Source organism: Perognathus longimembris, chromosome 10, assembly GCF_023159225.1.
Source record: "Perognathus longimembris pacificus isolate PPM17 chromosome 10, ASM2315922v1, whole genome shotgun sequence".
Taxonomy (NCBI): Eukaryota; Metazoa; Chordata; class Mammalia; order Rodentia; family Heteromyidae; genus Perognathus; species Perognathus longimembris.
The window spans coordinates 25,886,907-26,018,630 of record NC_063170.1 but is presented as its reverse complement, the minus strand read 5'-3'; the positions used below and the strand labels follow the sequence as shown (position 1 = coordinate 26,018,630).

The following is a 131,724-nucleotide window of genomic DNA, read 5'->3' as shown; positions in this document are numbered from 1 at the left end:
GTTTAGATGGCCCACAGTCTTCCAGAGTTGGTCAACCAATATGTTTGTGTGACTTGATATTTTACCTTGTATTCTGAGCTTCAGTATTTATTACTTTAGATATGTCTTTACAAGGCAAAGTGCGGGCCGAAGGAAGAGCATTTTAATCATCTCTTACGGTCTTCTGATTACCTCCCTTATCTAATGGTGAGTGTGAGTTGTGTTTGCAGCACCACATAAGGACTGACAAAAATGCAGAAGAGTCAGAGCAAGACCGGAAGTAAGTGCAGGGCCTGTTGCAAGCACATAGACTTCCAGTGATGAGGAGGAGGTATGCTCTAGAAATTACCATTATTGGGTATTACTATATATTTTTTGTGGCGTCAGAGATGGATTGATAAGTTTAGTTTATGCTTTTGTTTGTCATGACTACATCTTATGTTAGTCTATGTTTTAATACTGATCAATGAGTGTGATTCTAATATGCTGTTGCTTTCTTTTTTGTGTCAGTTCTGGGACTTGCACTCTTCACTCAGCTAATTTACTACTTATTTTCTACTCATGTGGCATTCTACCACTTGAGCCATGCCTCCAGTCAGCTGCTGCTTTCTTAGTGTTACAGTTAATGAGACACAGTTTCTAGGGAATTGATTGCTTCACAATTAACTTTTCAAAAGTTGAGTAGCAAACTATTGAAGAATACATTCCCAATTTTGCTGTGATCAATATTGAAATGTTAAAATCAATGATTAGAAGAACTTATTCTTATCCATCCATTCTTTCCAAGCACATTTGACTTATAGCGGAAAGCCATATCTGCATGTTGCAAAGTATTTTGTAAGTCAAGTATTTTGTACGGGGCTCTATTAAACAAGTCAAAGTAACATTTAATAATTCCTCAGTAATTTTTGTCTGGGATGTAGTTGGTCTTGTGAAATATTCAGAGAAAGGTGGAGCTCCTTGGCAATATTAGATTCCTCTTGCCTCTTCTAATCCTTAAGACTAGCTGGCTGCTATTTTGTCACAACATTTATGGGTGGAATAAGTGCTAAAGAACACACTTTAGTGTGTGTTCCTTGGTGTTTCACATCGCTCAGAAATAAGCCAAAGTTTACTGTGAAAGTAATTTACATGGTTTAGTAACTTTACAGCCTCCCAAAGCCCTTTTCTATACCACCTTCCATTGAGTTATTTTGACCACATGTTGACAAGCATTTTTTGTTTGGTCATATATAATGAGCTGAATATATGTATAAATTAGGTGACAAAATTATTTGGTACTCAGAATTAAATATTTGAGGATAGTTTTTAGTTAATAAATTGCTTAATATTTGTTTTACTTTCTCTGAGCTTTGCTATTATACTTTTGGTTTGGTGGTGCTGGGGTTTGAACTTGCTAGGTAGAAGTTCTTTCACTTGAGTCACATCCCTGGTCCTTGTTTTAAACGTGTATTTGGCTCTGAGATTTTCTTACTGAGTTACTGTTAACCCACAGTCTGCTGGCTGGAAAGAGACTCCATGTAGACAGAAGTGGGAACAGAAAGGTAGAGGTGGCATGTCTGTCCAGGTTGGTCCGTAAATGGAGTAAGCTCCCAGATTTCCTGATGGGACATGGTTGTCATCTTAGTAAGGCCAGATATAGAGGAGGGAGTTAGGTATTCTAGCTTGTATCTCTTGTGATTTTTTTTTTACTGGTATTGGTTTTTATTTTTTATTATTATAAAGGTGATGTACAGAGGGTAATGAGCATGTTTCTTTTTGGACAGTGGCACCTTTTACGTTGCTCTCTCCCAGTTTTTCCGTCTTATCTCTGCCACATCATCTTTATTTATACATAGTAACTCCCATTCTTGTTTCTGCACCGCTGGCTTCCCTCTTGTGTCAGGTTGATGGTGGAGGAGGGTTTTGCTAAGGGCACATTCTAAGGATACGGTACATTTAGCAAGGATGGAGCAAAGCAAGCTGGTCATTACCTGATGGGTGGGTTGGGTGGGAGGAGCACAGCCTGCATTCAGGAAAGTGCAGTGCCTGCCTCTCCAGGGCACTGTTGTCAGAGAGAATGTGATGATGGGTTATCAGCTAAACCTTGTGAGTTCATATTCGCCTGTCAATTTGGGTTTCTATGCATAGCTGTTCGGGGGAAGGTCATTTTCATTATTACCCTTATATGTAATTGCAGTTTACTAACATAATGCTTTGCCTCTAAACATCTTTATAGTTTCAGGACATCCCCCATTTCTCTATGTTAATTTATGTTTTAATTTACAAAAATCACTCAAACCTTCTGAAAAGTTGGGTTCCTATAATCCTAGCTACTCAGGAGGCTGAGATCTCAGGGTTGATTGATGTTCAGAGTCAGCCCAAGCAAGAGTTCATGAGACTCTTATCTCCAGTTAACCAGCAAAACTGGAAATGGAGATGTAGTTCAACTGGTAGCACCAGCTTTGAGCTAAAAACAAACAAAAACAATCTAAGGGACAATACCCAAGCTCTGAGTTGAAGCACCAGTATTGGCACTAAAAACAAAAAGACTATGGTTTTGGAGGTCATTGCTGGAACACATGGTTTAGAGGTGAGAGGTAGCAGGCAGTGAGTGTAGTTTCTGGACCTAAAGAGAGGGAAAGGACGTTGGGATGGACATTTCTTAGCACATACATAGATGTGTGTTTAGGAAGTCTGGAGAGGTCTGGGTCCCTGTTTGTCTTAATAATCTTTTTCTTTATTCCCTTCTTTGATCAGCATTGCCTTCTGTGTTCAGAAGCTCGGACTCCTGTGAGGTGCTGGAAGTTTGACTCGTCTTGAAAGCTTTCTCATCTTGTCTAGTTACTGCTGCAGAGGCACTAAGGAATTTACCAGAAAAAAGGATTTGGTACAAATGATTAATGAAATCTACATTTCCTGAGGTCATATAACTGAGCACCAGTTATGAAAACCATGAATGAATGAATGAATGTATACTGGAAGCTTTTTTTTAAAGCTATCTTCACAGATGTCACTTGTTTGCCTTGAAATTTTTATAAATTGCATTTCTATGCACATTTTCCCCCAGTGCTTCTCACGGGGTCCATTAATCCTAATCTGTTCAATAAAGGCTTTGTGCTTTCACTTACCTTCACAACCTCTGCTTTGAACCTCTGTGTAAAACCTGCCTTGCTACCTTTTGTTTTCCTGCCAGTACTGGGACTTGATCTCAGGACCTGTGCTCTGTTCCTTAGCTTAAAAAATATAATTATTATTATAAAAGTGTTAGGAGGGGGGAGGGAGGGGGGCATGAGGGACAAGGCAACAAACAGTACAAGAAATGTATCCAATGCCCAACGTATGATACTGTAACCTCTCTGTACATCAGTTTGATAATAAAAATTTGAGAAAAAAAAAAAGAAGAATGGAAAAAAAAAGTGTTAGGAGAGCTGGGAATGTAGCTTAGTGGTAGAGTGCTCACCTTGCATGTATGAAGCCGTGGGTTTGATTCCTCAGCACCACATAAGCAGAAAAGGCTGGAAGTGGTGCTGTGGCTCAAGCGGTAGAGTGCTAGCCTTGAGCAAAAAAGAAGCCAGGGACAGTGCTCAGGCCCTGAGTTTGAGCCCCAGGACTGGCAAAAAAAAAAGGTCATATAAAGTGAGATTACAGTTTTTTCTGCCCCGGCTGGCTTTGAACTGCCATCCTCAGATCTCAGCCTCCTGAGTAGCTAGGAATACAGGTGTGAACCACTGGCACTTGGCTAAGAATACGTTTCTTTTTGGATAACCCAGATTTTGTCATACTTGCTTTTTAAGTGTGTGTGTGTGTGTGTGTGTGTGTGTGTGTGTGTGTGTGTGTGTCCTAGGGCTTGAACTTAGGGCCTGGACACTGTCCCCTAGCTTTTTCACTCAAGGCTAGCACTCTACCATTTGAGCCAGAGCTCAAGTTATAGCTTTTTGGTGGTTACTTGGAGATAGAGTCGCCAAAACTTTCCTGCTGGGGCTGGCTTCAAGACACAGCCCTCAGATTTCAGCCTTCTGCATAAGTTCCTGTGAGCCACCAGCACTTGGCTCTACTTTTGAAAAAGATTTGTAATTCCGAATGCAGCCCCATTTAGATGGAGTGGAGGTTTCCTTCCTCATTGAATTCTGTGGGTTCCTGGATTATCTAAGAGCGGGCTTTCATCCTTTTTAGGGCCAGCACTGATAGGATATTTTAGGATGATATTTTCCACTGCTCTGTCCCCAGAAACCACAGTAGGGGTGGCTTCCCCATGCAGCTTGGTTGTTTGTGAATATACTAGCTCGTTTAATCTGTGCTCTTGTCAAACTAAGAGGTGAGGTGTGCAGTACTAAGAAGTTGAAGTACTACAAGCAGGATAGGTTTGGTAGAGCAACACATTACACAGACCTACAATAGAATGATTAAGGCAGGGGGAGAAAGGGTGTAGGTCAGCAATGGCGCAAATGCAAGGCCCTGAGGCAATGCTTGGCTGCCAGAATCCCAAAGGAAGGGAGGGAGAAGAAAATGGTCCAGAAGAAACGGGAAGCAGGGTGAGCCCAGCATGGTTTTAGAATTCTGCTCAGTGGAGTGAAACTGGCAGTGATTTGGCTTGGACTGGCTGTGCCTGTCCGGGGTGCTATGGGGTGCTGATGAAGAAAATACGGGATTTAGTTGGCTTCAAGATAGTGAAGCTGTCCAACAGTAGCATGGCTATAAACGCACACTGCTCACTGCAGCAAATTCTACTTTGTGTGTGTATGTGTGCACATGCACATGTGTGCACACCAGTACTGGAGCTTGAATTCCGGTCCTCAAGCTCTTGCACAGCTTTTCTGCCTACAGCTGGCAGCTAGCACTCTGCCAGTTGAGCCTCGCTTTTAGTCCAGAAGGATGCTGGGTGAGAGTCTCAACGACTCAGCTCAGGCTGACTTCAAACTATTCTTCCAGTAGGTCTCAACCCCCTGAGTAGCTAGGATTAGAGGCATGAGCCGCTGACACCCACGTTTGTGTGTGTGTGCACATGTGTGCACATGCAACAATCCTGGGGCTTGAACTCAGGGCCTGGGCACTGTCCATAAGCTTTTTTGCTCAAGACTAGTGCTCTACCACTTAATTGGAAATAATAGTCTCAGACTTTTCTGCCCAGGCCGGCTTTGAAAGGTGATTCTCAGATCTTAGCCTCCTGTGTAAATAAGATTACAGGATGAGCCACTGGTGTCCAGCTTCTGCCTACTTACTAAATATCAGCTGGAAGGGCTCCCTAAAAAGGCAAAAACGAGTAATTCAATAGCATTCTAGAAGTGTCATGCATGGTAAATGACAGTAAACTAATATATAAGATCATTTGTAACTAGACAAACATTTAATCTTTCTGTGAACATCTGTTCCATTGCAGACTAATACCAGTAATAGGTAAATATCCAAATAATGGATCTATTTGCTTTTAATTCCCTAATCCCACTTGATTCCTCAGAGCTGTTTCAATGTTTTGGAATGTGTATCAGAGACTTTTCTATGCATTTACATAAACACGAGTAAAGCTCCAGGGGGTCTTTTCTCCTGTGTTCTGACACTCCCGCACCACAGACCTTTCCTTGTCACCATGGTGCAGACCTGTGTCCTCTCTGTTAGGCCCACTTGGTAGACTGGTTGCCATGGTAACATGTCAGCGCCTCTGACTCTCAAATGCCTCTCACTTTTTAACTTAGCTTTGAAGGATTGTATAAAGTGTTGCTTCTGAGCACTGTTTACTGAGGGGAAAAAATCTTCCTAAGTTTTACATTCTTTTTTCGTGATTTTTCATAAATTGCTTTGAGAAGTGCTTTTTAATTTTTTTGGTGGGGGGAAGGGTCAGGAGCTTAATGTTAGAAATACAACATGGCTCTGTGTGTGTCTGTGCGCGCGTATGCGCCTGAGCCAGTACTAGGGCTTGAACTCAGGGTCTGGGCACTGATCTATTGAGCTATTTTGCTCAAGGCTAGTGTACAATGGCTTTAGCCACAGCTCCACTCTGATTTCTTTTGGTGATTAACTAGAGATAAAAGTCTCATGAAACTTGGCAACTACTAATTTGATTATTCAATAAATTGATGGTAGTAATAAAAAAAAGTCTCATGGATTTTTGCCCCGACTGACTTTAAACTAGGATCCTCAGATTTTAGCTTCCTGAGTAACTAGGATTACAAAGTCAGCCACTAGCACCTGATTGCAATGTGGGCATTTGAAACAGAGCCTTGTTAGGGGTTTTTGGTTTGGTTTTTTTTTGACATCTTTTATCCAACTCTTTAGACAACTTTGCTCATGGCAACACTGGGAGAAAAAAATGAGGTGGGCTGGCCATCCTCTACCAGTTAAAACCCTCTAGTTAACTACAGCTACAGGAACTAAAAGTCCTTGTAGAGGTAAGTCTTAAAATGGAACAAGCCAGGAACTACGCAGTAAGGGAGGGAGTGATCCCAGGCCAGAAAAAGAATCCAAGTATTTGGGGTAGAGACCAGAGAACTGCTTCAGCTTTTATAGGGGAAAATCTTGGAAAGGATGGAAGCCAGCTGTAATCTCTAATGCTAAGGCACAACAGGGTTTGAATTTTTCAAAAAATTTTAAAAGTTGTTTTCTTTGCGATCACATTCTTAGGTTCTCATTATGGGGCTGTTGCTCTCCTGCTGTAATTTCCATTCCCTGGCCTTCAAAAGCCTGCTTTGAGATGGTCTAGGTTTATCAGCTTAGTTTAGGAATGCAACTTTGACTTTTAAATTTGGAACATTTTTATATTCTTGTCTCAAGATCATTTAAAACCCAAACAAACTAGCAAGTTGAGATATCCATCTATTATGAGAAGTAGCAAGTGTGTGTGTGTTCTCAAGATTTTACCAGGTTGTGGTACAACCTGGGAGGCTGAGGCAGGATAATCAGAAGTTTGAGGCCAGCCTGTTCAAAAAGACCCTGTCTCAAAAAACTTACTATAAATTGACAGTTTATGATTTGTACCAGTATATGCTTAAAGCAAATAACAAACTCCTATTTGAAAGTGTGGAGTTAAAATTGTGTTACTGAAGAGAAACTAGCTAAACACAGCTGGGAATACACAGATGTCTTCATATTTAACATCAACATTAAAAGGAAAGGAGAGGCTTATTAAAAGTATTAAGTGGCCTGCTTAAGTAGGGCGTCAATTTTCCAGAGAGTTCTTGCTCATTTTAGGCTGCAGACGGCTTCTGCACTTAGCTCCCTGGGTGGCGGCTCCAGGATGTGGCTTGGCTGGAGCACTCTGTCACCAGACATCTTTTTTTTTTTCTTCTTCTTAAAATCCAGCTCAGGAAAGAGTGCGTTCAGGTGCCAGCTTTAAGTACCCACTGCAGGAAGAACGCAGGTAAGAGGGAAGCCGCAGTCCACACTGGAAAAGCCTGTGCAGGAGAGGCCAGGGAGAGCTGCAGGGTGCTGGGGAGGTCAACGAAGAAAAGTAGGTGGCTGGAGCAGGACATCAGTTCTGTCAAAAATTTAAAGTCAGCTGAGTGTCAGTGGCTCACACCCGTCATCCTAGCTACACAAGATTAACCACCAAAAAGCCAGAAGTAGAGCTGTGGTTCAAGTGGTGAGCACCAACCTTGAGCGGAAACAGCGAAGGGACAAGGCCTAGAGCTACCATCTCTCTGAGGCCCTTGATCTCTTGAAGGCCTTGGACCCTGGGCGGGCTCCCTGCTTCCCGGGGTGGCGTGGGGCTGCAAAGCTGAGTGGGCTCCATTCAGAATCTGACTTTTGAGTGTTGAGGATGCTATTACTTAGAGGGAAGGGTGTCAGGAGCATGAGGAGGTGAATTGATTGGAACACAGTGCAAACAGTGCGGAGATGTAACTGAAATTCCCCGTGACTACCATAACTGGTACCAACAAAAAAGGGTTTGGCTCTGAGGCTCACCACCTGACCCCTACACCCAGGACTCCCATCTCCTGGACATGGGAGTCTCAGGTGGTGTCTGTGGGGTGCCCACCAGGTAGGGGAGCAGCCCCAGCCTAGAGGGTCAGTTGACACCTTGCTTGCCCAGACTGTACGCCCCCCACCCCCCGTTCCTGCAAAGTGATGCCCCGTGCGCTTGTCCTGCTGACCCCGGTGGAGAGCACGACTGGGGTGCGGGCGGGCGGCACCCTGGGACCGCCGTGGGAGCTCAAGGCCTGAGTGGAGTAAGGGATCTACAGGTGCGCCTCAGCGGCTGGCTGTGGAATCTTCCAGAGACTGCGGCTGGGATCTGGAGCGAAAGCAGGCGAAGGGAGTTTGCTGGAAAGCGTCTGCGGGCGGCGCGGCGCGGCCCCGGCTATCCGCTCGCCCTGCCCGCACCGCCCTCGGGAGCTGCGGAGCAGCCGGGCGGCGGCGGCAGGGGCGGAGCAGGGGCGCCGGGTACGCCACACGACCCAAGGGGAATGCAGGGCCCCGCCCGGCGCACCGAAGGCGCCGTCTCTCAGCCTACCACCCCCGGCCAACCGGGGTGCAAGGGAACCACTGCCCATCCTTTTCCAGGTCAAGGCTTCCCGGGGACCCCCTCCCCTCAGAGCTCCCTGGAGACCAGCCCGCTCCCAGATTATATCGGCACCCACTGAAAGGGGCCTGCAGGTCCTTCCTGGCAAGGCCTGGGACCCCCTTTCTCTTACCCGGGCATGGGGGGAGGGGTGGTGGTGGCTGTCTTGTGTTGGGACCCGGCTGAACCCAGCAATGGAGCCTCAGCCGGGTCTCCAGGGATGGCAGATGTGAAGTGTGGCCTCCGCGCCTGGAGCCCAGGTGCAGCCTGTTCTCGGCGGAGGGAGGGGTGCTTTGTTGGGATTCTTTGGAGAGTCGGCTGATTTTATTTTCTGGTTTTTGTCAGCGTGAGTGTGGGGTGTGGCTCAAGTGTGGAGAGCCTGCCTAGAAAGCACAAGCCTTGAGTTCAAATGTCAGAACTGCCCAGATCAACATCCCCTCCCCCCCAAACATGAGTAAAATGTGTGCAAGGAGGAAGATGGGCAACCTTCCATCCCTCGGTGTTGGTGTTTGTTCTGATGAGTTGGGAGCAGTCTTGCAGGATTCGGCCTGCAGGTGGGGTCTGAAGCTGATGTGACACAAGCAAGTCATTGCTGGCCCTCAGATGGCAAGGTCACAGGATGGTGCCTTATTTCTGGACAAGTTAGCCTTGGGTCCTAACAGAAAGGCCTGGGACACGGGCAACAAGGTGCCAGAGGGTCCTTGTGCAGCTGTGCTGGCAGGCTACCTCTCCTGAGGTGTCTCCTGAGCTCTGTGGCCAGCCTGTGGGAAAACCATCTGGTAGGTCCAGCCTGGAAGCTGGCCAGGGGGTAAGTGGGGTACAGTCAGAGAGTATGGCAGCAAGATTATCAACAGCCTCCGTGCCTCTATATTTCTATTTAGGAGCTAAAGCTGCCAGGCCTGGCATTGTTAGTGGATCTGGCTCCAAAGAGGGTGGACAACTGAGGAGGCTGAGTTTGTCAACTTAACTGCAGGCTACTCTTCCAGACCTTGTAGATGGAAGCTCCTCTTCTGTAGGGACAGCACTGTGCAGCCCCCTTCCTTGCTCTGCTGCACCTTCTTTCTGTTATCCCCACCCCATTCTGGGCCCTCTTTTAGAGCTCTGGCTGTTCAGCCCAGGCAGACATGGTTGTGAACTTCAGGCTCTGTCCCTGGCACATTCACCTTTTGGCTACTTGGGCTGGGCTGCTGTTTTGAGGGGAAGAATCAGGGCTGATGGCTCAGTTTCTGCAGGTGGGGGGTGGTAGGCCCCATGCCAGCTGTGGCCAGCTGGTACAGAAGGGAGGGTCGTATGTGCATGGAACTTGAGTGCTAAGTCCTGCAGCTGGGGCTCCTCTTTCCCCACCTGTTCCTCCTCCAGTCCACCCATTTCCAGCACCTGTTGTGAAAGGAGTGAGGGTGACTGCTGGGCAGGGAGGAGGAAGAGGAGCCCAGCAGGTGGCTCATGCCTGTAATCCTAGCTATTCAGGAAGCTGAGATCTGAGGATAGCAATTCAAAGCCAGCCTGGGCAGGAAAGTCCATGAGATCCTTATTTCCAATTAACTACCAAAAATCTGGGTGCCATTGGCTCATGCCTACAATCCTAGCTACTCAGGAGCTAGGAGATCTGAGGATCCTGATTTTTTTTTTTTTTTTTTTTTTTTTTTGGCCAGTCCTGAGCCTTAGCACTGTCCCTGGCTTCTTCCCGCTCAAGGCTAGCACTCTGCCACTTGAGCCACAGCGCCGCTTCTGGCCGTCTTCTGTATATGTGGTGCTGGGGAATCGAACCTAGGGCCTCGTGTATCCGAGGCAGGCACTCTTGCCACTAGGCTATATCCCCAGCCCCTGAGGATCCTGATTTGAAGCCAGCCTGGGCAGGAAAGTTTGTGAGACTCTTTAAGTATAATTAACCACCAAAAAAGCGGAAGTGGTATTGTGGCTCAAGTGGTGGAATGGTAGCCTTGACAAAGAAAGAAAGAAAGAAAGAAAGAAAGAAAGAAAGAAAGAAAGAAAGAAAGAAAGAAAGAAAGAAAGAAAGAAAGAAAGAAAGAAAGAAAGAAAGAAAGAAAGAAAGGAGGGAAGGAGGGAAGGAGGGAAGGAGAAAAGGAAGGAAGGAAGGAAAGAGATAAAGGAAGAAAGGAAAGAAAAAAAGGAAGAAAGAAAGTCCTGAGTCCCTGAGTTCCAGCCCCAGGGGACACACACACACACACACACACACACACACACACACACCCGTGAGGACACACACATACACCCCGAGAGGAGGCTGGCACTTAGAGGCTAGGCCTGCAGTATCCTGTCATATTTATTCCCTGCTATCCATGTCCCCTACCTACAGTTAGAACTGTGTGTGTGGCTCCTGAGAAGGATGTAGGTTGGCTGAGCCCATGGGGAAGCTCCCATAGCTAGGCCCCAGGCTGGTGGTTCTGTCCTGGTTTATATTTTCTTTTTTTGTTGGTCGTGGGGCTTGAATTCAGGTCTTGGGTGTTGTCCCCGAGCTCTTCAGTTCAAGGCTAGCTCTCTGCCCCTTGAGCCACAGCACCACTTCTGGTCTCCTGGTGACTAATTGGACTAATTGGAAATAAGAGACTCATGGCCTTTTCTCCCCGGGCTGGCTTTAAACTGCAATTCTCAGATCTCATCCTCCTGAGTAACTAAGATTACAGGCATAAGCCACTGGCACCTGGCTGGGTTTATCTTTTTAATTACAGAAATAACTCACATTTGATTATGGAAATAAAATTCAGAAAAAGAAATAGAAGGTGGAGGGAAAACAACCCTGTTTGGAATCTGATCTTGGTGAAGTAACCATTACTATATTGCTATAGATCCAGCTCACTTAGCAAAAAACAAAAACAGGAAAGAAAAGAAAGTGGACATGCCAGTTTTCTGCTTGTCCTCTGAGGAGGCTGGTCATCAGGGATTTGTGTGGAGCTGGGTTTGGGGCCACAAGGCAGGCTCGTTGGTTTTCTGTCCCCACTAACTGCATGTATGCTATTCCCACACTTCTGCAGTCAGAGGGTAGGTCCTTGTGTACACTGGGAGTCTCTTTGTTTTCAGGATAAGATAGGCGGGGTCCAGGTCATCCTGGCTCTGGTAGACTGGACTTGAGTGTGTGGTAGGCCTTGTCTGGGGGTGTGGAGGTTCCAGGCACTGAGAGCTTTGTGCTCCCTGGTAAACTCATATGTGGTCAGGAGAAGAGACAGGGAGGGCTCTGCCTGGGCTGTGGAGGCTGCAGCCAGGGCTGCTGGGATTCAGGCAGGCGAGGGAAGCCCTGTGGCCTGCTGTGCCTCCAGAGTAAGGGTCTTGGACCACAGGGAGAGCCTCTATCTCTCCCTCCAGCTGGGAGCTGAGGTTCTGAGGCCATGGGGTGTGTGGTCCTAGTAATGCTTTCTTGCTATCTTCACCATATATCACTCAGAGGAGGTGCTGGACACTGAGACTGTCACTTGACCTGCTTCCACATATATAGAAGAACGTGGTATGGCATGTCACTCCATATCCATCCCAGCTTCTGCCATGCCAGGGCCCCAGTGGCCAATCATCTCTGCCCCCAACCCCACCCTCAGGCAGCTTTTCAGTGCGTCCACAGACCCTGGAGCCTGAATCACAAGAACACAGGGGCTGAGAAGCACATACACGACCACCAAAAGCTGCCCAAACTAACCCAGCAATACAGTGTAGACCCTGCCCCCCATCAACAGTAATAAATAACAGCAGTGAAGATTCCAAGAAAGAAATGGAAGCTGGACTCTAGTGGCTCCCTTCTACAGTCCCAGCCATTCAAGAGGCTAAGATCTGAGGATGGATGCTCAAAGCCAGCCTGGGCAAGGAAATCCGTAAGATGTGGTTTATTGCCAATAAACCACATACACATCTACATGTGTGTATGTGTGCGTGCGTGCGCACACACACACGTGAAAAAGAAAATACTCAGGAATACATTTAAGCATGAGGTGAAGGATCTGCACATTGAGAATGATAAAGCATTCATGAGACTGAAGATATCCTGTGTGCCTGGATTAGAAGAATTGATATTGTTACCATGTCCCTTTTACCCAGGGCAATGGACAGACGCAGTTCAATCATCACCAAATAGATCCCAATGGCATTTTCCACAGGAGTAGATGAAAACAGTCCTAAAATTAATGTAAAATTACCCAAATCAGAAATAGCCAAAGCAATCTCAAGCAAAGAGAACAGAGCTGGAGATGTTACCGGGCCTGATCTCAAACAGCATGGTCGTGGCACAGTGCTGAACACCTTGAACACCGTGCGGTGGGCTAGAGACCCCCACTGTGTCTGTGCATTGTGACTGACATAACCCAGGTGCTACGCAGGCACATGGAAGAATAGTCTCTTCAATATGGTGTTGGGAAAGCTAGTAGCCACCACGGAAAAATGAACTGGACACATTTCCACTTTATGCACTGATCAACCCAAATGGATTAAAGACTGACATGTAAGCTGGCCCTATAAAACTACTAGAAGAAAGGAAGAGGGCAAGCTCCATGATATTCTCCTGTGCAGTGTGCATGGGCATGGTGTATTTCATTCCAACAATCAGACAATGAAAGCAGGAATAGACAAACAGGATTACATCACCTACAAAAGCTTCCCCACCGAGAAGGAAGTCATTGGTAGAGTGAAGAGCCAATCTATGAGTTAGGAGAAAATATTTGCAAGGCAAACACCTGATAAGAGGTTCATATTCCAAATATAGAAGGAACTGGCCAGTTCAAAAGCTAGCTAAACAGATCACCTGATTTTAAAAGTGGGCAACAGCCAGGAACTGGTGGCTCATGCTGGTAATCTTAGCTACTCAGGAAGCTGAGATCTAAGGATTGTGGTACAAAACCAGCTTGGGCAAGAAATTCCACAAGACTCTTCAGTTAACCACTAAAAGCTAAAGTGGAGCTGTGGCTCCCATGTTAGCCTTGAGAAAAAAATGGAGGGACAGCGCCGGGGCCCTAAGTTCAAGGCCCAGGGTTGGAAAAATAAATGGACAACAGACTCACTCATGTCTCAAAAGGAGACACACACGTGACCATCGCTGGGAGGAAGTGCTGACCTTCGCTAGTCCTCAGAGAAAAGCCAATGAAAACCCGGACACCTGTCACATGGCTGTTAACAGTGAGAGGGAAGGCAAGTGGAGGAAACCATGCCTCATCTGGCCTCCAAGGGAGGGGAATTACTGAAGCCATTGCTGAAGCCTGAGGGCAGGCATCTCCATGGAACCCAGGTACTACCATGAACCCGGCAGGGTCTCCTCGGGGTAAATATTCAAAGATTTGAAGCCAGCAAGTTCAAGAGAACTTCGCACCCATGTGCTAGTCACAATAGCCAAGGCATGGAGTTCACCTATAGGCCCACCAATAGATGAATAAAGAATATAAGCATATGTAATAGATTACTAGTTAGCCTTGAAAAACAAAGGCATCCAGCCAGGTAGGGTAGCTCATGCCTGCAATCCCAGCTACTTGGGAGATAGAGATGAGAGGATGGTGGTTTGAGACCAGTCTGAGCAAAAATTTAGCAAGAGCCTATCTCAAGCCAGGTATGGTGGCCTGTAACCTCAGCAATGTGGGAGGCAGATCTCCATCTAAGGTAGGAACATCTCCATCTAAGTCCATTTCGAGGCAAAAACATGAAAACTAAAGCAAGAAGATCTGGGAATGTGGTTCAAGTGTTAGAACACCTGCCTAGGAAGTACAAGGCCCTGAGTTTAAACTCCAGTACCACATGAATAAGAAAATAAGTAGGAGCCTGGTGCCAGTAGGTTACACCTGTAATCCTAGCTACTCAGGAGGCTGAGATCTGAGGATCCTGGTTCAAAGCCAGTGTGGGCAGCAAAGTCCATGAGACTCATATCTCCAATTAACACCCAGAAAACCAGAAGTGGTGCTGTCAATTCACAATAGCCAAAATATGGAAACAACCCAGATGCCCCTCCACAGACGAATGAATCCAAAAAATATGGTACTTATACACAATGGAATACTACATAGCGATTGTTATTCGCAAGGAAAAGGTCAGAACTCGAACAAATAATGTTGAGCGAGACAAGCCTAGAACACAGAAAACAAAGGGGCATGATCTCCCTGATATATGACTGTTAACAAAGGGAGACGGAGAGACAGTAGAGACCAAGTCTGTGGCTACTGTATATGTTCTTGATACATTGTATATTGTATATATGTCTACCTGACCTAGAGAAGGGATAGAAAAACAGGACGTAAGATATCACAAGAAATGTACACACTGCCCTACTATGTAACTGTACCCTTTTTGCACAACACCTTGTAAAAAAAAATTGTGTTCAATTAATAAAAAAAAAAAAGAAATGGTGCTGTGGCTCAAAGTGAGTGAAAAAGCTCAGGGACAGTGCCTAGACTCTGAATTCAAGCCCCATGATCACCAAAAGAAAAGAAAAAAAAATGAGGCCATTCGGTCAATCACAACAGGGATTTTCGTTTTAACAAATGCAGCACAATCTCACCTCCATGTGGAACGTAGGGCAGTACGCCTGAGAAGCTGGGCAGGGTGGTGGAGAGCAGAGGCTGGTGGATTGCGGATGCAGGTGAAGGTTACAGTTTCCCTAACAGGGATCAGTCAGTGTGGAGATCTAAGGTACATACATCATAGCGATTGTAGTTAGTACTACCTGTTTCCAAGGTGCTAAGAGTAAGTATTCCCACCAACAGTGGTCCTTGCCCATGATCCTAGCACTCAGGAGGCTGAAGCAAGAGAATCACTTTTAGAGGCTAACCTCAGCTACATAGGCCCTTCCTCAAAAAGTAACAAGTATTCTAAAGTAGTTGTTCCCCACCCCCACCCCCCACCCCACAGTAAGGAGGTTTAACCTCAGGGCCTTCCACTTGTTAGGCTGGGGGGCTCTGTCACTGAGCCATGTCTATGGCTCCATGTTTTGCTGCTTCCTTTTGAGATAGAGTCTTACTTCTCGCATGGGTGTGTGCCTGCACCAGGACTGGCCTATTTTAACTCTGCATTACGAGAATGACAGGTGGGTGCTGCCATGCCCAGCCTCCCTGATGAAGATGGAGTCCCATGGATTTGAAACTCTTATCTCAATGGGGGGAAGCTGGGTGATGGGAAAAGTGTTCCCCCCAGTCTCAGGTTCCCAGGAAACCTGGATGGCAGGCATGTGCTACTGCATGCAGCCATGGGTTACAAATGAGTTTGTTTGTTGTTGTTGTTGTTTTCCCCAGTCCTGGGCCTTGGACTCAGGGCCTGAGCACTGTCCCTGGTTTCTTTTTGCTCAAGGCTAGCACTCTGCCACTTGAGCCACAGCGCCACTTCTGGCCATTTTCTATATATGTGGTGCTGGGCTTCATGTATACAAGGCAAGCACTCTTGCCACTAGGCCATATTCCCAGCCCTACAAATGAGTTTTGAAGTCCCCTAGATCCATATGTTTTATTGTATGTATTTATTCCTCCTGGGAGTATTGTTTCAAGTTGAAATTTTACTCTCTATCTGAACTATGCACACAAGTATTCTGGAATTTAAAATAGCCCTTTGCCCTGCTACAAAGGTCATGTTGAGCCTCAGCTCAGCTCCTGGCTTTTCTTCTGTGAAGCTCATCTGCCTCATTGGCTCTTCATGCTGTGCGTGCTGCTAAGCTTTGGAAGAAAAACATGTACCTCGTTATTATGTTATCATTTGTTCTTTCATTGTGTACTTTTTGGTATAACATTTATAAACAATGAGAATTGGTGCTAATAATATTGGCCCTTTGTTATAAATATCAATATGTTCACTAGGGGTAAGGATTTACTTTTTTCTTTTTTCAGTCTTGAGGCTTGATTTCAGGACCTGGGCACTGTCCCTAAGCGCTTTCACTTAAGGCTAGCACTCTACCACTTGAGCAAAGCGCCACTGCTGGTTTTCTGGTGGTTAATTGGAGCTAAGAGTCTCACAGACTTTCCTGCATGGCTGGCTTTGAACTGTGATCCTCAGATCTCAGCCTCCTGAGTGTTGGGGATTATTATGGCCTGGAAAAGGCTGCCCTTCCACCAGCCTTGGGACAATGGAAGTCCCTCCCACCTTCTGGCCTCCACCCCTTGGGAGGTGAACACGTGCGTGCCACCATGATGGGGTTGTCCCGCCCACAAAGGGAAGTTTCGTGATGTCACTTGATGAACGTGACCCCTAGCCTATGACTGGCCCTTTGGCCAGCCCCCTTTCTTTCCCGCCATTACTTCTATATAAGTGCCCTTCCATATTAAAGTCTTTGAGATGCTTCCCACCACCGCAGCGTGTCCCTGATGCCTTCCTTTTCGCCTCCGCCCTTGGTAACATGTGGGGGGACTGCGGGGAGGGGAAGCCTCAGCAACCCTTCCTCAACTTAGCGCTTGCCCATGTGAGCACGCCTTTGGCCTTCCGCTGGCGGAGGGCCAGGCTGAGTGCTCTTTCATAGAGTTTGTGGTTACCATTCTCCCCGTGGGGGGGAGAAAGGGGGTGTCCAAACCCCAACACTGAGTAGCTAGGATGACAGGTGTGAGCCACCAGTGTCTGGTTTGCTTGCTTTCTCTCTGTGTCTGTCTCTGTCTGTTTCTCTCTGTCTCTCTCTTTCTTTCTCTCTGTCTTTTCTCTCTTTTCCTCCCTCCCTCCCTCCCTCCCTTCCCTTCCCTTCCCTTCCCTTCCTTCCTTCCTTCCTTCCTTCCTTCCTTCCTTCCTTCCTTCCTTCCTTCCTTCCTTCCTTCCTTCCTTCCTTCCTTCCTTTCTTTCTTTCTTTTTGAAAACCAAGTGTACTTTATACACAAATGTCAAATGCAAATGAGTCCACATGGTATAAAACATTCTTTCGTCCATGCTGCTCCTTGTGCAATGTAAAACATTCTGGAGCTTGGTCTTCTTTCAAATTGTCTGTATGAAGATTCTGTGCTTGGTTAAAAAGCCCTTAGGTGTTTGAAAAGTTTTGTGTTTCACCACTTTTTCATTTTAAAATATAATAAGGTTAGAATACAAAGGAATGGGTGACATTGTCCAAAACAAATGTACTCTTTACCAGACTTACATAACTAACTCCTCTGTATATCACTTTATAATAATAAAATTTTTTTTAAAGTAGGCTGGGGATGTGTATTAGTGGTAGAGTGCTTGCCTAGCATGCACTAAGCCCTGGGTTCAATTCCTCAGCACCACATAAACAAAAAAAGCTGGAAGTGGCGCTGTGGCCCAAGTGGTAGAGTGCTAGCCTTGAGCAAAAAAGAAGCCAGGGACAGTGCTCAGGCCCTGAGTTCAAGTCCCAGGACTGGCAAAAATAAATAAATAAAATAAAAAAAAATAAAGTGAAGTGACTGAAAAAAAAAAAAAAAAAGCCTTGCACATTTCTTCCTTGAATCTTGACCACTATCAGTCTCCTAAGGAGCTACGATTGCAGGAGTGAACCATTGGCACCTGACTGTGTGTGTGTTGGGGTGGACCAGGGTCAAGTGCATGTCGGGCAGCACTGTGCATTCCAGTGGCCCCCCCCCCCCCAGCTCCTGGTGCTGTCCATGGCGGTGCCCCTCACTTCGGGAGCTGCTGTGAGGGTGCGGTCTTCCTCCCTGCCCTTCCTCAGGGCAGGGCAGGCGGCTGGTGGGCCCACTGCCAAGTTCTTCAAAGGCAATCAGCCCTTTGGGTTGGCAGGGCGCTTGCTTTCACATCTGCGCCTTTGTGATTCTCTGTTCTTACTCAACAGCCCATGGTCCCGGCTGTCCCTTCCCTTTGCTGAAGCCCTGTCTCCCAGGCCTGGCAGAAGCTAGGTCCTGAGGTCACAGAGCCAGCCTCATCCCCCCCCACGCGCCCATTCCCCCCTCCCTGGCAGTGCAGGCTTCATCTTTGTGGGTCTGGCAGGGGATGTGGGCCCAGCAGCAGCTGTTCACTTGTCCCCTGAGGGCTGGGGCTGTGACAACACAGAGGCTGTTTGATGAGTGTGTGTGTGCATTTGGAAAAGGTTTGGGATTCACCCCAAGTGACCCGAGGACCACCACTGACTCATAGTCACAAGGCCCTCACTTGCTGCTGTAACTTAACATGGGCCTTAACCAGCGCTGAACCCCTGCTATCTGCCTGTCTGCCCATGAGATGGAGGTATGACCAGGACACGCAAAAGAGCTGGGGACCCAAGGCCCCAGTCAAGCTGTTCATTCCTGTGGAGGGGTCAGGACCAAGGTGAGATGAAACTCTGGGCCCTGCTAAGTGGGCAGAGGTGCTTTGTGAGAGAGGGATGGTAGTCCAGTGTCTTTCAACTCTTAGGTGCCATCAGCCCTGCTCCAGCAGGAGAAATGAGCTCCTAATGTTCGCTCGGAATAAAAGTCTAAGGGCTTTGATATGGATTCAGGTGAGGCTGGATCCAGGTGTTCATATGGTAACCTGAAGGTTACTTCTGTTTTTTTTTTGTTTTGTTTTGTTTTTATTGCCAGTCCTGGAGCATGAAGTCAGGGCCTGAGCACTATCCCTGGCTTCTTTTTGCTCAAGGCTAGCACTCTACCCCTAGCCACAGTGCCACTTCTGCCTTTTTCTATATATGTGGTGCTGAGGAATCGAACCTAGGGCTTCATGTATATGAGGCAGGAGCTCTACTACTAGGCCACATTCCCAGCACATCATCTGTTGGAGCTTCATTTTCAGCCATTATTCCCACCCTGCCCCCATGCCAGTGGTTTGTGATCTTGCTGCATCAATGAACGGCTACTTACCCCTGGGTGAGGGTCAGGAATCCAGCCTTAGCTGGGTGGTCCTGGCTGGAGACCTCTGCTGTGGTTGAGGTCAGGCTGCTGGTGGAGCCACTTGAAGGAAGGTGTGATAGGGTTGGCTCTCAGGTCCTCAGCTCCTGTGTGTGTGAGAGAGAGAGAGAGGGGGAAGGGGGGGGAAGAGGTGGCCCTGGACTTGTTTCAGTAGGGCTAATTCAGGACAGACTTTGGGGCACATCATGGCCTGGGGCTCTCCAACCAGGCAGACCCTGAGGGACTCAGAGGCTGACCGCTCCGGCTCCCATTCCTTCGCCCAGGGAAAGCAGAGTCCCAGCAGAAGCCTCAGTGGCCACTTGAATCCCTCAGGAATCAAACCAGCTGCCACCAAAAGAGGCCAACCGCCCGCCTTCCACACAGAGGCCCTGCTGGCCAGGGACCCTCAATGCCAGGGCTCTGGGGAAGCTTCTTGGGAGAGGTGGCCTTTTCACCGCACCCAGTAGCAGTGTTCCGCCTGGTCCAGGAGGGGGGCTGGGAAGATGGACAGCTGGCCAGTGGGATCCAGGAGGCCAGGGTGGGAAGGCACTGGGGTACTTGGGGGCCTCAAGGGCTGGGACAGGGCCAGGCTTGATCTGGAGGCTGGGATCAGCTCTGGAGGGTGTTTGAGGAGGGCAGCCATGAAGTGGAGCCAGGACCTAGGTCTTGGGATCTTGAGGCTGGCTTCTGGCCAGCTTCCCTGCTATGCCCTGCGAGGTCCTCTCTCCTGCTGCTCACCACACAGGTGGACAGATGCATCCTGACTCGGCGTGCAGGCAGACAGATGCGTCCTGACGCAGCACACAGGTGGACAGATGTGTCCTGACTCAGCACACAGGTGGACAGATGCTTCCTGACTCACACAGGTGGACAGATGTGTCCTGACACCACGCAGGTGGACAGATGTGTCCTGACTCACTGCACAGGTGGACAGATGCATCCTGACTCAGCACACAGGTGGACAGATGTGTCCTGACTCAGCACACAGGTGGACAGATGTGTCCTGACACCACGCAGGTCACAGATGTGTCCTGACTCACTGCACAGGTGGACAGATGCATCCTGACTCAGCACACAGGTGGACAGATGCTTCCTGACTCACACAAGCTCCCTGACATCACGGGGTCTGGCCCAGGTGACTCTAGATTTAAAAAGGCTAGATTAAAAAGCCATTTTTGCAGGGTGCTGGTAGCTCACACCTGTAATCCTAGCTACTCAGGAGGCTGAGATCTGAGGATCGCCATTCAAAGCCAGTCGGGATAGGAAAGTTTGTGAAACTCATAGCTCCAATTAACTTCTGGAAAACTGGAAGTGGTGCTGTGGGTGAAAGTGGTGGAGGGCTTGCCTTGAGCAAAAAAGCCCAGGCCCCAAGTTCAAGCTCCATGACTGACCAAAAAAATAACCCCAACACCCCAAACCTCTTTTCATGGCCTGGGGGTCAGGGGCCAGCCTTGTCGATGCTTCCACACTGGCTGCTGCCCTCCCTTCTCAGCCCCTGCAGAAGCTGCGGAGTTTGGGGCTGTGGGGTACCATGGGCTTCCTTTCTGGGGGCTTATGGCCCCCACAGGTGGACTTGTCAAGGGGCAGGCAAGGCACTCAGTACCTAGTGCTGGTTATTGCTTGGCTGACTGACGTTGCCTGTCCTGCCTGCCCACTGCTGCTAGCCTCACCTCCAACCCCTTTTCCATAGAGGCGGCCAGGTACCTCTTAGTCTTACAAGGCCTAGGGACTCAATACGGCAGGGGCTGTGTCTCCGTCTCGGGCCCTTGGGATGGCACGGGGGGGGGGGGGGGCAGGCAGTCCTCCCTGGTGCTGCGGCTCAGGCCAGGGCTGCACTACTCAGGGAAAGGCTGCTGTGGAGGTGTGGGTGGCATTTTGTTCCAAGGTGGCCCTTCCTTGCTTCATATGTACAAGGTGAGCACTTTACCACTAGGCCACATTCCCAGGTCTTGCCTAGCTTTAAAAAGAAAAAATTTCAGAATCCCCTGTGGTTGTGGGACCGGCCGGCGGCCCCCAAGGCCTGGCCACGATGCTGAAGGCCCAAGTCCTCTTTGTGGGGCCCTGCAAGAGTGGGAAAACCATTTTGGCCAACTTTCTGACTGAATCTTCAGACATCACAGAGTCTTCAGACATCAGCAAATACAACCCAACCCAAGGGGTGGTGATCCTAGAATTCGAAAATCCAAATGTAACCAGCAACAATAAAGGCATGGGGTGTGAATTTGAGCTCTGCGGTGGTACCCTGAAGTTCGAGTCCTGCTGGCCAGCCCTGATGAAGGACGCTCATAGGGTGGTGATTGTCTTCAATGCTGACATCCCAAGTCACCTGAAGGAGATCAAGATGTGGTATTCCTGCTTTTTTCAGCAGCAGTTCCTCCAGGATGCCCAGTGTCTGCTTGTCGCACACCACAAGCCAGGCTCCGGAGGGGACATGGGGAACCTGGCTTTGGCACCGCCCTTGGCCAAGCTGAAGCTAGTTCACTCCAAGACCCTGAAGAGATCTGGATGGAATTTGTTAAATATTTAAAAAGCATCATCAATTCTGTGTCTGAGAGCAGAGACAGGGAGGAGATGTTAATTTTTACCTGACTTTCTCACAATAAAATCCACTTCTTCTCTATGCAGAACTAAGCTCTCATCCAGGGAGGGACCCATGCTTCCTTCTTTCTGCCTTGTTCCTACTGAAGAGACTCTTTATATCTTCTAGAAGGTTCCTGTCAGTCCCACCTAGGGACTGACCCATAGCCCTCTAGCCTCAAGTATATTTGAACTTGGAAAGATGCTATCACAGATTCTGACTTCCTGGCCTAAGACCTTTCTGAAGAGCTAGAAATTTGGGGGCGATTTTCCCCTTCACATTTTTCAGAATTGTTACTACCATAGTCCCAAAACACAACAGCTGTTTAATAATTCATACATGCTGGCTTGGATATGACTTTTTCCCCCCTTGGGCACTGGGGCTTGAATTCGGGTCCTTATGCTCTTTTTGTACTCAAGATTGGCCCTCTACCACTTGAGCCATGGCACCACTTCCAGCTTTTTGCCAGTTAATTGGAGATAAGGGTTTCATGGACTTTCCTGCCTGGGCTGGCTTTGAACCATGAGATCTCAGCCTCCTGAGTAGTTAGGATTAGAGCCATGAGCTGCTTATGTTGGGCTTAATAGTATGTCCTCTTCCATTTGGGGCTTGACAGTCTCCATCCTAGACCCTCAGCATGTATCTATCTCTACTGCATCAGCAGAACGCCCTTCACCCAGACCTGAACTTGACTCTGCCTACACGCTATCTTCAGCATCCAGCTGGGTACGAGAAGTACCTCCTGCTTCTCCTCCCATGACTATATAAATATGCCCCTGAACAAAGACAGGTGCCATTCCTCCCTCTCCCGTGAGAGAATTGGCCTTGTCAACCCCGCTGGCAATAAACTCCTTTTGCTCTTAAAAAAAAAAAATTCAGACAAGGAATCACTACATTGTCCTGGATGGCCTGAAATTCCTATCACTTATCTTTTAACTGGGCCACTTTTTTTTTCTTTTTGGTTTCTGGTTAGTCTTTATATATCCTGGGGCGGAATGCTTATCAGTTCAGTGTGGTACGAATATCTTTAATCCGTGGCTTTCATCTGTTCCCTCTTTCTTTGGAATTCCCAGGCCTGGGAGACTTTTGTTGAAAGTTAGGCTCCCTAGGAGGTGCTCTTATCCCTCATGGGGTTTCTGTAACAACCTGAGGCTGTGGATCCTACTTCTGTCCACCAGAGGGCGCACGGTTGGGGCAGCTGCTAGCTCTCAGTACAGGGCCTGCCTCCGAAACAGCATCTGTGTTCAGTTCTTGTTGGCCTGTATGTGATGCCGCTGCTGGGGGACGTGTTGTTCACAGTGTGGTCACCCCACGTGCAGACAGAGCAGCAGAGGTGTGGTGGCAGGAAAAGGGAGGGGGCAGGAGGCCCAGAAGAGGAATGCTAGCTTTGAAATGGGGAGAGGCACACCCTCGCTTTGAGGAGCTCACACAGCAGTTGGGGTGTCAAGAGAAAAGAAGATACTACCAGGGTCCCTAGTCATGATCTAAGAGCGTATCCCTTGGGTCAGGATGGATTCTCCCCCGACCCCTTTACTTTTAGACCTTCTCAGTCTTCTGTCTCACCACTGAGATCCTTGTGAGCCCAGTGAGAAACTGAGGCCTGGCATGAAGAAAGAGGTGGAGCTGGTGGCTCACACCTGTAATCCTAGCCACTCAGGAGGCTGAGAGCTGACAATTGTGGTTCAAATCCAGCCTGGCCAGGAACTCTGTGAGACTGTTATCTCTAGCTGGAAGTGGAGTTGTGGCTCAAGTGGTAGAGCACCAGCCTTGAGCAAAATAAAAGCTCAGGGACAGCACCCAGGCCTTGAGTTCAACCCGCCAGTACTGTCTCTCTCTCTCTCTCTCTCTCTCTCTCTCTCTCTCACACACACACACACACACACACACACACACACACACACACACACACACACGGGTTGGTGAGTCCTGAGCTTCTGTGCCAGTGGCTGCTGGGACTGTGTGGTTTGGAATTGGAGCTTCCTGGTGGAGCTTGGGCCTCGCCCTGCCCTGTACCCCACAGGGCAGATGTGAGGTAGAGAAAGATCTCTTGGGCCATGTCCTGGGCTGCCTCACTGCCTGTGGAGTTCAGGGAGTCCCAGGGAGGTGAAGCGCCCTGTCTGGGAGTGGCTGAGCCAGGATGAGGCTCCGTGCCAGCTTGGCTGCCTCTAATTGCTTATTAAGGATGCATTTACTCCTGCTTGGAGCAGCCGTCTTGGGGCTTCTAATGGAGGTTTTTGGTTCATGTTTTATTATTATATTTTTTTTCAAAATTGTTCCAGTCTCAAGCTTCAAATTTCCATGAAGTCATTGGGGCTTGGAGCCTGGACTGGCGGCGCCCCCACCCCTGTGGAGGGCTCGTGGCTGGGAGAGGGCCTGCACAGTAGAGGCGAGCAAGCAGCTGAACAGGAGTGGAGTGGAGTGCAGGGCCGGGCTTTGGCCCTGCTGCCTCCGGAGCAGGAAGTGGTGGGTCCCAGAGGTGACTCATGCTCCTTAGGTAGCCAGCGGAGGGAGCTGCACATGTGTGAGACTGGACGCCTTCAGAAGGACAGGCAAGGGCCCAGACACCTCCCTGCGGGCTCAGAGCCCTGTCCATCCGGCTGCTGTGGGGCCCAGGAGAGCCAGGTAACATAGGGTTCAGGGATGGAGTGGCATATCCTCTGTAGCCTAGGCCTGAGGGGACAGGCCCAGTGCCCCACTTGGGTGGGAGGGAGGGAGGAAGGGAGGGAGCTAATCTGTCTGTGGGCCTGGCTGTGGGGGGACTGGCAGGGCGAGCTGGGAGTGAGGCTCCCCATCTCCTCTGGGGCAGACAGTTGGGCGGGGCGGCTCCATGTCTGGGGAACTGAGACAACTGGCCCCCAGCTTTCCCGGCCAGACAAAGTGCCGTGAGCACGGCGGTGGTGTGGCTCACTTAGTGATCTAGGAACCGCAGGCTCTCAGATGACCACATTTCCTTTGAAGGTTGTAATTTTGCATTTACAAGTTATGCTCTTCTAACAGAAAGTAAAAAGAAAAAGATGGAGAGGAAACTTAATTTCTAAAAGAAAAACAATCGTAATTTTAAAAATTAAAATCCTATGCGAGTGGAGAGTGGGGTGTGGCTAGGGGTAGAGTATTTACTTAAGCCCCAGGGTTCCATGCCCAGTGCTTCAAATAAGAGAGAAAGAAGAGAAATATTGGAAGTGGTGCATGCCCAAGAGACAGAAGCCTATCACCCAGCACAGGGCGGAGCAGGTGCCTCCTCCCCAAGCCGCCCTCGGGCCCGGGAGCAGGGACTGCAGGAGGGTGGCAGTGTGCCTGGATGTGCGGCCAGGCCAGGCCAGGCCTCAACCACAGGACTGGAGGCCACAGTTGGGCTGGCACTGCCCAGGTGTAACAGCGGGGGTCATGGGTGCTGGGCCGTGGGTGGACATGGGCCCCACCAGTGGCTCCCAGAGTGGGGGCTGTGTTCCACAGGGGGTCTCAGAGGATCATGTCTATATGCGAATGAACACGTTTAAATAAGGGTGCTTGTTTTCGTGGGTTTAGGACACACTCTGACCTGTCTGGGACAGGCTGATGGGAGACCCAAGTCTCGGGGTGGGGTAGGGGCTGAGGGGCAGGAGGAGGTGCTGCAGGGAGCACTGTACTGAAGTGAGGGGGGTGGCGATGTCTTCCTATCTCTAGTAAACCTTGGTCTTCTGAATTTTTTCTGTGGCTCTGGGGTTTTGTTGGAAGAAGTGCCCCCTCGCCCCCCAGATTGGGATGAGGGGCAGTCCTGTAGGATCTCCACGCTGGGAGGGGCCTGGAGTTCCCAGATGGACTTTGGGGGGATGAAGTAGATGGTGAGAGATGGGGGCACAATGACAGGCCAAAGATGTTTCTCTGAAGGAAAGACCAGGGGCCTCAGGGACCTGCACTCTTCTTTACAGTTGGAGATACCTGGATTGATCCCTTCCTGCTCCCACCCCCAACATGGTAGGCATCATTTACCCCCATTGGACAGGAGAGGTGAAGGCCCAGGGTGGCGCTGCTTTGTCCTGGCTTCCCAGGCCTCTGGTGCCCACCACAGTGTGCCGAGCCTCAGGGATTGGGGGCAGAGGGGCAGAATGCCATGCTGGGCCTTCAGTGAAGCTGGTGGGGCAGAGCTCAGAACAGGGCCCTGGCTGTATGAAGACTAAGGCGAGGTGGCCTCCTGGGCCTCATGTGGCCCTCTTTCTGGACCTGCCAGGTGGCACAGGGCCCTCCCTCCACATGGCTGGGGCCTTCTTGGATGTGTGGCTAGGTTCTGTTCCCGCAGGGAGGTGGGTGACCCAAGCCATTCTGCTCTGCTGGGGCTGAGTGACAGCTCTGCTCTGCTGTGACTGGCAGATCTGTCCCTAGGTTCTGCCCCTCATTCTCTCCTGTGCTGAGGGGACCGCCACATTCCCTCTTCTTTTGTTCCGGCATCAGGGCAGGGCTTAGCTGTCCCCCACCCCCCCACCCCAACCCCAGGAAGCAGGCATGGCTGCCTGCTAGGGTGCAGAAGAGGGAGGTATTCCTTGGGCCAAACAGAGGTGTGAATGAGGCCACAGCAGGGCCTGGGGCCTGGCTCCCACCCCCGAGCTGGATTCCACTCTGGGTCTCACATCTGTGAGCTAGGCTGTGTGGATGCCTATATATCAGGTGGGTGGAAGGGTTGGCAAGGCGGTGGCATGACAGAGTGGCCTGAGTGGAAATGTGCGTCACTAACACTACCACAGAGCTCTGCTTAGGCTTGGTTGGGAGATGACGTTTCTGGGGGTCTCTGGGAAGTGAGGATGGGCAGTACCAGGCAAGGGGTCTATCTATTAGCCTGCCTCCCTGTAACTCTCTGCTGCTGTTTCCTAATCTCTAAAACAGCCAGTGCTGGGTGATTAATGAGGGGGCCCAGTGCTTCCCAGGCATCTGAAACTAGGTGCTCTGGAAAAGGAAAGGCAGAAGTCCCTGCAGCCTGAGTGTGGGGTGAGCCTGTCAGCCCCTCCTTTGTCCAGGAACCTCCTGTCCTGCCAAGGAGGGTGGCATGGAGCCCCCAGCTAGCCATAGGCATCCAGTTGACTTGCCACTGCCCCCGGGTTTCGTAACTGCTTTATTATGGCTGGGCATTGCCCAACACTGGGCACAGACCCACTTGGCTGAAACCTGCCATTCCCTGCTGTCTCCAGGAAGCCTTTCTGGAAAAGACTAGATAGTGGGAGGAAAGCCTGGACTAGGAATACATCCTAGGTGGTCTGTCTTCCCGCGGAGATACCTGGGGCCAGATTCTCCTGCAGTCACTTGCTCTTCCCAGGCATTTCCTCAAGAGACTCCTGGGGTCAGGCTGAGCTGGGGATGGCTGAGCTGGGCCTGGGAGATGAGGCGTCTGGCCATGATACTTCCCTGGGTGAATTAAACCCTTCCTCTGGCTTCTGAGGTCCAGGCTTGGCCCCATCCGTCCCCAGTGCTGCTCCTGGACCATCGCTAGGACTTGTCACCAGATAGACCAGGCATTCCCCTGGTCTCCCTTGTTGTGTGGTATCCACTAGCCTGGTCTGGGCTTGTATCCCCATCAAATGCCCTATTGCCCCAGAGAAGGGGCTCCGTTGCATCTGCTCCTGAGTCAGCTGCTGGGGAGCCATTGCCCTGCCCCTGGGCTCTGCTGTGAGCCCCTCTTGGCTCCTCTGGAAGGAATTCCCTGCCTCTGAGCCTAAGGAAAAGGGAGGTACAGTGCAACCTCTGCTGAAGTCACCCCAGATTTGAGCCATATGTCTTTGCCCCAACTTGGGCTTGGTGTCAGTGTGTTTCTCTGGTTGGAGCTATGTAGAGGTGCTGTCCACAAGCATGTACCCTGCGCATCGGTGTGACTTGGGGCCCTGGCGGTGGTTTTGTCCCTGGGAGCTGTGGCCTCTGTCTTCTGGCCTCAGTTCTCCCCACCTCTGGAGCATCCACCCTGGCTCTACCTCTTCCAGATTGCAAGGGTCCTGTCCTCCCTGCCCAGGCCTCCCACACCAGTTTCCAGGGGTTTGGCAGCAGGGGAGGATAGCCCTGTGAAGTCACTGCAGGCGCTGCTCTCAGGGGCCTGGCTGCAGGGAGGCCGCCTACACTGAAATACCCAGACTCCCCAGAGCCCTTGTGCTGTGCCCAGAGAGGCGCTGCCCCTTCCACACCCCACCTTGACTGCTGTCTGGCCAGATTTCTGGGTAGGAGATGAAGGAGAACAGTTTTGGGGTCTGACAGGAAGTGGCACTGGGACTCACGGGCCTTGAAGTATGTTCTTTTCCCATCAAGATTTCTGGTGTTTGGAGCCAACTGATGTTACCCTCACTGGTTGCACTGTTGTGTGCCAGCCTCTGTGTGAAGCCCTGGGGGTGGGTATCGTGGGCAGCCATTCCTTTGTCCAGGAGGCTGAGACACAAAGAAGTAATGACCTGCTCCTCAGCATAGAGCTGGGATGTGCGGCCTGCTCTTCAGTCCTGGGCTTGCTGTCCCCTGGCTGGCTCTGCCATTTCTTTTCTTTTTCTTTTCTTTTTTTGTCAGACATGAGGCTTGAACTCAGGGCCTGGGCACTGTCCCTGGCTTCTTTTTGCTCAAGGCTAGTACTCTAGGACTTTGAGCCACAGCTCTACTTCCACTGGTGGTTAATTGGAGATGAATCTTAAGGAGCAGGGTGTTGGTGGCTCTTGCCTGTCATCCTAGCTACTCAGGAGATTGAGATCTGAGGATCTCAGTTCAAGGACAGGAAAGTCCATGAGACTTCTTCTTTTTTTTTTTTTTTTTGCCAGTCCTGGGGCTTGAACTCAGGGCCTGGGCACTGTCCCTGGCTTCTTTTTTCTCAAGGCTAGCACTCTACCACTTGAGCCACAGTGCCACTTCCAGCCTTTTCTGTTTATGTGGTGGTGAGAAATCGAACCCAGGGCTTCATGCATGTTAGGCAAGCACTCTACCACTAAGCCACATTCCCAGCTCACCATGAGACTCTTATCTCCACTTAACCACCTGAAAACTGAAAGTCGATCTGTGGTTCAAAATGGTAGAGCAGTAGATTTGAGTGACAAAGCTCAGGGACAGTACCTAGGCCCTGAGTTCAAGTTCCAAGACTGACAAAAAAAAAGTCTTTTTTGCTGTGGCTGGCTTTGAACCTCCATCCTCAGATCTCAGCCTCCTGAGCAGCTGGGATTACAGATGTGAGACACTAGTGTCGGCTTTCCCTTTCTTCTTGTAGTGAGCTTACCGCCCAGCATGCACCACCCAGGTCCTCAAGTCTGTCCTGTTTATGAGGCTCCAGATCCTCCCCCCTCCCAGTCTGGGGGTGGGGTGGAACAAGAGAGCTCTTGTTGTGGGGTCTGGGGCTCTAAGCTGTCTGGGGATGGAGGACCTGTGGTACAGTGATATTTGTTTTGCTAGTAGAATAGATAATAGGCTGAGAGGGGATTTGTCTTCACTATGCAGGTGGGAGACTGAGTCTCCAAAGGCACATGGGCTGCCGGGAGTGGGATGGGCGTGGGGCAGCCTGGCTGGAGGAGATGATGGCATGGAAGGGCGCCAGGAGTTTAAGAGGAGCTTAGGGTGAGGGGGTGGGCAGTGGTTTTAGGCCTAGGCTGGGGATGAGAGGGTGGGGCTTATTTGGGGAAGTGAGCTGGGTCAAACCCTGTAGCCACTGAGAAGCCCGGAGGCTGTGAGGAAGGTCTGGGCCAGGGGTGAGCACCACTGGGGTTTGGTGTTTTGGGGGGTCCTGGGCATGTGTGGGGAGCCATAGGGAACAATCCTGGGGGCAGGGGTTCCTGGGGATTGAGCTGCATGACATGCTCTCCGCACCCAGCCCGCTGCCTGGCTGGGGAAGTTGGAGTGTGGACCGTGAAGGACCAGGAGTGGGCCCCTCTTCAGGGAACCTCCACGGGAGCCTGCCTGCCTCATCCACCCACCCGCCTGCCCGGGTGGGGTGCAGTTCCGGAAGTCGCTGTGGCTTGGGGTGTGGGGCTCTTCCGGCTCTCAGCCTGGCCTCCTGGGGCAGCCCCTGCCCCCACCTGCCCATGCCCCAGGGGGCTCCAGGACCCCAGGAAGGATCTTGGCATCTTGGATTAGAGGTGAATTGGATGGCCTGGGCTAGCTGGTGCCTTGGGCTGATGGGGCAGCCTGGGCAGCAGCACCCCCTGGGCTCCCTGCTTGGGCACCCTGGAGGAGGCAGGCCCAGACATAGGGGAGGAGCTGGCTAGGCCACAGTGCTGGGGAGAGTGGAGACACATCCGTGCCATGGCTCTGCCTTGGGGCACAGGCTTCCAGCCCCTGCACTTGTCTGTGGTGGAGGGGACACGGAGGCACAGTGTGGGGGAGGCAGGAAATGACACCGGAGTGGCTTTCCCTGGTTGGTACTGGGCACTGTCTTCCAGCTTGCTTCCCCATCCAGGAACTGCCGTGGGTGTGGGGTGGGCTCAGTGGAGCCCCATTTTCTTCAGCCTCCCTTCTCCCTCCCTCCACAAGGCTGGTCCCTGGGCTACTGCAGGTGAACATCTGGTGTGCCTTTCTAGCCTGACCCAGGGTCAGGTGGGGGTTCCTCAAGCTGTCAGAAAGGAGAATGGGTAGAAGAACCACAGCTGCCCAAGGGCACTTCGGTGGGGAGGAGCCCCAAGTCGGGTCTTAGAGACATCCAAGTCAGCCCCCAAAACATTGATGAGGAGTCTAGCTGTGTTTAATCCCACAGACTACTTTTCTGCAGGACTCCGCAGAGCCTTTATTTTTGCATTGCCTAGAGGGGAAGAGGAGGTAGAGCTGGCACCAGCGGTAGTCAGGGACGGCTGTGGATGTGTGTTGTTCTCCATGGCCTCAGTGCTGGGCAGAGCTCACCATGAGAGCTGCAGACAGGGTTAAGAGAGAGGCTGGGCCTGGGGGAGGGAAAGGTGGGAGTGCTTCCGACCAGGGAGCTTTGCACCAGCAGTGAGAATCCAAGTCTGGCTGGTCCTGTGTGGAGGGGGCTGCAGGTCCTCTGCCTGCCTGCCAGTCATGTCCAGAGGGCTCAGGTGGCTTTCTGTGTGTCAGGGTGCCTGTGCTGCCTGTGAGCTCCCCCTGCTCAGACCAGTACCCTTACTGCCTGACCCGGTTACTGCTAGGCCAGTGGCAGCCTAGCTACTGCTCAGGGTCCTGGGGCTGTGCTGGTGTAGAGGCCACTGCCGTGCATAAGCTGGGGGCCAGGCCACTCAATTGGAGTAGGGGTGAGCCTCCCAGCAGGGCCATGGCTCCTGGCCCACGCACTCATGTCTGCTTGATGACAGTAGGTGCCCCCCACCATCCCAGCCGTGGGTACTCTGTGCCTGATGCAGCTTAGCACCCAGCTTGAGTGACCCCATGAAGCCCTTGCAGAGCCCTGAGTGTAAAGTGGCTGTTCTCCCTCAGGAAAGTGAGGCACAGAGGTCATGAAGCTTAGGGCCTGATCCATGTGGGTTCTTTTCTTTTAATTAAGAATTTCTTAATTGTGAGGCACTGGGGTGGTTCATGCCTACAATCCTAGCTGCTCAGGGAGCTGAGATCTGAAGATTCCCATTTGAAGCCAGCCTGGGCTGACAAGTCCTTGAGATTATTACCTCCAATATTAATCAACAGAAAGCAAGAAGTGGGGGTGGGGCTCAAGTGGTAAATTGCTTCCTTGAAGGAAAGAGCCCCTGAATTCAGGCCCTAGCCCTGTCCCCCCTCCAAATATGTCTTCATTGTGCAAACAATGTGACAGTAGAAATAGAAACTGAAAATGAGAAGGGGGACTTAGCTACTCCACAAAACAACTCTTATTTTCCCAGGTGCTGGTCAAAGTTTTTAATCTGTGCAGGCATTGCTTGGTCTATTGGGTTTTTATTCCCTCATAAGGATGTAGTGTATCGAAAGGTGGTCTGTAATTAAAATTGAGCTTTTTGACGGTAGACACACGGTTTTCAGCCATTTTCTGTTGTATGTCATCCCAGCTGGATGTTGCAGCACACGTGTGAGTGTTAGGAGGGAAGATTATGTGAAGCAGATGTGGTAAGTCAAAGGTGTGTGTGTTGTTAGTGACTTCCTGCCTCCCCTGGGGGTCTTGCTGACTCATTCCTGTCTACCAGGGAATCTGAGGACCTGTTTCCAGCACAGAAATGCACCCAGCCATTAGGAAAGGCACTGATCTTTGCAAACTAGATTTACTAGTTTTAAGCTGGATTTCTTACTATGGATAAAGTCATTCATCTGCTCTCCAGATGTTTAAAAGTAATTTGAATTGCCTCTTTGGTGACCTTTCTGTTCATCTCCTCCCATTTGCCTACTGGATTCTTGGTCATTTTTATCTGTAGGAGTTCTTTGCATATGACGGTGATTAGTTATACATTGTAAGTATGTTTCTCTTCTCTGTCCTTTGTGTCTTCCTTATACTTTTGGCAGTTTTGTTGTTTTTGTATTGTTTTGTATAGGAAAGATTTTGTTAATTTGTACAACTGAACGTATCAGTCTTTTCTTTGTGGCTTTTGTGTCTGGTTAGAAGGGCCTTACTCACTCTGGTGTTATTCAGGCCGTCTCTTGTCTGTCTTTGGTCATAATCCTGTAGAGGTTATGACTGGTTGGCTCTGTCCTCTGGGCTGTTGCCTGTGAAAACAGGCGACTTGCAGGGAACGAACGAGTTAAGGCCCCAAAATGCTTTGCTTCTACTGTTTGGGTACTGAGTACTGGGGCTCTTCCTCCACCTTCTATCCCTTTCAAGCCTGTCTTGTAGCCCCTTTGTCTGGGCGAGTCCCTGGACAGGGCCTGGTCATCGGCAGTCTCCTGACTGCCCCTGGGGCCCCACTGAGGTCTCCAGGCCAGCTCAACTTCCCCTTTCTGCCCTTCCTTATCAAGGAAAAAGGGAAAAATCTGTCCAGTGTGGGTGTGAAAGTGTTTCCATTTGAAAGAGGGGGTGGTGCTGACGGAGGGCAGCAGCGCTTAAATGAATCACCTATGGTAGAATTTGGGGTGAGAGTGAAGGGAAAAATGCTGATGTTCCTTCCAGCCTAGGCGTCTGGTGATTGGTTAGTCAGTTAATAAGCACTGTTGCTTGGATACCACTTCTAGCTCAGTCCTAGCAGACACTGGGGGTGGGGCCTCGGCTTTGGCCTGCCTTCTGCCTGCTGGGAGCTTGTGCCTAAGCAGCTTCCTCCTGGCCCTGCTGAGCACAGATAAAACAGTGAACGAATGAAGGAGTGAATAATGAGCTCTTAACCTTCTTCAGAATGTCAGGAGAGCTGGCAACTCATGTCATATTTGTCATGTTTGCAATGTGTGCGTGTGTGCATGTGTTTGTGCATGAGTGTGCACTGGTCCTAGGCCTGAACTCAGGGCCTAGATGCTGTCTCTGAGGTATTTTGCTCAAGGCTGGTGTTCTACCAATTGTGCCACAGCTCCATTTCCAGCTTTTTTGGTAGTTAATTGGAGATAAGAGTTTCATGGATTTCTCTGCCCAGCCTGGCTTTGAACTGTGATTCTTAGATCTCAGCCTCATGAATAGCTAGGATTATAGGCTTGAGCCACTGGTATCAGGCTCATGTTTGCATTTTGAGGGAGAGACTTTAAATATACCCCTAGAACTTGCCATCAGGGGCTGGGGGATCCTCTGTCTTTCCCCTTCCATGGGTCCTGATTTCTCATGTGTTTCACAGAGTTGGCCTGGAGCTGGCCTTCAAAGGTGTGATACATTACTCCTTGGCAAGAGGAGAAACTGAGGCCCAAGTCTAGCAAGAGGCTTGTCCAGGGTTTACAAAGCAGGCTGCTGACCGGCACCTGGGCTTCTTGACTCAGGACTGTAGTCCCTGGGGGCTGAGGTCAGCCTGTGTTTGGAGGGAGCTGTGCCTGCCAGTTGGGGGCTTTGCAGGCTGCTTTCATGAGCTGGGGTGGGGGGGAGTGGTGGTGGTGGTAGAGGTCTTGGGGAGCCTGCCACTTTCATCTCTGTCCAGGTTGGACTTCTCAGTAGGGCTGTGGCCCCACCGGGCTTCTTCCAGCTGCTGGGCACCTAGCCTTCTCGGGGCTCATACACTGCTTTGTCTTGCAAACTTGCCAATCGTGACTTTGTAGTCCCTGTGGCCATCTTCACCCCTTTATGGATGAGAAAAGTGGAGCTGACTGTGAGGTGACATGAACACTTCTGCAGGTGTTCAGCAGGAAGCAGGGGAAGAGGGGAATGTGGGAGGTGGGGTTGGCTTCCAGAGAGGAGTCCTCCAGGGCCAGGTGGGGACCTGGTCCTGCAGGGCAAAGGAGCCTCAATGGGGTCCATGGACCCCGCCTTCTTGGTCTGGGCCTAGTTGGGAAGAGGGCAGGAACAGGCCTGGCATTTTGAGATGATCTGGGCTTTGAGATTGCAGCACTGTGTAGGTGACAGTTGGAGGATGACCCCGTGGTCCTAGCTCCTAAGTGTGTGACCTCTCTGTGCCTCAGTTCCCATGCCTGTGAAGTGGGAAGGGCACTGGGTCAGAGCTCAGAAGTTTGCCTATGGCTCAATTGCAGCACTGGAGGCAGCAGGAAGGCCAGAGCCCACAGACTACTTGTTGGGCTTCCTTTACATATAGCAGACCCCAAGCTCCCTAACTTCCTCCAGGGGGGTCTTGGGGCCCATTGGAGCCGATGTGATTCCCCTGTGCCTGGGTTTTCTTCTCTGTGGCCACAGGTTGCTGTGGCCTGGCTGGGTCTAGGCTATGGAGCCTGTGCACAGTGACAGGAGTGTAAGTGGGGGCAGGGGAGCGGGCACTTCTGGCTGTGTCTGCAGGACCTACTCTTAATGGCTAAGTAGGACTCCTCCCCCCACCCTGCCACACAGCCCTGGAAGGCCCTGAGGGCTATCTGGCTGTAACAAACTGAATCAGAAAGCCCAGCATAGATCTTGGGACTTTATCTGCAAGTGACAGAAACCAAGGCTGGCTTGATCTGTGAAGACTGTTCTGAGTGTCTGCCCTGTTCTGCAGTGTACTTGGGCTGCCTGTGTTTCAGGCACAGTTGGAATCTGGCTCTCTAGCAGGTTGGGCAGGCCTCTGCCTCTGGTTCTCCACAGTGATTTCATTTTCAGGTGCACTGCTATTGTCTTACCCTCCTTTCTCCCAGCTTAGTGACAATTCCAAAGAGGATTGTCACAGAAATGATCTTGGTGACTGGGCTTGGAATGGATTGTGGTGACCTAACCAGAATGGGCCTCTAGGACCCCAGGGGACCCAAAGCTTCCTAGCAGAAGTAGGCAACATCGTTCTCTTGATCTGTACCATCATGGGGTGCTCTCCTATGAAAACCAAGGCTGTTGGCCCTGCCCTTCCAGCAGGTTGTGGTGAGGTATAGACAGCAGCCAGGGGCCGCTGGACTCAGGTAGAGGGGCTCTGATCTTCCCAGGAGGCTTGGAGTTTAGATGGGAACCAGAGGTGGGCTCCCTGCAGCTGGGAGGAGGCTGGGGCTGGAGGAAGGAAGGAGCCTTCTGATGAGGCGATGAGCCTCTGTACCAGGTGTGCAAGTTGAGGCATGAGGCCAGCATGGCGGAGAGGGCAAAGTGCTCCTCCATGCAGTGTGTGTGCAGGGCTTCCTGGTTGCAGCTGAGTGAGCAGCTGGAAGAAGAGCCGGTGATGGTCAGGGGCCTCTGAACCTCTGCACCTGCCCTGGTAGGTGTCTCAGGCTGGCTACTGGGGAGGAGCTGGCTTCGGGAGGTGTTGGCACCGTGGACTCGCACTCTCTCCAGCAGGGGATGCAATGCCTTCCCTTCTGACAGCCCTGCCTTGCAGTGCTGCTCCATTGCAGGAGCTGGATGAGTTCCTGTGTCCAGTGTAGCCCCTGCCCCGCCCTGTCTACTTCCTTTCCCCAACCATTGCCTAGGGAGTAGCCTAATTAGGTCCCCAGGAGGAGTGTTTACTGGCCACGGGCCCTCATGAGCCTCTCAGTGGTTTGTGCCTCAGTGCTGGCTTAGCTGGGCTGTGTGTGTCCCAGCATCTGGAACAGATGCTGAGTGTGTGGGTGAGTGTGCATGTGTGTGGCTTGACCTGCACACAGGCTCCTGCAAACTCCTGCCTCTGGTCTCAGGCTTTCCCTGGAGAGGCATTTGGGCCCCCTGTGCTTTGGTGTTTATCATCAGGCTAGATAGGCAGGCAGGATTTGGGGTGGGGGGGTGCACGTGCCTGTGTACATGTGTGTGCATGTGTGCTCTGGCCTCTGGGTTGACAGTGGGGGAAGGCTGGGCCTCTGAGTTGTGGTGTGGGAGCTGGCAGGTATGAGTTGGAATCTTAACCCTTGACCAAGCGGCCCACGCTGTGTGATCTTAGGCAAGCCACCCTGCCTTTCTGTGCTCAGCTCCTTATCTGTGAAAGGCCAGCCTCCGTGGGTGCAGATGAGTGTAAAAGTGCATACAGATGCCTGGCCTGGCAGGAACGGACATTGTGGTTAGTTGTGAGCTACTTAGGGGTGCCCTGGCTTAGGTGCTGCCAGGGGTAGGGGCCTTAACTAGTTTTACAAATCCCATAGCTCAGGGGTAGATGTATTTAGTTGGCGCTCAGTCACATCTCTTGTGGAATAAAGACTGATTTAATTTAGAGGTGGCAAATTGCTAAACTATACCACTTAAAGCTTAAAGGGGTGACACTGCCCAAAAAGAAATGTACTCATTACCTGACTTATGCAACTGTAACCCCTGTGTACATTGCCTTTCTAATAACAAAATATTAAGATAAAAAACTTAAAAATTAGCTGCCAATGTTTAGAAATCACTGTTTTGTCATGTATCGGGCTTAATCTCCACATCTCCCCTGGGGAGATGCCAAGCCTCCAATTGTGGGGGACAATCGGCTCTGCGCGCTTCTCCCGCTGGCGGGAGGACAGAGTGTGTCTCTGTCGGGCTAAGCTGAGAAGAGTTAGGGCTGCCAAAATCCCCGCGTGTCCCCAGCCCCTCTTAAGTTTAAGAGACGACATTCACACGGAGATCCTGGGGGAGCCGCCCGATGGTCCGCTGGCTTCCAAAGGATTTTATGCAAGGGAGGGGTTTATATAACAGTAACGGTGGCAGGAAGAGGAGGGACTAACTGGGTATTAACGATTGGCTAGTGAACTGTCCATCACGGTGCTGTTACGGAACTTCCTCTATGGGCGGAGACCACAGCCCCCCAAGGACCGGGCCTCTGGGGTCTCCGGCTGTCATTACCGGACATGTGCTCGCAGAGAGGGTGGGGCTGGTTTGGCATTTCTTCCGGTTTTGGACCTGGAAGGAGATGGGAGGGGCTAGCAGCCAAGCAGCCCCTGGGCTGGAGAAGGGGCCTGTCTCTTAGGTATAGGCAAACCCCGACAGTCATGGAAGCCAGTCCTGTGGCTGTCTGAATGCTTTGGCCCGTGGGCCACCTAGCCAGAGCTTGGAAGGTCACCTTTTCTCCGTGGCTTGTGGACCTCTGTGGGTACAGGAGCCACAACTCAGGACCTGGGCACTGTCCCTTAGCGCGCGTGCGTGTGCGCGCGCGCGCGAGTGTGTGTGTGTGTGTGTGTGTGTGTGATGGGACCTAAACTCAGGGCCTGGGCACTGTCCCTGAGCTTTTCACTCAAGGCTAGTGCTCTGCCCCTTTTAGTCACAGCTTTACTTCTGGTTTTCTGGTGGTTAATTGGAGATAAGATTTGCATGGACTTTGCTGCTTGGGCTGGCTTTGAACTGCAGTCCTCAGATCTCAGCCTTCTGAGCAGCTAGGATTACTGGTGTGAACCACCAGTGGGTGCCCTGCCCCCCTTAACATTTTTGCCCTAGGCTAGCACTCTGCCACACGAGCCACAGCTCCACTTCTGGCTTGTTGCTGGTTTATTGGAAATAAGAGTCTCACAAACTTCTCTGCCCAGGCTGGTTTTGAACTGTAATCCTCAAATCTCAGCCTCCTGAGAAGCTCAGAATGCAAACATGAATTGCTGGTTCCTGGTTATTTTTAGTTTTAGTTTTTTGCCCATCCCAGGGCTTGAACTCAGGGCCTGAGCACTGTCCCTGAGCATCTTTTGTTCAAGGCCAAGCCGGAAGTGGCGCTGTGGCTCAAGTGGCAGAGTGCTAGCCTTGAGCAAAAAGAAGCCAGGAACAGTGCCCAGGCCCTGAGTCCAAGCCCCAAGACTGGCAAAAAGCAAAACAAAACAAAAACAAAACCTTTTAAAATTGTGTCAAGGGGTCCTTTTAAGAGAATTCAAGGCTGGGTATGGTGGCTCATGCTTGTAGTCCCAGCTGATGCATGGGAAGCATAGATTAGAAGATTACTGTCTGAGGCTCTACCTGAAAAATAACTAGAGCAAAAGAGGACTAGAGGGCTGGAGATGTGGCTCAGTGACATTGTGCCACCTAGCAAGCACGGCGTCTGAGTTCAAACCCGAATGCTGAGGTAAAAGAAAAAGGATACACAGTGTCCTATGGAGGATTTACATCACACAGATGTGGGGATGCTCTGGTTGAAGTGGGCATAGGGGCTGAGCCTGTGCCCTCAGCCTCCCTGGCCTACCTGGGACACGTGGCTAGCCTCAAGTCCCTGCAGCTGCCAGGGTCAGTGGGGAGCCAGTGGAGCTGAAGGCACAAGACTCAGTGAGCCACCTCAGGAAGCCAGTGAGTGGACCAGCCTGGACGCAGCCCAGCCCCATGCTCACCCGCTTGCGATGGGGCCACTCCATTTGTGAGCACTGGTGCATAATTAGGCCTCCATGTGGAAAAAGAAGTGAGCTTCAAGTCCTACCTCACACACACACAACAGGCCCTAGTAGGTCACAAGCCTGACCTGGTTTGGGGGGTTGGGGCGAGTATATGTCAGACTTCAGGAGCAGTGGTGAGCACACGGGGCTTGGATTCAGGGCCTGGGCACTATCCCTGAGCTTTTTTTCTTGTTATCCTCAAGGCTAGTGCTCTACCATTTGAGCCACAGATCCTCTGCCAGCTTTTTGGTGGTTAATTGGAGATAAGAATTTCATGGACTTTCCTGCCTGGGCTGGCTTTGAACCACGATCCTCAGATATCAGTCTCCTGAGTAGCTAGGATTACAGGTGTGAGCCCAGCTATAGTTTTATTAAAAATTTCCTGTGGTGGAACTTGGGTTTGAACTCAGGCACTCACATTTGCTAGGCAGGTGCTCTACCACTTGAACATTTTTGCTTTAGTTATTTTTTCAGGAGACTAGCCTTGGACCACTATTCTCCTACCCCTATCTCCCCTGTAGATGAGATCACAGGTGAATCACTGTGCCTGGCTTACTGGTTGAGATGAGTCTTGCTAATTTTTTGCCCAGAATGGCCTCATACTCTGCTTTGGAGCAACTAGGATTATAGACATCCACACCTGACCTGCATAGTTAATTTTTAATGAATTTGAATTCACTTGTAAATAGCCACACATGGCTAGTAGCTACCTTAAGGGTTACTATAATTCTAGAAAGGCCTCCCTCGGTCCTGTTCTCCTCATGCCAGCCCTGCCATGGCAAATCCTGGGTCTGCTTTGTCTCCACAGAGCTGAGGATTTCTTGTGTCTGCTCAGCCAGTCCTGAATGCCCCGGAAGATGCTGGTGGCGCAGTGAAGGCAACCTGGTGGCTGGGGCAGTGCAGCCGCATTTTCCATGGAGCTGCAGGCCCCAGAGGCCTCTGCCCAGCTCCTCCCTCCAGCACTGGAGAGGCCTGAGGCATAGGCTCAGTGAGGAGAGTACTGTGGACAGTTGGCCCCTGGCTGTGGGAGCTCCTGAGCCAGTTGGTGGGCCAGGGCCCTGGGGAGGAGGAAGATGCCAGCCAAGGGGCGCTACTTCCTCAATGAGGGGGAGGAGGGCCCTGACCAGGCTGCCCTCTATGAGAAGTACCGGCTCACCAGCCAGCACAGACCACTGCTGCTGGTGCTGCTGCTGGTGGCAGTTGTTGCCTGCATTGCGCTCATCGCCATCACCTTCAGCCATGAGGTGAGTCTCTGGGCAGCCTCAGGCTGCACATCGGGGGGAGGGGGTTCCAATGTTCTCCTGAGCTCAGGCCAACTGTTAACTTTCCCAAAGTCTCAGATGTCTCCCCTTGAGATACTCTCCGGAGTTCAGGGTGCCAAAAGACAGGTCAGTGTGAAATGAATTTAACGTCTGGAGAGGTATTAGGTATTGCATTCATTGGGCCAAATAAATTGTCCTCCCTTTTACCGCTGTGAAATTTGATCTGCTACAGACCTGAGTTCAGGGAGAGATGGCTGTGTATCTGTCATTCTTCCATCCTTCCCAGACCATGGCAGACATCAGTAATCAATACCTGCGCTTCTGAGCCTATCTCAGAATTCTTCACACAGCTGCCACCAACCTCTCTAACCTTGGCTTGCTGCAGCCACTACCTGAGTGCAGTTATGCAGCCCTTGGCATGTGACATATGACTGGGTCCCTGCAATTTTAATTTTCTTATTAATTAGTGTAAATTTGATTAGAGAACTCAGGAAGAGGACAGATTGTAAAAAGTTAATCTGTGTCAAATGGCTGGAGTCCTTCAGGGGTCCTGACAGAGCCCAGGCTTGGGTGACTGTATACAGGATACTTGCTTCTGGTCACCCCCCAGATCAGCGTCTCTCCTCCTGGGGCTGTGGGGATGTGGGGCTCCAGGGACTCTGGGTGCAGTGCCAGCTATAGGACCTCTTCTTGGCCCTTCCATCACCCTCTGTGCCTTTGTTTGAGCACTTGCCTGTGGGGAATGCCTGCTTTCGTCCCTCAGCATCTTCTGCTCCTGGAAGAATCAGTTGCAACCTCTCCTTTGCCAGGTGCTTTCTCAGTCTTTGCCTAGGAGGAGGCCCTGCTCTGGGGCTCCTCTCATGTCACCTGTCACCTTTAGGTGTGCGCAGAGCCCAGCTCTGCCTCCTGGAGCCATGATATCCCAGGGTGGGGTGAGGAGGACGCTAGGGTGCTGACGAGACCAGGAAGGGTAGCCCTAGTGGAGGTGACAGCCTCACAGGCTTGAGATGAGGAGAAGTGGAGGCACCAGACATGAGGCCAGGCAGGCTTCCAGGAGGAGCTGGCACCCAGGACAAAGGCCAGGCATTCTGTGTCTGTTTGCTCCCCCAGGACCCTTCTGGACACCAGGCCGTCCTGGGCACAGCGTTCTTCACACTCGTGGTGTTCACAGCTCTCTACGTGCTGGTGTACATTGAGTGGCTTGTGCAGCGATGGCTGTGGGCCCTGGCACTGCTTATCTGGGCCTGCTTCATGATGCTGGGCTACATCCTGGTGTGGGACTCTTGGCAGAGGGCAGCCTACGCGTTTGAGCAGGTAACAGGGTGGGAGCCCATCTGGCAAGGCCATTTGGGGATGCGCCTGTGCCCCTGAGTGGCTGTGGCTCTGAGCTGTGGCTCTGAGAGTAGGACAGGCCCCGGGCTTCCTCAGCCTCTCCAGCCTCTGTGTTGATGGGGCTAAGGTAGGAGCAGTGTCCACTTCTGGCTGGGATGTTTCTTTGTTTTATTTTATTCTAGTCTATCTTATTTTATTTTATGCTAGTCCTAGGGCCTTGAACTCAGGGCTTAAGTGCTATTCCTGGGCTTTTTTTTTTTTTTTTTTTTGCTCAAGGCTAATGCTCTGCCATTTGAGCCACAGCTCTGCTTTCAGCTTTTTCGAGTTTAGTTGGAGGTAAGAGTCTCACAGACCTTTCTGCCTGGGCTGGCTTTGAACTGTGATCCTTAGATCTCAGCCTCCTGAGTGTATAGGAGTATAGGTGTGAGCCACTGGCCTTGGCTGGCTGGGGTGTTTTTGAGTGGTCTGTAGAGATGACAGAGGGCAAGAAGGCACCAAATGGCTCCTGTGCCCAAAAGGGCTGAGGGCCAGGCATGCTGGGCCTGGAGCCCCAGGAGAAGCCACTGCGTTCTCTCCCGTGCTGCTCCCCTCTGAGTTAGCTGCCTCAGCCAAGGACAGGCTTGCTCTTTTCTTTTGTTTTTGGTCTGAGACCAGGACTTGAACTCCTGATGCTTTTGTTCATTGGCTAACTGGGCCTTGTCTCCATCCCCAAGAGCCTGTTCCCAGTCAGCTGGAGCCCTAGCCCATGTCGCCCTGGATGGCCATGGCCGTCAAGGGTGCTGCACTGCTCCTTCTCTGTGGCTGGGTGGGCGAAGCTCTTGAAACCCATAGCCTGCAGGCTGTGGGGGGACTGGGGCTGGCTGGAAGGGGAGGAGGGAAGAGGGTGGCCGTGGGGGCAGCAGGCCACCATCCAGCCCATCAGGGCAAGCTCCCTGGGTCACAGGCACATCAGCTTCAGCATGTAGGTAGTGATGGATACCGTGGCGGAGGCTGTCTTGGGAAGAGGGGAAGGACACCCTGAGAACAGGGGGCCTAGGTGGGGCCTTCCCAGGCAGTGTGGAGACTCCAGCCTCTCAGCCTGTTGTCCCTAGGTGCCGTTCTTCCTGTTCATCATCTTTGTGGGGTACACGCTGCTGCCCCTCAGCATGAGGGGGGCCGTTGCCGTGGGGGTGCTCTCCTCTGCATCACACCTCCTGGTGTTCGGAGCTCTGCTGGAGGTCTTCACGAAGCCCATTGTCAAGGTGGGGCTGCAGGTGAGTGGTGGGCTGGGGACAGGCCGAGGCTACTGAGGAGGGCATGGGCCACCCAGGCCCAGTGTGGGGAAAATGGCCCCCAAGTCCTCAGTGCCGGCCTCCGCTCCCCAGGCTTCTGTGCCCCTGTGGCCCTGGGACCCACCTGCTGGCTCACGGCATTGCTGTGGCATGAGTTCCCGCTCCCCAGGCTGGGTCAGGGCATGGGGTGTCCGGGGCTGTGTCTGTGCTTTTGTGTTGAGTGGACAGACGTCCACATAGGTCGGTGGGGCTTAGCAACACAGTGTCCTTGAGGGTGTCTGCTCCCAGTGCTTGAGGCACCCAGCTGCTGGGTCCTGTGTCTGGGTGACCAATGCCCTTTGCACTTGCCTCAGTCTCTGCTCTGGGAGGGGTTCACTCTCTCCCCCCAGAAGTTCTAGCTCCCCAGGCTCTGGTGTCTGAGCCCCACTTGACAGGACAAGCCCTAGGGATGCAGAGAAGACCCAGGTCCTGTAGCTACAGATGACATAGGAGACCAGCTACTGTCTGGGCCTCAGTTTCCCTGAGTGGGCTGGGGTAGGTGGGTAGGTGCAGGGTGGCCTCAGAACCTGCCATGGGGAGGGTGCTGGGGTGGAGTGGACAAGTCCAGCTAGATGCTGAGCCCAGCCCTCGGCCCCTTCCAGCTGCTGGCCAACGCCATCATTTTCCTGGGTGGGAACTTCACGGGCGCCTTCCACAAGCACCAGATGCAGGACGCCTCCCGGGACCTCTTCACCTACACAGTCAAGTGCATCCAGATCCGCCGGAAGCTGCGTGTGGAAAAGCGTCAGCAGGTGAGAGGCCCTGCTTCCCCAGGGGGCCACCTCCCAATAGAGGGGCACGAGGCGCTTGTTGAGAGCCATGTGCATGGTGTTCACGCATTGACCCCCACACAGGTCTTTAGGGGGCTGCTGGGATGGCAGGCTGTGTGTCCACCTGGGCCAGTGCTGGGCATAGCAAACAGAGAATATGGGCACAGTGGGCAAGAGGGCAGCGGGCTAGTTTCCACGTAGGCCAGCCTGGAGTGTGATACCGCCCTGCTTGTCCTTCCTGGTCCCTCTGCTGGTCTGCCCACCATGCCCAGGAGAACCTGCTGCTGTCTGTGTTGCCAGCCCACATCTCCATGGGCATGAAGCTAGCCATCATCGAGCGGCTCAAGGAGGGCGGAGGCCGCCGCTACATGCCCGACCACAACTTCCACAGCCTCTATGTGAAGCGGCACCAGAATGTCAGGTGGGTGATGGGCACCCCTGCCAAGCAGGGCAGCGCTCCACGTCCCGGGCCGAGGGAGGTGGCCTCCTGCCTCTCCTCCCCAGCGGCATCCACCAGTGGCCCATGCTCGTCTTGTCCGGGCGGCAGGAGCTTGCAGACGGGAACAGGGAGGTCTGCTAGAAATCCTGGCTCTGTTCTCCGAGCCTGGGAGTCTTCCCTCCTGTCTAGCAGAGGTGAGGGCACCGGGCTGCCCCAGGAGAGCCTTGCTCTCTGCCTTCCACTGTGGTGGGTTGGGTCCTGCCCCTCTTGCCCCTGTGGGGGCTGAGGAAGGCAGGGGCAGCGTGGGTCCGAGGCTGGGTAGCCACTGCCTGACCTGGCCCCCCACCCCCACCCCAGCATCCTGTACGCAGACATCGTGGGCTTCACGCGGCTGGCCAGCGACTGCTCCCCCAAGGAGCTGGTGGTGGTGCTGAATGAACTCTTCGGCAAGTTTGACCAGATTGCCAAGGTGAGCCCTGAAGGCCGTGTACTGACCACCACAGAGCCTCTGCTGCCTCCTCCACAGGAGGAACAGGACTAGAGGCTATCCCAGAAGCCAGCCTCCTGGGGAGATGTGGGCTTGGGTGGCTGCAGCAGTCAGGACCTGGTTCCTGCTCCAGAGACCAGGGGAGACACTGACAACATACACCCCAAGAGCCACAGGGCCCAGCAACTCCGCAGGGCGAAGAGGAAGAGATGGAGGGGGGACTGGTGGCCTTGGCCTCACCTGGTGGCCTAGGAGGTGCAGAAGACATGGTCTGAAGCAGAGTCTGTGAATGACAAGACCTGGATAGGGCCACAGTGTCAGGCATGCATGGAGGGATGGCGGGGGTGGTGAGGAGACGGCCAGCCTCGGCCTGCCTTCCTGCTGCCCACGGCCCTCAGCCTGTGTGCTTTACAGAAGTCTGCAGAAGTCTAGCCAGGTGTCAGTCAGGGTGGGCTTCCTGGAAGCTGTGGCTGTGGACTAGCATGGGGGCAGCTAGGTGCCTTCTGGACCGGCAAGGAGGAGTGTGAGAAGGTGGGGTTGTGAGCTGAGGTCTCAGGCACAGCCGTCTTTTCCTTGCAGAGAAGCCCAAGCCCAGCCTTGGTGATGTGGCCGGCGCCCTCCCTCCTCACTGACCCCCCCCACCTACCACATACCTGGCCTCCCCATCCTGTTCATCACAAACATTGCTCAGAGGGGCCACACCTTAGCGGGCGCTGGCTTCCCACACAGCCACAGGCTGGCAGGCCAGTCCCATCAGCCATCGAATCCAGAATTTACCTCCTTCCAAGAGCAAGGCTCAAAACCTGCCCCAACAAGCAAGGGTCAGGGACACGGTGGGCTGCTCGTCTGTGGAGGGGCTGCGATGGCCCAGGCCTCCGCTGGGTCAGTGGTGTTCCTGCACCTGAGTAGGGGTGAGGGGTGAGGCTGCTGGAACCCAACCCTCTCCACACTGCCCTTGAGCTTCTCTGGACACTCAAGAGCTTGGCATGTCACCAGTGTGGTGGCTCACACCCGAAACCCTAGCTATGCAAGAGGCTGAGATCTGAGGATCACAGTTCAAAGCCAGCCATGCAGGAAAGTCCATGAGACTCTTACCTCCAATAAATCACCAGAAAGCTGGAAGTGGAGCTGTGGCTCAAGTGGTAGTGTGCTAGCCTTGAGCAAAAAAAGCACCCAGGCCATGAGTTCAGGCCCCAGGTTTGGCAAATAAAAGCCCAAAACACAAGAGCTTGCTTGGCATGTGCCAATCAGGGCCAGGGAAGCAAGAAGCACTGGGCACACGCCGACACTGGGTGGCTGGAGGAGGGCTGGGTAGAAGGGACTGTCTGCAGGGACACAGCGAATCTGGGCTGCTTTGTGTCTGGGCCCTGTGTCAGTGGCGCCAGCAGTCACTGCTAGGGCAGGGCCTGCCTCCACCAGCCCCTGTTGGCCCTGCCACACTGAGGATAAGGGGCCTGGTCATCGTAGCCGCATCACACATCCTCCTGCAGTCCTCCAGAGCCCCTTCCTTCCCGAACATTTCCCTTTCCTGGCTCTCCTCCCCACTTTTGTGCTGCTCTGCCTCCGCTTGCCCAGCCTGGCAGCATGGCACCTCTTGGCCAGACACCTGTTGACCATGGCTTACGGACCCCCAATTTTACACAGCCCCCTGGGCCTCCCTGGCTGCCTAGCTGGCTGCTCAGCAGCTTTCTAGCACAGGGCCCTTGCACATGCCTGGAATGCTCTTCCTCTGGGTGCTGGTGTGGCTTGCTCGCCCTGTTCCACTGTGTCTGGCTCAGCCGTCACCTTCACCGGGAGGCCTCTGGCTTCTTGGGCCTTTTGAGTGCCGCTGGCACCTCGCCCTTGGCACAGCATCGACTGCGCAGGCTGACGCCTGTATTGTGAACCTAGCCCAGGGCTGAGGTCCATAGTAGGTGCTCAAACACCACATGGACAATTGAAACGAAGGCAGCCCTACCTGCAGAGGCCCCCCTAAGCTTGCTCTCCTTGCAGATATGGGCTGGGGCTTCCTCCTGGTGAGGCCCTGGGCCCTGCTTCCTCACGGGCTCAGAAGCCGCTCCTGACGCCCTAAGTCCCAGGAGGCAGGTCGTGGCTGGGAAAGAGTCCAGATTGTGCCCAGGATGTGGCCCAGGACCTGCTCTGACCAGGCCTCCGCCTCATCCTGCAGGCCAATGAGTGCATGCGGATCAAGATCCTGGGCGACTGCTACTACTGTGTGTCGGGCCTGCCCGTATCCCTGCCCACCCATGCCCGCAACTGTGTCAAGATGGGGCTGGACATATGCGAAGCCATTAAGTATGTGCAGAGGGCATGGTGGGGGACATCTTACCCATGTCACAGATGTGGAACCTGAGGCTGCCACACAGGAGAGGCAAGCTCAGTCTAATGGCCTCTGGCCTCCATCCTCCTTCCCTCCCTCGCCAGGAACTCCAAGAGGCCTGAGACTGGGTGATGTAAAAATAGGCAGCTGGGCTCCGCCTCTTTAAAGACCTAGTCTATATGACAGCAGTAGAGACTCAGGGAAGACAGCAGGAGAACCTTCCAGAGTGGGTCTAACACCAAGGCTCCATCTCCTTCCTGCTTCCTTCTGGAAGCTTCTGAATCTGGCTGCATGGAGCCGGAGGCCTGGTGGGGTCCCCCTGTGAGGTGCTCTGTGTGTGTGGCCAGGTTACTGTGGTAGGGTGCAGTTGGTGGCAGCCAGGTAGACCGGGCCCCATGGCTGGTGTATGGAGCAGGGCTGTTGGAGCTTCCAGGACCACCCCACCCCCCATGCCAGTGCATGCTTCATCCTGGAGTCAGTGGCTGGACAGCCAGGAGGGCCATGGCGGAGTCTTGGGTCTAGCCTGGCCCTGCCACCCATTATCCCGGGCTGCCCAGCTCAGCACTGCAGCTGCGGTGGCCCTTTGCTGGCCCTGGCTGTCCCTAGCAGGCCCCGTTCCTCCTCAGCCTTGTTGATAGACAGGCTGCTCCCCTGTCCCACATGCTCTTGCTGGGGGGCAGAGGTCAGCTTGTGTATGTGGGGGACACAGGATTCCTGGAAGTGCCAGAGGGAAGCCCAGTGTACCTTGCTCCTTTTACACTGGCCTTTCCAGCCCCAGCTGAGGCAGGAGACACCACAGTGGACTTGTGGGACCCCCTTCCCCCATGTGAGCTGCAGTGACCAGAATGTGGGGACTTGCCCCTCCCTGGCTGTGCAGCCTCTAGGGAGGCAGCCTGGCCCTCTGCCCCGCACTGTCCCATTGCTGGCATGAGTGACTTGCCTGTGCCCCAGGCAGGTGCGGGAGGCTACGGGCGTGGACATCAGCATGCGTGTAGGCATCCACTCAGGGAACGTGCTGTGTGGGGTCATCGGGCTCCGCAAGTGGCAGTATGATGTGTGGTCCCATGATGTGTCGCTGGCCAACAGGATGGAGGCGGCTGGAGTCCCAGGGTGAGGCTCTGCTGGGGGCAGGTGGAGGCTGGGGCTTCACATGGGGGCGCTGGGGGGGTCAGAGTGGAGCCAGGTGTGGAGGCAGTGGGAGGAGGCCTCCCACCCCCCCGTTGCACTGCTTTCTCTGCCTTGGGTCTCCCCAGCCGGGTGCACATCACAGAGGCGACGCTGAGACACTTGGACCAGGCGTATGAGGTGGAGGACGGGCAGGGGCAGCAGCGGGACCCCTACCTGAAAGAGATGAACATCCGCACCTACCTGGTGATCGACCCTCGGGTACGTGGGCACACAAGGCTGGAGGGAGGCTGGGCCAGGTGATGCTGGAGTGGGGTCCCCATGCTGGAGAGATGACATGATGGAGCGGGGGATTTTGAGTCTAGGGAAGCAGCTAGCTGCCTAGGAACTCAATTCCGGTGGCTGTGCATAGTCTTGGGGCCAAGGGCCAACGTCTCAGCTTTCTTTCCTATGAAATGGTGCCACAGCTGCCACCTGCCTGGTGAGGGGAGACCCCGAGGCTGTAGTGGTCCCAAGATACTTTTTTTTTTGGTCAGTTATGGGGCTTGAACTCAGGGCTTGGGTGCTGTCTCTGAGCTCTTTTGCTCAGGGCTAGTGTTCTACTTCTTTGAGCCACAGCTCCATTTCTGCCCAAGTTGTCTTTGAACTGTGATCCTCAGATTTCAGCCTCCTGAGTAGCTAGGATGGCAGGTGTGAACCACTAGCCCACAGCTTCAACACACTTTCCTAACACATTGTTTTGAGTCAGACTCAGGAAATCCCGGCTGGCCAGGGAGCCCTGGGCAGGGAGCTGAGAGGGTCTTGGGCTCAGGGCTCCCCGACCACCTGCCCCAGTGCTGCCTCCCCTTCTCCTGGGGCACAGCTTGTGGAGGTGGGAGGGCTTCGTGACACAAGGGAGCCCACGTGAGCCTGCAGATGCCTGGCCTGTCTGCTGCCCCAGTCTGTCTGGGGCTGGTGAGTCATTCCTGGGGCTTGCTCAAGAGTGCTGGCCACAGGCTCCTTCCAGCTTCTCTCTCTCAGCCTTGGCCATGGCTGGGGGGCAGCCCCAGAGCCCCTCCACCATGTCTATAGCCTCACTCTGCTGAAGTCACATTCACATGGAGTTAGTGTCTGGGAAAGCCCCTGCCCTGAGCCTCCCAGGGCCCAAAAGGGTCCCATTTAATCCTTTTCTTATTTATTGTGATTCCCTTTCTCTAGCTGCCACTCGGCTTAGAGCAGGTGCTCAGGTGGCTTGGGAACGGACCAAGCAACCCCATCCCCAACCCCCCAAAGCCCACCCCTGGGGGCTACTAGATTGAAGGAGTAGAATCACAGGGTGCTGAGAGGGCTGGGCATAAGGGTCTCCAAAGGGCGTGTGGCAGGAGGCTCCCTGGTGTCCCAGGAGGCACCCCCACCTGGACAGCTGGGCCTCCCTGTCCCTCCCTCCCTCCTCCTGAGGGTTTTGGGTATCTGGCAGTGAATGAGAGTGTGTGGTCCTCGCTCAGGCAGTGACCGCACGTCCTCCTGTGCTTGTGGTGCTTCATCTGCAGCTCCCCTGGGTGCACCTGTGTGGGACCTGGGTCCTTGGCCCTAGCAGGCCAGGCCCCATCCCAGGTGTTTCTTGCTTTACCAGGCTATGAGGGCGCAGTCCTAGGGGGCCACATGGAGAGTCTGTGTGCCCAGCCCTTGTGCACATGTGCATCTTGATTCAGAGCCATGGGTCATGGGTCTGTGGGACTCGCCTGCTTTCATTTATTGGGATGGGGGTTGTATTGTTCTAGGAGAAGTGCCACTGACCCTGAATTTGTTTGATTGGGTGGCTGGGTGCTGTGGAGACAGTGGAGAGGTGCAGCAGAGAAATATTTCCAGATCCCAGGCCCCGTGCATTCTTGCTCACTGTGGGGCTGGGCCATCCTGGGACCCTGAGCAAGGCTGCACTGCTCATGGTTCTCTGAGCTAGACAGCCCGCCAGCTGGGGTTTCAATGTGGTTCTCTTATGGCAACAGGTGGCTGGCCAGTCCAGCAGAGTTGCTAATGAGGGTGTGGCAGGCCCAGGACTCCCAGAGGGAGGAGATGTCTGGAGTCTCTGTTGGGAGGGGGGCAAAAGGGAATCTGCAGATCTCACTGTGGAGCAAACTTGTTTCTGCTGATCTCGGGGCTCTTCCTCTTCCTGTGTGTCTAGCCCTGCCTGACAACCTTGCCTGCAGACACCAGGGGCTGGGAAGGAGGCCGAGCTGGTCCTCCTGCAGGGCGGGGCTCAGCCACAGGTGCTGGGCAGGTAATGCATCCAAGCAGGAGGCTGGAGCCTGCCTGGAACCTTCTGGAAGGCTGATTGGGAGGTCAGCTGGTACCTTGGTTGCTGTGTGGGTGCCAGCAGCACTCCTTTCCCTTGTGCTTCTCCCCACTGGAAAGAAGGAATTGTGCTGGACATGTGTGTGTGTGTGGGGGGGGGGGAACGAGACACTTGTGTTCTGCTGGCCTCCTGGGGGAGGTGTGGGGAGTCAGGCCCCAGTAAGCACCTGCTTCAGAGCCCAAGGGGCAGGGCTGGGCTCTCGACTAGATGACCGGCAGTCTCCTCCTGGCCTGGGGACAGCCAGGGGACAGAGCAGGGGTACCCTGCAGCCTGGTGTAAGTGCATGGGGTCTCGGTCAGCTCTGGTAGGCAGCTGTCCAGCACAGCCCCTAGGCGGTTCAGGCTGGAGCCTTGTCTTATTTCCCAGCAGGTTGTGTGGGCAGGGTGACATCTGGGAGAGAGTGGAGGGGCGGGATGAGAGGGTCCCTGGTGGAACAGATTGTCTATGGGCCTGCAGAGCCAGCAGCCACCACCACCCAGCCAACAGCCCCCCAGGCCCAAGGGGGATGCAGCCCTGAAGATGCGGGCTTCTGTGCGTGTGACCCGCTACCTCGAGTCCTGGGGGGCTGCACGGCCCTTCGCACACCTCAACCACCGCGAGAGCGTAAGCAGCAGTGAGACACTCATCCCCAATGGGCGCAGACCCAAGGTAGGTCCCCTCCCTGCCCAGACAGCTAGGATGGGACTGGGAGCAGATGCTGGGGTGGGTCCAGCCTCTGCCCACCTCTGGGGAGCCACTTGGGAGACTGCTCTGGGGGGTAGGGGGTGTCCCCTGTCCTTTGTTCTCCTTAGCTCAGCCCTCTTGCAAGGTGCTGCAGCTTGGGCAGTCCCTGACGCCCAGTGGCTAGTGGTGATAAACTTGGGCTGAGGAATAGACCAGGCTCGTGGCCAGGCAGTCACCGTGTCCTCCCCTCCCTCCCACTTTAGGCCATTCCCCTGCGGCGCCACCGGGCCCCTGACAGGTATGTACTGCATCCCTGCTGGCTGGGTTGTGCCTCAGTCACCTCCTCCAGGCAGGCATTGCTGCCCTGCATAGGGCAGCCTCACCCCACTCTGCCTGGCCTCTGAAATTGGCTCTGTTTCTAGAAGAGGGCTTCCAGGTCCTTGAGAGAGGGATATTGGAGGAAGGGGGGTGGTGGTGCAGGTTGACCCTGTGGGGGAGCAGATGAGGACACAGGCTGGGAGCCAGGAGTCTGTCCTCTGCTTCTGTATAGACTGCTAGCTAGGGGACATGGACCTTCATTTGCACCCCTGGCCTCAGTGGCGCCCACCCACTTCTCCATGGTCCCCAGTGAGGTTCAAGACCTCTATCAGGCACCCACTACCCCCACTGTGGCCATCTCTAATCCACACCTGCTTCCGAGTGAGTGGACGTGGGGTTCCTGGGTGGTGCAGTTAGGGTGTCTGTTTCCAGAAGTGCATCCCCCAAAGGGCGTTCGGAGGACGACTCCTATGATGACGAGATGCTGTCGGCCATCGAGGGGCTCAGCTCCACTAGGTGAGGCCCTGTGACCTCAGCTCACCCTCTATTTTCCCTTGGGTGGGGGGTCTTCCCTGTGGCAGACCCACCTGTGTCCTCATACCTATGGCTGGGCCCCACCTCCCTGGAGTTGCCTCTTGAGGGTGCCCACTGTCAGACCCCATCTCATGCTGCAGCTCCCCCACCCTCCCTCCAGGCCCTGCTGCTCCAAGTCTGATGACTTCCACACCTTTGGGGCCATCTTCCTGGAGGAGAGCTTTGAGCGAGAGGTGAGGCAGTTCCAACGCCATCCTTAGCTTCAGGCTATAGGGCTGGGAGGAGGAGGTCCTGTGCTGGGTGCCAGGGCTGGAGGGGAGGGGCCATCTTTTCTCTGGACTCCCAAGTGAGGTCACCAGGAAATGAGTCTGTTTCTCACCTGCCACAGGAGCTTAGGTGGGCTGTGGGCCCTGGTGGCTCAGACTCGGTTTTTGTCCATGGGCCATGAGCTCTTCAGGGGCCCTGGCTGGGCTTGGGGCAGGGGGCGATTGCTTAGCAACACAGACCGAGCTGCTAGCTGCAGATGATGACGGTGATCTGTGGAACACTGCCTGGAACTCCAGGCATCTTATTTCCATCACCTAAGTGGTGAACTGAAGCAGGGGCGAGGGGAGCTGTGCAGGGGTCCCACAGGTGGCTGGCCCTCACAGTCCTGTTGCTACAGTACCGCCTGGCCCCCATTCCCCGGGCCCGCTATGACTTCGCCTGTGCCAGCTTGGTCTTCCTCTGCATCTTGCTCATCCATGCCCTGCTGATGCCCAGGTTAGTGTGAGGTGGGGATGACGATGGAACGCATTGAGGTAGAGCCAGGGGGTGGGAGTGGTGTCCGAAGTGGGGCCCAGCAAAGCTGCATGAGTCCTCCAGTGCTGGGCCAGGCTTTGCAGTCCCACTGGAGTTGCAGGTCCTTACTTGTAACTAATGTGCCTCAGGCCTCTCTGCTCCCAGTGCCTCTCACTTTGCTAAGTTACCCGTTACCTCTGCTGCTGCCCCTGGACTTTAAGGGAAATCTGGCATCTTGCCAGCTGGGTAAGGGGTGGATGAAGCTCAGGGGTTAATAACATTGAGTCTGGGTCAGGAGCCCCTGAGATTTGTGCTTGTGGCTCTGAGATCCTGCTGGTGGACGAGAGGGGCTGAGATCAGAGGGAGCAGAGGCAGTTGGGCCAATATTGTGGCTTTGGGTGTACTTAATAGAGACTGACAAAGGGAATGCTTTTGTATAATGTCCACAGGCTCAGGGTACTTATCATTTCTTATACCTGGCCCCAAGGGGGAGGGCATGAAGCTGGTCATGACCTTTGTGTTTTGACCTGGCCCTGTGTGTCCATTTAGTGAGGAAGTTGGGCTAGTTTTCAAATGTCCCTTTGGCTGTGTGCAGAGTAACCTCTAGGAAGGGATAGGTGACTGTGAGCTGGGGATTAGAGGCTGTGAGAGAGGGGGGTCCTGGGTGACCCCTGCACTTAGGCTTCTCCTCCTTTCCAGAATGGCGGCCCTGGGTATGTCCTTCGGGCTGGTGTCCTGTCTGCTGGGGCTGGTGCTCAGTCTGTGCTTTGCTGCTGAGTTTTTGGTGAGTGGAGCTGAGTTCTTGGCCTGGAGCTCAGTGCTGCGCTCCCTTCCCTTCCTTGGGCCCCCCAGTGAGCCTTGCTGGTCGGAGCCTCTCTCTGGGCTGGAGGTTCTTGCTGGTGTCTCTCTTCTCCAGTGTCCTGCTAGCCCAGACTGCAGCACTGTCTCTTCTGTCCTGGAATCCCTGTTCTTCCTCATCTCAGCTGTGCGCCGGTGACTCCATGTCGTGTCTCCACAGAGGTGCTGCCCAGCCCTGGGGACGCTGCAGGCCATCTCTGAATGGGTGGAGACGCGGCCTCTTCTGAGGCTGTTTCTGGCTGTGCTGACCATCGGTAGCCTGCTCACTGTCGCCATCATCAATCTGGTTAGTCCTGACAGGGACCCCAGGTGCCCATCTTTGACCCTGGGAACCCTGCTGTGACCCCTGCAAGCACTGCAGTGTGAGCCTGGGAGGGCCCTGGTGCAGGCAGTTCTTCACTCTGTCCTGGCTCACCCTCTCTGGGCCTCCGTTTCTCTGCTAGAAGGGGAGCTTGGCTTCCTGTTCTATGTTGTCATGGTTCCTCCGGGCTCCAGCTCCTTCTAGAGCCCTGGCACTCTAGAGCTGCTGCATTTGGGGTCACCCCCGATTCTTCAGAGCTGAGCTGGCATCAGCTGAGGTCACCGGGGTACCCAGAGCCCTGGTCCCCTTGATGCACGTTAGCAGGGACCTGTCTCTTTCACAGCCACTGATGCCCGACTCAGCCCTGGGACTGCCTGGTGGCAATGAGACGAGTCTGCTGGCCTCAAGGAGCAAGGACAGGACCCTGTGTGCCCTCCTCCCGGTGAGTGTCTGTCCTCTTCCTGGAAGGGCCCTCTGGGTTCTACCTGTCCTCACTGGGACTCAGCTCAGCTACAGTAGCTTCTGGTGTGAAGAGCACTGTGTCTGGTCCATGTCTCCAAGGGAGGGAAAGCCAGGGCCAGGCGGCTGAGCGCGTTCTGGTCCCAGGTCACAGTGTGGGAAGGGCATGGCGTGGGCTACTGCCAGTTGTATTGGAAGACATCTCTGAGATGCTGCTGCCTCTTTCTTCATGAGGAAGAGGTTGACCAGAGCCTCCTAGGTGGCAAAGCTAGCACTGGGCTCCAAGACAATCAGGAGAGCATGGGCCATCAGGGGCCACAGGGAGTTTGCACAGGTCTGTCAAGGGATGAGGTGGGATGGGGGGAGGGGACAGTGTGGCCAAGCTGAGGGGTTTCAGGGTTTGTGAGTTGGGGAGTGAGGGAGAATCGGAGGCGGGGTCCAGGTCAGAGTGGAGCAGGAACGCCAGGCCAGGGAATGCTCTTTATCCTGGGGGTGGTGGGGAGCTGCAGCTCGAGGCTGGCAAGGGAGTCATGGGGGCAGGGCTGTGCTCTGGGGAGGGTGGGCTTACGGCAGAAGGCAGGAGACAGGAGGCTGTTCAGGTGTGCCCATGGCGGCCTGGCCCTTGGTCCATGAGCTCCACACAGCACCTACAGTTTCCGAGCTCATTGGCTCTGGGAAGTGGGCAGAAGGGTGCCCATGGGGAATTGGGGGAGCTAGGGGTCCTGGGGGTGTGAGTGCTAACACCTCCTGGTGATGGACAGCAGGGTACTACCTCACCCCTAGTACTATAGCTGCAGCTGTATCCTGGGCTTCATCGCCTGCTCCGTCTTCCTGCGGATGAGCCTGGAGTTGAAGGTCGTGCTGCTGACGGTGGCCCTGGTGGCCTACCTGGTGCTCTTCAACCTCTCCCGGTGCTGGCAGGACCACTGTGCCCACAGCCCTGGTAATCTCACCCAGGCCAACCTCACCTCCAGGTAGGGCCTGCCACACCTCACTGCCGGGATGACACTGCCATCTGTCTGTGGCACGCTGTGGCACTCTGGCTTGCTCTGTCTTTCCTGGGGAAGCTGTGCCATCCGTATCTGGGTCCTGCTAGGCGTACGTGGTCCAGGGGCCAGTGCTCAGAGCTGAGGAGTGGCTCACTGGTGGGTTCTCTGGGCTCATCCTGTTCCTGGACAGCTGAGTCAGTGACAGGGACCTGAGCCAGCCGAGCCCTCTGAGATACCTCGGGATTGCTATCTGGCCAGCACAACAGCCTGGGCCAGGCTGGGGTGTGGGAGTTCTAGAAGCCCTTGATCAGGGAGTGGGAATGGCTCCCTTGAGTCAAGGATGAAATCTTAGGAATCCACGGAGAAAAGCCTGGCCATCTGCTGTCAGTTCACCAGTCTGTCTGGCTTCCTGCCAGGAGCCCATAGTCCCCTTACAACCCCCCACCCAGCCTGTCTGCCGCTTCCTGGGGAACTTAGATCTCTCCTCAGCAAGCCCCTGTCCAGTCCCCAGGCTCTCTCTTCCCTGTGCAGATGAATATTCTTGTCTCCTGCCCACACCATGCACACTGTCTGCACCCCAGTTCTTGGAACACTGCTGACTCCTGCCTCCCATCCAGCAGCGCCCTGGACTGGTCACCCAGGGACCTGAAGACCATGATCAACTTCTACCTGGTTCTGTTCTACAGCACTCTGGTCATGCTATCCAGACAGGTGTGCGCAGGCTCTTTAGCTTCCTGGGTCCTGGTAGGGAGGGTGGGGCACAGAGGGCCTCAAATGCCAAGAAATTAGTCTTGTTGCTAAGGCTGAGGTCCTCAGGCAGGGCAGGGCTCCCTGTCCTGGTCCCCCCGCCCGTCCCCAGGCAGCAGAAATACTGGGCTAGCTTGGGCTCCCTGCCACAGCAGAGCCTACCAGCCCCTCAGGTGAGGCCTGCCACCAGGTACTGACCTTCCCTAGTTTGCAGATCGACTATTACTGCCGCCTGGATTGTTTGTGGAAGAAGAAGTTCAAGAAGGAGCACGAGGAGTTTGAGACCATGGAAAATGTGAACCGCCTTCTCCTGGAGAATGTCCTGCCGGCCCATGTGGCAGCCCACTTCATTGGAGACAAGTTGAATGAGGTATGCAGGAAGAGTGAAGTGGGTGTGGGATCTCTGACCCCATCGGCTGGCAGTGGCTCAGGTCTCAGGATCCTTACCAGCATGCTTGGAGGCAGTATGTGGTGCTGGAGAGTCTGGGTTGTGTGGCCTTGACTTTCTCCTCTGGGACTGTCATGAGGGCCAACTCTGGAAATTTCAACGAGACATTGGGATTCCCACCACCGGTCTGCTTGCTCAGTGTAGAACCCAGTTTCCTCCTCCTGCACCCTCCAGCCCCAGGGTTTCAGGCCCAGCTGGTGCCTCAGCCACCACTCAGCCCTTCTCTCCCCCCCACTGCGTTCAGATGTTCTGACAGCTGGGCTGAGGGCTCTCCCTGCCCCCCTGCACTGCTCGGCAGCAGATGTCACTTTGAGGCTCGGTGGCCTTACAGTGCCATTTCTTCCCTGCCCTGCCACAGGACTGGTACCATCAGTCCTATGACTGTGTCTGTGTCATGTTCGCGTCCGTGCCAGACTTCAAAGTGTTCTACACGGAGTGTGACGTCAACAAAGAGGGACTGGAGTGCCTGCGCCTGCTGAACGAGATCATCGCTGACTTCGATGAGGTGCAGGCGGAGGCGGGGGTGGCTCCTGCACACACTGGGCACTGGAGAGGGCCTGGGCTGGCCCATAGCACACTAGCTAAAGGCAGTCCCTATCAAGGAATGCATTTGTGTGCACTGAGTGAGCTCACCTTTACTTCAGCCTCTGCTGGGCAGCTCTAAGCCTATAGCTAGGTCCTTGTAAGTCTGACAGGGCTAGACGCTTATTGCTTAAGCTTCCTTATTGCGTTCCTTAAGAAAGCAGGTCGGGCACAACTCTGTGACAACTGCCCCCTTGTGGGTGGATCAGTATGTTTGTCCTTTCAGAGAAGGGTGAGGGAGGGTGTGTGTGCGCGCACACGCATGTGGCAAGGCTGCACTGGCTGGCTTTCTTGGTTCCCCACAGCTGCTGCTGAAGCCCAAGTTCAGTGGCGTGGAGAAGATCAAAACCATTGGCAGCACCTACATGGCAGCTGCGGGACTCAGTGCCCCTTCGGGGAATGAGAACCAGGTACTCCATTACCGAAGTACTCTGCTGTCCTTTGAGGGGGGCAAAGCGGGGAGATTCTCCATGGTGGTGAGGCCCTGTAGGGCACGGGGAGATAAGTGTGTCAAGGGCCTGTGGTGGGGTATGGTTGTGCTGCAGGACCTGGAGCGGCAGCACACACACATTGGCGTCATGGTGGACTTCAGCATCGCGCTGATGAGCAAGCTGGACGGGATCAACAGGCACTCCTTCAACTCCTTTCGCCTGCGTGTCGGTGAGCCGGGGTGGGGAAGCAGGGCAGCCCCTGCGTCAGGGGCTTCAGGCCTGTCTGGTATACCATACCTGCTTTGAAGTGTCAGCAGCCCCGATCCCACAAGCCTGGAAGCTGAATCGTTATTCTGACCTTTGCATTCTGCTTATGTGGCTGCCTCTGATAATACAGAACTGCAGAAAATGCAGAACCTAAATCATGGTTGTCAACGGGGGACCTTCAAACTAGCCAGCTAGCTGAGTGGGTACTTTGTTAGCATGTTGGGGGGACTGGCACATGCCCTAAGTGTTCCTGACAAAACCAGGTTTCCTGCTTCATGGAGCCTGGGCCAGTGCCAGGCAGGGCAGGCCTTTCTCATACCACAGGCCATACTGCACGGGTACCTTTTTGTGGTTGGGGCTGGACCATGGGCTCTTCCAGTGCAGACGCCTGAGCTTTGTTTCTGTAGTTGGCCAACTGCAAACATTATCCTCAGGCATAAACCATGGGCCTGTGATTGCTGGAGTAATTGGGGCCCGAAAACCTCAGTATGACATCTGGGGAAACGCAGTCAACGTTGCCAGCCGCATGGAGAGCACTGGAGAACTGGGCAGAATCCAGGTAGCAACCCACGGGGAGGGAACATGACCCAGGGGGAAAGACCCTCCTACAAGGGTGGCCTTGCCACAGCATGGCTGTGGCAGAGAGAAGGCAGGTACGAGGAACTGTTGCCTGACCTGTCCTTACTCAAGCAGGCTTCTTGTGCCCAGGTTACTGAAGAGACATGCACCATCCTCCAGAGACTAGGTTACTCCTGTGAATGCCGGGGGCTCATCAACGTCAAGGGCAAAGGCGAGCTGCGAACTTACTTTGTGTGTACGGACACTGCCAAGTTTCAAGGCCTGGGGCTGAACTGAGGACTCTGAGTGGTCAGTCTCCTTCACTGCAAACCAAGACCCAACCCCGTGGTCATGGAAACAGCCTTCTAGGGCTTTGCTGTGGCTCACTGCCAGCTCGTTAGCAGGGTTGCTTGGACGACACTTTAACCTCCGCCATCACCCTATGTGTTTCCCCATCAGCTGACATCCTGTGCAGGTCAGCAGAAGACTAGGCTGGGCTGTGCAGTCTGGGTTGGAGTTTGTTCTTCCCAGAAGGACAAGCATTCTGGCAAATGTCACCAGTGTATTATTTCTTTAACCACTGACCACATGTAATAGGGCTATGTCCAGTATCCTGGGTGTTTATGGGGGATGAGTCCTGAGGAATGTGGCCCACAGCAAGGAGGATCAAGCCTGGACCTGGAGTCAGGCAACTTTGATAGAAGTCTTCTGGGACTACGTTCAGTAAGCTGAAAGGCTTGAAATAGGAATACTCTTTCCTGACTACCAATTTTTGAGCGTGCTCTCTCTCAGCGTGCATGGTTTTCAACTATCAATTATGTCTTTTTTTTGGGGGGGGGGGCAGTTCTGGGACCTCATGCTCATACTTGAGCCCACTTCCACTTCTGGCTTTTTGCTGGTTAATTGGAAATCAGAATCTTGGGGATTTTTTCCATGTGAGTTGGCTTTGAACCTGGATCCTCAGATCCTTGAACATCTGAGCAGCTAGGATTGCAGGTGTGAGCCACCAGCAACCTGGCTATATGCTGCATATTTATTCACATTTGGTAGCCAGTGCCTGACCTTTTCTTTTTCAGACAAGGTTTTTTACTGTGTAGCCCCCTGGCTAGCTTGGAACTGACAGTCCTCTTCCGCCCACTCTGAATGCTGGGATTACAGGTGTGCACCACCATGCCTGTCTTTTTTGTGTTTGTTGTGGGAGAACTTGGACAGGCTGTGCTCTCTTGATTTGAGTCTTCACAGCTCAATCTGGGAAACTTCAACATCAGGAGGCTCAGCCAGGTGTGCGACTCAAGTGAGAGGCCTTGAGTTCAAATCCAGCACTGCCCAGCCAGCCTCTCCTAAATGCTGAGCCCTTTCTTGTCCCAACGAGTCAAGGAAAAAAGCCAGCTTTGCAAGACTGCATACTACACTCCAGCTCCACAAGTGAAAAAAGGCAGCCTGTTTCAAGGTAAGAAATGACGGAGCTCATTCTTTTATACTGAGTGGTCTTCACTTCATGACCAGCCACCGAGCTTCTCAACATGGCATGATTCTTAGAAGCCATTCACAGACCTGGAGTTACCTAGAAAATCCTGCACATAGGATTACAGCCAGGACACCTGACCTGCCAGGTGTGTGATGAGTTGTGACCTTCACCAGGGTGTCTGTCATGGGGCGGAGGCTGCTCTGATGCCCTTGTACGTACCTGGAACCAGTCCCCACAGCAGAAGAACCTGCTGTATAAAGGAATCTTATGGCTGACATGCTGGAGCAGGGCTGAGGCCTTGTTTAAGCCGATCTGTCACACAAGGACTGGTTTCAGGCAAACCCTGTAGTGAAATCTGTGTTCAACTCCACTGGTGAGGCAGAAAGTTCCAGAGGAGGCAAGGCCCGGCCTCACTGAGTCAACACCTGCCACCCTCCCGCTGTTCGTCACATTTTATTTCAGTAACAGAAAGCCTAGCCAGGAGTTACCATTCTTGTATTGTTAGCTGCAATTAAAGTACTGTGCTAAGATGATTGCTTAAGTTTTTTTAATGTTCAGGGCTTGGACTCACTTGTAGTCAATCTTTTGTTTTCATGATAGCAACAAGTATATTTCTAACAACACCCTTCTCTATGGGTCAAGACGCTTAAAATTTCTACTAAGGCAGCTCACTAACTACGGGATATTAATACACAAGTCTTCTTATTGCTTCCTAAGGAAACTTCCTGCTTCCTATGGAATCTTCCCAACAGGAAAGATGAGCCTCACCCATGGTATACTTCAAGCTGGTACATGCAAACAACTATTCTGTATGTTGAGTATTTATAGATGTTTACCATTTGTTTTAAATGTTTCATTTATAAAGTACCAGTGTTTATTTAGCTGCTTCTTATGCATTAAATTAGCAATATGGAAACCTGAATGTCCTGAGGTCTTCAAAATATAAACATCTTGTTGGTCTTAAGGAACTTACCAAATTATATTTCAGACTGAAAACCGGACTCTAGAAAGACTTGATAAATTGCATATTTCAACTAAGTTTTAAAAAGAATATCCTATGTAAGTTTTAAAATTAATTCAAGGTTTTTTAAGCCAAGAAAAAATACAGAATAGCTTCCTGTTTGGGCTTTTTATAGAAGGGCTTCATATGAGTAGTAAACATAATTTGTTCAATGCATTAGGCTATATATCCATACCAATTTCTTTTTTTCTTTTTGGCTAGTACTGGGGCTTGGGACTCAGGGACTGTGAACTGTCCCTGGCTTCTTTTTACTCAAGGCTAGCACTCTACCTCTTGAGTCACAGCACCCCTTCTGGCTTTTTCGGTGTATGTGGTGCTGAGGAATCAACCCTAGGGCTTCATGCATGCTAGGTAAGCACTCTACTACTAAGCCCCATTCCCAGCCCTGTATTTTTATTTTTTATTACTGCTTTTGTTGGTACTGGAATTTGGATTCTTGGATTTGTGCTTGCTAGGCAGGTTCTCTACCACTGAGCCATGCCCTCAGCCTTTATTGCTTTAGCTATTTTTCAGGTAGGGCCTCACATTCCTGTCTGGGGGCAGCCTCTTCCTCCCTATAGTTTCCCATCTAGGTGAGATGACAGGTACATCACTCAACTACCTGGCTGTTGACTGAGAGGATGGGGGAGGGGTCTTGCTAATTTTTTGCTCAGGCTGGTATGAACTTCAGTTCCTCCTGAGCTTTACAGTCTTACACCAATATACCTACTCTTTAACTTTTTAACAGGTAATCTTTATCTCAACTGAATGACTGCTAAGCAGCCATCCATATTTCAGATAAGAGGAAATACTCAGATGCATGGCTTGAGGTGATCTTTGAAAAATAGTAAACAGAAAACCTGGTCTACTGGAGGATGATTTTGGCTCATCCTTTTGCTATTGTTCCAAATAACTGCGAAAATGGAAAAACAAAAATACCAGGCACGTTACAGTGCTGAGAATCTCCTAGCCTCTAGTTTCCTGGTAGGTGGGCTGGGGAGGTTCCTGGAGGTGCCTTTTCCCATCAGTAGAGCAATACTAGCAGATCCTAAAATTATTCTAAGTGTGTTTGTTTTCATGGTATAAGAATGGAAGATCCCACTGGATGGGCGGCTCTTTTATTTTTTAGGGCCTTGCATTTGCTAGACAGTTGCCCTACCACTTGAGCCATGCCCCAGCTCTTGGACAGGGCTGTCTTGTGTGTAAAACAGAAGTAGCATTACGACTACTCTGATAAAGACCCACCCAGGAATGACAACAGCCAAAGCTAGATGCCTTGCTCACAAAGGGCTCATTTCTGAATTATTAAGATAAGGTCTGGTAAGTCATAGAATTACCAGGGAATAATTTCTTTAATGGGGAGGGTCAAAAGGAAGGGATTCCAATTTATCTTGAGGACTTGGTCCATTAAGATGTAGTTACACTCTGAGCCAGGGAAGGTCAAGGGGCACTTGGTGGACATGCACAGTACTCTTCGGAGTCCCAGGTTCAGCTTTATTACCTAATACAAGTCCAATCTCTGGAACATATAAAATTAACTGTTCCAAGTTTAATTAAAAACACAATTTATGAATAGTTAATATCTTCTGAAAGGCATTTCCAAGTTTGGAATGAAGAAAATATGTACATAATATATAATCAAATACCAGCAAGCTTGAGCTCCCACCAGGTCCTCACTCAGCGGCATCAGCCTTCTTAGGGTCTTCAAGCTCTGAGGGAAGAAGACAGTCCTGAGAGGGTGATAAAGGCAAGCCACCTCTAGCCGACAGCCCTCGTGCCACACTCAAGGCTAAAGAGCAGCAATTAGGTCACCACTGCAACTTGGTTGAAAACACAAGAAATATACTAGTTCTACATACAAGAGCCCCCCACTGTCCCAGGGAAACAGAGCACGCACCTTCTGTCAAATCTACGAGGTTTTGTGCCACGACGGGGCAAGGAATGGAAATCCCCATCGCTTTTCGAACTCCGTATGTGCTCACAATGTCACCTGGAGTCACCTGCTGTGCAAGTTCTTTTAGGTTATTCGTCACTTGTTCAGCTGGAAAGAAAAAAAATAGTTCTAGGTATCAAAAAGTGACTGCTTAAAAAAAAAATTGAATACAGTAGCAAATGGATAAATACAGAGAAAATGCAGCACTTTACAGTGCTGTTACTCAGCAATTTCCCTCTATGTAACACCCCCCCTCATCCCAAAAGCTGGAGGCATAATATACCAAGGTGCATCTCTCTGTAGGAGGGACCCAAGAGACAGATCATGTTGGGAGGGGGCCTGGTACTCAGCCGCTCATTCTGCGCATCCTGGAGCTCCCTGAGCAATCTGGTGGTCTCGTCAAGCTTCCTCTGGAACACCTCAGCCTCTGTGGTAAGAAGACACCAAAGAAGACATGGGCACACCTGTTTCATCCTGTGCGGAAGTGTGAATCCTCCAATTCAGGCTCTTGCTACTGACTGCCTAGCCTCCTCCCCCTCAAACAAAACCAGGAGCATAGCCACATTCTAGTATTCACGTAAGTTGATTTGGCCCTGGTTTTCCTGTGGTGGATGGCTGCCACTGAGGTGGGCAGTAATGCTCGAATGCCTGGGATGTGCAGCTCCCAGCACACTGTGTCCTAAGATCCTCACCTTCAGAGTCAAACACTTCAATGGGAGCACCAAAGTTTGTTACTGCTTTCAGTGCTGTGAGTCTGTCTTGGGTGCTAGAGTCCAAACGCCCTGCTGGTTCTACTTCTGTAATCTGCCTCAAAAGAAAAAAAAGGCAATTACTTGAGCTTGCTAAGTCATGACAGTGTTGAGTAAAAATTAATAAGATGGCTATATTTCTAGGCAAAGTTATTCTACCTATTATGACTACTAAAAATGCCTTCCAAGAATACCCTTTTAAAATGCTATTCTTAAATTTTGGAAAAAAAAAGCACTTCTCTGTAATATCACTATAGCTTATACAATCTGCATCATACACCTCATAAAGTACTAAGAGACTTGTCACTGCCTCAATACTAACAACAATGCCTATGCTTTGGAGACTCGGGCAAATGTTTCAGTCCAGTCAGTCCATAAATGTGCATTCTTATAGATCTGTTGCATAAGAATCTTCCTGGGTCTCCTCCAGGCATCCAAACCAGGCTGCCAGGGCTGCATGGGAGAAAGAAAACCTTAGGAAGGGCAGTTTTATTTCTGGAATCATAAGGCTCAATGTTTCCATAACCTCAACACTTCTTCATCAGAATGCCACAACTCGGATAAGTAGCCAAAATAATTGTTCCATTTCTACTGGATAACTACACTCAAAGCTCAACCAGTGTGTGGACACTTGACTTCTTTACATACAAAGAAGATCAAAGTGTGCAGTACAAACTTCAACTGCACAACCTGACACTAGTATGCGTTTATAGCTCACCACTTCAGTGGGACCCTCATATTCTTCTCAATGTTTTTTCTTTTTTGGGGGGTTGCTCTGGGGGGATTGAACTCTGGGCCTGCGCGCTGTGCCTGAGTTCTTTCCACTCAAGGTTAACACTCTACCACTTGAGCCACAGAGCCACTCCTAGGTTTTTCTGGGAGATAAATTTTAATTGGAGATAAGTCTCAAGGACTTTTCTGCCTGGGCTAGCTTCAAACTGTGATTCTCAGATCTCAGCATCCTGAGTAGCTAGGATTATAGGTGTGAACCACTGGTAGTGTTTAGTCTTTATTTCTTACCCAATTTATTTTCCTATTCTCAAGATTTTCACTCTTGCTCCTTCACTAAGCATATGACCTTGCTTGGCTCTTCTTTCCGGAAAACATGGGTGCCACCTATACCTTCACTTTCTTGGCCTCACACCTCCATCTGTTTAGTCCATCTTCCCTCTAGGCATTTAACTTCTTGACATCTACCCTTCCCCCTCACCACTTTACTGAGATTGCTGTGATCAAGGCTACAAACTACGGGGCTGGGAATATGGCCGAGAGGCAAGAGTGCTTGCCTTGTATACATAGAGCCCTGGGTTCGATTCCTTAGCACCACATATATAGAAAAGGCCAGAAGTGGCTCAAGTGGCAGAGTGCTAACCTTGAGCAAAAAGAAGCCAGGGACAGTGCTTAGGCCCTGAGTCCAAGCCCCAGGACTGGCCAAAAAAAAAAAAAAAAAAAAAAAGAAAGAAAAAGGAAAAACTACAAACGACTAGAGGCATAGCTTAAGAGGCAGAGCACTTGCCTAGCAAATGAGAGGCTGTGAATTCTAGACTCCAGTACTACAAAATGACATTTTCAGGTTTCTTCTTGGATTGGTTTGCTGCTGATGCTGCTGAACTCTCCCCTCCTGCTCAGCATCCTTTCACAACTTTCCTACCTTACTCAGTTACTGCTTTTCTCCAAAGTGCTATCCTTCAGCCTTTCCACATGTTCATCCCGAGTTCTACTGTAGTGATGCAATGAATCTATCCTTATACCCATACCTGCCAGATCATACCTGCCACACCACAGCTCAGACTTGAGATTCCAAGACTACTCCTGCAACAATACTCTAGATCACATTTATCACATCTGAAGGATGTGTCCTTTCCTTGTTTAGGATGTGCTCTTTCCTACAAGACTGAATGCACTAGATCACGTTCATTCCCTCCCAAATCCTTATTAGCAATCTTAATGTTAGTATGTTAGTCATTTTTTTGGCTTAGACAAGTCTCACAGATTCCCCTCTCCACATTTGATCATAGTATCCCATCTTTGTCTCAGCTTTCTAGCAATGCACGGTTCATCCCACGGTTCCTACTCAAAGCCTAACCTATTCTCCTTACCCAGTAGGGACTCTGGGTCACTACTGAGCTTGCTGCACAGGTGCTTTGCTTTCAGACCAATCTGTCATTATCCATGCAGTTTTACCTGTTTCAGGACTTCAGATGCCTAGCCCTGTTTTCTAGGAAAGCAAATGCTTCTTCATCTTCTAGCCTTGTTCAGACAGCACTATAAAGCAGTGGGTTTCTCCTCCTGGGTGCCCACAACCTACGTATTTTACACTGTATGGAAACTGGTTTTGGATCCTTTGTGTACATGTCTCTTCTACAAAAATGACTATAGTACTAAACTCTCCATAGGTTATCAAATGAAACCTAATGAGTATTTATTTTTAAAATAAACAAAAATTTTATCATTTAGGTTTTTCAGTTCTTTCTCCATTTAAAATGGACTAGGAATGTGGCTCAAGTGGCTGAGAGTGAATGCTAGCAAGTGCAAAGCCCCGACTTAATCCCCAGTACTGGGGGAAAAAAATCACCTCCATTTCTTTAGCTGTATCAAATGTACTTGACTGGCCTTCATCTTCCGGTGATGACTACAGGGACAAAGAAAAACAATAGTTTATGAACACAGACAACAAAGGAAAACAGCTAAGCGTCAATTTTTATAGCAAGAGAAAAGGAGTACGAACTGGATTTTAAGGGGGGAGGAGATAAGGGAGAGGGAAAAGAGAGGGATGCAGGATGCATTGTATACATGTATGAAAAAACCTAACAAACCCCTCCTTGTACAACCAATGTGTGCTAATTAAAAAGGATAGCAGTATCAGAATATAACTTTTAAAATGAAAATGAATTAAACATAATCATTACCATTTTGGAGTATTTGTTAGTTGATATACCAGTGATGCCTGATCATGGGTAAACATTATAGAATATCTAAGTAAGTGGAGCCTTGTAACAGGTTAAGACTGGCAAGAAGATGAGAAGGGATTGTGTTATTACCAGAGCAATGTCCTTAAACAGCTGTAAAATATGCAAATAGTACAGAATGTGGACTTTTGTTTAATCCTAGTCGTCAGAGAAATTGCACATAGACAAGTGCATCATCACATCAATAGTCTTCTTTCAAAATTTGTATTGTGATTTAACAATACCTATTTTCTTTTTTCTGGCCAGTCCTGGGCCTTGAACTCAGGGCCTGAGCACTGTCCCTAGCTTCTTTTTGCTCAAGGCTAGCACTCTGCCACTTGAGCCACAGCGCCACTTCTGGCCGTTTTCTGTATATGTGGTGCTGGGGAATCGAACCCAGGGCCTCATGTATAACAAGGCAAGCACTCTTGCCACTAGGCCATATCCCCAGCCCCCAACAATTGCTATTTTCTTAAAAATTATAAACCACATATTGTCTCTATATCTAGAAACTGATTTTCTAGGATACATTTTAAGAACTGCTAATAAAAGGGCAGAACAATCCATTTTAAAATACATGACTATATTCACCAAAAAAAGCAATTCAACTCTTTATTTTTAGTTGTAGTTTTGCATTTTTCAGGTCAAATGAGGAAAGCAGTTCATGCACTAGCATTTTACATCAGTCACCCTGTGAGGCACTGACTCCCAACCTTGCTGACAAGTCACCCATGAGCACCCACCACATATGCAGTTGTGGGCAATGGACAAAGCATTATAGTCATAGCCACCAATAAGAGAAACCAGCTCTTCTAACTATGGTGACATGAATGTTTTGTCAATGCTCTTTTATATCACAAGAAACATTTTCAGGTTCTAATCTTTGAAACAAAAATTCTGCATTGGTGAGAGCTTTGTAAGTTAGAAGACAGCAATGAGAAAGCTCTTTACTTTCTAAGGCTCCTACCGTGTGCTATTACTACACAAGGGAAGAGCATATCCTATCATTTTAGCTAGCTGTTACCAGCCAGTGAGCAAGACTTTCCTTTTTGTTAGGACATATAACACTCACTAACTTCTGAGTTGTGGCCCTCATTTTTTTTGTTTTTTGCCAGTCCTGGGGCTCGAACTCAGGTCCTGAGCACTGTCCCTGGCTTCTTTTTGTTCAAGGCTAGCACTCTACCACTTGAGCCATAGCACCACTTCCAGCCTTTTCTGTTTATGTGGTGGTGAGAAATTGAACCCAGGGCTTCATGTACACGAGGGTGAGCACTCGATCACTAGGCCATATTCCCAGCCCTGGCCCTCATTTTTGAGTCTTACATCCCCAAGATTAGAAGAATGACAATCTGGGCCCTCATGAACCCTCATAGTTAAGTTATTCCTTTCTGTACACTGTCCTGCACTTTAGCCCCCACCCACTAGGCCATCTTTCCAGGGGAATGGAGTCCAGCTGTCATACTGGCTAATCTTGAGTTTCATAACAACCAGTGACTAATATTTCAGAGCCAAGAATAAACTGCCCTGTTTCTTTAGCAGCATTCTTACCGTTTCCAACTCCTGTAGGGTCCTAGAATGCCCTCCTTTTGTTAAAACATCCAGCAAACTATCTGCCATAACATATGGATAATCTTGGCATGTGGCCAAAAACTCCTGGATGCTGAAAGATAGAGGGTTGGGAAAGTGACTTCTACATAAATCATCACCACTGGCTTCAAATCCTGGGGCATAGCCAACTCTTTCCATCAGATGTCCTTGGCTTACGTACCACAATATAAAACTTTATGTCCAGAGCAATACTGCGTTTACATATTTACCAGTGATAAATCTGTCATCAACAGAGAATTAAACAACAGTAAGAACAAAGTGAAAATGAAATGTTTTGAGAACCATGCAAAGAAAAAATAAGAGCTTAGTGAGGGGGTGGCCCAGGCAGTTCTTGGGGCTTTGAGCTCCTCCCCTGGTGACCTCAAGGTCACCTCAGTATTTTAATACACTCTAAAAATTTTCAAAGTTACACCCTCTACTTAGACAGGCATGCCAAGCTTAATCTGGAAATGCTTAAAATTCTCCCCAAGTGGTGCTCTCAAATCACCTACTTATCAATAAATAATAAGTACATCCTTTTAGGCTAAGTCCGAAAGAAACCCTAGAATCATCCTCTGACTTCTCTCTCATCCCATTTCAATCTGTACAAAATTTCCCAACGAGGTACTGTCTATCCCCACCTATGGTGGTGATAGGGTTTGAAATCAGTGCCTCGTGCTTGCTAGGGAGAGGTGCTATCACTTGAATTACAATACCTCAGTTCTTTTTTAGCCTTATCTTGTGGGCAGGGTTTTGAAATTTTGTGTGTGCTGGTACTGGGGATTGAACTCCGCCTGGGCACTGTCCCCTTTAGCTTAAAAATTTTTTTTAAATTATTATTTTTTTTGTTTATGTGGTACTGAGGAATTGAACCCACAGCCTCAAGCATGCTAGGCAAGTACTCTACCACTAAGCCACATTCCTAGCCCTGTCCTTTAGCTTTTTCACTCAAGGGTGGCACTCTTCCACTTGAACTACAGATCCACTTCTGGCTTTTTGGTGGTTAGCTGGAGGTAAGAGGTGGACTACCCTGCCTAGGCTGGCTTTGAACCAGGCATGAGCCACTAGTGCCCAGCTAGGGTTTTTATTTTTGTTGAGGGCTTCCTACATATGAAGTCCTCCCGGAATAACTATGATGACAGGTGTATGATACCACACTGGTTTGTTGGCTCTGACAGTCATGTTAACCTTTTGCCCAGGCAGGCCTCAAACGGAAACCCTTCCAATCTCCATTTCAGTGTGCACCACTGCAGTCTCCTAAACTTCTGTTCTTGTCTTGCACCTACAGTCTATGCTACATATGGCAGACAGAATGGTCTTTTTAAAATCATAAGCCAGAATGAGCTACAACCCCACTTAAACAACTAGTAGTCTCTCTATTTGAACAGAAACTTCCAGTCCTTACAAAGATCTAGTCTGATCTGTGACCACACCATTTTATTCTCTACCTGCTCTGTTCCTTTCTGTTCTTTTTGCTATACCCTGGAAGGGTAAGGCAGACCCAGCTCACTCTCCTGGTTTGGCTAATTCTTGGATTAGGGTGCTTTCAGGGTTGCTTTCCTGACCTCCACCAGGCTTGGTTTGACCTTCTGAGTCTTCCTTATGGAAGACCTCCCTACCACCAGTCTTGCCTTTCTTCACCACTGTGCGTTGCTTCAAAGCAATGTCACCACCTGACAGGACAGCCAGTCTCTATCACCACTGTTTTCCTGTGGGACGCCCAGCACCTAGCACAGTGCGCATACATTGCCTACTTGTGCAATGTCTAGATGAATAATGCAGAAAGAATGTGCTCAAGCTGGTGATTTCTAAGAATGTAAAACAGCTTGCTCTGAAACCATAGCTAATTTCTAACTTAGGGACCCCTGCTTGTAAAAGCAACAAAACCACACACACATTTAAGAGATCAGAAAACCAGGGGACTGGTTAATCTACAGGGTTAAATTCTTATGCATAAGGTCCCAGTGACATGACAGGAAAACCTAAGCTAAATGTCCTGCTATGAGCCACAACCATGGTAAACTGAGAAGCTACCTCACTGTGCTGATGGCATGCATGCAAAGTGCTCAGCATGTTGCACAAGAACACTGGGGTATCATTAGGAGTCGGGGGCAAAGCTGCAGTAGCTGGGTACACGATGTATGTAAAATACCATCACAGGCTCTGTGTTGCCTTATGGATCATGTCAGCACATCTTACACCTCACAGCTCAGGAAAAATGTCCCAAAGATTCCCAAACTCATCACGTTTGAAGTAACTTCACGGACACACAAAATTTTACAGCAGAGCAGGTTTCTGAACATTTTGAGTTAAGAAACCCCTGGATATTATTTATCAGTTACAGTACATAACCTGTTTAAGAAGGTATTTCTCTAAGAAAATAATGCAGATGCCATTATCAGAGATGTTTTCTCCTTAAAATATTTCATTTCCATTAAATGGTAACTATTCATAACTTAAAAATTTCTAAACATATTCTTTTATACATCTTTCCACGTAACTTTATACATCTTATCCACAAATCACATATTGCTCATATACTGTACTTTTTGAAATATTTTAGAGAACTGTGGTGCTTAGCATATTTACTGGGGACTCACCTAAAATCACTTGGAAGACCAGAGTCTTCCCCATAGGTTGAATAGATTAGGTCAGAATCATCCTTGCTAATGTTTGCAAATGTGGAGTCGTAATGTGGGGCGTAAGAACTGTAGGGTCCATAATTCAAGTATAACACTGTTGAAAAATGAAATATATTACTACTGAATTTATGTCAATGCATTTTCCCCTGTCTTATTAAAAGGTACTGAAGATACTGCATTTAATCTATTTCATTGACTGTCATATATATCTAAGACAGACTTTTCTCCCAAGCAGGTCTAGTCATTCCTGGTATCCTCAGGAAATAGGTCCAAGACCCCATGCAGATACAAAATATCAAGGATGCTTGAGTTATACAATTGCATGGTATTCACAAAGGACCTACATATATCCTTCAGTATACAAGGGTGCCTCTAGATGAATTACCGTACAAATATATTGTAAATAGTTATACTGTGTGGCTTAGAGAGTAAGAAAAAACATCTGAGTTGAACTTGGGAATGAAGAGTCTCAGACACAGAGGGCCACCTGCATCTGTGAAGCTGCAACCAAGTCAATTATTCTCTACAAAGGAGAAGGAAAGGAATAAAACTCACTTTTAATACTAATACACGATTTTCCAGTTTCTTGTGAAATTAATAGCTAATTGATACTACAAAAATACCACCAAGAAAGCTACTGAATAAAGCAATTACACTTCCTATTTCTACCTGAAACAGAGAGGAGGAAAAAAAAAAAGGACTATACAGGAGGCTCACCTGGGGTTACTTTGTTCCTTTTATCCTCTTTGAACCCCTGCAAGGTATTCACTCCAGACTGAAGTCTTCCAGTTGTCATTCCCAGTCTCACAGGGCAGTAGCCTGGTTCTAAGACATAAAACCAAGCACAATGAAGAAGGCATCTGCTTTCATGTGTATTATTTCATGTCATCTTCATGGTGTAGAGGAGGTTGCATAGCCCTTATTCTATCGTGTGTGTGTGTGTATGTGTACCAGTTCTGGGGTCTGGGGCTTGAACTCATGCCTGATGCTGTCTCAGCTTTCTTGCTCAAGGCTACCAATCTAACAACTTCAGCCACAACTCTACTTCTGGCTTTTTGATGGTTAATTGGAGACAAGTGTCACAGACTTTACTGCCTAGGTTGGCTCTGAACGGTGATCCTCAGAGTTCAGCCTCCTGAGTAGCCAGCACCTGGCTCAAATCACTTTTTTTTTCTTTTGCCAGTCCTGGGCCTTGAACTCAGGGCCTGAGCACTGTCCCTGTCTTCCTTCTGCTCAAGGCTAGCACTTTGCCACTTGAGCCATGGCGCCACTTCTGGCCGTTTTCTATATATGTGGTGCTGAGGAATCAAATGCAGCTTCATGTATACAAAGCAAGCTCTCTTGCCATTAGGCCATATCCCCAGCCCTCAAATCACTTTTAAGAAAATTTAGCTGGGCTGTCAGTGGCTCACAGCTATAATCCTAGCTACTCAGGAAGATGAGATCTGAGCATTGCAGTTCAAAGCCAGCCCAGGCAGTAAAGTATGTGACATTCCTATCTTTGATAAACTGGAAGTGGTGCTGTGGCTCAAAGTGGCAGAGTGCTAGCCTTGAGCAAAAAAGCTCAGACACAGTGCCCAGGCCCTGAGTTCAAGCCCCATGACAGACCAAAAAGAAGAAAATTCTGATCATCTCATTAAACTGTAGTGCTCATAGGAATTCTTCATAATCCTATTATACTTCACTTATACATTTTTGTTAAAAAAAAAACAAAACTCCCAAATACAGATTTAAACCAGGAGAAAGGTAAGTAAAAGACCAAACCAGGGCAAACCTGGATTAAAGCCAGTAAGAATTCATGTGGGCTGGGATGTGGCCTAGTGGTAGAGTGCTTGCCTAGCAAGTATGAAACCCTGGGCTTGATTCCTGAGCACCACATAAACAGAAAAAGCTGGAAGAGGTGCTGTGGCTCAACTGGTAGAGTGTTAGCCTTGAGAAAAAAAAAAAAAAAAAGAAGCCAGGGACAGTGCTCGGGCCCCCAGTTCAAGCCCCAGGACTGGAAAAAAAAAAAAGAAAGAAAGAAAGAACTCATAATGTATTAAGTACAAATCAGTGTTTATGACAGAAATATTCTTACTGCAATGGGTATGAGCCTTTAAAAACGTGTTCTTGTTAAATCAGGCTATGAAATTCTATGATATAAGCAGGCTATGATATAAGCAGACAGCATAAGAAGCTGACATTACATGTCCTATCAGCAAAATCAGAAAGGTACTTTTTCCCCCCTGGGGATGGGGTCATGGCTCAAGTGGCAGAGTGCCTGCCCTAGGTTTAAATCCCAGTTCTTCACAAGAAGTCTTGGTTTCTGTAACACTATCATCTGCTATAGAGGCTGCTGCCACAGGCAATCAGGATAAGATACTTTGAACACATACAGATCTTCCCCTTCCCAGAGAACAGTTTGATTTAAAGATGATAGCGGTAGCCAGGCACCGGTAGGCTCATGCCTATAATTCTAGCTACTCAGAAGGCTGGGATCTGAGAATCATGGTTCAAAGCCAGCCTGGACAGGAAAGTCCCCATGAGACTCTTATCTCCAATTAACCACCAGAAAATGGGAAGTGGCATTGTGGCCCAAAGTGGTAGAGAGCTAGCCTTGAGCAAGAGTGCAGGGACATTATCTAGGCCCCAAGATCAAGCCCCATGACCAACAGAAAAGAAAAGAAAAAAGATGTCAAGAGGCAAACCAAGAGAAAGATTAGTAAAAGACTAAATCAGGACTAAATACTTAAAGACAGTAAGGATTCCATGTATTACATATAACCAGTGTTTGATAGCTAATGTGCACTGGGATCTCTATCAGGGGCAGATGAATCTGAGAAGGTGGCAAAGTGGCCTGCTGAAGAAGTGGGCACACAAGCATCAAGTCAGCTTTGGCTACATCCGCTCATGCCCAGGGGGCTGGACATCTGGGAAAGCAGGCCAACATAGACGCCACGTACTATCTTCAAAGAAACAGGTATACCTTAGGGCCTAAACAAGTTGGCTGCATCTCACATTACCGGATTCTCCCCATAGCTACACTTGAAAAAGCATTAAAAAGAATGAAAGCAATGAAAATTGCTTGAAAAAGCAATTTTTTTTTTACTTATAATACTTTCTTTGACCAAAGCCATATAAAATTTTACTGTGAAAAGTATACATGAAGCTGGGTGCCTGTGGCTTATGCCTATAATCCTAGCTACTCAGGAGGCTGAGATCTGAGGATGGCGGTTCAAAGCCAGCTTGGCAGGAAAGTCCCTGAGACTGATATCTCCAATAAACTTCTCAGAAAAAAATCAAGTAGAACTGTGGCTTAAATGGTAGAGTGCTAGCCTTGAGTGAAAAAGCCCAGGGCCAGAGTCCATGCCCTGCGTTCAAGCCTCACAACTGACAAAAAAAAAAAAAGTACATATGAGCCGGGTACTAGTGATTCACACCTGCAATCCTAGCTACCCAGGAGGCTGAGATCTGAGGATCACAGTTCAAAGCCAGCCCAGGCAGGAAAGTCCATGAGACTAATCTCCAATTAACCATAAAAAAAACTGGAAGTGGTGCCGTGGCTCAAAGTGGTAAAGCTCTAGCCTTGAGCAAAAAATCACAGAGATATTACTAAGGCCCTGAGTTCAAGCCCTGTGACAGATCAAAAAAAAAATCTGTATGAATTAAAAATGATTTTTTTTTGGAAAACACAGCACTAAGCAACAAGCCTGCCTTTTCAAGTTTTCAAATGTCCCAAGCTATTCACTGGCTACATCAAGGTTTTTCACCTCAAGTCCCAACCATATCCACATCATCTTCCCTGACCCCAGGCACTAGGCAGGCACCTTCTCCTATGTACTTTTCTTCTGTAGTACTTAGTCATGAAAGGCAAATATTCACATATTCATTCATGACACTTCCTGCAATTATTTGTATGTGTGTGTGTGTGTGTGTGTGTGTATCTTCTTCTCTCATCCCAGTTTGAGGGGATAGAAGAATCTACTGTTTGCTCCCCACTATACACATCTAGTTTCAACTATGGCTTCAAAGACAGTGACTTTCTCATAGCAAAAAGTCCATTTCTGTATCCCCATTATCTCTCATGATAGTAAAAAAATTGATAGTAAGCTGGGAATATGGCCTAGTGGTAAAGTGCTCGCCTCGTATACATAAAGCCCTCGGTTCAAATTCCTCAGCACCACATATATAGAAAAAGCCAGAAGTGGCGCTGTGGCTCAAGTGGTAGAGTGCTAGCCTTGAGCAAAAAGAAGCCAGGGACAGTGCTCAGGCCCTGAGTTCAAGCCCCAGGACTGGCAAAAAACAAAACAAAAATTGATAGTAAGTTACCATGAAGTACACTGCACCCATGTTATCTAGCCAAGCTTATTGTGATTATTAGTATTTAGGTTTGTTGCTTTAAAATGCTAATCTGGGTATGATTTGGATATGAAGTATCTTCCCACAAAAGGTTTGGCCCCTAGCTAGTGGCGCTATTTTTGAAGTTTTGGAAGCATTAGGAGGGGAGGTCTAACTGGAGGAAGTAGGTCAGTGGGTAAGTCCTTCAGCTGTATCGCCTCTGCTACATGGTCACTGGGCCAGGATGCTCTGCCCTCACCATGGGCTCAGACTCTATGGAGCCAAAGACTATGTACGAAACCCTCTGAAGCTATGACGCAATATAAATGCTTTCTCTACTTAAATTGTTGTGTCAGCTTTTGTTGTCAGAGGGATGATATTTGGCTACTACACAAGGTTATGGTTCTTTGCCAAACAGTACCAAGTTCACGCACAGTCTCTCTGTGATCCTACCTCCTACAATGGGATCCACAGGATGGAGAAGTCCCAGGGTGGTTGTTCCATCTGGCTTTCTTCTTTCAAATTCACACTGCAATAATTCGAAGTATTCAAATGAAATAGTTTTATACACATGCACAAACCCCACACTAGACAGCCTTAGTCAAACTAACACTACAGGTGCATCATTAAACCCAAACATGGACTTTCATACCTGTCCTGTGAATATATAGCTGTTGACAGGTAGAGAAAGAAAGGGTAAGAAAGTCTCAGGATTGTTTTTTCCTTTTTGGTCTTTGCTAATGCTCGAAAAATCAGGGCCTTGCACTCTTGTTCAGCCCGTTTCTCTGCCATCACAGTTGGTGCTCTACCACTTGAGCCACATGCCTCCACTTCCAGATTTTGGCTGGTTAGAAATAAATATTTTTGTGGATTTTTTGGCCTTGGGCTGGCTCCAAACCTCCATCCTCAGATCTCAGCCTCCTGAGTAACTGCAACTACAGGAGTGAGCCATTGTTGCCTGGCTGAAGGTCCAGAATTTTAAAGAGCTATGTAGGACATATGGTTCTCGAAGTCATGTTTGAAACTACTTGTGTTTAAAACCAATGTGCCCAACATTATGATTTCAAAAGACCAGAACATGTAACTGATTTCTTGTGAGCTTAAAATAAACAATAATGTTCACTTGCTAATTTTAGAACACACTAATTCCACAGGAAAAAAATCCTAGTCATAAAAGGATATCGTAATCATGAGGTTTATAAACAAATGTTATTAATTTTCCTTACTGCCCCAGTGATGATGAGAATGTTAAAGCTTTGGGTTCAGAGGCCCCGCACCTGACTGTTGGCCAGCCGCCGGGTCAGCTTCCCCCCAGACTCCTGCACAGCACGGTCAATCTGTTCCTGCTCCCTTTCTAAGTTGCTGTTCTTCCACTTATCCTCAAGCACGTCTTTGTCTTTTCTGAAACAACACATCCATAAACATTAAAATGATTTCCAATATACATATAAGTGGAGACAGATTTACTGTCACTAATTAAAGCTTTGTTCTCCAAAGGCCCTAAGTATGGAAAGACAAAGGAGAAAACTTTGATACTTCCCTCCTTCTTTTTGGCCTAGTGTTACTTATTGTAAACATTTCAGGTTACAGTCACAAAAATGAATCCTATTTAGATATTACTTCCAAGGGGGAGCAAGTTAAAATTAGTTTAAGGTCAGTTTAAAAAGTGGGTACCTTAAGCAGATATTTAAAGTGTATAAATCTTAGAAACAGAACAGAGATTTGTTGTTTACTTCTTTTGCATTATGACAGCAAAAATCCCAAACTATTAACTCCAAATGTCTCCAGTTGACAGTTTGGCGCTGCCAGTGAGGGCTGTGGTAAGCAGCATGAGCACGTGGACTTGACTGTTGTCCAGCCACGCTGATGGCTGCCAGGACCCAGGGTTTTTTACTGCTCCTGCCAGTGGCTGTCTATTAGAAAACATGCACAGCCCCCAGAGGAAGCTTTGAGTGTGTTTTTGCCCAACTTCTTTCTCTTTATGGAATGAAGTAATGGATATGCACTTAAACAGTTCAATGAGTCCCTAAAAAAATCTACTTGCTTTAAAATGATGTTAATCCAAATATTCATTCAGAATATTTGTAAGCAGAGCTTCTCAAGTCATCAAGTGACTTTCTTGGCAAAAAGTGGTTACCACAGACATACTAGGACTTGGTCTTTCCATGCCAGGCTGAATCAGTGTTTTCCCCTCTTACTTTTTACTGTCCTGGGTGGGACTCTTCAAAGTCTGTGCTTCACCATCACCAGAGTCTTCTCTCTCTCGTGGCCAGCAGCCGCTGTCCTCTCCACTTTGCAAGTTGTCTGTTCTATCTTTCTGCTTTCGAGTTTTCTGTAAGTCTGCCATGAAGTCTATGCTTTGCTTTAGACTCTGAATTCTTTCCTAAAGCCATTAAAAAACATTCTTATTGTATGGCTGTCACTGATTTTAAGGTAATGCTTTTCCCAAGAGTTTGCACTTATCCTGTCGTTAAGTAGGGAAGAAAACTAATTAGTGTAATCATACCATAGGAGTCTTACCCAGACTAGGACAAAGTCTGTTCTTTCACAATTCACTCAGATCATTTCCAATGTGAGAAAGCTTTACAATTTCACTGTGCTACTAGAAGGGTAACAGAAGAGAATGAACCGAGACTAAGAGCGCAGACTGTCTTATCTTCTGAGTCTCCAGAATGATTAAGTGAATAATGCCCGGAGAATGTAAAGGACTTTACCTCTGCTATCCTACGGTGATCACTGATGACTACGACATTCTGCTTTGTGGGAGAACAACAGGCCATGGGGAGAATAAACGGTTGCTGTGACAGCTCCTTTCTCAGAATGCATTATGGTCTCCTCAGAGAAACCTTGTTTTTATTTTCTCAAACACATGAAGTGCTGGGCTGTGCAATGTTCACTATGGTTATAGGCTTGAGGTTTCTGAATACATCTGACTATCACGTTTTAATTGGGAGAGTGGTTGGACACAATCACGAGTGCCACCTCATCAGGGCTGCAGTGCAGCAGCAGGACAGATTTCTATGGACAGTGTAGTTCAGAAATGCATGTCATCCAAGGCCACACAACCAGTGATTCATCCAAGCCTCTCACTATTTACCTTTTTTTTTTTTTTTTGGCCAGTTCTGTGGCTTGAACTCAGGGCCTGGGCAGTATTCCCAAGCTTCTTTTGCTCAAGGCAAACACTACCACCTGAGCCACAGTGCCACTTCCAGCTTTTTATGTGGTATTGTGGAACTGAACCCCAGGCTTCTTGCATGCCAGGCAAGCATTCTACCACTGAGCCACATTCCCACTCCTTACCTTTTCTTATCAAAATAAGCTCTACTGGTTGTGCAGATGGTGGTATCCCCAAGAACACAATCTGCTTTTCTTCATGGATTTATATTTTAAATGAATTAAAACTATGAAGTGGTATCTGACTTCAAACAAAGATTAGATAGGGGACTAAGCAAAAGATGGTTAATATGTCACCCAGAGAGGGGCGGTGTTAAGAGTTCATTGTTCCAATTCTTTTCTGAGCATAACATATTTTAGCAAGATAAAATTATACCGAGTATCTGATAAAAGCATTTTTGTTAGTACATTACAATCATTTATTCTCCATAACTTTAAAATGAGGCAATGGTGGCTCAAACCTGTAATCCTGGCCACATAGGAGGCTGAAATCTGAGGATCACGGCTAGAAGCCAGCCCAGGCAGAAAAGTCCTTGTGAGACTCTTATCTCCAATTAACCATTCAAAAACTGGTGGGGGGGGGGGCGCTGGGGATGTGGCCTAATGGCAAGAGTGCTTGCCTCGTATACTTGAAGCCCTGGGTTCAGTTCCCCAGCACCATATATATAGAAAATGGCCAGAAGTGGCGCTGTGGATCAGGTGGTAGAGTGCTGGCCTTGAGCAAAAAGAAGCCAGGGACAGTGCTCAGGCCCTGAGTCCAAGGCCCAGGACTGGCCAAAAAAAAAACACAAAACAAAACAAAAAAAACTGGTAGGGGCGCTGTGGCTCAAAGTAGCAGCATGCTAGCCTTGAGCAAAAGAATAGAAACAACACCCAGGCCCTGAGTTCAAGCCCCATGACAAACCAAAAAAAAAAAAAAAAAAAATGTGTTTACTGCTGGGCACTGGTGGCTTAGACCTGTAATCCTCGGAAGACTGAGATCTGAGAATTACCGTTCAAAGCCAGCCTGGGCAGAAAAGCCTGTGAGACTCTTATCTCCAATTAACTACCAGAAAATTGCAAGTGGAGCTGTGGCTTAGGGACAGTGCTCAGAGCCTGAGTTCAAAGGCCCATGACCAAGGGGGAAAACATGTCTAATATAACTGGAATATGTAGTAAATCCAATCGGACACTTGAATTTCCACTGATAAATCTCTGTAGGAACATCTTATCTCTTTAGGATAAGTTCCTAGTTATGGAGGTCAAAGGGAGAAAGTAGCTAGCAACACAGTATAAACTATACAGTGCTGCTCAAGTTTCACTAATGGTTTCAATCTAAATTCTTGACAACCCTTTTAATCCCAGCTAGAATTCTGTAAAGAAGACACTACAAAGCAAACGTTTGGAATTTTAAAAAAAAAAAATAACATGCACAGTTAAATTGAGAGGTCATAGGAAAGTTAATTTTGTTTTGAAAGTAGTGCTTTTTCTCCCTGTTTTTCTTTTCTTTTCTTTTTTTTTGTAGCTGAACTACCTCCAAATAAGCTCGTGTCAATAGCTCAATGCCTGTAGTCCTAGCTCCTTAAGAGGCTAAGATATAAAGATTGAAGTTGAAAGTGAGCCTAAACAGGAAAAATTTAAAAAACTCTTATCTTTAATCAACCACCAAAAAGCCAGAAGTGGAGCCCTAGCTTAAGTGGTAGCGTGCTTGCCTTGAGTAAAAGGAGCTCAGGGATAGCTATCAGGGATAATTCAGGCCCAGAGGTCAAGCCTCAGGACTGGAAATAATAAATAAATAAGTAAGCAAGTAAGTAAGTAAATAAATAAATAAGGGCTGGGGATATGGCCTAGTGGCAAGAGTGCTTGCCTCGTATACATGAGGCCCTGGGCTCGATTCCCCAGCACCACATATACAGAAAATGGCCAGAAGGGGCGCTGTGGCTCAAGTGGCAGAGTGCTAGCCTTGAGCAAAAAGAAGCCAGGGACAGTGCTCAGGCCCTGAGTCCAAAGCCCCAGGATTGGGCCCCCCCCCCAAATAAAATAAATAAATAAATAAATGCAATGTTACTTAAGAGACAACAGTAGTAAAACAAACTTGATTAAAAGTTTTACAGCATTTTGTATATACACACATGTGTATATGTATGCATACATATACATATATATGTATGAGTGAATATTATATTTGTTGAATGATCTTTTTTGTTCTGGCAGTAGTAGAAGGGTTTGAACTCAATCACCTCCCTTGGCTTGCTAGCGCTCTACCACTTGAGCCATACTGTTAGCCAAGCTGAAGGTACATTTACTTTAAATACAACAAGCAGCTCTGAAATTTTAAATCTAGAAAATATTTGGTTGAAGATTCTGAGTCTTTCTGCAAAAAGATAAACATTTTATATTTTCCTTTCCAAATTCTGCTCAAAACAAGTAACTGGTTTCTACTCATTTCTTAAGTCCTTAGGAAAGATGGAAGCTGACATTGTCTAAAAAACAAAGCGACAGAATAAATCATCACTTTTTCTCCTTCTAGTGATATGGATCCAAGAGTATCTCAAAGCCAAGCCACACTCTGACATTTGTACAACACAGCATTTCTTCAAATATAAAACTGTGATACAGATGATCACCACACGAAGAAAAAAAGAAGGCAGGTACATATGACTAAGTGCCCCAAATCTGATTCCTTTCTTACCCTACCAGTCTCACCCCAACTCATTTCTACTTTGCAAAGTCCTCCTGTACACCTGGCTGTTCTTTACATAGTCTACTTCCAGTTTTTAACTGGAATTGGAACATTTATGCTAGAAGTCATTTTGGGAGTAATTCTTCTTTATGGGTGAGAACGTAGCCCAGGTGATTACTGTTCTGCTCAGGATCCACAAGTTAGTGTAAGACAGCTCACATTATATAACTCAGACTTTGACTTGTCAGGCGTCACCCTCAATTACTAGGTTCACTGTACTTAACACTTACCTTGCTTCTCCTTTTCTCTCAGCAGATGCAGCGACCACCTAAGTTTACTCTTCAGATCTTTCATACTGTCCTGCCATTATTTACTGTATCACATGTTCATAAACTCTTGATGCTAATATGTTGGTGTTTTTGCAAGACATTTATCTTACCTCAAATGCCTATTCCTACACATTAATTCTTGTCCTTCAAGGCAGAACATGATCGTGTGGAGAGGTGGCTTCGAGACAGTTCTAAATATTTCTCATTTGTATGTTTTCTTTCTACGAGAAGGAGTTCTTGCTTTATCAAGAAGCACAGATTCCACTCTCACAAAGGAAACAAGAGAGCTTTTCTCCTAAAAGGCCTCATACTTAATTCAATCTTATCTTGGAATTCAGGCTGTTCTTAGATAGATATAAGTGTATCCAAGAAATTATTAATTTAAGAACCTAATATTTATTTGTCAATTCCAAAAGAATTTTGCTGCTCTAGTCTTTTGTGTGTTCCAATTTCTCACTATCAATAAAGAGAACTGTAATGGATTTGCATCAATATAACTAACAAAGGGATATAGATTTTTACAGTACTTATATTTGTGACAAAGAGTTCCTTTTACCTGGCTAAGAATTTTCATCCCTGAGTGTAACAGCTTCTTCGCCGCTTTGTAATAAATGGTCTCTGGTTTGTTGTAAATCATGGCATTAGTACACATGAGTTTGAAGTTATCCTATACAGAGAGAATAGCGAGAGGAAAAATTCATTAGAACTCCTCACCTAGGCTGAAACTATCCAGGTACTCTAATAAAAACAAAATTCTAATATCCTGTTTATTAAACAATACTAGTAGCAATTTATTAAGTTTTAAGACTCACCAAGAAAACAACTACTTCTAAACATGCTTGTAAATTCTTATGTATTTTTTGTATGTGTGCCAGCACCTGGGCCTAAACTCACAGCCTCAAGTTCTTGCTAGCCTTTGTCATTCATGGCTAGTGCTCTACCACTTAAGCCATACTGCCAATCTGACATTTTGCTGGTTAATTGGAGATAAGACTTTTCTGCCAACTGGCTTTGAATCTCAAGAACTTAGCCTCCTGGGTAGATAGGATTACAGGTGTTAGCCAGTGGCACCAGGCTTAGTACCTGTGTAGAAACTTTAACTTCAAGACCTTTCAAATGGGTAGCCAGTCTAATCTTCATACAAAAAGAATTTGAAGAAATTTCTATTTCATATTTAGTAATCTGGGTTCATGTGCAAATATTATTGTGTTAAAACACATATTTTATGTTTCCATTTGAATATTTTTTTCATATCTTGACTGAAAACTGAGAACACTGCTAAATCATTACAATTTTCTGCCAAATTCAAATTAAGTGAGTAAAGTTGTTATAGCAATTATAATATTTTAGAGCATCTGGACACTATAATAAATTAAATGTAATTTGCAGAATATTCAAAATCATTCCAATCTGAAACAACCTAAGTTACAACATGTAAGTAGATTAGTCTGGCTTAAACTTTAAAGTAGGTATATGTGTTAAAGCACTCAAGCTCACTGCATTTTTTCAAAGTTAAGAAATGTTTACATTTGTAAGAGAGTGGATGTGCCAAGAGAACTCCCAATGGAGAGTTGTGGCTCATGCCTGTAATCCTAGCTACTTGGTAGGCTGAGCTCAGGAGAATTGTGGTTCTTTGGCCAGCTTGGACAAATGTTTATTGAGATCCCTATTTCAACCAATAAAATGCTGGATGTAATGGTGTGGACTTACTGTCCGGATATGTGGGAAGCATAAATAAGAGGGTCATGGTCCAGGCCACCCTCAGTAAAAAGTGAAACTTCATTCAAAAAGTAAGAGCAAAAGGATGAAGAGTGTGACACAACTGGTAGAGTGCCTGTGTACCAAGTGCACAGGTTGGAGTTCAAACCCCATTGCCACCCCCCCCCAAATCTGTTCCTATAAAGTCCTACAAATCTAAAACAAAAACATTCAAATTCCATTATGTGATAGTAGTGACAGCTTATAACATTTATTTTTTTTTAATTAAAAAAATTTTTTTTGCCAGTCACAAGGCTTGAACTCAGGGCCTGGATGCTGTCCCTGAGCCTCTTTGTGCTCAAGGCTAGTACTCTACCACTTGAGCCACAGAACCACTTGTTTTTTTTTTCTGAGTAGTTTGTTGGAGGTAAGTCTCGTGAACTTTTCTGCCCGGGTTGGCTTCAAAACACAATCCTGAGATCTCAGCTTCCTGAGTAGTTAGAATTATAGGTGTGAGTCACTGGTGCCCGGGGCTTATAACATTTAAGTAGAATGAAAACAGGCAAAGTCCTGTTCAAAAAATATATATAAGAAGCCAGGTGTTGGTAGCTCATGCTTGTAATCTTAGCTACTCAGGAGGATGAGATCTGAGGATTACAGCTCAAAGCCAGCACAGGCAAGAAAGTTTATGACTCATTTTTTCTCCGATTAACCAGCAGAAGGCCAGAAGCAAAGCTCTGGCTCAAGAAGTAGAGCACCAGTATTAGTGAAAAGCTCAGGGACATCACCCAGGCCCCTAATTCAAGCCTCAGGTCCAACACAAAAGTGTGTGTGTGTGTGTACACTGATTTAAAGGCCACAACAATTTGCTATTAAATGTGGAGCCTGAATTCTGGCTAAGTCTCTCAGCAGTCAGATTTTTTTCAGGTTCAGAATATGATCAAATTTATGGAGCTGTTCCTCAAGTGTGTGTGTACTCACACACACATATACACGAGCACAAAAAAAGTGTGTAATTTTAGCTCATTCTTGGTCTTCCAAAAGGCTTGTCTAGAATAGGACTTGAGCTATAGTTTAAAAACTTTCATTCCATCAAGAATTACTGAACATCTATTTGGGAAAGGAAGGCAAGAGAAAGGAGACCGTATACAACTATGTAAACACATACTAAGTGACCATTTGGACCGCTAATAGGCAAGGGAACAATGAGTGTGTATATACACAGAAGTACTATTCTAATTATCATGAGTCTGATCAGTTTAGGCAATCTTTAGATTTCTTAAATCTTAACTGTAATGTGCTAGACCTTTATTGTCATTTATGTAATGGCATTTGGTCACTCATGAAGCAAAATGTTTGGGCACACTTTCCTAATGTGTAAAAACTCCAAGAAGTTAAGATACCACGCTTTAATTGTAAGAAGCCTAACCCTGCTTAGCACACCAACACTCAGGGGGCACACTTCTCTCCACTAGTACCACAGAGAAAGATCAGAGAAAAAAACCCAAACTTTTCTAGTAAGCAACAACAAAATCTAAAATATACAGAAATAAATAAGTTTTAGCCTAATTTTAACCAGAAGAAAAGTTGGGAAATATTTCCATCTCTTTAATGAGAATAAATTCAGCATTATGATCTATATACTCACATTAATAGGAAAGTGAATTAGATGCTGGTGTTTTTCATAAATTCATTTGACTGAGAACATGTGGACCCCCCAAAATGGAAAGATAACTGTTCACTGCCTTATTTTTCCTTCTGCAACTGATTAGGATCTAACCCTTAGATCAAGTAATTACTACCGTTTTTACATGGGAAATAATGTGAGATTATCTAAGCTGGTTAAGTTTGTGGTAGTTCAGTGCGGAGAAAACTTTACATATATGGTTTCTTTGTAAGATTAAAATGAAAAGTAGCTGAGTGACTCATGCTTGTAATCCTACTCAGGAGACTGAGATCTGAGGATCATGGTTCAAAGCTGGCCCAGGCAGGTAAGTATGTGAGACGCTAATCTCCAATTAACCACCAGAAAAACGGCAGTGGAGCTGTGGCTCAAAGTGGTACTGTACTAGCCTTGAGTGAAAAAGCTGAGGGACAGCACTCAGGCCCTGAGTTCAAGCCCCATGAGGAAAAAAATAAAAAAGCTAAGTATACCCACAAAATCAACATACAAGACTATTTAAAGATAGAGAAAAACTCAACTATAACATTAGGCATATATGTGATATTAGCAGCTTTCCATGTAACTTTCATTAGAATATTAATTTTACTGATCTTGAATTAAAAATTTAAATCTTGGATTACAGCTGTGACTCAAGTTGGTAGAGTGCTTGCCTAGCAAGCATGAGGTTCTGAGTTCAATTCCTCAGTGCTCAAAACTTAAAAATACATAGATGTAGATAGAATAAAAGATTTGTTTTTCACATTTAAAAACGCCTTTGAGAGATTAAAACAAAGATTTTGGACCCTAACATAAATATAACTCTTTGTAAAATAAAAGGTCAGTCAGAAAGTGTCAGAGCATTAAATATGCAGGTTTCTAATAAGATTCTGTATGTATAGGATCCAAGAGTTTGACTCATTTTAACAAATATATAGGTTATTTTGTTCATAGTTCATTCTACTAAACAAATAGTAGTTACCTTTAGTTCTTCTATGGATTGGTAGTCATTGTTCTTAATCTTTTCTTTCATGGTACTAAAATCCATTGGATGTTTAATAATCATGGAGTAGCCAGGAGCAATAAAATCAGTCACAGGAAATGAAAAGAAAGCACTTGGGTCTTTTCTGTGAAGGTGCAAAAGGCAAAATTGTGGTTTATTTCTACTGAAAACAACTGGTCTAGAAGCAGAAGTTCAGATATGAAAAGAATTTGTACTTTGTTAACATGTTTTTCACTAAAAAATTGAAGAAATATTTTTCAAGGCTGGCAAGTACTTAATAATAAGGCGAAGATGTTTCACACATTATTTTTCCCTAATAAAAATATTAAGGAAAACTTGAAATATAGAGAAAATTACAAGTTTGAAATAATTACTTAAGATGCTATTTACACAGATTTGTGTCTTATTTTTACACTTAGTATTATCTTAAAAACATATTATTACAAACTATAGAAACATCATTTTTATACTCTACCTTGTAGAATGCAGTTAACTATTTTTCTGTGGTTATTTAAAATGCCTCTAGTTTTTCCTTAGTATAAATAGCACCATTATAATTGTCTAGATTAGTTCATTAGTTCCTTAGGATTAATTCATATTATTAAGGTAAATCATATGAACATATTATCACATTTGATTAATCATTAATTTCTTTTAAAAAATAAATATAATTTTATTACAATTAAGGTGTTGTACAGAGGGGTTACCATTTCATGTCAGTTGAGCATATGTTTTTTGGATAATGTCATTCCTTCTTTTGTTTTCCTCTGTTTCCCCTCTATCCCTGCTTACAAGTTGCACAGTTCATTTTCCACATAGTATCTACTAAGTACCTGCATTTGTTCATCCTTTCCTCCTTCCATTTTGGTACCTTTCTCCTTACCCCCCTCAAAAGACAGCAAGAAAGAATCAAAACAAAACCCCCAAAAGCAACAACAAAAACCCACGTTTCCATCTCCTGCTTACCTCACTTAGCATGATTTGTTATAGGTACATCCATTTCCCTGCAAGTGACACAATCTTATTCTCGCTCATGTGCATACAATCTCCACTGTACACACTAGTATATATATATATTTTTTGGCCTTGGACTCAGGGCCTGAGCACCGTCCCTGGCTTCTTCCCACTCAAGGCTAGGACTCTGCCACCTGAGCCACAGCGCCCCTTCTGGCCGTTTTCCATATATGTGGTGCTGGGGAATGGAACTGAGAGCTTCATGTGTAGGAGGCAAGCACTCTTGCCACTAGGCCATATTCCCAGCCCACACTAGTATTCTTTTTTTTTTTTTGGCCAGTCCTGGGCCTTGGACTCAGTGCCTAAGCACTGTCCCTGGCTTCTTCCCGCTCAAGGCTAGCACTCTGCCACTTGAGCCACAGCGCCGCTTCTGGCCGTTTTCTGTATATGTGGTGCTGGGGAATCGAACCTAGGGCCTCGGGTATCCGAGGCAGGCACTCTAGCCACTAGGCTATATCCCCAGCCCCCACACTAGTATTCTTAAGATGCAGGATCTTTCTTTTAAAATATACAATCTCAGTAACCTATTCCACAGGGAGGAAAACAAAGCAAAACAAGTAACCTAGAAAAACTGATGCTTTTGGGAGATTAGTACTAAGTATCTCATTTATCTACCACTGAGGAAAAAGCAGAAATGATAAGTGAATCCACATCTGCACTCCTCCTTAGTAGGTCTGTAACTAATAACCGTGAACTCCTGATACACAAACGTGTATTTTCTCAATCAATGCATATAATTTCTATTGTTTATGTAGGGGAACTAAAAAAAAAAAAAACCCACCCAAATTTGAAAACAGTGCTTTCTATCACAGGTTTTCAATTTTGGCCATATGTTAAAATCAGAACTAGAAAAAAATTCTGATGAGGGTGGAAGAGAAACAATTACCCTGGCTCCGTAAGTCAGTGTCTTAAAGGAAGGCAGGGTGCAGGCAGTGGTATTTCCATGATCAAGTACCAATATTGGTACTAGAGTATTTGGCACTGGTATTGCCAGTATTGACAGTACTCTACATGTTTGAGTCACTAGATTTTTTTCCTACTCTGACCATTTGGCATACTAAAGTTTTCTTATTCCAAATAATAGCAAAAATGTTTTTGAAAAATCCAATGACAATGTTATAAAATGTATTCAGCATGTTGCCAGGTCCAGTGCTAAGTGAAGTTATTTTATATCTGATTTGTACAAAAGCCCTAAGGTAATGGTAGCCACACTAACATGAAAACACTTGAGGCTCAGAAAGAGAAAAATCATGTTTATAATTACAAATCCGAAAGTTGGAATCTGAATCCAGGTATGTATAATTCTATTGTTACTTTTCATTGAAAGCTATCTAAGCTGCAAAAGTAAATAGTGGTAATACACAAAAATATCCATATGGAAATCTGTGCAGTTCACAATAGTTTCTATGAATACCAACCACCTTAATCTATAGATGACCACTGAAATCAATCAGGGCAAATTATACTCTAAACTTAAGTCATTTAAATAAAGCCCCATTCCACAAAAAAAGGAATTATAAGGTTTAAGTACATTTTTTAAAAATCAGGCCTAGTTTTGTCCCTCAAGGATAGAGAATCATCCCATCACTAAGGCTAATTAGAAAAAGAAAATGTGGTTCTGGGTTCTACTTCCCAAAATGTCCTGAGCAAGGCTAATACCTTTGGACTTTTGAGCACTTCCATAAATAGACTTCTGTTAGGGTGATATTATTAACCTATATTCTAGTCTAAAAAAGGAAGCTGAAACATTTTATAGTCATACCTCGTCAAATATTACTGTCCACGTTAAATATTGTTACTTCTCTGGGACAACTAATGAATGATTTACTCAAGTGAAAAGCCTAAAGCAGTCATTTTCTCAACTGCTTAAACACAAAAAAGAAGCCAACAACTACTGATCTTAATACAAAGTTGTGTTGACAACGAACTACATAGAGGCTTTATCTTAAAAAAAAACAAAAAACAAAAAAAACCCACCCCTATAATGGCACGTGACAGTGGCTCACACTTGTAATCCTGGCTACTCAGCAGGCTGAGATCTGAGGATCTTGGTTTGAAGTTGGGTGGAGCAGGAAAGTCTATGAGACTCATATCCAATTAACGACCTCCTCACCCCCTCAAAAAAACAAAAAACAAAAAAAACCTGGTAGTGGAGCTGTGGCTCGTGGTAGAGCCCTAGCCCAGAGCAAAAAAAAAGATCAGACACAGTGCCTAGGCCCTGAGTTCAAGTTCCAGGACTAGTACCAAAAAAGTAAGTAAATAAATAAATAATAATATTATGATGCACTCTGCCCTGATGTGAGTATGACACAGTGAGTAGTCCACTATTAGAATACATGCCCTATAACTACAAATACCTTGCAAGTAATGTAAAAACCCTTTGAGTTAGAAATTCAAATTAAGCATAAAGAAATGTACCAGAAGAAATATTTCAGTAAAGACTGAACTTTTCTTTCCCCCTTCAAGAACTTAATGTTTGTTTTAATCTACACATTAAGAATTTTGGAACAAATTTCTTCATTTCAAAGATGGGCATAAAGCTGGGAATGGTGGTCTACATGTGTAATTTCAGCATTTAGGAGGCTGAGGCATCTCAAGTTTGAGGCAATGCTGGGCTTTACACAACGTTCATGGCTAGCCTGGGCAACAAACTGGGAACTTTGTCTTAAAAACAAACAGAACAATAAAGGGCATAAACCTTATGAAACTATGTTTTTTCTCCTAGACTTAGTATGCCAAACACAGCACAGGTTTCTATACAAATATACAGAAATACTCTCACCTATCAGCCAAGTGGAAGTACCAGAAATTACTTTTAAAAAAGAGAAATTTGCCATTATTTAACACCCTTTAAGCTGCAGTTAAAAAGTTAGTCTCTTGGAATACTTCTATTGTCTGGCCAAATATTTACCATTCACTTGAAACCAAGTATGCTTGGATTTAGGCTACAAAACACGGCTTTCAGTAATCAAAAATGAAAGTTCTCTGGACCCTTTATACTCCTCCTTAAATCTTACAGAAATGTTGGAAAGAGTTACCTCTGCAGTTGTCTCATTAGCTGATTCAAAGCTTCTTGAAGAGGTGTTTGTTCTACTTCTAAAGCAAACAGACAGAAAAAAAGAAATATGAAAAAGGGATATTCTAGTAGTAGAACTCTTTTTAACTTGCTTTCTATAAATCTCATATAAAAATTCTATTTTTGGGGGGCAGTCCTAGGGCTTGGACTCAGGGCCTGAGCACTGTCCCTGCCTTCTTTTTCCTTAACGCTAGCACTCTATCTACCACTTGAGCCACAGCACCCACTCCCAGCATTTTCTGTGTATCTATCTGGTGCTGGGGAATTGAACCCAGGGCTTCATGCATGCTAGGTGAGCACTCTATTGCTAAGCTACATTCCCAGCCCTATAAAAATTCCATTCCTATTTATCTTAAAAACATGTTAAAGGTAGATTCAATTCAAAATTAAAGCCAATTTAGGAGGTAACACTACAAGAAATGTATCCAATGCCTAACATATGAAACTGTAACCTCTCTGTACATCAGTTTGACAATAAAAATTAAAAAAAAAAAAGCTAATTTAAAGTTCTTATGCAGAAGTAAGAAAACTTTAACTTAGAAGCTGAAGCAGTCACTTTCCCTAGCTACAAGGGCAATGGCTTCCTCCCTCCCCAGGACAGATAACTCAGTGACTCCAACCTTCTTGTTTGGCTAGTGAGCTTGTAAAAGGCTTCTCAGGTGGTAAGTCTAATCTTATAGGAGTGTGACACTGCAGGTCTTTTTCTGCCTCATTCTCCACACGGTCTCGATCTCGCTTCCTTTTATCCTCCTAAAGAGAACAAAGGGGGAAAATTTAGGAATTAATGCCTTTATATATGTCATTTTGTTTATGTTCTCTGTGTGTGTGTGTGTGTGTGTGTGTGTGTGTGTGTGTGTGTGCATGCATGCTAGCACTGGGCTTGAACTCTGAGCCTTGTACTTTTTTTTTCTTTTCTGCTTTTTGCTTAAGACTAGCACTCTACCACTTTGAGCTACAGCTCCACTTTTGGTTTTTGAGTGGTTAACTGGAGATAAGAGTCTCATGAGAACTTTTCTGCCAGGCTGGTTTGAACCATTATCCTCAGATCTCAGGCTCCTGAGTAGCTAGAATTACAGCCACCAGTGCCCAGCTGAGCCTTGAGCTCAAACTTAAGTTTTTTTGCTCAAGGCTGTCATTCTACCACTTGAACAATAGCTCTACTTCTGGTTTTTGGGTGGTTAATTGGAGATGAGTCTCAAAGATTTTTCTGCTCAAGTGGGCTTCAAACCTAGATTCTTAGATCCCAGCCTCCTGAGTAGCTAGGATTACAGGTGTGTGCTACTGGTGCCCAGCTTCCCTTCAGTTTTAGTGGAAAAAAGACCACTGAAAAGCAAAGATCCTTAAAAATGGGGAGTGTTTTAATGTATTTTACTGCCATCTACTGGAAAAGGAGAGAATAACATATCATAAAAGAAAAAGTGCTGCTTTTTGCCACAAACATTTCCAGCCCCCCCATGAGAAAAATAAACTACTCACAAAAGCAATATAATATACCTTGGAATACATCTAATAAAAGATTCCTATAACCTTTTGGTAAAAATATAAAACATTATTGAAGGTCATAGAAGATTTGAATAAAGGAGCTATACTATATGCATGAAGAGAAAACCAGTTCTTTCCAAAGTACCCAAATTCAATGTAATACTAGTCAAAATTCTGAAACAGGGTTTATCAAGGCAGCTGACAAAGACAATTAGTTTATAATGAAGAAAAAATAACTAAGAAGAGTTAGAGGGGCTGGGAATATGGCCTAGTGGTAGAGTGCTTGCCTCCCATACATGAAGCCCTGGGTTCGATTCCACAGCACCACATATATAGAAAAAGCCAGAAGTGGCACTGTGGCTCAAGTGGTAGAGTGCCATCCTTGAGCAAAAAAGAAGCCAGGGACAGTTCTCAGGCCCGGAGTCCAAGCCCCAGGACTGGCAAAACAACAACACAACAACAAAAAAGAAGAGTTAGAATAGCTTTAAAAAAGGTCATAAGATATTGTGGGGTTTGGGAATGTAGTTCAGTTGTAGAACATTTGCTTAACATGCACAAGGCTCTGACTAGGTTCCCCCTTCCCCACCACTGTAAAACAACAAAACCCAATAATTTTAATATGTCTTGATAGACCTCAGGTATTAGTGTGACGGTAATAAAGTTAGTATGAGCTGGACAATGGAGTAGACAAACAGACCAACAGAACATATTAGGAAACCCAGAAATGGACCCACACATGGGAAAATTTTGGTATGTCACAGAGGGGATATTATAAATCAATGAAAAATGCTTACTTACATGAAAAAAGAAAATAAAATCTTAGCTCTACTCCACACACTAATAAAAATACATTTCATACTTAAATATAAAAGGACAAGTATAAAAGCAAAGCTCTGGATATTCAGATAAAAGAATATTTGAAACTCAAAAGTAGGGTAATTTTTCCTTAAATAAGATACACAGTACAAGAAATGTATCCAATGCCTAATGTATGAAACTGTAACCTCTCTGTAATTCAGTTTGATAATAAAAAAAAATATATATAGAATAAATCTTAGCACCATGCTAAAGAAACTCCCTTTCACAAAACAAAACACATGGAAACAAGACCGTCATTACAGTACTATTTGAAAGACTAAAAGAATTAGAACCAAGCACATGCTGCTAAGGGGAAAATAGATTAATGAACAAATTATGTCATCTTTACATAACAGGTAAAATAAATGGTCTAAAAATTTACTGTCAATATTCAGAAACAATTTCTAGAGAAAAAGACTGCAGAATTACCTGTTGAAAATGTATAAGCATATATTATTTTGTGTGTGTGTATGGTGCTGGGGCCTGAACTGGTTGGTTCAGGCAGGGTGTTGCTGGTACAGGGATCATACTTAAGAGAATCACTGATACTCTATTTTCTAATTTCACCTAACAAAGGCCACGAATGGGTCCATTAAAAAAAGTTAGATTGTACTCATGGCACATTTGGCCCCAAATGCCATTAATATACATATATGTATATACATAAACTTACTGGATATTTTATACTGTTCTCAGTAGTTCTTCAGTGGGCTTCATTGTGCACACGTCTGTATATTTTCATGAGTTCTCATCTTCAGGAGAGATTTCCAGTCTTGTTCCAACCACTGCCCTTTCTTGACTGCATTTCTAGGTATCAAGAGACACCTGTATATCTTGGTGCCATTGCTCACTAAGATGTATTTGCATCCACCAGTTTATCTGGCCATATGTTGAACAGAGTAGGGCAAGTAACTGGATAAATTTCCATTTTACCTTTTGTGAAGTGAATTTCCTTTTGTAGTAGTCATGTCCAACTTTGAAAATCGGCGTGAATCTTTTGTATGTTCATAGGTTTAAAGTACCTGTTCCAAGGGGCTGGGAATGTGGCTTAACGGTAGAGTGCTTGCCTAGCATGCACGAAGCCCTGGGTTTGATTCTTCAGCACCACATAAACAGAAAAAGCCGGAAGTGGCACTGTGGCTCAAGTGGTAGAGTGCTAACCTTGAGTAAAAAAAAGCCAGGGACAGTGCTCAGGCCCTGAGTCCAAGCCCCAGGACTGGCAAAAAAACAAAACAAACAAACAAAAAACAACCTGTTCCACAGAACAGAGAAACATAGATTCTTCCTTCATATTAAGTATAAAACATCTCAAGCAAGGGCATCTTTAGAGACTGTGTTCCCAAACCCAGGTGAAAAGAACTAGTACCAGCTGCCAGTGTCAAGAGTCAGCAAACTTTTACATAGCCAGGCAGGACTAGCAAATTGCCGATATGTGGTCTAGAGGCCTACATCAAACTTAAAAACAGTATGGACTTAAGACAACGCATTTACTTTCACTAGCCCTCTTCATCACTGCTAAGACCCAGATGGAATGGTGAACTGTTATCTCAGAGTCAATCAGACAGTAACAGAGTCATGAAATGGGAAAGCTGAAAAATAAGCAAGGTATGATGTTGCATGTCTGTAATCCCAGCACTTGGGAGACAAAGGTAGGAGCATCTTGAGTTCATGGCCAGGCTGGGCTGCATAGCATCTTTTCATGAACTGTTATTTTATCTTTTTAACAGTATGAAAACATTAAATAAGCTGTAGCTTTAAAACTTGTAGCTACACTGGTAGGAAAAGGTAATGTTTAATAAATATAATCCAGCATGGAAACTTTTTTCTTTTCAGCTACAGTAGGGTTCTGAACTGGTACTTTATGATTTGAGCCACACCACTAGCCTTGCATTTTATTGGTAATTTTGGATATGGACTCTCTCCAACTTTTCTACCCAGACTAACTTTGAACTGTGATCTTCCAAGGCTGTGTTCTGAGTAGCTAGGATTACAGGTGTGAGCCACCACTACCCAGCTTAGCATGTAAATTTTTTGCCAGTGGTTATGCATCTAAATACTCAAGGGGAAGGGGGAAATCACGATGCTTTTATAGGGATGGTATCTATATTATGGTCTGGTTAAACCAAGGCACAGTGTACTTTGTTTTTTGCAATGCTGATGATTGAATCCAGGGTCTTGTGCATGCTAGGCAAGTGTTCTACCACTGAACTATGCCCTCAACTCATATTGTACCCTTAATGCTTTGGTTAGGATTAAACATTGTTCTCTAAAGGGATTTCTCTACTATTGATCTTACCTGTAGGGAATTTAAACTAAAATAGTCTGACTGAAAAAAAATTATTATTATAAAGGTGATATACAGATGGGTTAAAGTTACATAAACCAGATAAAAAGTATAGTCTGATGTTTTCACCTAAAGAAAATCAGTAAATAAAGATATCTTTAAAAAGTTAAGCACTTTAGGGGAAAACTGGGGGAAAGCAAAGGAAGAGGTGACATTGTACAGAAAAAACTGTATTTACTACCTGACTTATGAAATGGTAACCCTTCTGTTCAACACCTTAGTAATAACAATAATGTCTAAAACAAAAGTTAAGGCAGGCCTTGGTGACTCATGCTTGTAATCCTAGTTACTCAGGAGCCAGAGATCTTAGGATCATGGTTTGAAGCCAGCCGGGGTAGGAAAAGTCGCCACAAGACTCTTACCTCCAATTAACCACTCAAAACCTGAAAGTAGAGCTGTGGCTCAAAGTGGTAGAACACTAGGCTTGAGCAAAAGAGTTCAGGGATAGCACTCATGCCCTGAGTTCAAGACCTGAAACCACCACCACAACCACCACCAAAAAGCTAAACATTTTGTGTTGGGTAGTGTGCTTTCCCCAAACTTTTTTTTTTTTTTTTTGCCAGTCCAGGCGCTTGGACTCAGGGCCTGAACACTGTCCCTGGCTTCTTTTTGCTCAAGGCTAGCACTCTACTGCTTGAGCCATAGCACCACTTCTGGTCATTTCCTATATATGTGGTGCTGGGGAATTGAACCCAGGGCTTCATGTATATGAGACAAGCACTCTTGCCACTAGGCCATATTCCCAGCCTTCCCCAAACTTTTATCTTCCTAAGTAACAGATTTCTGAGTTTTAGTAAAGTACAATTCACCCATTCACTTCCCCCAAATAAAAGACAACAACTTGCTGGGGTGCCAGCTGCTCATTATTTGAGAGGCTGAGACTTAGAGGACCAAGGTTCAAAGTCAGCCCAGGCAGAAAAGTCTGTGAGACTCCATGTTAAAATAATAGCAAAAAGCAGGGCTAGGAGTGTGGCTGAAGTGGTGGAGTACCAGCTGAGCAAGCAAGGGGCCTACCCAGTGTTGTAAGGTGGCTATGGGATTAAATTTTAGCTAATGATATATAAGCAGAAATTCTGAAAGTTTGGAAAGGTCATTTTTTTTTTTTTGCATTGGTTCGCTCTTTATTCTTTGTCTCACTATTCTGATGTTCCCTTTCTCTTCCCTAGTTCAGATAAACACATATACAATACCCAGTGTACCAAAATCATATACAGTAACAACAGGGGATAAACCATAGGAGATTCACATAAAGATAACAACAACAAAGATAACAAAGATAACAACAACAATAAAATCCTCTTGTTTCCATATCTTGGAGTTCATTTTGCTTAGCCTGATATTATATAATCATATGTACATAGCTGTTGAGCTACTGTGGTCCTCTGCTAGGACTATCTTAGACATTTTTGTTTATTTAGTAATTGTTTGGTTTCAGAGACATGATGTAAAGTCACTGACCAAAACATGTAGAAATATCATTTGAAAAGATATTTGTTACTTTATAGACATGATCTCTGCTGGAAAGGTCATTCTTTTTTTTTTTTTTTTTTTTTTTTTGCCCAGTCCTGGGGCTTGGACTCAGGGCCTAAGTATTGTCCCTGGCTTCTTTTTGCTCAAGGCTAGCACTCTGCCACTTGAGCCACAGCGCCACTTCTGGCCATTTTCTGTATATGTGGTGCTAGGGAATTGAACCCAGGGCCTCATGTATACGAGGCAAGCACTCTTGCCACTAGGCCATATCCCCAGGCCCGAAAGGTCATTCTTTTATCTTCTCCTTACATCTTCCTGGCCCCTGAGAGCATAACCACTACCACTACAGCTCCATAGGTGTCATACAGCTACATTTTCTCAGGAAGAGACCGGTGAGTTCTAAAATCCGTAGAAATGCAGGAAACAGTTCAGAGTGGCACCTGAAGACTCCTTCTCTAAATAATACTAGCAAAAAGAATCACCTGCCCATGCCCAGAAAAAAAGACCCCAAAAGTCCCTATGGCACCAGCAAACCCCAGAATTTATCAATGTCCTACAGTTTCTAGGCCCGCACTCTTTTTTGCCAGTCCTGGGGCTTGGTGGACTTAGGGCCTGAGCACTGTTGCTGGCTTCTTTTTGCTCAAGGCTAGCACTCTGCCACTTGAGCCACAGCGCCACTTCTGGCCATGTTCTGTATATGTGGTGCTGGGAAATTGAACCCAGGGCTTCATGTATATGAGGCAAACACTCTTGCCACCAGGCCATATCCCCAGCCCCAGGCCTGCACTCTTGGAAAGTGGAATTGTATGCAAATTCACTTCACAAAAGGTAAAATGGAAACTTATCCAGGTACTTGCCCTACTCTGTTCAACATTATGGCCCGATAAACTGGTGGATGCAATGGCACCAAGATATACAGGTGTCTCTAGATACTTAGAAATGCAGTTAAGAAAGGGCAGTGGTTGGAACAAGACTGGGAGTCCCTCCTGAAGATATTCTCATGAAAGTATTCAAAAGTGTGCAAAATGAAGCTCACTGAAGGACTACTTAGGACAATACAAAGTATTAAATAAAGATGGTATAAAAGACAATATGTAGTAAAGAAAAAAATTGCTAAGCCACGAACAGGTGGCTCATGCCTATAATCCTAGCTACTCATGAATCCAAGGATCAAAGTTCAAAGCCATCTTGGGCAGACAAATCTGAAAGAAAGACTCTTATCTCCAATTAAGTAGCAGAAAGTCAGAAGTAGAGGCATAGCTGAAGTGGTATAGTACCAGCCTTGAGTGGAAGAAGCGAAGTGAGAGTCTGAGGCCCTGAGTTAGCTTCAATACCAGCACAAAACCAAAAAAGAATCACTAAATATTGATTGTGAGGAGGAAGGAAGAGAAACTAGGGTATGAACAGTTAAAAAAAAAAAAAAGAGTGCTTTAAGCCCCCTGTGCATTACCTTTATAATAAAAAAATAATTTCTCATCTCTTGAATCACAATGTTGGCAATAGATCTAAATTGTTAAGAGTCATTAAGCAGCAATACAAGCCTAGATGTAGAAATGGAGATAAATATCTAAAGGAAAGAACTTTAAAAGTTTAGAATGTAAAACTCCATAGCAGTATAGACAAATGCTGTTGTATAAAAAGCCTTGTAGTACTTTTGTCTTTGAAAAGCTGTATTCTTAGGTGCTGGAGGCTCATGCCTGGAATCCTAGCTACTCAGGAGGCTGACACCTTAAGATTTCTACCTAGGTCAGCCTAAGTAGAAATGTTTGCTAGACTCAATCACCAAAAATAACCAGCAAGGGCTAGGCATTAGGGGATCATGTTGTCATCTTAGCTACACAGGAGGGTAAGATCTAGGGATTGTAGCTTGAAACCAGCCCAGGCAGGAAAAAGTCTGTGAAACTCTTATCTCCAATTAACCACCAAAAAGCTGGAAGTGGAGCTGTGATTCAGGTGGTAGAGCACTAGGCTTGAACAGAAAAGCTCGAGTAGTGCAAGGCTTGGAGTTCAAGCCTTAATTAAGACTGGCACCAAAAAAAAAAAAAAGCCGCCACAAATAACAAACGGTGGGACATTTACTTTCAAGATACAGTAACTGACTTTAGTAAGTTATTCAGTAGGTTAAAATTATTAAGTGCAGAATTGTAGGACAATTCCAGACAAAAATGGGATCATCCTTGAAGAGAAACTTATCATATTTATTATTTTATCTAACTTACGAACCAAACATTACTTATTCTAACTATATATAAGTGGTACGTAAGTTTTATTCCTGGTGTTATAGTGATTACAACTCTCTAATCACATTTTCTCTTTAAGATTCAAACTTTGTGGGTTTTTTTTGTTTTAGACTGGGTTTCAATATGCAGCCCAGGCTGGCCAGGACTCATCATTCTGCCTCAACCTTTCTAGCCACGCATTATCACGACCACCTTAAATTTCGGAAGGTGCTGGTGTCTCATACCTATAATTCTAGCTACTCAGGAGGCTGAGACCTGAGAATCAACAATTATTCGTTATTTTTGGCACTGCGGTATTTCACAATACATGAAAACCCATAGATCCAAATCACTTTTGCATGGACTAACTTTGGCAAACCAACTGTGAGGCTTCCCTGAACATAATATCTGACCCTTCCTTGACTGAAAGGCTTCTTTGAAGCGGCTCCAAGCGCCCAACAGTACAATGACACCCCTTCCTGACTCACAGGTGTTTTGCGTTTCTTCCCGGCCTTGCTCCTCCACCAGGGCGAGCTAGACGTCCCAGGCCATCTTTTCAGTGTCTTACTGAACTCCAGGAGGTTCTGTCAAGCGAGGCGGGCAGCTGGACCCCTCTTCCCCCCGAGATCGAGGGGGTGGTGCCAGCAGCCGCCCTTACCTTGACTCTCCTCCGCTTCCTGCCCTTTTCCTCCCCCGACGCTTGCTTCTCCCCTTTTTTCCTCTTTTTCCGCTTTCTGTCCTTGTGCTTGTCGTGGTCGTTTCTGTCTTCGAAGAGGCTGGAGTCGTGCCCCGAGCTGCCGGTGGAGAGCTCGGTCACCTCGCTCCCGCCCACTTTCAGGACCAGCTTCAGCGGCTTCTCCACATACTCTGAAACACAGCGGGCGCCGGGGTTACGGGAGGGCCCGCCGGGGCACGTGTGGCCGCCCGGCACCTGCCCAATGGCAGACCCCGGCTGCGGGCGCGGCCGAACGCCCCCGGTCTCCCACCGACACCCACACGCCGGGGCGCTGGCTGCTGCGCGGCTGGGGCGGGCCGCGCCCCCCGCCAGGGGTCAGGGCCTGCTCCGGCGCCCGGGGCGACGAGGAGGAGGCCGGCCCGCGCCGGGCCGCCCGGGCTCGCCGCCCCGGCCCGCAGCGCCCTCCTCACCCTCGTAGAGGTGTTTCTCCGACTTGTGCTTCTTGTGCTTCTTGCCCATGTCCGACCGGGCCCCGGTGCCCGCCCCCCGCGCCAGGCCCAGGCCGTGCGGCGCCGCTTCCGGTCCGGGCCAGGCGAGCGGAGGGCGGGAGCGGGGCCCGCGAGACCCCGCGCCGCGAGGCAGGGGGACGGCGCGCGCCGGGCGGCGCGAGGCCCCTCACGAGAAGACGGCGCCACCGACGCAGCCGAAGCCCGAGAGCAACGCTGGAACGGCGGGCCGCCCGCGCTCCGGCGGGAGAGAGGGCCCGCCGCGCGCGCACGGGCTGCGGGCGGCGGCGAGAGGCGGCCCCTGGCGGCTGGAGGACGCGCTGCAGCCTGCCTTCTGGGGGCGGGGCCTGAGGGGGCGGGGCCTGAGCGGGGCGGGGCCTGAGCGGGGCGGGGCCTAGGCGACGAGCGGGCCGGGGTGGGGCTATTGCTGGGTCTCGCTCTCCACTCTCCTCTCCCCTTCTTTCCTACTTTCCTTTTTCTTCCTTTAACTTTTTTTTTAACCTTTCATCTTTATCTGATTCCTCCTTTCTCCTTTTCCTTGCTTCTGTTTCTTTTGCCTAACAATATTTATGGAACCCCCCAATAGGCCCACTTCATTGGTGACTGAAAGATTCAAGTAGAAAACAAATAAGACCCTATGTGGTGATAAATAAAGGCTTCCACGATCTTAATTAAAAACATAACCAGCGGGCACCAATGGCTCACACCTGTAATCCTAGATATTCAGGAGGCTGAAATCTGAGGATCTGAGTTCAAATCCAGCCCAGGCAGGAAAGTCTGTAAGACTCTTACCTCCAATTAGCCATCAAAAAGCCAGAAGTGGAGCTATAGCTCAAGTGATAGACTGCTAGCCTTGAGCAAAAAAAGCTAGGAGACAACGACCAGTTCAAGCACACACACACAAAAAAAGTTGGATATCTGGATTACTTTTCCTAGGTCCTATTAATGCAGAACAAGCACTCTACTATTGAGCTACACCATAAACCATTTACTTTTGTCTTGAATTCCAATGGTGAAATGGTAGGGTTATACTTTAGGTCTCTACTGTTTGGATTATTTAATGTAAATGAAAGGTTTTGTTGATGTATATATCCAGAAAGGGCAGAAAACTTTCCTGAGGAAGACTGGAATGAAAGAATTGGGCACTTGGTTTTATCTCTTTTTCTTTGTCCCCTTTTGTATCCATATATGTGTATATATCAATGTTTTATATGTATTTTTTGTACACGTGTATATATATACATGCACACACATATGGTTTCATCTATCTTTCTATCTATGGTTCGACCAATCTCCCATCTCTCACAAAGTTCCCAGCTGCCTACAGATCTTAATTTATGGGAGGTGTGGGAGGTAGGTCCTGGGGCTTGAACTCAGAGTCTGGGTGCTGTTCCTGGCTTTTGTGCTCAAGGCTAGAGCTCTACTACTTGAGCCACAGCTCCCCTTCTGGCTTAAAAAAAATGTTCTTGTTGGTTACTTGGAGACAAGAGTCTCATGGAATTTCCTGACCTGGTTGGCTTTGAATCACAATCCTTAAATCTCAGCCTCTTGAGTAGCTAGGTGTGAGCTACTGGTGCCCAGCTACCTATAGATCTTTTTATGTGTCCTGACCAACTGGGAGAAAAAGTCTCTTCCAAGTCAGCTTCGCCCCTCCCCCCCAAAAAAAAATAAATTCCAGGGAAGAGTTCTGATTGGCTTTCTTTGGAAGACATTGTGGGCTAGGGAGTAGAAAGTTGATCTTTGTTGGTTCCGGGGTCCAGCCCTGTGGTTAAGAGGAGAAGGTTCTGTGACCTGCAGCCTCTTCTAGTCCCCTGTGGCTAACCAGCCAAGGTGAGCTTCCTGAAGCCAGGCAGCTGCATTTTCATAAAAAATGCTTTGTGACTATTACCTCCTTACAATGAACTTCTTTTGCATCTGTGAGGTGGATATCAGGGGTGGGCAAGAGAGGGAAGAGCTGTCGTGTTGGATAAGAGAACCTCTTCTGTTCCGAATCAAGCCATCAGGGCCCCCTGAGGACAGGACAAACCTTGGGCTCAGCTTCACAGCTATTGGCTTTCTCTTCAACAAATATTATTTTATGTGATCAGAGGCACAGAGACATTGCACCTTTGGGTTCCTCCCCTAAGAGTATTCTTTGGTCTCACTGTGTATGAATGCATAGAGTCCTGTGTAATTTATCATGTTCTGGTGTATAGCTATTGGCATTCTGCTCTTTCTGCTTTAAGAAACATTGCTGTGCCAGACTCAACCGTGGTGTGGCCTCTACTGTGGTTTGCCTTACTGCAGGGTGTTCCTTCATATTTACATGTTTCCATCACTCTGTGTGCACCCTGAGTGCAGGGTCTGCTCTCTTTATCTCTGTACCCACTGTACCCAGCACAGGACCACCACTCTCCAATGTCATCCCCCACCTGTGACCACTCTGTGATGGAGGAAAAAGATCTGCTTGCTTCATTTCTATTATGGAATGAATAACTCTCCCTGTAAGAGTGATCTTCAGGGTCAGAGATTTAGCCCAAGGGAAGAGCACCTGCCTAGCAAGTGCAAGGCCCTGAGTTTGGTCCTCAGCAATGCAAAAAAAAAATAGTGATCCTCATGGGTCAGAGTGTTCACAGCAGCAAAAAACAAGAATAGGAAGCAGAAACTCCTCCCAGGAAAAGTTCCTGGATGGTAGAAAGCCCAACACATGTACTTTGAAATTCTCTGCACTAATCCTGTGCCTGACACACAGAAGCAGTCCTCAGTGGCAGTCAGATGGGCCTTAGGCCTAGCCATCATTATGATTTCAGCCTTGTGAGAGAGTCTGTGCCCAGACTCTAAGCTCCAGAACCCAAAAGGTCATGAAGTTACTATATGATTGGGGTCAAGTTTTTAGAGTAGTAGGCAGCTTAAGCAAATATCACCCCAAACAGAGAAACTTAGTCTGCTATGAATCTCTGCAAGAAGGATTAAGTGACTGACATAGGTAGATTACTAGCCAGAGTGAGACACTTGCTAAAGTGTGGCACACATTGTCCCCTTATTGTGGCCAGGCAGGAAGAGCACTGTCATTTCTGTCATAGATGAGGAAACTGAGTCCACGAGGAGTTAAGAGGTTTACTCAGTTACCAGCTTGCCTGCCTGAATCCATGTCTGCTTAAGCTCCAAATCCTACTTTCTGACCTTCAGGGAAAAAAGGGTCAGATCAGCTCCAGCACCCCCTCTGTGTGTGGAATACAGATAGCCTAAAACAAGTCTCCAAGAGGATGGCTACACTCCAACACATGTGTTCATGTGCTAGAAAGGATGAGATTTGACAATGAATGGGAAGTCCTATGAGTCGCCATTTGTAGGTTTGAATTGGCTCACGAAAACACAGCTGCTTATTTGGGTGGAATCATTCTGTAACAGTGGGATTATGGGTTGGCATGACATGGGTTTTTGATATCTGAATGGAGGGCACTCTGATATGGGCCTGAGGGGTGGCTTCTCAACATCAGATGGGTGGAGCCTTCTCTGCTCTTGTTCACTTATTGGCTGAAGAGGAGGAGATAGCTTGGGAGTGGCCCAGGTGAGCTCTACTTTGGTTAATCCTACCAGGCATCAGCCTCCATTGCAGACCTCCATTGCTTTCCTTGCAGCTGGTTTACTGCTGACTCCATTGTGAAGGCCAAAGGACTGCCTTCTCTTCATGGACTAGAACTACATGGTGCCTATTTCACCAGGTCCATACAATGTGGCCCCCAAAGCTTTGTGCATAAATAATTCTGTGTACTTGCTATCAGCCCAGACTCTGCCCAGTGTCCTCATTGCCCACTCTAGGAGGATGTACTGGGATTTACTTCAGGTTCCTGCTTCTTGGACAGAGGTGAGACTAAACAGCAGTCATCACATAGAAAGTGTGTTGGATGGAGTCAGGATTGAGACCCAGGCTGGGAAAACCCTACTACTGCTCTGAAGAAGGAGAAATCTGCTCAAGTTCTGCCAGGCTAGATTTACCTCCCCTGGTGTGGGGATGCTAAGCTTACTCCCTTGTCAGTGCTCCCCTTTTCACCCTCTCCCCTGGGCGCCTGACCCGCTGGTGGCCAAGGTGGAGCGAAGGGACACGGGCAAGCCTAAAGTGCACGAGGCCGAACGAGATCCCCTTTTCCTCCCTCCTTACCCACCAAGGAAGCCAGGCACACACAGATCTCGGAGACGCTTCAGAGAGCAATCTGGTTTAATCGGGAGGGGCTTACAGTAATATAATGATGATGAGGAGGATTGAGCATGAGCTGGCGATAGGCTGGCGAGCTTGTCCATCCAAGAGCAGCTCCCAAGGACCACCCTCATGGGCTAATGTCACTTCCCATAGTACTGCCCTCTGGGCAAAGCTCGCGAAAAGGAGCACATGTGCTCGCTGGCACACGGTGGGGGATGGTCTCAAAGCTATCCCTTCTGGTTCCGGACCCAGAAGGAGATAGGTGTGGCTGGCTTCCACACTGCCCCAGGGCTGGGGGAAGGGCAGCATCTCGGGAGCGCTCTCATCGCCCTTTCCACCTTAAGGCCAAGATGAATCCCCAACAAAGTTCCTATTTTATGTTTGCCAGCTTGGCAATCTTTGGTACAACTGCAAGGGGTGCCCTTCTCTGAACCTCTGTCTCCTCCTCAGAACATGGACAAGGTAATCAGGCCTGTGCAGCAAGAGGCGATATAGGGTGTGGCAAGACCCTAATGAAGTAGAGTTCTGGATGTAACATCTGATGCATGATAAGTGCTCAATAAACATTACCACTGATATTAGCTTGTAAGTAGTGGTAATCCTTTAAGAACAATTTAGGTAATATCACTTCCCTGTTTTATATTGCCTCCTGGCTCCCTATATCACCTAGGATCAAAGCTGAATTCACACGTTGGTTTTCAGGACCTGATCCCATCCCTGTTATCTTTCCAGCCCCCTCTTGACTTGGCCCTACCACAAAGCCTCCTGGATTCTGACACTCTAGGCTGCCTTCCCTAGGCTGCCTTCTGCCCCAGGACCTTGACTTCTCTTCCTCCTGTGCCTAGTGCACTCTGTCCTTAGTGCTGCTCTCACATCTCCTGTACTCACTGTGCCCCCTTCCCCAAGCATCTGGATCAGTGAGCTCCAGCTGTCCTCCCGTGGGGTCCATGTAGGCTCTCATGGCCTAGGTGCTCAGACACAGTGTTATCTGTGTCCTGTTTCTCATTGTCTCTCTCCCTCCCTCCCCCCACATTGGATTCTGAGTACCCAGAGGACAGGGACTAAGTCTTGAACCTCAGGGTCATGTCTCCTGCACTTGCCACAGTCCTGGGTTCAGCACAGGTCCTCAAACAACATTTGGTGAATAAATAAATGAATTCACATCACCATGGTGGAGATCCTTTCTATCCAGTTGGGAGGTGACTATCTGAATTACCTTTCAGGGAGCTTGTGGAGAAAGCCAGAGGTACCAACAGAAGGCCGGCCACTGGGGGGTGTGGCATTCCCAGGAAATCTCTGCCCAGCCTGGCTTCCAGGCCTTGCTCCAACTCAATCTATTTGTAGAAGAGTTGCTCTCCAGGCCCAGGGGCCAGGGCAGGCACAGGCCCTCCGCAGCCCCATCACCTTGCAGTGTGCCCTGCTCACCCACAAATCCCCCTCCTGTGGAGGGGCACTCTGGAGGCACAGCAGATACCCTGGCCACCTTCTCCTGGGGTAGAATGTGGCCTCCTTTGGTTGGGATGGGTGTGAGACAGGATGAGTGGAACTCAGTGGTTCGGTTCTGGGAGACCACTTGTGACCTTTAATAAATGACTTCTACAGGTAACAGGTGTATGAAGGAGGTGTGCCTGGAGCTAGTCAGGACCCAGCTCTGATAGTCAGGGTCTTCCCTCCTCCCACCCTCATCTCCTTGGTCCCCCTTGTTCCTTAGATCCCCCATGTGGAGAGAGAGGTGGGGGTGGGGTGAGAGGGCTACTAAGTCTGGGTATCCTAGGCTCCTTGCATTTGTAATGCTTTTCTTTTCTTTTTTCTGTTTTAACCAGTCTTGGGGCTTGAACTCAGGGCCTGAGTACTGTCCCTGAGCTTCTTTTGCTCAAGGCTAGCACTCTGTCACTTGAGCCACAGCACTGCTTCTGGCTTTTTCTGTTCATGTGGTACTGAGGAATTGAACCCAGGGATTCATACATGCTAGGCAAGTACTCTACCACTAAGCCACATTCCCAGTCCTATAATTATTTTCTTTCTGGACGTCAATGTTTTAAATTATCTTTAGTTGTACAAAGGGGTTTCAACTATCAATTTATGAGTACACTGTATCTTGACCTATATCACTAACCCTTCCGCCATCCTCTCCTTTCCTCCTTTTTCTCTTTCTTCTTAACTTCTTTTTTTCTTTCCTTCTTCCCTCCCTCCCTCCCTCCCTTCCTCTCTCCCTCCCTCCCTTCTTCCCTCCCTCTTTCCTTCCCTCCCTCCCTTCCTTCCTTCCCCCTCTCTTCAGTATTGGGGTTGAACTCAGTACCTTACATTTGCCTAGGCAGGTACTCTGTCATTTGAGCCATGCACCTGCCCTCTTCTTATGTTGTTCTGCCCAGTCCTCAGAGAATTGGCAGAACAATCCCTTGGGGTTGGCAAAAGCAAAGCATGAAGAGCATCCAGGGCCTCCCAAGGTAGAAGAGGGGAAGGGTGGGGTGGGGAAGGGCTATTACTCCTGGACACTCAGGACAGAGGGTGGGTGGCCCTCTGCACTAGGGAAGGGGACAGAGGTGGAATTTCTGGGGGTCTGGGTCCCTCAGAGCCATCGCTGGTACCCAAGTTTGGCAGCAGAGATGGGTCTGGACCTTCCTGGTGCCAGCCTTCCCATGCTGCTGGGAGGGGGCCTGAGGGGTCTGGCCCAGGTTAGGTCAGTTGGCAGCTCTTTGAGGATGCAGTGGCCTGAGGTGATGAACTGTGACAAGCTACTGACATGGCAGCTTCCGAGGTTGCTCATGGTCACTGCAGAGCAGCCTGAGCCACTTCATCAGGGTGAGCAGAAGAAAGAGGTGGCAGCTGTCACCTGCTATCCCACCTCACCTTAGGGTGTGGTCTCAGGGCTGCCTGCTGGGGGCAGCAAGCCCCAAACCAGACTGTCATTGAGACCCAGCTCCTGGCCAGACAGAGATAAGCCTAGAGTCCAGGTTCCTAGTCAAAAGAGGCAACTCTAGGGCCTTTCTTCCTACTTCCCTCCCTGCCTAATTTCATCCAGTATTTCTTGGGTGCCTATTGAGTGCCAGGCACTGTAAGGTGCTAAGTAGATGGTGGGAGAATAGACATGGCCCTGCACTTATGGTGGTAACAACCCAACAAGGGAGCATGTGCTATCTGCTAACTATAGAACTTCAGACAGGGTGCTGTTAGGACCAGGCTCTGTTCCAGCATGGGGGCCCAGGCAAGGTCTGTTAGAGGGAGCCCCCTTAATCCGGAGCACGTGTTTTAGGTTGGGAACAATAGAAGTGCATGCCCCAGTGGAGAAGAGGGTTAGGGTAGCAAGCAGGAAAAAGCTGCAGGGAAGGGAAGGCCTCAGGCTAGGCCAGATAGAAGGGCAAGTGGGGCCTGTGGAGCATGTACTGCACCCGGGAACTTTGCCTCCCTTGAGGGAAAAGCCAGGCTTTCTCAGCCCTGGTGAAGTCTGCCCTGGACCCCTCTGCTGTAGAGGCCCAGTTTGTTCCAGGCAGTTAACCAAAGAAGATGGCTGCTGGCCCTTAGCAATCAGTACTTCCAGCTGCTGGAGATGGCTCTTTGCTCCTTGCTTCTCTGGAAAGGAAAGCTGTGTGGACAAGGTGCACATGGGGCAGAGAGGAAGCCAGACTTGGAGCAGGTGGGAGGAGGTCGCTGCAGAGGCAAAGTCCATGAATGGAGCCTTGTGAGGCATGGTTCAGATGATTGCTTTTCTTTGGGATGCCTGCAAAGGCAGCAGAACTAAGAACAGGGCCAGGTTTAGACTTTAAGAAGTGCTTTGGCCTATGAAAAAAGGCTAGATACCCTACACCTCATGAATGGATTCAGAAAGTGTAGTACATATACACAATGGAATATTATTCAGCCATAAAGAGGAAGGAAATTATGCCATTTGCAGGGAAATGGATGGAACTGGAGATCATCATGTTAAGTGAAATGAGCCAGGTATAGGACAACAATGGAATGTTTTTCTCTTATATGTGCACGCTAGGCCTAAAGGATAAACATAGGTATACATTCACACATATAAACATGTATATGTCTGTATTGAATACATATATGAAAATCTACATATACATTCAAGTATATGTATATAAATGTTTGTAAATTGTAGGTTTATTTGAGGGGGATGGGAAGAAAAGAATATTAGTGAATGAAGACAGCAAAACAAAACTCATTTAAAGCTGTTGACTGAGAATGAGAGGTCGATTTGATTAAAATACTGTCTATGCATGTGTGAACAAAAGGAGAATAAATCCAACAATGGTACTCACTAGACACTTTGTCAAAAATGAGCTATACAATTTGTGGATGGGGATGGGAAGGAAAAACTAGGAGAGAGCAAGAAAAGGGGTGACATTGTTCAAAAAGAAATGTACTCATTACCTGACATGTAACTGTAACCCGTTTATAATAACAATAGAAAAAATTTAGAAAAGAAGAGCTTTGGCTTCTGAATGGAGGAAGCACAAGACACAAGACAGGGAGACCAGTGGGACCGGTGTGGGCTGTAAGGAGAAGGTGAGGGCTTGGAACAGTGGGCTGCTATGATGGGAAAATCTGAGAGCTATTTGGGAGGAGGAAATATAGGAAAGAAATGCTTGGGAATAGCTCTGGAGGAGAAGCTCAAGCAAGAAAATAGACTTTGGAGACCCAGGCTTTGATGACTCATGCCTGTCATCCTAGCTACTCAGATGGCTGAGATCTGAGGATCACGGTTCAAAGCCAGCTTGGGCAGGAAAGTCCATGAGACTCTTATCTTCAATTAACCACCAGAAAACTGGAAGGAGAACTGTGGCTCAAACTGATAGAGTGCTGGCCTTGAGCAGAAAAGCTCAGGGACAGCACCCCTGAGTTCAAGCCCTATAATTGACAAAAGAAAAAAAAGATATTGGTATAGGGATATCTTCAGGACACACAGAAGGTGGAGCAGGATGTCTTCAGGACACACAGAGGGTGGTTCACAGGAGATGGAGCGGTGAGGAGCCTCGAGGCCTAACAGGCCAGTAGAGGACCAGATGACAGTGAAGAGGCTGAGGACTGGAGGGCAGGGCTGGGCTGCAGGCAGGTGTCCAGCCCCAGGAGCCTCTGATGAGGCTGGGGAAGTTGCAGAAGTGAGCAGAATCCTGCCTGTCAGGATTCCTAAGGGGGGAGTCTTGGGAGAAACTGAAGCACAGGAGGCTTCCATGTCAGGTGGCAGGGAGTAGACTGCACTCTGTTAAGGAGAAAAATGCAACAAGGGCTCCTGGTTACAACTGGACATTTCTAGGAGCCCTGTGTGGGACACCAGTGGCTCCGAAATGGTCCTGCAGACCCAAGCTCACTTTCCACATTTACTTCTTGGAGCTTTGCTCTGGGGATGGGCCCAAGATTCAATTCTTTCTGAACAAGTAGCTGTGTGCTTGATAGCCCTTCTGTTTTTATTTTCCAGCACTGGTAATTGAACCCAGTGGCCTGCACACAAGCCACATCAAAGCTCTTTTGTCTCTATTTTATTTTTGGTGCTGGTCCTGGGGTTTGCACTCAGGGCCTTGGTGCTGTCCCCGAGCTTCTTTTGCTCAAGGCTAGTCCTCTACCACTGGAGGCATACCACCACTTCTGGTTTTCTGTTGGTTAATTAGGCTTTCCTGCCCAGGCTGGCTTCAAACCATGATCCTCTCAGATCTCAGCCTCCTGAGTAGCTAGGATTACAGGTGTGAGCCCTTAGCACATGGCTTCTATTTTAATTTTGAGGTAGAGTCTTGCTTATTTTCCCTGGGATGGCCTGGAACTTGAGATCCTCTTGCTTCTACCTCCAGAATAGTTGGGGCTGTAGGCATGCACCACCACACCCGATTGTGCTTGAAAAACTGATCAGATTGTGGTTCTGGGCTTGTGCCATATTGTATAGATTTCTACTGTCATCTTCATGGCTCTGCCACAACTACTGTGAAGCCGGGCATGTTTCTATTCTCTCTGGGCCTTTACAGGGCCATGAAAAGCATGAGATGATTGTTTTCAAACTGTTGCTTGTGGGGACACATGTTGTGTGGCCAATGTCTGAAAAAAGTTTGTTAAAAAAATCCATGTGCAAACTGACATGCTGAATTGAAAGCTCTTGTGTATGTGGCTCATGCTTTTAAATCTAGCTATTCAGAAAACTGAGATTTGAAGATCATGGTTCAGTCATGGAAGGAAAGTCTGTGAGACTGTTCTCCACTTGACCACCAAAAAGTCAAAAGTGGAGATATGGCTAAAGTGGTAGGGGACCAGCTTTGAGTGAAAAAGCTTAAGGTACAGTGCATGGGCCCTGAATTCAAGCCCAGAATTGATGTGTGCATGCACATACACACAAAGACACACACAGACACACACAGACACACACACAGAATATTGTGTGTATTTTAGACTTTTCTTTTTCTTTTTTTTTTGGCCAGTCCTGGGCCTTGGACTCAGGGCTTGAGCACGGTCCCTGGCTTCTTCCCGCTCAAGGCTAGCACACTGCCACCTGAGCCACAGCGCCCCTTCTGGCCATTTTCCATATATGTGGTGCTGGGAAATCGAACTGAGAGCTTCATGTGTAGGAGGCAAGCACTCTTGCCACTAGGCCATATTCCTAGCCCCTAGACTTTTCTTTTTTTGCCAGTCCTGGGCCTTGGACTCAGGGCCTGAGCACTGTCCCTGGCTTCTTCCCGCTCAAGGCTAGCACTCTGCCACTTGAGCCACAGCGCCGCTTCTGGCCGTTTTCTGTATATGTGGTGCTGGGGAATCGAACCTAGGGCCTCGTGTATCCGAGGCTGGCACTCTTGCCGCTAGGCTATATCCCCAGCCCTAGACTTTTCTTAATGTTAAGACTTGAACCTAGTTGTTGCCTAAGCAGCACAAATTCAGAATAGATAAATTTAAATAAATTCACAAAAAGATGATTTTAAATTCATCATTTCACTTCTTGTGTAACATTTTGGAACATACCATTCCAGATACTGTTATAAATATATACCCAGAACCACTGGAGTCACAATGATAGATGTGAAAATAAAGAATTGTCTCAGCAAGTCAAAATTTACTTCTGTAGAAGGGTGCACTACTGGCCAAAAATCTGGCAAGCAAGCACACGGAGCAGGCAGGCTGCCCTGCTATTTATCTCTAACTCAGCAGACTCTGCCCCATGCAAGGATTGGTTGAGCTCAGGTTCACAAGCTGCTCATGATTGGCTAGTCTGAATAGGGTAAAATGTATTTATATAAAGTGACTTCGAAGTAAGATTAATCTCAAAATATACCTGCACCCTCTACTATTTCTTGAACAAAAATGTGTCCTAAGTCCCTCTTGAAAAGAAACCAGTTTAAGACAAAACTTTACATTAAAAGTTTCTTCCTAGGGCCGGGAATATGGCCTAGTGGTAGAGTGCTTGCCTCATATTCATGAAGCCCTAGGTTCAATTCCTCAGCACCACATATATAGAAAAAGCCAAAAGTGGCACTGTAGCTCAAGTGGTAGAGTGCTAGCCTTGAACAATAAGAAGCCAGGGACAGTGCTCAGGCCTTGAGTTCAAGTCCCAGGACTGGCAAAAATAAAATAAAAAAAAAGAAAAGAAGGGGGTGTGTCGGGGGAGAGTTTCTTCCTTATCCCAAAGTTGTTTCCTTAACAAGAGCCAAGCCACCAGGCCAAAGCAGGAACGTTTAAGCAACATACTTTGTTAGAAAAGACAATTTTTCTCACAATACTTTCCAATTTGTTTCTCGCACTAGAGATTGGTAGTTTTAGTAGTTTATAAAAAAGATGTCTGAATGATTATATATGTATTAAAGTTTATAAATGTTTAGCTGGGCTCTGGTGGCTCATATCTATAATCCAAGCTACTCAAGAGGCTGGGGATTGTGGCTTGAAGTCAGCTTGGGCAGGAAAGTCTGAGACTCTTATCTCCAATTAACTACCAAAAAATGTCGCAAGTGGAGCTGTGGCTCAAGTGGTAGAGTAACTAACATTGGTAGAGTACTAACAAGTGGTAGAGTAGCTAACATTTAAAGGGAGAAAAAAAAAGACCAGGGACAGTGCCCAGGCCCTGAGTTCAAGCCCTTGGAGTCACACACACACACACACACACACACACACACACACACACTTGTAAATGTTCCAGAATGGTTCTTGTAAGAAATGAATAAGAGCAGAAAGGGGAACTTCAACAGACCAGGCAGGTTTTATTTGAGAAGAAAACCTGGGAAAGACAGACAAGTCTCCTTTATCCTAGATGAAGGGGAAATGGTGCACCCCCTTACAACTAGAGTCCCTTTAAATATTAGGCAGAAAAAGTAAAGTTAGAACAATCTGACACCCAAAGGAAAATGTTGGCAATGACAAACTCAGATATCACTTATTTTTACTCATAAACCTAAAGAAAGATGAAGAAAGGTTGAAGAACTTTTTTGTTTCTTTAAAAGAAATTTGTTTGATTTTGTCGGTGAACTCAGAGTTTTACACATTGTATGCAGATGCTCTGCCTCATGAGTCATACCTCCATTTCCAGCTTTTTGGTAGTTAATTGGAGATAAAAGTTTCATGGTCTTCCAGGACTGGCTTTGAATGCCAATCCTCAGATCTTAGCCTCCTAAGTAGCATAGGCATGAGCCACAGGCACAAAGAATCTGACAGTACAGCTGAAACTGCCACTAGGGTCATGTTGTTGCCCTTGTCCAATCATCTGTGCTCTTGAAATGAGATAGCATCAACAACTTTACCCATTACAGATGATTGCTATATGAGCTTGCTGGTAGGTAGCTTCATGGTGGGAAGGGTAATTATTATTGATGATAATAATTGTTGATAGTGACTGAACTCTTACTTTACATCAGGGTGGGACCCAGATGACCTCTTCTATAATGAAGCATTGAAACCGAATTTGCAATGCAGTGAAAGCACACCTTGGAAAGATGCAAAGAAAGCACTTCATTTCATCTTCAGGGTATGGACATGAGCTTTAGATTTAAATAGAGAAAGAATCTAGGACAGGCAAAAGCATGGATGGCCAAGCTGACCATTAAGTTGGGATTCCAGAGACGTTATCCCTGCTCTCCCTTGAAGGGAGTAATCCAGTCAGGATAAACAAGCCATTGTTGCCTGGGGTGAGGTCTGCCCTGCAGAGGCTCTGCTGTTGCTTTTAGGAGAATCTCTTCTCTCTGTTATTATAAAGACGTTACTAATCAGTCCTATCCTTGGGTTTCAAGGTAGATGCAGAAAGAAGGGCTCAATGCAAAGCCAGATAGAAAATGGAGACAGAGCTGCCAGCTTCTCTCCTGCCTTTAGTTATAGCAGAATCAAATGAATCTGCAGACCTACCATTGGGCAGATCTGATTACTATCAGCTCCAATATACAGAAGTACAAACTGAGGCCAAGCACAATCCATCATTTCATCCAGGGGATGGCATCTGGGATTTGAGTTCAGGCAATGTAACTGGAGAACTGAATACTTAGCCACCACTGAATACTGCCCCAAATCACCAAACCACCTTAGGGGACAAGTTGAAACCATGGCAGCTCAGGGTGATGAAAGACAAAGCAGGTGCATTTGTTTTCAAAGCGTGCAGGGTATCAAGTGGGAGAGAACCTGTGTGGCTCCCCTCGTGGCTGTCCTTCTCACCCTGACCTCTCCCTCTCGGCTGCTTGGTGTCTTCCTCTGCTTTCCCCCCCCCCCCCCCCCCGGCAACCCAGCCGCAGCTGGAGGCAGCCCCTGGGAACCTCCGAGCCGTTTTTATGGCGTGCAGATGGTGTTTCCGCCAAGCCCCTTGCTTTTCATGTCAGTGGCCTCTGGGAGCCACGCCAGCCCAGATGTCCCTGATCGTGAGAAAGCCTAGCCTGGCAAGGCTGGCACAAGATGCCAGGGCCAGGGCCTTTGGCCAGCTCTGGCTTGATTCTTTGGTGAGAGGATTTGGCTGGGTGCCCACAAGGCGTGTGATCCTGTGTTGTTTGTGTCTAGCGGTGTGATTAGGATGATGTGTCTTTGGAGCCAGGAGCGCCACTGAGCCTGTAGACACAGATGCTACCCAACTGGCTTAGCAAACACCCCAGGTAAATGACTTTTTTTCCCCCTCATGTTTTTCTTTTTTATCAGATTTTCAAACTACCCATGGATAGACTGCCTCCCCATCTGAGGAGGTGTCCCAATGGCAGGAATTATTTCCCTCCCTTCAATGATAGACTGGGCCAATGTCAGGAGCCAAGTGTCCCCTCCATGAGACTATGAGTTAGTAGTCTCAGGGAAAATTGCTATATAGCAATTGGGGTGCCCTCATTCATGGAAATGGGGCTTTCCCATCAGACTGGCAGTTCTCAAGATTGAGAACCATACGTGTGTCTCTTCTATCAGGCTGAAGATACCCTAGTGATGGGTTGAATACTTCCTCTATCAGGCTAGGAATTCCCTTAAGAGAGCATTATGGGGGTTCCCTTTGCCTTTCTCATCTGAGTGTTTGGAAAGATGTTATTCTTGGAAGATGCCACTATGGTATGGGTACAAAGTGTCTACACAAAAGCTCAACCGGTGGTAGTACTGAGAGGTGGCTGGATCATAGGGGTGCCAACTTCACCAATGGGTCAATCCATCCAGGAGTTCACAGATGAATGGCTGTTAGGAGATGATATAATTAGAAGAAGTGAGGAGGTGCCTTTGAAGGGCATTTCTTGTCTTCTGTCCCTGAGTCATTTTTCTCTCCCTCTCCCTCAACTCCCGCTCCCTCTCTCTCCTCCATGGCTGTCATGAAGTAAACAGCTTTGCTCCATAACATACTTCCTGATGATGAACTGAAACCTCTGAAACCAAGAGTAACAATAAACCTTTCCAGTCAGTGCTGGTGGTTCATCCCTGAAGTCCTAGCTATTCAGGAGGCTGAAGTCTGAGGACCATGGTTAAAAGCCAGCCAGCCAGGGTAGAAAAGCCCATGAAACTCTTATCTCCAATTAACTAGCAAAAATCCAGAAGCAGAGGTGTGGCAAGTGGTAAGAGTGCCAGCCTTGAGTGAAAAAGCCCAATGAGAGTTTAAGGCCTTAAGTTCAAGCCCTAGCACTGGCACAAACATAAAAATAAAATAAATCTTTCCTCCTTTTGGTTGTTTTTCTTGGATATTTTTCACAACTATGCAGAACTCATTCACATTAATTCTTAATCCAGCAAAAAAAAAAAAAAATCCAGGAGGGTGAAAACCATTCAGCCTCAACTCTGAAAACCTGTATGGGTCCGAACTCCCTGGGAAAAATGAGGATGGTGGTGAGCAAAGCAGATGCTGGAGTTGTCTGGGGAATGAAGGAGACTGGGACTTTGCTGGGCCCTGGAACAGAGTCAGTATTATGACTTGCTGTGGAGCCCTGCGTGGCTCAGCCCTTAGATCTCAGCAGGTGACCTGGCTAAAAGAAATGAATGAATGAATAAAGGAAGATTTGGTTCACATCCTTGAGAACCAAGGAGTCTACAAAGAAAGGAAAGATGCTCTCGTCTCTTGAGCCCCTCTATGTGCTAGATATAAGTTTTGGCTCATCATAGAAGGTATGACATTGAAGATGGGTATTGAAGGATGAGTAGGAGTTCACTAGACTGTGGAACTATAGAAGCATAGGTCAAATTAAATTGTCTCTGTAGAAGGTTTCCTCTAGGGGTTGGTGGGCAAGCTGGCCCCTCTCACTTGTGCTCATCTGTGGCCCTGCCTCTATGGACAGCTGGACTTCCCGTCTATCTTTGGGAGGACATACAGATAGAAGGCTAGTTCCATCCTGGCAACCAATGCCAGCGGATCTACTGTGAATCTCTTCCTTGATGTCAGGTTAGCAGTGCTTCCAGAAGGAAGGGGCGTGTGGGCCAGTGGGGCTGAAGGTTCCTCTGCAGATCCTCTGGAGGGGACGGGGACATGCAGGAGGAGCTGAGATCCCGGGCATACATCTGTGTGAGATCATCTGCTAGTTCTTCCAGATTGATTGACAGACTCTGAATTCATTATTTTGCTAAAACTAGATAGCTCCTATGGTTATAATTGCAGACTCAAAGAGGTCAGGGAGAAAGAACACAGACCTCAAGACCTGTATCTTTTAAACTGTGCGTGTGTTTGAATCAGCAGAACCTTGAAACAAAGCCTAGTGATGGTATGGAGAAGAAAGCCCAGTGTGTGGCCGATCAAAACGGAGCAGCTGTTTGTAGGAAGGTGGGGACACTGAGGGGGTCTCGTGGAACCCTGATTCTCTCCTGCAAAATGAACACCCCTGGTACACCCCAGTCTTTGAATTTTACCCCTCAGGCAAATGGCGTACCAAGACAGAAGCAGTTTGTCTGAGGTGGCATGAGTAGTGGGGGTGGGGTGGGATGGTGTCCCCACACTCAGGGACAAGAGGTTCATTTAGTAGTACCCCCGGCTCTGATGCTGCCCTGCCTATGATCCAAGGCCTTCGGCTGCAGTTCCCACCCAGTGTAGCAGCCCTTGTCCTTTCGGATGGAGGGCAGGCCAGATGCCAGTGGTCTGGACATTAGAACTGGGTCAGAGGCACCTGCGTGATTGCTGCTGGGCTCAGTCTGCAGTGGGGAGACCTTCCTGGGGCCCTGGCCTTGCCAGCTAGGAATAGCCCTGCCCATGTGGCCAGGGCACTGCTGACCCGTCTGCACTCGGGACAGTGGCCCTTCCCTCCCTGGCTTCATGTCCTGGCTCCATCTGGTGTCTGTGGTCATCATCCCCCCCCACCCCCCCTCCCCCAGTCCTGAGGTAGGACAGACAGGCCAGAGGAGCCTTGTTGGACCAGATCCTGAAGTAAGTGTCCTGGGGCCACGTTCAGTGACCTTCAATCTGTCCCCCAGACCCTGCCAGGCCCAGCTGGGGGCCCTCTCTGATTCAGGCCTAGAAGGTTCCATCCACGGCAGTCAGGCCTGCCTGAGATTACCTAGGTGTTCTGGTGACTTCTGAAGGCCTCGCATGAAAGATAACGCCCAAATCAACAAATCTGCCATTGTGGCTTTGAAGAGACTGTTTCAATCACTTTATTTTGTCTTTATGTCAGGTTTGCCAGATGGCTCGGGTCTTTCTGAGGTCCTGTTCCGAGGGGGCGCAGACAGAGCTGGTGCGGCTTCAAAGCTCCTTTTTAATCTTTAGCAACATCACAGCGGCGGGGGAAACTGCCTCGGCTCCCTCAAGTCTCTCCCACAAAAGAGGCGCGGCCGAGGCTCTAATGAAAGCCAGATAAAGGGATGGCTGGAATCAGAAACAGAGGGAAAAGAACAGTCGTTAGTCTTTCTTGTAGCTGTTTCAAAAGAAATTCTAAGACAAATTATGGCTTTGGGTGTTTTTCTAAAAGGACTGAAGCAGGGATTGGCGCTGGGGGAGGATGCTTTGACCCCTCAGCACCCTTCCCTGGGCATGAAAGGGAGAGAAGACTGAAGAGAGGCCGAAATACAACAATAAACTTTCCGCGTGTGCGCGTGGGGATGAAAGGCGCGCGGGCATAATTACGGACGCGGGTGCGCAGGGCGGGCGGGCGGCTTTACCTTGCCGCCAGCGCTATTAATGATGAAGCCCCCCTCCTTTTCTTCTCTGGAAGGGGCACCTTTGGTTTTTGGGAACAGGGTGGGGCACTGGGCAACATGACTGACATTCAGAGCAGGCTTGGGGATGTGCAATCGTTGTTCAGCCACATAGGGCTCAGATGCCCCCATGGGCTGCCAGTGTCCTGTCACCTGCAGGGTGGAGCCAGGGGTATCAGAGAGCCATTTCTCTCTCCCACTGCCTGTAAGGTCTAGGGACCTGGGTAGGGGTATTCTGATGGGCAATTCCAGCCCCTCACCTAGAGAGGTCTGTCTAGTTGGGGTATGTGTTGAGAGGGCAGGAGACCAGGCCTGTAATGACTTAGAGCCTCACCATCCACCAAATGTCAGGCCAGCCAGGGGCTGTGGAGCTCTCGAGGTGGGCTAGCTGCCCTTGCCTGCTGTCCTGCTTCTGGTACTATCTCATCATGGAAGTTCCTGTGCTGGTTGTTAGCTGCTGGGTCAGCTTCTTGGCAAGGCCTTGAGGTTTGATGGGTAGGTAGGAAGACAGGTGGGGAGAAAACAGCATGAGGTGGCTCATCCTGTCATCCTAGCTATTCAGGAAGCTGAGATCCGAAGATTAAGGTTTAAAGCCAGCCCAAGGCAGGAAAGCCTGTGAGATTTCTTACCTCCAGTTAACCACCAGAAAACTGGAAGTGGAGCCATGGTTCAAAGTGGTAGAATGCTAGCCTTAAGAGAAAAACCTCAGGCTAGGTCCTGAATTCAAGCCCCATGACTGATAAAAACAAACAAACAATAAAACCAGCATGAGAGGGGGGTATATGGATAGAGCCAGGGCAATGGGAGCCTCTTTAAGAGGGCACCACTGTTTTGAAGGTTGGTGGAGAACAGTAGATTTCCAGGAGCAGTGCCAGGTCTGACAGGCCCATGCTGGTGGCACTGTCAACTGAGGTCCTAGGAGGGAAAGGGTCTAAGCAAGGTCATAGAGCTGGCTAGGGACAGACTAAGACATGGGGGTCTCCTATGATATGGGGTCAGAGGAGAGTTCACATTTGGGGAGACATGAATGGAAGAGCCTGACACCCCCCACCTGTGCAGGACCCAGTGGCCACAGGCTTCAGGGGCTTGGCTGTGAGGTCAAGGTGGTCTTGGGCATTTTGGGTGTCAGGCAAATTGTTGCTTAGGTGGAGCGAGAGGAGAGGCAGCCTCCAGGGGGCATTTGTCCTTGCTAACGTCACCATCTAAGCCTGTTGGCCTGCTTTAGAGACTTAATGACCACCAGAACTCAAGAATGTAGCTGGGCACTGGTGGCTTTCATCTGTAATCTTAGCTACTCAGGAGGCTGAGATCTGAGGACTGTGGTTTAAAGCTAGCCTGGGCAGGAGAGTCTGTGAGACTCTTACCTCCAATAAACTACCAAAAAGCCAGAAATGGAGGTATGGCTCAAAGTGACAAGCTTTGAACACAAAAAGCTCAGGCACAGTGCCCAAGTTCAAGACCCAGGACTGGCGCAAAAACAAACTAAAACACACACACACACACACACACACACATACACACACACACACACACACACACACCCTCCCTCAAGAAAGTAGAAGCCAGCCACTGTTTACCTGCCTAATTTAGAAAGGTTTTCCCTGTTCCCCCACTTTGTCCTTAGACATCTTAGAGATGACACAGGATAGATGGTGTCTATCTTCATCTCCCCGTTTCTGCCAATCCCTCCCTCCCTCCCTCCCTCCCTCCCTCCCTCCCTCCCTTTCTCTTTCTTTCTTTCTTTCTTTCTTTTTCTGGCTTCAAATGGGGATCCTCAGATTTCAGCCTCCCGGGTAGCTAGAATTACAGGTGTGAGCCACCAGCATGTGGTGTGCATTGGACATTTTTAAAGTCTTGCTGTAGGCTCAGACTAGCCTGGGCTCCTACTTGTTTGTCCCTTATGTAATTAGAGATGACAGGCATGCACCACTGTGTCCAACCATTTAGTGAAATGGGGTCTTATCAACTGTTATGCCTAGGGTGACCTTGAACTGCAATCCCCCCCCCCAATCTACCTCCCAAGTAGCTAGCCAGCCACTGTGCCTCACCCAGAAGAAAACATTGCCAAGGGGTGGTGGGGATTACAGCAGAATCTCACATGCTGGTGTTAACTACAGGTGACTAACAAATTCCCCACAGCAGAAGAAAGAAGCAATTTCTATGACCCCATGTTGATCTCCAGGCCTTGAATTCTAGAATAATTCAGTCTGGGCTAGAGCTCAGGGTTAAGGTGAGAGAGGCTCCAGGGAGGGATGGGTAAGTGATGAGCTTTGGGCTCAGGTGGATGAACAGAAGGCAAGTCCTCCTGACTCTCTGTGCCTCACCTTGCTGAACTGTGAGGTCAGTCCAGTGATGTCTATCTCTTCAGCTGATGGGAAGATGGCTAAGAGAACACTTCTATAAAGTGCCTGACATATAGCTGGCTTTCTAAGAATTTGTAGGAAGAAACTACATATAACTTCTGTACGTGTGTGTGTGTGTGTGTGTGTGTGCGTGCACGCATGTGCACGCCAATACTGGGGCTTAAACTCTGGGCCTGGGTGCTTCCCCTTAGCTTTTGTACTCTTAACTGGAGATAAGAGTCTTGTGGACTTTTCTGCCAGGGCTGGTTTGAACCATGATGCTCAGATCTCAGCCTCCTAAGCAGCTAGAATTACAGGAATGAGCCACTGGCCCCGGCAGTATTACTATTTTTAATGATTTCACATGATTCTTCAAAGGGCAGAAGCCATGAAGGAGCATGGAATTGGAGGTGTTAGTCTTCTTTTGGTTGTACATGAAAGAAACCTAAATTGAACTGGCTTTGGAAGAAACAAGAGAAAGTTACTGACTCAAACAGCTCTAGAAATATTAATGGAGTGCAGGCATGACTAGACCTAGGGGCTCAAATTGTGTTACCAGAATCTGCCTATCTCTCCATCTTCAGCTCAGCTTCCCAGGCTGTAGGTTTCATTGCAAGGATGCACTGAGGCCAATTGTAAAAACCTTGGGGAATTGTAGGCATCCGTTGTTAAATCACGGGTAGCATGAAATAGGCAGGGATGAATGGATTTGTATCATAGAAACTGGCAAATGCTACAAATCAAGGCTTGCCTTTTCTCTTTGCTTTTTCCTTTGTTGTGAGAGGAAAGCTGGTTTTCCAGCACATGAGAGCTCCATTCTCTTTGTAATGGGAAGATGGCAGCTACCACCTAGGCCATCGCAGGAAAAAGTACAGATACAAGGACTTAGCGGCCACTTGTGAAATAGTAATGAAGACCAGGGTACTGGAATTTGGCATGTGCTGAATGGCGCATGCATCCTCTGGGGCTACAAGATGAGCTCAGTACCATGGGAGCCACTTGGATGGACAGTGGGTGGGAGGAGTTCCCGCCACAGCCAACTGCACAGCAGGATGTGCTTGCGGCTCTCCCCTTTGCTCCAGGCTGGGCTCCTCTGTGGCAGGTAGCTGGGATTCCTCTGTTCTCCCTCTCTTCCTCCTGAGACCCCCCCGTGAGCTAGTAACTGCCCTTAGTCTCCAAACTTAGGGGCAGCAGAGCTGTCTTAGTTTTTGTCTCCCCAGAAGCTGACCCTGGGCAAGGATTTGAGTGTATATTCATATATTTGGAAAGAGAGGCCTGGAAAGAGTGGTCTGGAAGGATGAAAGTAAGCAGTGGTGTGCTGGTTGACCTTGAAGAGCAGCCTCTTTAATTTTTAGGATGTGCCCATTTTCATGACATAAATGTTATCCAGCGGCTGGTGTGATGTACCTGAATGAAGGGCTGGGAAGAGATATGTGGTGTGTTAATCCATTTTCTGTGGCTGTAACAGAATCCTGGAGGCTGGAGAAAAAGTTCATCGTCCAGGCTCTTTGAAGTAGGCCACTCCACAGGTACATCCCTAAGCTGGGTTGAGGTTGTGCCCTTTTCCCTCTCCCCTTCTCATAATGGAGCTGTGTCAGCTGCCTTCTCCTCCTAGCTCCTCCTGCCATGGCTTTCTGGGACATTTGTGCTCCTGTCCTTGTCTTGGCCTCTGTTTCTGGGGACTTGTGTGGTTGTCCTCCATCTTCAACTTCTTTTGTTGATGGCATTTGGAGGGGTAATTAGGATCCAATGAGGTCAAAAGGGTGGCATGACATTAGAGGCATTGTTAAGAAGAGGAAGAGACCCAAGTGAGACAGCTTGTGCTGTCTCAGCACGTGGCCATGGGATGTCCTCTGCCCTGTCATATGGAAGCAAGAAGGCCCTCCCCTGATACCAGCCCTAGACTCTTGGACTTCCCAGTATCCAGAATTCTGAGCCAAATAAACCTTTATTCTTCATAATATGTCTAGTCTCAGGTCATTTGTTATAGCAACAGGCAATGAGAAAGGGATCGAGACAGGACCCCTTGGCTTCTGAGCTAGATCCTCCCTGAAAAGGTGGTAGATCCTTTCCTCTCCACTCCCAGGTATAGCACAGCATGAGGCTCAGCAGTTTCAATATCTGGTTGAAGAGCCAAAAAACATGGAAACCTAATGCTAGGCAGCATGAGTTAAAGGCAGAAGAGAAACTGATGGTCTGGTCCTCTCATACCTGCCTATCTGGTCCCTTCTGTCCCGAGTCGTAGCATAGGCCTGTGCCTCCAAACCGGTAACTCCACCTGTGTGCCATATTCAAAATGGAACATATCCAGCAGAATGCAGTGGCTCAAGCTTATAATTCTAGCTACTTGGGAAGTAGAGATCCGAGAACACAATGGGAGGTTTTAGCCTGGGTATGAAAGTTTGCAAGATTCCATCTCAATCCATGACCGATTGTGGTGGTACATGCCTGTCATCCCAGCTATACTGGGAAGCACAAGTAGGAGGATTACAGCCCAAGCATACCGTGAGACCCTATCTCAAAAATGACCAGGTGACACTGTCCCAAAAGCAATGTACTCTTTACCTGACTTTTGCAACTGTTATGTCCCTGTATATCACCTTTAGAATAACAATAAAAAATAACCATGACTAGAGTCATGACTCAGTGACAAAGTTCCTGCCTAGTAGGCTAGAAGTTCTGAATTCAAACTCAAAAAATTAAACAAATAAGCAAAAAAGAGAACAAAGCAGAACAAAATGGGGACCTGCCACTTCTCCCTTCCTCAACTCTCTACCCAGCCACCTCTTCTCCTGGCTGGCTGATCTCAAGCATGGAGGTATGTGCTGGCCCCATCCCGCCTCCAGCCCCTTCTGCCCCTGCGGGTGCCATCTCTCACCTCCCAGGCCCCTTCCCTGCGATAGGTCCTGGGGTCCCCAGTGAGCTTCTAAAGCCACTTGGACCACATGGCTCCCTGCTTAAGGGCCTCTGTGTGGGTCCCCATTGCTGTGAAGAGGAAATCCCTATTCTCACGGTGGCTTCACCAGACCCTGCCAGAGCTGATTCTCACCACACCACCTGGTCCCAGGGACTCTCCTCTCCATGAGCTCCCAACCTGCAAAGCCAAGCTGTTTCCAGTTCCATGGATCCTCACACTCATCATACCAACAGGCCATTGCATGTGCTGAGCCTTCAGCCCCAACACTCTTCGCATCCCTCTTCTCTGCCAACTCCATGACACTTTGCAAAGAGCTAGTGCTCTTGCACTGCAGCTGTGCTCACAAGCCTGCGTTCTTCTGAGCCCTGTGTTTCCATGTACTTTCCTGATGCCCATGAATTACAAGTGGTTCTTTGATCATGTGCGGAGCAGGGCCAATGTGATGTGCTTGGTTGTGTGTGGCCATATCCCCGGCCTGGCACATAGCACTATGCCTGAGTCTCTGGTGAATAAATTAGGGAAAGACACAGTAACTTTCCTCCAGCCCACCACAGAGGAGTGAATCTAGAAAACTTGGCTTCTAACTCTGCCGGAGGAGTCAGAACTTTTGCTTTGGTGTACTTTGGGCTCCCCATGACATCGCCTTCAGGTCCTTCATGGGAAGAGAGAGGAAGAGAAATGGCCAAAAAGAAGGCGACCAGGAGAAGAAAGGAAGCCTTACTCCATGGCCCGGAAGAAATGAGCATCTCCCAGTTCGCTGAACCTCTCATCTAAGTAGGTCACACGGAAGAACTCACAGCCCCTGTCAAAGTTTCAGGCAAAAACAATAACTTGGTTTTGACCTTGCTCTCTTCAAAAAGCAAGTTGCTGCTGAGCTGCAACATCAAAAAGAATAAATAATTGTTTTTCTTTTTTGTTGTTATGATATGGATCATCTGAGCGGTTAGTGGTAAGCAAGCGGCTTTGATTCTACTCTGGCTCCCCAGTGCTCCAGCCTCTCTTTATGTCAGCAGGCTCCTGTTTCCACCCCAGGACAGCAGAATCCCTTGATTAAATTCATATTTGTTTTAATCTTTCCCTGTGTCTGATCTCCAGCTCAAAGATGGTCAGGGAAAAAAAAAGCCAGCTGCCCCGCTGCGGTCATGGGAGGGTCCATGTCAGACCCCACGCTGTTTGTTCTGTCCGGTGTGATAAGGCAGCCAGCCCGCAGTGCCAGGCCAGACCTGAGGTGCCAGCCCTGGTCCTCGCACTGCTGGGGGGCTGCTGGGCTGTGGGAGAACCCCAGAGACCCGGCAATGGAGATGTGGGCTGCCCGGGCTGTGGTTGTGGAGTTGGAGTGTCAGAATTTGCTGTAAGATTTCTTCTTCTCACTTTAAAGTGCTCCTAGAGCTGGACTAGTTAGACCTCACATCTAAAAGCATAAGTAATTTTATTTTATTCTTTTTTATTTCATTTTTTACTTTATTTCATTTCATTATTTCTTTTTTTCCCCAATCTTTATTATCAAACGGATGTACAGAGAGGTTACAGTTTCATACATTAGGCATTGGATACATTTCTTGTACTGTTTGTTACCTTGTCCCTCATACCCCCCTCCCCCCTCCCCCTTCGTTATTTCTTGTTGTGGTGCTGGGGATGGAACCCAGGGCCTGCTTATTCTAGACAAGCACTGCATTGCTGAGCTACCTCTCTGATTCTTAAGATTTTTTTCTTTTCTCCTCCTCATCCTCGTCCTCGTCCTCATCCTCGTCCTCGTCCTCCTCCTCGTCCTCCTCCTCCTCCTCCTCCTCCTCCTCCTCCTCCTCCTCCTCCTCCTCCTCCTCCTCCTCCTCCTCCTCTTCCTCCTCCTCCTCTTCCTCCTTCTTTTCAGTATCTGGTCCTGAACTCATAGCCTTTTGCTTGCTTGGCTTGCTTGCTCAGTTTGCTTGCTTGGCTGGTACTCTACAACTTGAGCCATGTCTCCAGCTCTACTTTTTGCCAGTTATTTTGGAGTTGGAACATCTCTGATTTTCCTAATTAAGATGGTTTCAAATCGCATTCCTCAGATCTCAGCCTCCTGAGTAGCTAGGATGATAGGTGAGAGCCACTGACATCTGACTCCTTTAAGATTTTTAAAGTTGAAAGAATTATGACTCTCAGTACAAGAATGGGGTTCATGTATAGCTTGGTCAGCACTATTTGTTTCTCGTTTTTTTATTTTTTATTTTTTTTTGTTTTTTGCCAGTCCTGGGCCTTGGACTCAGGGCCCGAGCACTGTCCTTAGCTTCTTTTTGCTCAAGGCTAGCACTCTGCCACTTGAGCCACAGCGCCACTTCTGGCCATTTTCTATATATGTGGTGCTGGGGAATTGAACCCAGGGCTTCATGAATACGAGGCAAGCACTTTTGCCACTAGGTCATATTCCCAGCCCTGTTTCTCTTTTTTAACCCCCTTTCTCCATTCTTTCAGTTTCCAATGTTTTTGGTAAATGTCCTTAGCTGTATAATGTGGCTTTGTACATAGATGTGTGATTCTTTAAAAAAAGAAATGTGGTAAAATATGTATAATGTACTATTTACCTGTTAAACATGTGTTTTTATGTATGGAAAAATAGTATCTCTACCAAAACTTTCTATATCTGCAGATTCTGTCAGCCAATTGATGACAGTTAAAAAGAAGTATTTCCATCCAGGTACCAGGAACTCCTGTCTGTAATCCTAGTTACTCAGGAGGCTGAGATGTGAGGACTGTGGTTTGAAGTCAGCCTGAGCAGGAAAGTTTGTGAGACTCTTATCTCCAATTAACCACCCAAAAGCCAGAAGTAGAGCTGTAGCTCAAGTGGTAGGGCACTAGCCTTGAACAACAACAAAAAAGCCCAGGGACAGCATCCAGGTCCTAAGTTCAAGCCCCAGAACTGGCACAAAGAACAAACTAACAAAAAAAAGCATTACTAGAAAGTTCCAAAGAGCTAGTTTGCATAGTACTGAGCACTATGTTGGACACCCTGCTGCTGCCTTTGCCACCTGGAAGCACCCTGGTCTCTCTACATCTGAGGGCTGCAGCATCGCCCACCTCAAGTCTTGTTCCTGGGCTGTCGAGCCTGCAGTGCTTGTGTTTGAACTGAATACAAAGTATGTCATCATTCCCTAAAAAACACAGCACAACTCTGTACACACATTTCTACTGTTTTGTAAGTAATCTACACCTGCAAGAGGATGTGCACAGGTCATATGTAAACACCGTGGTTTATATAAATAAGAGTATAGGATTGGCATTTGCAGTGGTCCTAAAGCCCATCTACTGCGCTGTTTTCTGTATGGTGTAGCAGTGGAAAGCCCAGGCTCTGCTGTCAGTGAGTTCAAACCCCACTTCTCCCACTTGCTAGCAGTTGCTGAGCTTTGGGACTGCAGTCTCTCCATCTGTGGAATGGGTTGCCAAAGGTACCTGCCTCATAGATTAGCTAAGGCAGAGGCTGATGAGATCCTTCTGGGAGATCACTCAAAGCACCACCTGGCATGAACTAAGTGCTAGAAAACATTAGCTCCGTTGAGTCTAGTATGTTGTTTTTTCTCCCTCAGCCCCATGTTGCTGAGAACCAGTCCTGCTGCTGCACATGCATTTGGTTCTTGCTTTCTGTTGCTTTTATTGTTGTTTGCTCACTAGGTAACCTAGAGTGGCCTGGATTTGCTTGCCTTACCCTTAGGAGTGCGAGGATTACAGGCATGTGCTACCATGTCTAGCAGGTGGTTCCTGGTTATACATGCATTTCATAGCTGCATTTTATTTATTGGTCTCATAGAACGAATGCCTAGTTTGTAGTGCAAACATACGCACTCCTCGCAGACCAAAACTGCAGATCTTTCCCCCAAAAGGAACGGGTCCTGGCTCAGATTGGAACACTTGCTGTATAGAGTGAGATACTAGACATATTTGGCTTCTATGTGACCTCTCAATCCTGCTGCTGCAGTACGGAGGAAGCAAAGGCCACCTGTAAATGAGTGTCTGTGACTTTATATCTGTAGGCTTGTGGACTCTTGTATCAGTGCATGGTAGCACTGAATACTGCCCATTGCTCTCAGGTGGCTGTATAGTCTACTCCTCTGCCAGCAGTGCCCTGTGTGCCTGTTTCCTGTGTTCTATAACCATTGCTTAAGTTGTTAACACAGAGGGCAAAGAGCTACCAAGGACCCCTCTCCCATGTTCACCCTCTGGTCTGACTTTTTCATCATGAGGTTGGACTGTTTCATATGTCATGTTTGAGACTTTACCCTATGACATCAAAGTAACATTGAACTGTTATCACTATGTGCCAGGCACTGTGAGTCCTTTTCAGGCTCCCAACAGAAATACATGTGAGTGACATTTTTTTCCAGGCCAGGAAACCAAGGCTCAAACACCTTGCTCAACATCACTCAGTCAGACGAGGTAGAGTCGGTACAGGATACCACAACTGTTCACTGCCAAGCTGGGTCCTGATCCTGATGTCTTAGGGGATTGTGGGGAGGAGGGATGGCTTGGTAGAGAAAGTCTGGTAGGTAAAGGAAGGGGTGAGTGAAGAGGGAAGGTACTAATGGTGTGCTGGGCTGGAGTTTGGTACAGGTGGGTGTCCAGCTGAGAAGCCAGCTCCTGAACTTGATACTCAGCTTTTGGAGGAAAATCCCACTAAAGAGTCAGCACAGAGAGGACAGGCCTGTAGGAAGGACACACAGACCTAGCAGGAAGGAGGACTGTGGCTGGAGCACAGGAATCCCTCTCTATTTTTAGTGCCATACTTGGCATTTGATAGGGAGAAGCAAACAGTCTACTTGGAAATGAACAAATTTAAAGCCACATTTTCCCAGCCATTAAAATTGTTAGTCATAGCCAAGTACTGATGGCTCACACCTAACTACTCAGGAGGCTAAGATCTGAGGATTGTGGTTCAAAGGCAGCCCAGGTAAGAAAGTCCATCATACTCTTTTTTTTTTGCCAGTCCTGGGGCTTGGACTCAGGGCCTGAGCACTGTCCCTGGCTTCTTCCCGCTCAAGGCTAGCACTCTGCCACTTGAGCCACAGCGCCGCTTCTGGCCGTTTTTCTGTATATGTGGTGCTGGGGAATCGAACCTAGGGCCTCGTGTATCCGAGGCAGGCACTCTTGCCACTAGGCCATATCCCCAGCCCCATCAGACTCTTATCTCCAATTAACCAGCAAAATGTTAGAAGTGGAGCTATGGGTCAAATGACAGAGCCCTAGCTTTGAGCAAAACAACTCATGGATCATATCCAGGCCCTGAGTTCAAGCTGCAGAACCAGCACAAGAAACAACAAACAAAAAAAAAAAGCACAATTTAGGGGCTGGCAATATGGCCTAGTGGTGCTCGCCTTGTATACATGAAGCCCTGGGTTCAATTCCTCAGTACCACATATATAGAAAAAAGCCAGAAGTGGCGCTGTGGCTCAAGTGGCAGAGTGCTAGCCTTGAGCAAAAAGAAGCCAGGGACAGTGCTCAGGCCCTGAGTTCAAGCCCCAGGACTGGCAAAAAAAAAAGTACAACTAAATCATAGCCAAGCTCCCAGTGGCTAATACTTGTAATCTTAGATACTCAGGAGGCTGACATCTAAGAGCAGAGAAGTTCATGAGACTCTTATTTCTGATCAACCAGCAAAAAGCTGGAAATGGAGATGTGAATCAAGTGGTAGAGTGCCAGCTTTGAGTGAATATGCCAAGCAAGAATATGAGGCCAAGAGTTCAAGTCCCAGGACCACCACACACATAAACAAATAAAGTAAATCTTTATTTCTGTATAAGAATGTGATGCACTTTTGTTGTTGTTTTGTGCTGATCCTGGGGCTTGAACTCAGGGCCTGGGTGCTTTTCCTGAGCTTTTTTGTTCAAGATTAGTACACTACCACTTGAGCCACAGCTCCACCTTCTGGCCTTTTGGTGGTTATTGGAGACAAGAGTCTCACAGACTCTTTTCTGCCCTCAGACCTCAGCCTCCTGAGTATCTAGGATTATAGGCATAAGTCACTGGCCCCTGGCCAATGTGGTGAATTTTTACCAAGAGAATGAACCCCTGAAATCAGCACCCATCAAGAAACAGAATCTCAGGTTGGTGGAATGGTTTAAGTGGTAGAACACCAGCCTAGCAGGTACAAGGTCCTGAGTTAAAATAATAGTTTTGGGGAGGGGGATCACTGATATAAAAATTGTGGGGGAAAATAAAGAGATATAACCTCATCAACATCTCACAAACTCTTCCCAGTTCTCCTCCCAGAGAGCTCTACGTGCTCAGAGCTCGCTCTCTCTCTCTCTCTCCCCCTCCTGTCTCTCCCTTTCTCTATACCAGAACTGTAGCTTGAACTAAGGGCCTGGCTTCAAACTGTGATCCTCAGATCTCAGCCTCCTGAGTAGCTAGGATGGTGTGAGTCACCAGTGCCTGGCCTGGTAGTTTCCATTCTGTTTGGTTATGTACATTGCATCAATGTGCTATTTGTCTGTCCGACTTGTGGTCAGTACATGTAGAGACTTTTCATTGGTTGCATACTCAGGACTAAGGCAATCAGGGTCCCCATACATACTGCTCAGTAATTTACAGTTTCATCTCAGCACCTGAGGCTCCATTCCTATGGATCCTAATTGCATTCGGGCTCCCTAGCAGCCATGGTTTCCAACTGTTCTGAACGTCTTTAAGCCTCAAGACTTAAAGTCAAAAGATGCCCTTGGTAATTTAGAGCCTCCAGGTACCACTTCTTCCTCTCTGGCCCTTCAGAAAGCCACCCTCTCACCATTCAGCACAGGAGATTGCTCTCCATCTATCTTTGTCCCCTATCCTGTCTGGGCTAGTCTCCCCTGGCCTTCCTTAGCTGGCACCTTGAGAGCTGCTGCTCTTGCCCCACTGGAAGTGGGTACTGGAATGTCCCCCCAGGTATGCCAGGGAGGTGCTGGAGCTCTATGTGGCTCCCTCTTGTTGCCATGGTGACTACATTGGGTGGGGTTTGAATAAGAACCAGCCAAGCAAGAACTAGTATTCCTTGCCTACTCTCAGGCTCAGTTGCCAAATCTGGCCCTTAACAGATTTCTCTTCAGGAGAATATACATTTTAGAGGTCCCAGCTCAGTCTGGGGTCTGGTTTCAGGCAACCAAATGGTATAATGGCAAATTTAAGCATAAGGGAATGGAGAAAAGTCTCCCTAGTCCAACAGCAGGTTCTCTCAAGTTGGGAGGAGTAATACTCTCTCAAGATTCCTTGGGGATGTTTGTCCAAAATGGAAGGGCATTTGAATTCCAGCTGTTGACAATGGAGAGGGAGAGATATCTCCCTCCTTCTACCTTAGGGTTTGGCATCACCTTGATTCTCATCCTTGTTTTACTGCCTCAGTATGCCTGAGCCTGGATCCTGACTCTTTTCTCACACAAAAATAAACAAACAGGGCTGGAAATGTGGCTTAGCAGTAAGTAGAGTGCTTGCCTAGCATGCACGAAACCCTGGGTTCGATTCCTCAGTGTCACATAAACAAGAAAAGCCAGAAGTGGCTTTGTGGCTCAAGTGGTAGAGCTCTATCTAGCCTTGAGCAGAAGAAAGCTCAGGGACAGTTCCCAAGCCCTGAGTTCAAGCCCTAGGACTGGCAAAAAACAACAACAAACAAACCAACAAAAAACCCAACATCTCCACGAGCTGGTCTCATTAGGAAGGCTAGGCTTTCTCTAGCTCCATAGGATAAGTTTAAAAAAATTCTATCTTGAATTATTATTATTATTTTATGATAGTGACTTCACTGTCTGAGAGAAAGATCAGTTTAGCACTTTTCCAACCATGACTTGTTTAAAGAAAGTCACAGCCCCACCCAGCAGTGAGAAGCAAGGCCTCTGGCGAATGGAAAACTGAAGTTGAGATTTATGTAACTGCTTCTCACCTCTTTATGCCAACCTTAGGATTACGTTTAAAATCTTAACTCTGTTTTCAGGAATGGCCCATAAAAGAAGTGGCTCATGCCCTTGTCACCATTTGCATTTTGTTTTCTTTATGAAAATGACTCACATATAAAATAAATATATCATAAAACCAGGCAAATGCAGCTAAGACTATAAAGTAAGACTATTGGGTTAGAATGAATTTATAATTTTAAGATGTGAAAAATAGCTGTGATTGCAAATAGCAGGGCTCAAAATAAGGTTTTAGAAAGTTGAGTTCATTTTGCCCAGTTTCATTTTTGGGTATTTTACTTAGCACCAGAGACAAATTAAAAAATTCACAACAACATTGTAAAAGTCATTGAGGCAGACAATATCACCTGCAAAGAATTTTTAAATTAAAAAAAATTTGTAGTAATACAAACGTTTTTTGTACTAGAACTCAGGACCTCATGTTTACTTGGTTTGCTTGTTTGGCTGGCACTACTGCTTGAGCTATACTTCTCACCCCTGCTCTTTGCTGCTTATTTCGGAGACAGAGTCTCCCAGACTTTCCTGCTCAGGCTCTTTGAACATCAGTTCTCTGGATCTCAGCCTCCTGAGAAGTTAGGATCGCAGACATGAGGCTTGAAATCAAAGATTTAAAAGAGGAAGCAAAAAGGGCTGGGGGTGTAATAAAGTAGCAGCACACACAGAAGGCCATAGGTTCAGTCCCCACTACTCCCTATTGTGCCAATAAAGAGCCGAGAACTGACAGTGCATTTTTAAAAAGGTTGTTTGCAAGCAGAATTTGGAGAAGCCAAAAGTCTCCCAAATTCTGAGAACTTGCTAAAATAAATTGAACAGTGGCTAAGCTATCCATTTGTGAAAACACTGGTCCAATGAGATACTGAACAAAAAGAAAGCCACTGACTAATTCGGGCTCATTTGCCACTCTGCCCATTACTCCGTCTGCCAGTTCACCTGGGCTGCTAACATTCCCGTACTAGCTAAGGGACACTGGTGGTCTTGCTAGGTGGAGTTCCCCCGCCCCACTTCCTCTTCCTCAGCACTGTGGTGGGCTACGCCCACTCAGCTACAGCTTTGCCTTAGTTACAGCTGGTGCTTTACCTCTTGAACCATGTCTTCTTGACCTGGCTTTAAACCAAACTGAGATCCTCTAGGTCTTAGTTTCTTTGAGTAGGTAGGATTACAGGCATGGTTCACCAGTGCTTGTCTGGGAAACTTTTTTTTTCTTAATAAAACAATGAAAGCTAACAAATGAAGCCATAAGACAATTAGAAAATGGCTATGTTGTGACTCTCAACAAAATAATCGATACAGGCCAGGATCATCAGTGGGTGTTGGAAGTTTTGGGTGAAGAGTGGATAGAGAACTGAGTTTTTGCTAGTCTTCGCTATCAATCCTCCTGTCTTCTGCAGAAGGGAAACATGGTTGTATCTTGGTATGATCTTGCTGTGGTCAGCTTACTCTGGAATCAAGCTTAGCCCTAATAACAGAGGAACTATCTTGATGGAAAGCTGTTAAGAAACATATCACATCACCTGAGACATCTTCTTGCTAGTCATGTTGAAGCTGCCTCTGACCAACTTAACCTTGATTTGTGTGTACAGACAAGACAGAGTGTGGATGGATTCAATGATACCACTAGGAGGTAGGCAAATACAGAACTTGGAATATTCCCCTAAGATAGAAGGTCTGATGTCCACAGCAAAGTCAATGTCATTGAGAGTTGTTGTGGCTTACAGTCATTGGAGACATACAACTGAATGGGAATTATGGTCTTTGATTAGGTCTTAGCTTAAACTACCATTAAAGACATTTTTTTTAAGCTGCACTAGTGGCTCACGCCTGTAATCCTAGCTACGCAGGAAGTTGAGTTCTGAGCATCCAAGATCAAAGCAGGAAACTTTGTGAGATTTTTATCTCCAGTTAACCAGCCAAAAGAGGGAAGCAGAGCTGTGGCTCAAGTTGTAGATCACGAGCATTGAGCAATGCTCAGGGACAGTGCCAGGTCCTAAGCTCAAGTCCCAGTATAGGGGCACACACACACACACACACACACACACACACGCACACACACACAGACTCATACACACAGACATAATGCACACACATATACACACATACACACACATACATACACACACATACTCTTTTTTTTAACCAATGGAGATTTGAATATAGACTGAATTTTAGCTAATATTAGGGTGTTACTGTTGATTTTGTTAGATGTGATAACAGTATTATGGGAAATATTCTTATTTCTAACCTGGTACCCCGAAGTATCACTGCCATGATATTTGAAATTTACTTTCAAATGCTTCAGACAAAAGAAAAAGAACCACAAAAAACCATGGGCAAAGCAAATATGTCAATCAGGATAGAAGATTATTTTCTTATTCTA

The 131,724-nt window shown here is 48.0% G+C and overlaps 2 protein-coding genes and 1 pseudogene across 10 annotated transcripts; 2 read left to right on the top strand and 1 right to left on the bottom strand.

Moving 5' to 3' along the window:
• The first annotated feature begins 21,193 nt into the window (after positions 1–21,193).
• LOC125358481 lies at positions 21,194–22,025 on the top strand (annotated as a pseudogene).
• A 2,156-nt stretch (positions 22,026–24,181) lies between these two features.
• On the top strand, positions 24,182–60,058 carry Adcy7 (adenylate cyclase 7). Of its 8 annotated transcripts, none has more exons than XM_048355645.1 (26): positions 24,183–24,364; positions 39,165–39,600; positions 40,729–40,932; positions 42,042–42,203; positions 42,863–43,012; positions 43,303–43,451; positions 43,827–43,938; positions 46,124–46,251; positions 47,228–47,386; positions 47,530–47,662; positions 50,190–50,381; positions 50,660–50,694; positions 51,150–51,230; positions 51,409–51,481; positions 51,913–52,010; positions 52,728–52,812; positions 53,047–53,172; positions 53,531–53,629; positions 54,430–54,620; positions 55,253–55,346; positions 55,597–55,752; positions 56,189–56,335; positions 56,718–56,822; positions 56,958–57,072; positions 57,545–57,669; positions 57,819–60,058. In XM_048355645.1, exons 2-26 carry the CDS (start codon positions 39,430–39,432, stop codon positions 57,963–57,965), a joined length of 3,237 nt encoding a protein of 1,078 aa, XP_048211602.1. In that variant the 5' UTR covers positions 24,183–24,364; positions 39,165–39,429; the 3' UTR covers positions 57,966–60,058. The 8 variants fall into 8 exon arrangements, 7 of the variants coding, with proteins under 7 accessions (XP_048211604.1, XP_048211602.1, XP_048211601.1 ...); XM_048355644.1 differs by having other exon boundaries at positions 51,147–51,230; positions 55,256–55,346; XM_048355641.1 differs by having other exon boundaries at positions 51,147–51,230.
• Positions 60,059–61,609: 1,551 nt separating this feature from the next.
• Brd7 (bromodomain containing 7) lies at positions 61,610–98,709 on the bottom strand. Of its 2 annotated transcripts, XM_048355640.1 has the most exons (18): positions 98,448–98,709; positions 97,960–98,168; positions 89,549–89,678; positions 88,891–88,948; positions 84,818–84,962; positions 81,034–81,144; positions 76,511–76,695; positions 75,590–75,713; positions 74,766–74,841; positions 70,713–70,820; positions 69,954–70,089; positions 67,315–67,426; positions 65,394–65,450; positions 62,762–62,873; positions 62,353–62,496; positions 62,034–62,177; positions 61,783–61,847; positions 61,610–61,655 (listed from the first exon to the last, which is right to left on the bottom strand). In XM_048355640.1, exons 1-17 carry the CDS (start codon positions 98,494–98,496, stop codon positions 61,810–61,812), a joined length of 1,938 nt encoding a protein of 645 aa, XP_048211597.1. In that variant the 5' UTR covers positions 98,497–98,709; the 3' UTR covers positions 61,610–61,655; positions 61,783–61,809. The 2 variants fall into 2 exon arrangements, with proteins under 2 accessions (XP_048211597.1, XP_048211596.1); XM_048355639.1 differs by having other exon boundaries at positions 61,610–61,847; positions 98,448–98,708.
• Positions 98,710–131,724: the final 33,015 nt, after the last annotated feature.

Coding starts and splice junctions, on each gene's coding strand:
- Brd7 (XM_048355640.1), bottom strand. CDS start 98,496: ATGGGCAAGAAGCACAAGAAGCACAAGTCGGAGAAACACCTCTACGAG. Junction 89,679..97,959: donor GGAAGCGGAGGAGAGTCAAG/GTAAGGGCGGCT, acceptor TGTTCTCTTTAG/GAGGATAAAAGGAAGCGAGA. Junction 75,714..76,510: donor CCCACCCAGGACAGTAAAAA/GTAAGAGGGGAA, acceptor GTGTTGTTTCAG/AAAAGACAAAGACGTGCTTG.
- Adcy7 (XM_048355641.1), top strand. CDS start 39,430: ATGCCAGCCAAGGGGCGCTACTTCCTCAATGAGGGGGAGGAGGGCCCT. Junction 40,933..42,041: donor CAGCCTACGCGTTTGAGCAG/GTAACAGGGTGG, acceptor TGTTGTCCCTAG/GTGCCGTTCTTCCTGTTCAT. Junction 56,823..56,957: donor CTTCGGGGAATGAGAACCAG/GTACTCCATTAC, acceptor GTTGTGCTGCAG/GACCTGGAGCGGCAGCACAC.